The following is a 144,179-nucleotide window of genomic DNA, read 5'->3' as shown; positions in this document are numbered from 1 at the left end:
CTGTGAAACCAGCTCTTAACCTCCTGCTTTAAAGCACCCACATTTTGATCCAGCACCTCACTTTTCTGTGACACATCTATTGTCTCGTGAAAACTTGGTCAAAAATTTTAACATCCTATTACATATACGCACATCAATTTTTAAAAAAAAACACTGGATATAGGAAAATCCACCATATTAGTATTAGGGTAATATTGCACCAAAGTATGGGAAGTTATTCAGCTACACCTGAAGTATTGAGGTTTCCACTGAGGAAATGGAATTTCCTCAATTCCACTGAGGTATTCGTTCATTCATTTATTCCATATCAATTGAACATATATCATGTGCAGGCACTGTGCTAGGCTCTGAAACCACAGCAATGACCAAAAAGGATTGTGGCTCCTGACAGTGGACTGTACAGTCTATAAGGAAGGTGTCTGTCATTTGCCCTCCTTATTTTTCAAGTAAAGGCTTTATTAAGCTCTTGTACTCTTGTTTCCACATTGAAACCACACCATTTTCTTGTGTCGGCCTGTATGAGGCAATTAAGTCAACGTATATATGAGACAACCAGTTCTTGCCAAAAAGTAACTGGAGTATATGATATGAGCTTGTTACCTAAAGTCCTTGCCAAGGTTTTGTGTTATTGAAACCTGAAAGTTCACTTAATCAGAAGTACTTCTTGGTAGAGCACCATGGGTCAGTAGGTGAAGCAATGGCACGGAAAGGACTCTGGGAACATGAATTTTAATTTTGTTCTGCCACTGACTGTGACCTTGATCAAGTCCCCAGACGTGTATCTCAGTTTCCCTGCTGTAAGAGCAGGAGGGGGCTGATCATAAAGTTGGCTGAGTGTTGTGCCCTGCTTGCTTTACATCTAGAGAAGACAAGTTAGCACTGAGTATCGGTTTTATGTGTATTAAAACAGAGCTACAAAAAAAAAAAGTCAGAAGATGATTCTAGATTCATATAGTGAATGAGAAGCCAACCAAAAGTTGGAACTGAAGGTCTGTAACTCCCTGATCTCTTAGCTTGGTGATGCTCTTGGCAATGTTAAAAATGAGTTCAGGTTTTAGTGCTTCAGTTTTCATTTCCTTTCCACTGTCTTCCAAAGAAAGTTTCCATCCTCAGTCCTTCCCATCCTTTAGTGAAAGAAATATATAAGCTGCTTCTTGAAGTCATATTTTTTTACTATGTGGTCTAAGGATGACATGAGCTGAGGGAAACAAACATGTACTACAGCCCTGCTGTGAGCCAGACACTGCTGAGCAGTGTCTAAGTATATAAAATAATATAATCCATCAGGGGTCATGGTACTTGAGGGCTTACTATATGCCAAGTATTTTATGCGGAATTTTTTAAATTATGAAAGCAACTTCCATATTGTAACAAACAGCCATTTTACAGATATTGAAACTATGACTCAGAGTTGCTAAACATCTTCTCCAAAGTCAAGCAATAAGTGGAGGAGAGGAAGTTTCCCCCAAAGCTTCTAACTCCAGAGTCCATATTCTTAACCACCAACTCACTATGCCTTCCAAAGATAAATAAGATTAGATAGAACCTCTTGTGAAGAGGCTCAAGGCTTCACCTTGAACTGCCCTCCCCTAATGGCCCACCTGGGCCACAGTTCTCAGACGGTCCATTCTATAGAGATTTTTCTCTGCTGGAGTCCCATTGCCTCTTCTAGGCCAGTTTCTAGGCCAATAAATAACTGCTACGAAAGTACAGAGAAATGTGCAATTAAATTTGTTCAGAGCTGAAGCAAATGGGTGCATGAGAAAGTGTTGCAAGGGAGACAATATCTGAACTTGAAGGAAGCAAATGAAGGATTAGAAGTAGGCATTCCAGAGATGACGGCATGGGGCTAAGATACTGTAAGATGTGTTGAGGAGGGAAATCTGCACTGTCGAGTGTGGCTTGAACATAGTACAACTGGCTCCTTCCTTCCTAAGTGTCCATCCACTCTTAGACCTTGCAATGCCTGCACCAATCCTGAAAGGAGACATAAGACTTCTCACTACTCTGCCCTTCAACCCAAAGCCCATGGGGTGGGGAAAATCTACAACTGTAAAGATATTGCCAACTCCACATCAAGCACTGAGAAAATGCCCATGGAACCAGTTTACTACAGCTCCATTGTCCCCCAAGTAAAAGCATAAAATTCTGAGATAACCTTCGTTAATCAATAGATGAATGAATTTTGTAATTTTGTCTGATTGTGGAGCCAGTCACAGACTAATGGTAGCTTTTAGGACAATGGCCTTTTGTCATCAGGATCCAAGTTAATCTCACACTCCATGTGACACTAACATATAGGCAATATAAATACGCTAGGGTTCAGAATTGGGTTTGAGTAATGCTATTGCAGATCTGGCAGTGGGAAGGAATAAGCAGCAAGAATGAGAGTGCAAGCAAACGTGATGGAAAAAGAGAAAGTCACATTCAAAAGTATTTCTCAAGAGCTTATGAAAATGCAGGCTCAGATCTAGGCTAGAAAGCAAGGCTCTTGCCCTTTATTTGATGTTATTTTAATATTTTAAAGAAAGTGTTATGGAAGCCCAGTATGAACAGGGAAGAAAATTGATTTTTTTCCTTTGTAATGGTATCCATCAGTTTCTGCCTCAGGAGTCTTCCACATATGGTTGTTTTTTTTCCATAACAACTCATGGGGAGTAGTTAAAATAATATTTAAATTAAAATATTTTCTAAACTATTCCACAGTTGAAAATCCATTATTTTAAGTCCTAACCACACACACAAAAGAAAACCTTATTAACTTTATTTCCATATAGGAAATACACAGAATCCTTTAAGAACTCATTTTTGTGTGGTGTTGGGGTAGGTGACAATGTAAAATGTTTGCCCCATGATGAGTCATACTTAGAACAAGATAGAGAAGGATTTAGATCTGCTCTCCCTAGACTTACAGTCTAACTCCTGGACCTTCAATCAATGTTACTAGATGGGCAACTCTGAGTGTGAGCTTAGAAAGATTTTATATAGGGTTTTTAAACATATTATAAATATGTATTTTATATAGGATATTTCAATATATTTCCTCATAAGTATTATTGCTGCTTATCAGGCCTAATAAACAAAACAAGCAAAGACTTCCTGAAAGGAGATTGAGTCACTGGGAAGAAAAAAATCAATGGGAATAGTCAAGCTATTAACTTTGTAGAATATAATATTGCATCCTGAAAGGGAAAAGGATAAAATTCCTGAATAAAAAATCCAGGTCGGTATTAATGAGGATTGTGATAATAAAAATAATGTCAACAAATAATAATTTTGCCTCTATTATTTTTCAATGTTGAATATTTTGCACCCTGAAATAGGTGTCATTCTTATTTTACACTTAAAGAAACCATGGCTTTGCGAGGTTTAGTATAGGAATATATAAACTCAGAAATCCAGATTCGCCAACAGCTTTCCAACACTGTATTTTAATACTCTCGCAAAATACTTAATTCTCTGCCCTATCCTTCATCTAATCCAGAAACTGTCTTCTTGCAAACTCAGACATGCCTGTCCCTCTAACCAGCTGTAGTCTTAGTTCAGAGCCATGTGAAGGGCTGAGAGCCACAGGACCATTCAACATCAAACTCATGCTTTCTGTTTATATGCTATGCCTATTATTCAGACCTTTTGAATGGCTCCTAATCTCTTGTTGTTGAGGGGTTTTGACCTGGACTCATGACCCCATGTTGCCAAAAACTTCTTTTTCACCCCCTGACCTTGTGCGTTCCGGAATCCTAACCTCAGTATCTGATCCTTAACGCCTGTCTCCCTGGTTTCTGGTCCTCTTACTTGCAAATCTCTCCCTCAGCTGACCTTTCTGGAATTAATCAACAATCCACCTGCCAGTACCTTTTGTGCCTACCCAAACTCCCAATCCTGGCCCCTCTGGCTTTACCTCTGGTCCATTGTCTCCCAAACACTATTAGAACGTGCTTTGAAGAAATGGTCTGATTTTCAAAGAAGCAAAATCAGTATAAAGCTTTACAAAACATAAGCCTTGAAAATGAACGTATCTACAAAATCCCAATACTGAAGATATTGACGTGTGTCAACAGACCATTGCACCAGTTATGAGTCAAAATAGGAAGGTGAACAGAGTAAAACAGAGACTCGAACTTCGTTCCATTTTAGATCCCACACAACGTGCAGTATAATGCCTGACACTAGTTAGCCCTCATACGTATACATTGAATTAACTAATTGATTGACTAATGCTTAATGAATTGACTGCAAACAGCCTTTTGATCTCTTGGCCCCCTAAGAGGATCTTTGGCACTTTGATTAGCAATGCATGTCTATAACCATCTATATCAGTTTCCCTTCCCTGTGCTGTCAGGATTTTAGAAGCCAAGAAAGGACTGAAATCGGTCTTGTGGTCTGGCATTCATCTGCAGTTCCTGAAAAGAAGTGAAAATTAAATAATAAAGTCAGGCAAAGAGAGTAACACACTAGTCCATGTTGTTCAGACCTATTCACACACACACACACACACACACACACACACACACACACACACACACAGTCTTTCAAGGTATATCTATATCTGGACAGGTTAAAGTGAATGACAACTCAGGGCAGCATTAAAAGAGAACATACACTTGGAAACAAATGGAAAATAACATTGGGACTTTGAAAATGATGGGGGTGTCCCTGAAGGTTTCAAAATGGACTGCCTTCCCTTCTGCTTGAACAAAAATACCACATAACCGAACAAAGGGCTGAGGGGCCATGTTCCATCCTGAGAGCTCCCCACGTGTTTGCATTGGTGAGGTAAGCAACTACAGAGGAGGGGACTTAAAAGAAGACTTTGTATTGCTTGTGGAGCCTTTCAAGCAGAGCAAGGGTGGAATTCCATCTGTTCAGCTCGGTTCAGTGAGCCGGTTCACTTTTAATGGTTCACTGGGTTGTGACACCTAGTAGAAATTACAACCAATGTTTGAAAAAAACCTTTAGTGATCATTTATGAAACTGTGTAGTAGAATTTGTGAAAGTTTAAAGTTTTCAGCCCCTTGTGTGTCTAGTCTGTTTCCAGGGCATTTCTCTCCTGGTGGGAAAAAAAAACAGAGTTAGAAAATGGCCACCGAAAAAGAGGAATGTATTTGTTGAGCTCTGCTTTGCACACTGGCTTCATTTGTGCATGATTTCAGACAAACACAGGAAGTTACCAAGCTCTCACTCAAGGTTTGCATTCACCTAACCATGAGCGTTTAACACGTAGAAAGAGCTATGAATGCCTTACAGTCTTTGCAGCAGCCTAGCAGATACTTTACCTTGAGGAACAGGTAGAATTCCACTCTGCTCGCTTGAGTGACTCGCTGAACAATACCAAGTTATTAAGTTTTTCAGCAGCGAGAAGGTGATGGGGGAGGGAGCTCCATCTGATATCTGCTCAGAGGCATCTTACAAAAAACCCATGTGCTTGCATGGACCTCTGTAGGAGGCCAAGTACTGATCAGCAACGATTATGGTCTCAGTCAGATAATCATTTTCACTCACCTAGAGGAGAAAAAATAAGCTGCAATGATACAACGAGGTAAAGTGATGGATGGTTATTTGCGGTATGTTTTGCAAACAGCACGTTGGGCGTGATGAAGAGGAAACCTTGTAAGAAGTTCAACAAATAACAAGATATTCCCACTATGCTTTGGGAAAGCCACCTCAAAACAGCCAGACCTATTTCTCACAGGGTAAAGGAAGCATGCAATATATTGGGAGGGAAAAAAGAGAAAGAGAGAGGAATGCTTAAGGAGGATTTCCACTGCATGCACTGGGGATCTGAAAGGAATGGAAGTAAATCTCTAAAACAGAAATCTAAGGTAGGAGAAAATGCAAAAGAAATTGACCACATCAGGCACCGAGTCCAGCTGATTATGTCTTCATCATCGAATGCCACGTTGAATGTTTTTGTTTTATCGTGCATCATACATCGTGTCAGTTCACTCCAACATTTTCATCTGACCATCACTCAGGAAAGGAGGGGTATGTAAGGCAAAATGGACAAGACACCCCTGGGTCTCAACAGTAAAGAGCTTCTTGTTGTAAATATTTTATCAGATAAAAGGATCCAGATTTTTTGTCAACCAAGGAACAAATACCATTCAAAAATAGAGAATTCTTTTAAGTGGTGCTTTCGCCATTTTTTACTTCCTATACGTCTCTGGGATTACTGCATTTATTTTGCAGCTCAATTTACCATATTACTCATCCTAAGACCGCCCCTGGGAACTGTGCTGTTGTCTTTGTTCACCATCACTTCCGGTATCATCATCACCACATCAAAGCAGGTAGGGCAGAGAAATGTCACTGCAAAGAAACAATCTGATGGGAACTTTGCCTTTCTAAGGTCTCCTCGCATTTCTGATGAAAGCCCGTGCCCTAGACTTTTTGGCAGTTGGCTGTTGGATGTTTTCGTCTTGGCTGTGTCCACGTGCATTTGTCTGGCTCTAACTCTCTTAACTGCCCTCATCTTCCATCAGAGTGACTGGATGGCTAATTTTAAACGTTTAGGAAGGTGGTCAACAGCATGATCTCCAATAGTATTTACAGCAATATTTCAGCTTATTTTCTCTTTACTAATCTTCCTTTCCAAATCTTCTCATTTCAAACAGTGAACTTTTCCAGCAAATTAGTTTTAATCAGGTGAAAACTGGGTGACCTAGGAGGCAGCTAATAGGTCAACTCTGTGCACTTTACATATCTACTTTTTTAAAAAAATAATAATAAATTTATTTATTTTTGGCTGCGTTGGGTCTTCATTGCTGCCTATGGGCTTTCTCTAGTCGCCGCAAATGGGGGCTATTCTTTGTTGCGGTGCACGGGCTTCTCATTGCAGTGGCTTCTCTTGTTGCAGAGCACAGGCTCTAGGAGCATAGGCTTCAGTAGTTGTGGCACGTGGGCTCAGTAGCTGTGGCGCACGGGCTTAGCTGCTCCGCAACATGTGGGATCTTCCCAGACCAGGGCTCGAACCCGTGTCCCCTGAATCGGCAGGCAGATTCTTAACCACTGCACCACCAGGGAAGTCCCCCTACTCTTTTTCTTTTAGAAGAAAAAAATGTTCTAAAATGCTTTGTGTGTTAATCACCCCAACAAAAGTCAGTACCAAAAACTCCCTATAATTAGGACTGAATTTTTATGAAAATCTATAACAAAAGGAAATGCTTCTCTCTAGAAATAAATATGGAAATAAAAAGAGAAAACTAACAAATATTAATTTTTGCAAAACAAAATGCTTCTGAGTCTCCGGAAAGTACATCAGCTATTTGTGTGTCTGTGGGTTAAATCTTTGTTTGAAGCTGCTTCAGAAGCAAACCTGGGTGGCATTTAGAAATCGCAGCATGATTAAAGATTGCTGGCGTGCTTTACAAAAAGGGAAGAAGAAAAAGAGGAAGGTCAGGCCTCACTAACTTCTTGGAATTTCTGGAAGACACAACTGACCGTGAAGACGGGAGAAGAGAATGAACACTCTATTCTTTGCCTTTTTTTTTTAAAGAAAGCTTTTGATAGTGGTCTCTGTTAGATACTGTGAAACATCTTAAAACAGGTAAACTCATTAGGGGCGTGGGGAAGAGTTTAGAAAATGTCCTGTTGGTCCCTGAAAAATGGGTCCATTTGTCCGTTTAAAAGGTAACAAATCTCAAAACATACATGAAAACCAATAAAACAAGGAAAGAAAATTGGCATTTATTGGACACCTACTGTGTTCCAGGCATGTCACACGCTTGCTCTCACCGAATCTTCACTCAACCCTGCGAGGGAGGTACAATTGTCCTCATTTACTACATGAGGAGGTTGATGCTACATGAGGTTAAGTAGATCTCCTCAAGTCACCCAGCTGGTAAGTGAGTGGGAGAACAGGGATTCAAACCCAGGTCTAGCTGGCAGCACGCCTGCCACCACCCTACATGGACTCCTGGGGAAACTAATGTTGGTGTTTCTGGCCCTCTCATCCTTCAGCTCCCTTCCCCATGGGAGGGATCTCTGTCAGCCTCTCCTTCCGGATCCCTGCTGAACAGATCCTGGAGTTCTTCATTCACAGTAGGATACAAGCGCTCTTTTACCACATTGAAGGTATTTGCATTTTCCCCCATGTTTTCAACCTGAAACTGAAGGGATTTTGTTCTAAGCGGAAATGCGGGCACCTGCAGGGAGTGACAAAAAGAGAGGCTTTCTGACTCCTTGTGACCTACTCCTGGATCAGCACGAGGCTTCCCTTGCTCATGGATACCTTTAAATATGAGTGTGTGCGATGCGCCGTGCAGAGTTCAGTAACATCTTTTGGCTACCTAGCTGACATTTTGGTGCTTAATAAAAAGGGACAGAGTGTGGGGGAGTCAATTACAATAAGGGTACCGAGCTAGAACCTCACTGGGAAGGAAGAAGAAAAACAAAAGAATAAAGTGGCTAGAATTGAAGGAAAAGTGTAACACGTGCACTATAGTTCTGATTATATTGGTTCTTATCATAAGCATTGTCCCTACAGCTATGGAATGCCTTTTTTTTTTTTTTTTTTTTGCGGTACACAGGCCTCTCACTGCTGTGGCCTCTCCCATTGCGGAGCACAGGCTCCGGACGCGCAGGCTCAGCGGCCACGGCTCACGGGCCCAGCCGCTCCGCGGCATGTGGGACCTTCCCAGACCAGGTCACGAACGCGTGTACCCTGCATTGGCAGGCGGACTCTCAACCACTGTGCCACCAGGAATGCCTTTTAATGTTTTAAAGGTCCATATCCCTCAGCTAGTAAATTTTAGACACCATATTTACACACACACACACACACACACACACGTATACACACATACACACACATCTATAAAAAAAATCATAAGCTCACTCTTTATAAACTTTTGGAAAACTAAAGCAAAGTAAAATTATTTGATGCTAAGTTTTTTTAAAAAATAATCATCCACTGAGATCAATTTTTTTACATCCTGGGGTATCACAAAATCAAAGTACCTTATGCTCCAGTGCTAGAAGTATTTTGGCCTTCAGAGAATAAATGCCCTGAGAATTCTACCAGAGGGACTTGCTCATAGGGAGAGTCACTTCTTGTGGATCTTCAGGAAGTCCATTAATGATCCCCACCGTCATCCACGGGGATCCCCAACGACATTCAACACAGCAATGTTAACCTTTTTCTTTCGTGCTCGAATGTGACCTTTGGCCATGATTGTGAGATCTTCCTCAGAGAGTGTGAGTGAGAAATCAAAACGTTTAACAAGAGTCATTTTCTTATACTCCACATTAGTGATTCTCACACAGTTTGCTTCAGGAAACTTGTACACTCTTTAAAAAATATTGAGTACTCAAAGAGATTTTTAGTTACATGGTTTACACCTATTGATAACTAGAAATGAAAAAACAGACACTTCAAAAATATATTTGTTAATTCATTTAAAACGATAAGCCTGTTACATGTTAGAATAAATCACAATTTAGGAAAAGTAACTGTATTATCCAAAACAAATGAAAATTAGTGAGAATTGGGGCATTTTTGTATACGTTTGCAAATCATGTTAATGTCTGGCTTAATAGATGACAACCAGATTCTTATGCCTGCTTCTGCATTCAGTTTGTTGTAATATGTTGCTCTGATAGGAACATATGAAAATCCAGACCCAGACAGACATGTAGTTCGGAAAGAGAGGGCATTTTTGTAGCCGTTTCAGCTAATTTTATATATTCTTTTTTGATATTACATCAAAACTTAGCAAGTGATATTTCCCTATGATCAGTTGCAGTGTATGAAGTCATACTAATTAACTTTTGTATTCTGGTACATTAAAATCCATTGGTCTGCCTCGAATTTTTCATGAATCCTTTACCCATGTATGCTTTTGTATCATCAAACATTAGTATTGGGAAAATATTGCCTCACTGAATTATACAAAGTTTCTAAATGTTGACATATATCATTATACAATATTTTTAAAAATATTATCCATTAATAGTACAACCAATTGCATTAGATAAGTGTTTAAATCAAGTTCACGGTGGTGAATACAGGTTTTCCAAGATTTTATTTTTCACTGAAAAGCTCAAATTTCATCCTTGGCAATAAATACTGTCGGTTGCTTTTCTCGAAGTTCATTGTCTAGAGAATTTCTGCTATATATCCAAGTCTGAAAATACTTGTCAATCATTCTTTCAAGTCTAGACACATTCCATGAAAAAAATGGCTAGTTTAGCTTGAAACTCAAACAGTTGCACAAGAACTTTTCCTTAAGGCAACCATTATACTTTGCTATACAGGAGAACTTCCCATTTTGTCACACATATTATTTAAACAATATGTATTAAAGGTGAAGATGCAATAAAATTAATATTTTTATTGCTTTATCAAATATGTTCTTAAGTGAAACTGACAATATTTTAAAACTGGAAGTACATAGCATTTAAGAATATAATTACTAGTTTAGTTTGATGTTACTGCCTTGATTCAAGACACCTGCAGTTTTACCCACGTTGCTTTTCCACCATCAGTACAAATGTTAACACAGAAAAACATGAAGATAACATCTTTGTATTATTATAAAAATAGTTTAGACCTCATGAACTCTCTGAAAGTATTTCCAGCACCCCCAAGGGTCTATGGATCACATTTTAAGAACTGCTGCTGTATACAAATAATCTCTTGTGTTTATAACTACAGAAAACTTGAGGCCCTCGGAGCTGTTAGAAGCTCTGCATCCTTGCCTTTAAGCCTTCTCTGACGGGTTTACTTGTGGTATTATTTACGAGGTGTGCATAACTGTATAAGTTTGTCATGAAAGTTCCTCTAGGTGAGTGTGTTTCAGCTGGTGCTTTGTCTGCTATTTTCACTTGCCTGATTCTTTTCAATAACTACACAGTTCAACGATTACCCGTCCTTCTCTTAAGTCCTGCAGAATTGGATTACTGAACAATTCCAGAGCAGATACCGTATTTTCTTCATCTTTAAAATCCCAGCACACTACACTTCGGAAGTGTTTAGGAAAGATTAGGGTTCATTGAGTTGAAGGATATCGGGGCAGTTGTCTTCCAGGGTGATATCAGTTTACCCTTATTTCATTATTGTTCCTTTAGGGGAAGTAGAGAATGGTGATGTGGAAGTTACGTAAGAACCTAAGGCAAGATCATATTTGGACACTGTCACTCACTTTCTTTGTTATCTTTATTTTTCTCTTAAAAAACTCAATGCCACAGTCATGTTGCTGAAAGACTTGTAGGCTATCTGGATGTGCCTGTTTAGTTACTTGCCTTTTAGCATACCAGAATTCAAGAACAGCTTTCTTTTGAATTACTAGGGAATTGTGTAATGAATGCTTTCTCTCCTATCAGTTAGTGGAGGACCTTGGTATTTCCTCAGATTTGGTGCGAATCTTTGGTGCACCAGCTGAAGAAAGTCATGTAGTCAAACTGGTTTGAATTTCCCAAATGTGTGCTTGGAGTGATCCTCTAACTATAATTGTTTTACTTCGTTTCTGGCAAAAACTAATATATCAACCAACGTTTAGGCATTCTTTTATGTTTTACAAATTATTTCATGTACATTTGTATTTTCTCTCATAATAATGAGAGAGAGTCTATATCAAGGATTTTCTATTTGCCAGTCTCTAGGCTGGAAAATCAACACACATAGTTCTGTTTGATATTAACAAAAACTCTATGAGGCAGGTATTAATATCACTCCCAACTTACAGATGAGGAAACTGAGGCTCAGTGCGATACGTAACTTGGCCTTATAGCTAGTAAGTTACAGAGGTGGATCTCAAGCCCAGTTTTCTAACTCCAAAGCTTGAATCTTTTCCTCTAAAGCACACTCCTGGAAATTTAATTTTAAGTTATTCTTATTGAAAATGCTCCAAATTCTTTATCAGAAGTTTGCTTCAAAACACTGTGGTTTGGGATTTGCTCTTTTTGGAAAGCTTATGAAAAGATTAAGAGTCTTAGGATTGATGCTACTTTTTAAAAGTCTCAGAGCTAAGAGAGACTATTATCAAACCCTGAAATATCTGGTTAGAATGACAATCCTGGAATATTAGTAAAGGTGTTTGGCTAATGCCAATAAGTGCTAAGTTTAATAAACTTAGCACTTATCTAGGTGCTAGGTTGTTTTAAAGAGGTTCTTTGTTTTATTTTCTCCCATTTTCTAAAGATAATTTTTAATTTTAATATGATTTTTTTAAAAAATACTATTTAAGCCATATCCAGTAAACTAATGGAGCATAATATCCTAACTTAGATTATAGTTTAGAAATGGATTTAAGGATCACTTAAACAAATTTCTAAATATTATATTTATGTTCTTGAAAAATTATACTCTCCCATCTAATTGTAGTTAATAATAACACAGAAAGAAGATTGGCCTCATGAGTATGACCCATGGCTATCTTGAGTTTGTGTTTCTATTAAAATGAAGACAATAAGTCAGTCTCGAGTGCGTCTGTAAGTCAGTGAGTATTAACCTTTGTCAAATGTCTTAGCGTCTAATGTATAATTAGAAAATGGGAACATTTTTTCATTAAGTTTCCTCTCCATTCAAATGAGTTTGGCCTAATACTCCATAGATTTTTCCCCCTAATTCATTGGCAAATCACACTTAAATATTATTCATTTAGATGTTCATTCATTAAATATTATTTTACCAGCCAACATGTAGGCATCCCTCTAAGATTTCACTTGTGAGGAAACATTAAGGAATATTAACTTTTAAGCATTCTTGGTGTGTGGATTTGAAGATATGACTAGACTTACTTACTCTGAAACACTCGTTCTCAAACTTGAATGAGCCTCAGAATTACCTAGAAGGCTTGTAAAAACACCAATTGCTGAGCCCCACCTCCAGGGTTTCTGATTCAGTGGGTCTGGGATGGAGTCCAAGAATTTGCATTTCTAACAAGTTCTCAGGTGATGTTGATGCTGCTGGCCCAGGGACCACACTTTGAGAATCCCTGTTCTAACATAGCCAGGGTCACACTGGATGTTGGATGCGAAATTTAATAACAAATTATCCTGAAAGTGGATCTATAGCCATCCCATTAATCAATGTATCTGTAAAGGTAAGCATGTTAAAAGTTGTAACTGCATTTATAGCAGAATGAGAGAGAAACGGGAAATGGGAAAAACCCTCTAATAAATGATTTCAATAACTGAGCCAGCATCGGTGAAGGAAAGACAGTCTTATGTTGCCTGCTGTATTTGCATGTTATCTTAAAGAGTCTCGACAGTAAGTGTTGGAAATGCTATAACTACTCAAAGATAATGACTTGATAGCATCAGATTTGGAAACAAAAAATAAAAACATTAACGGGAGGAAAGAAATACAATCTCTACTTCTCAAGGTAAAAGGGACACTTTAAGTAAGCTTCGAATGTTTTTAAGACACTGCATTTCATCCATATGTAATAGTCCTAGCCTTAAGTCTGATAAAGGTTAGCTTCATGGAGCATGGAGGGCACCACTAAGTAATCAATTGCTTTAACAGGCAATCTAGATTCTTGCACACATGTCTGTCCTTGGGGCTGCCACCCTCCTTAGAACCCCTTTGGCCACCTAGCCACTGCAAACCTATCACCTTTCTGTGGACAAGAGGCAGGAACACACATACCTTTCTGAAATTCGAAGCAGGACCAGGAGCACCCCTCTGACTCCAGAGCTCAAAAACATAACACTGTTCTGTTCAGACACAGCTTTCACCCTCACAGCCAAAAATAACGCTTCGGGGGGAAAGTTGGGGTCATCTGCAGTGGGAGAATTCTGCCTGAAGTTAACCCATAGTCTTAAATGGTGTCTGTACCAGTGAGTAATCTCGTTCAGCTATGAATTGCAGTGGCTCCCCTTTCCCAGTAAGGGATTAAACACGCAGGTTTTATTCTGTCATGTAAAAAAGATCCAGTCACATGCAGTCGAGGACCAGTGTGGTGGTTTCATGAAACCATCAGGGACCCAGACCCTGGCAAGCTCTCTGACCCACCAATCCCATCAGCCTTGTCATCAGGGTCCAGGATGTGCTGCTGAGGCTCCAGTTAATATAAGCACATTTTAGGTGACAGATTGGAGAAAAGGAAGAAAAAGGGCATGCTCCCATTTTTAAAGGAGACATTTTATAAGCGCTACGCAAAAGCCCCTCTTGCGCCTAGCTGTGAGGAAGGCTGGGAAATGATAATTGGGAAACGCTGGGAAATGATAAAAAAAGGAGCTTAGGTGAAAATTAAGGCTTCATTATTAAATAGAAAGAAAAGTATGGCTATTGGGTTACCTAATAGTAATGTCTGGCATCGGGTCCAAGAAAATCAAAATTTTTACTTTCCACCACAGAAAGTGATAAAGGGGTAAAACACACCCACATTACAACTGTGGGTCTCACACTTGGGGAACATGTTGTTGGAGTGCTTGTTGAAGTCTGGGATGCTGGCGCCCAGGAGATTCTAAGTTCACACTCTAATTCGGTTATTGTGATTCGAGAGGTACCAAGGACCATGCTTTGAGAAACCCAGCTTTACAGCTTCCTTACCATTTGTCAGCCATCTGTCCGCCACTGCCTGGAATGTTATTGATCACCCCTTGATAACAAATTCTCTTCTGTTCCCTTTTAACTCTTTTATCCTCTATAATTAGATCTTGCAAATGGGTTGGACACACTTCCCAAAATGTCTGCTCAATCAGTACAGCAAAGTTGGAAGAATAATAACAGACGGGTTTTAGCAACGCAATAAGCCCCTCCTCGAAGGCAGGCGGTAAAAGCCTTCCCCGGGAGGAGTTTACCTGGTTCCAAAGTGGAGTGGAGGGGCCGTGCGTTTTGGTGACTCTGATGGCCGGAAGCAGCTGGATCAGGTACAGCAGTCAATCTAACAGTGAGTGATTAATAGCCAAGCAGAATCTCTAGAGCTTTATTCCCCGGTCCTTGCTCTGCTTCCTCTTTAACACTCAGGTAAATGTCAAAAATGGACCCACGGATTATAGCTGACAAGGGGTAAGTGCCTTTATGTTTTCCTCCAAAGGTTAAGGTTTCCCAGACTCAGTTGGAAGCCCCAATCTCCAATAACCATTAATCCACTCTACATGGGTAGGAGTGAGCATATTTATGACCGCAGTCACTAAAAGGTGAAATAAAGATTAGTTTTTAGTTAGGAACGCAAAGCTTTTGAGATCAATACAAACTCACTGCTGAAATCAATCTAAAGTTTGGAATTTTTAAGTAAAGATTTACTGGGCTTCCTTGTACAGTTAATTTTCCCTTTGGAAAAATAAGCTCAGACATGTAACATAGTAATCAAATTGAGTAAACACTAGTCAGTTGGTAAACTGACCTCAGTTATGTACACGTCAAGTAAGTGTGTAAAGCAATAAAAATGCCCATAATGTAGATTGCAAATTTGCCAATAAACAGGTAAAACCAAAATGCACAGAGATTTAAATGATCAAAATACTAGCAGCTACATTTGCCTATTTGAAAACATAAATAATCGATAGACATTAATAATGAAGTTATTCATGTGTTTCCCTATTACTGTGCATATTAAGTGTTTCAATTATTTCTACTTAGTTTGATAGATAAATGTATAGCCATATTTTATGAAAGCCTTCAAAAGGGATATAGAATTGTTCTTGAAAACAAAAGCTGCTGTTTGGATGAAAGAGCAAGTGGACTGGAAAGATATAGCTTGTTATACTCTGCTGTTCATGTTTGATGCATGTATACAATTTATTATGCAATTTCTTGAGATTTGACAAAGTAATTGTCTGGCAAACCATAGCTTTAGTGATTTTTTTCTGTTTCATATGAAAACACTGTAGGTATTTCGGGGAAATGGTTTAATAGATCAGCGTCCATCAGTACTTTTTGGCTTGTTATATATCTGTAGGTTGTGGAGAGCCAGGGATATTTTAAGAGGAGTGCGATTCTATGTAGTAAATTCATTTTCTTCAGAAGAGTAAGTGCATGAAAGCTTACAGTAAGCTACAACTTCAGAAATTATTTGTTACCCTTGGGCCCTCATGGTAGAGCTTCTCAGTAGGGTATATGGGAGAGTGAACAGGAGAGCACCTCCGACGTGAAGGGGATTCTGGGAGACAGGCACAACCTCCTGTTCATTTTCGACTAGGCTATTGTGATAACAGGTTGATGTCACCTGCTGTGATTAGAGGGTAGAATGATCAATTACCCTCCAGCTGATCCACAGCTCAGACTCATTTGCCACTATTTGCTGCCTGGATGCCAGAGATGGGCTCTGATAGTCCCTCACCTAAAGCATATGCCTTCCATTCACTCCCTGCTTAGGGGCAGAGCTGGACAAGAATTTGGATACTGGGGACTGATGTTGTCCCCTTTGAAATATTTATAGGTGACAGCAAATTTTTTGCTTAGTGTTGGCACCTACCACCCGGCACCCTACTCTTGGGAGATATACAAAGCCACTGAGCAAACAAGTGTATGTATTCCTAAATAGTAAAATCCACGTAGGTCATAGGACACAGGTAATATTTCTTTCTCTACTAAAGCTATTAAGTTGATCCTAAACCATATTTTAATAGATTATTCCCTCTAAGGATGGGTACAGTAATTCTTAAGTTTTACAAAGTGCACGTATACAGTAATTAGATATACTAAATATGTATATCTATGTATTTAGATGTGTATGTATATAAATATGAAATTCACATGTACACATGAATGCATATATGTGTGCACATATATGTGTGCATGCATGCATGCATACATACAAAATCACCAGGTCTACCCTGGAATAGAGAACTTGACCACTTAAATTGTGATTCAGATGTTTCGATCAACAATACATTATTTTCCAAAATAATTTGGCAGTTTTTAAATCACTTTAATAAATTGCATTTTTATTAGGAGATGCATTTAGCTCAAATAAACCCTCAGATTCTGCCATTGGAGTAAAGATATTTGGGGTAGAGATTGCTAAATTGCTATCAGGAATCTGTATGATTTCAAGAAAAGCCAGGTTAGGAGGTAAGATACCAGAAGAGTTTCTAAATTTCTGCAGATTTCAGACCCATATCGATAAGTGACAATGTGCTTAAATAATCAAATAGTCAAATTTTCATACAGTGCCAGTTCTTCCGTTGCACAAACCTCAAAGCATTTGTTCTAAGGAAAAAACATATGAGTGCAGAGGTCACCTTACACATAACAGTAAATATTTTGCTGATGAATGAATGAACGATGAATGCATCGTGGAATCCGTCAGCACAACTGGAACATACAAGTCCAAGTCAATTGCCTGAGTGGCTCCAGGGAGCAAGTTGAGCTCTTGGGAGCCACCAGCTTCTTCTAAGCCAGTAGGGAAGGAGCCGTACAAACAGAAGGAAGCTCTGAGAGGCTCAACTCTTCGTTTCATGGAGAAGATTCCTGAAATACAAAGGATCTAAAAGGAAATCTTAATTCAGTCTTGCATCTTTATACATCAGAGAAATCCATCTACTCCCACCGCCTCTTCTAAGAGACTTGGCAGGATCCTCAAAGAAGCAAATGTGGGGTACACACAGGAGCAGATACACATTCTCTGGTGCATAAAATTACAAATATTAAAAAGCTAGCAATACCACAAACATAAATAACCCATGAAAATCACATAATTTTAACTAAATAACTGACAAATACACACCTCCCTAATACTCTTTTCCCTGAAATTTTGGCTTCATAGTTTTCAATTAGCATGATGGCAAAGTTTTTGTAACACTATTTTCTAGAGAAAAAAAATATTAGTCTTTCTAGTCTTTCTTTTAACATGATTGATCAAAATTTGGGTTTTTTATTGTTGTAGCTTAGAACATTTCTTTCAGCTTCCCAACTTGCATGTGTGGGTGATATGCATATTTGAGAGAAGCTCCGTAAGTTCTTTCATATATGAGCTGTAAGATTTCAAATTTTCTTGTGCAGAGAACCATCTTAAATACCTCCACGTTCTTCAGGAACTGTTTCAATGGTACACACTCATATGATAATATAACTTCCATTCCTACACCTTCTTATCTCTATTTTGTGTGAGTCAGCACAGTGGGAAGTCAGAATATTTCTGTTGGTCCTTCTTTCACTGCGGGGGACTAGCAACCACTTGGAAGTGCATACAATCCCTGACTTATGTTGGTTCGACTTAACAATTTTTCGATGACTTACAATTTTTCTAACTCACAGTGATACAAGCAACATGCATTCAGTAGAAATGTTACTTCAAATTTTGAATTTTCATCTTTTCCCAGACTAGTGACATTTGGTAAGATACACTCTTGTGATGCTGGGCAGAGACAGTGAGCTGCAGCTCCCAGTCGGCTACGTGACCACGAGGGTGAACAACCAATACACACGCAACCATGCTGTACCCAGACACCCACTCTGTTTTTCACTTTCAGCACAGCAGTGAATACCTTACATGAGATATTCAACACTTTATTATAGCGTAGGCTTTGTGTTAGATGATTTTGCCCAACTGTTAACTGGTGTAAGTGTCCTGAGCATGAGGCCAGGCTAAGCTGTGATATTTGGTAGGTTAAGTGTATTAAATGCATTTTCAACTTATGGTATTTTCAATTTATGATGGATTTATTGGGACATAGCCCCACTCTAAGTGGAGGAACATCTGTAATGGTGAACACATAAATACATCCTACTATCTCAATCTGCACTAAATTCCTGGATCACCTTCCCTTTCACCATCTCTCAAAAATGTTCAATGTCCCTCCCATACCATCTGACAGGAGGGAAAGTCAAAGTGGAAATAGCAATCCACTGATTGCAATTAAAATGTCTTGTTTTTGCAGATTTTACACATTGCCAAGGCCCCTCCCAGAGATTTGGAAGGGGCCTGTGTAAGTGAGGGCCTTTCCTACTGTAGCCTTCTCTGATCACTGAAGTGGGGGGAATGCGTCATAGCTAAATTGAGGGGCCAATCCCTCTAGCTTACTTCAAGAAATTTACCCAGGTTCTGCATTATGAACTGGGGGTGCATTTCCCATGCCTCAATCAGCATTTCAAGGAAACAGAGATTCAGAATTTGAGGTTTAGAGCTGAAAAGGAAGTTAGCAACTGTACAAACCCCCTCCCCACTCCATAGATGATTAAACTAAAATCCACGGAAAGTTAACATGAGGATGGCTTTATTTCTCAGTTCTCTTGTGAATTAATTATTTGGGGTTCACCAAACTGATATTGAGTGTTTTCCGTGTACGAGACATTCTCCCACCAAATTCTCACAATGAGTTTATGGGACAAATGAACCTCATTTATCTAGGAGAAAACTGAATCTCAGTGAAATTGTTTCTAGACCAACTTTATACAATTAGTAAACTGTGTCATTGGGATTTTAACCTAAGCAGTCTCTTTCCAGAATTCACTTTCTTGACCACCATGCTATATCACCTGCAACTACCTACATATGTGTGATCTCCTACTGTGAGGAATATAAATAAGAATACTTTCCGCATTGTTTTTTCAGTTCACAAATTACTTTCACATATGTTAGCTTTCTTGATCATTACACTGCCCCTAAAACATAAATATTATAGAAATTATTATTATCTTATTTTACAAATGAGAAAACCAAGGTTTAGAGATATTAGGATATTTATATTACTAACAAATGGTGGAGGTGACCCTCAAATCCATTTCTTTCTATTCCAAGTCCCATGTTCTTTCCTACTATTCCTACAGGACATTGAACTATTAGGTGAACTGTAGCTACAACCACCCCTCACTACCCCTCTTATAGGAACTTCCAGTGGGCATCAGGATCAATGGCCTAGAGAAGCAAGATCGGACTAGGCTGGGATGCTTTGTCTTATAGCCTCCTCCCAATAGAGCTGTGTTTGAAGTCTCCCTCTCAGGCTACAGAATCCTGACATCTCTCCTATTGAAAAGATATTGGACTTTGAAAAGTCCAACTGAGAAGATATTGGACTTCTGTTGCAAAGTATTCCTTTGCTGCATGTTACCCTAAAAATGTTTGAAGTATAACCCTATTAATAGTAAACCTGAAAATTGTTACTAAAGGATGTATTAATAGTTTCTTCCTCCATTGGAGCCCTTGTTTACATCCTTTGGGAGTTCAGTGTCCTCTCTGGTCTCATCCACCCCAAAGCAGGGACACTGTTTTGCCTGTTCTTCCTTCTCCTCATGTTTTTCCCACATAAACCATTTTAGTTAAAATTAAGTTGGCTGTTAGTGGATTAGAGTTAGGGACATCAGTATGAACTCATGTTGAGCTTAATATAGATACAGATGGTTACATATAGAAACATGTATAGATGTGTACATACAGCTTGCTCTGTCAGCTGAGAATGTCTAAAAGAAACACCCCAGTATCAACTATCAATCTAATGTCCAGATCTTTGTTCCTAACACCAGTCTCCAAAAAGGCAAACAGGGTCCCTGGGAGAAACTGTTGATTCTAGGACTGGAGGATGAAATAAACAAGATGAGCATGCAGTATTTTGCCATGCCAGGAAGGAAGGAAGGAAGGAAGGGAGGGAGGGAGGAGTGAGGGAGGAAGGTAACGATGGGAGTATGTCAAGGAATATAGAAGCCAACAGAAAGGTTTGCCCATGGCCAAAGCTGAACAGTTCCGGCAGCAAAATAAATATAGTAGTATTGGATTATAACCCAAAGTACAAAATAAATATCCATGAGCCCATACTGATATAAATAAATGACTAAATAAAGAAAAATAGATACAGGAGAATGGACAAATCTTCCTTGCAGACAAATCTCAAATCTTTTGTGTAGGTGCTCTACCCTCAAGGAGATGGAGCTAAACCCTCCACCCCTTAAGTGTGGGCTGTGAATAAAACTTACATCCTCTTTATAGAAAGAGGAGTAAAAAATAAAAAGTACCTTTACTGCAAATACCACCTCAGCCAGGTGATCAGGTTTAACATCAACTAGATATTCTGTGATTAAAATGGGGTTTTACCTCTGTGGTCCTCCTTCCCCAAACCCACAACCCCAGTATTATCATGAGAAGAACATCAGACAACTCCCAATTGAGAAACATTCTACAAATTATCTGATCCGTATCCCTAAAAACTTTCAAGGTCATCAAAAACAAGTGTGAGAAACTATATAGCCAAAAGGAGACTAAGGAAATATGACAACTTAATGTAATGTGTTTATCCTAGATGGGATCCTGGAACAGAAAAAGGACATTAGGTAAAAACTAAGGAAATCTGAGTAAACTATGGACTTCATTCACATAAAACGAGATAAAACTGGACAAAATATTCTTGCAGATGGGATTTAAGTCCCCACAGAGAATTTAAATCAGTCCTATTGGTGAGCTCAATAAGATGTAAAGACAAAATGAAAAGATTCCAATTCAGATTTATCGGGTTGTATTAGCAGTGGCTGCCTGTTACTATCAGATTTTGAGAAAACGTATCCATTAGGTAGTCAGTTGTCTTTAAAAAGTAAAATAAAATGAAATACCCAGCAGAATTCTTTATTTGTCACCTAAGCCAGCCGACTCCCAAAATTTATCCAAACAGTCAGACAGTTCTTCAACAATAAAACTATTAATGCATAGAATTTGAACAATTTGAAACTTTACTGAAATACTATGAAATATTGTATTATAAAACGTAATGTAATTAAAAATAGGATTGGGTATACTGAGAAGGCATAGAGGAGTAAAGAGGATATGGAGAAAGGGATAAGACAGAGCAACAGAGAAATATTATTCGAAAAATTGGGAAAATTTGCACTAATCAAAGAAGCTGAGAGCAGAAATAAACAGATATTTCAAGGTATAAACAGGTCATCTCTAAGGAAAACTGGACCTCAGTCAAGATAGTATGTCCTTGTAATGATACAATGTTAATTAATGATTAGGCATAGAAGTATTTGACTAAAAAACTTAGGTCATTTTTCTCTATTAACTATAAAAAAAAAATTTCAACGGGCTGGTGAATATTGCAACACAGCAATACTTACCTTCATTTTTAAGAATCAGTAAGAGAAAGAAAAAATATTGCCACAAATAAAAGAAATATTTGGGGGTGGAGAAGGTGATTAGGATAATTTGCAAATCTGGATGATAACTCTTTATGATAAAGGTGCATTGTCTTGCTTATAAGGAAAGAGTTCCATGCCTTTCTTTAATGAACATTTGGAATAGGGCATTTCTACAGTAAAACAAATACTTTCCCATAAACTCCAACTGTTTGAAAATTTTGATGCATATAAAAGCATTTATTATAAAGGGGTTTCATCTTCAAGGAATTCATGGAAAAGACTGACAAGTACAGGTTTCTGGTAACTGACTATACTGCTGAACTGAATGAATAAGCATTTTCAGAACTCTAATGGAAAACTGATGAATTCATAAAAGTGCTAACAAAAGATCAAGATGAAAAAAATTAATTACATGGGACTGAGTGAACTGACGAGGATGATTATAATTTTTGTGACTTTCTGTTTGAATTTTTAAAAAGCATTTATTTGTGAATGTATCTAATATAATTTCTGTAGATACACTCAAAATACTTTCAATTTTGGATTTGTTGTTTGCATTTGACACTTCCAGAAAGATGACTGGGTAAATACCTCTGGCCCCAAGCCTCTGGGCGCTTTTCAGGGAGCGAAGAAGATTTTTCTTCTTCTATTATCTAAATCTTCATCTCATTCCACAAGTCACTAAGAACGTTCCCAATTGTTCCTGGGGACCATTCACTCTAGCCACTTCCCCTCAGCGCAAACCTATACAGTAGTTAAATGAAGGAAATGCTACCTCTCTCCAAATGCTCTCTCTCTCCATATATGGGGAAATTGAGACCCGGAGAAGAACAGTGATTTGTCCAGAGTCACAGGTAACATCAAAGACAGAAGCTATAATAAGGACCTCCTGTATAGCACAGGAAACTCTACTCAATACTCTGTAATGATCTATATGGGAAAAGAATCTAAAAAAGAGTGGAAATATGTATATGCATGACTTATTCACTTTGCTGTACAGCAGAAAGTAACACAACATTGTAAATCAACTATACTCCAATTAAAATAAAAAAAAAGACAGAAGCTGAAGTGCAACAACATCCTCCCTCATCTCAGTCATTGGCATGAAGAACTATCGCCAAAGAGCTGCTTTTCAGAATCAGGAATATATTCTGCCATCTATCATTAAACTATCATTAAACATAAATATCCTTACTTTTTTAGAATCTCAGTTACTCAAGACATGTATGTGAAATGCCAAATGTCCCCAAAGATAAAAGAAAGATGACTTTTAAAACTATAGGTAAACAAACTGTAACATAAAATATCTAAAATGAAAAGTCAAAAATAGAGGTTCTTTCGTTAAAGTGACCAGTTGCTTCTTGAACAGCATCATGAATCATTGCACCCCTGAGAAAAGTAGATGTCATTACTCCTTCCTCCATCCAGTATTTGTTGAGCACTAGACATAGTGTGCAGAAAAGAAAAAGGAAGCCGAAAAAGAAAAAAATCTTTAGCTTCATATGTTTATTTTTTATTTAACAAACATTCACATGACACTATGTGTCTGGAACTGTTCTAAGCACTTTTACAAATACGTACAAAAATTTAAGCATCATGAAACCCTAGGAGGGCGGTGCTGCAACTATCCTGATCCTCAAGATAGGGAAACTGGGCAGAGAGCGATTATTTGCCCAAGGTCACACAGATGGAAAGAGGCAGAGCTAGGATTCAAATGCAGGCGATCTGCTTACAGAGTCCAGGCTTAGAAATATGGTTCTGTGCTATGTACGCTTAGTAGTTTAATATGTCCATACAAGTAGCGGCTCTCTTCAAGGATTTAGAGCACTTTGCTGAGTGATGATTGCCATAGGTGAGATTTGAGGGCAGCACTCACTGAGGTCCCATCAAACTCTTATCTATGTGCTGTGAACAGTAAATTGTTTACTTTACAATATTATAAAGACTTTTATTAATTTTTAGATAATAGGTCAATATAATCAAAGAATTGAATAGTACCACTTTAGTCAAATGCCAAACACAGTCTCTGATTATAACATACCTCCTTGTTCTTTCTGCAGTTACCCTGATAAATTTGAAAATTTACCTTTCATAGTCCATCAACATATTTATTGAATAACTACTATGGGCGAGATACAGAGTCAGGCTCCATGGGAAGTTTTACCAGGCACTAGGCTCTTTCTACCCTAGAAACTTATAATCTAGCTGAGATCATAAAACATATTTTCCTAAATAAGCAACTAATAATACAAAGAAGTAAATAATAAATGTGAAAAGAATATTACAGATAATAAGTGCTATAAGAAAGTTAAGAACCTGCTCCTTTCTGCTCCAGTAGTTCATTACACATACCCTTATTAGAGCAATTATCACAATGTAATTACTCACTTGCTGTGTGTAATTTACCTGCCTGTCTCCTCCATTAGAATGTTAGCCCCTCGAGGGCAAGAATGCAGTTTTATTCATCATTGTATCTTCAGTGTTTACCACATTGTCTGGTATATAATAAATACTTGGCATATGCTTGATGAATGAATAAATGTAGGTCACAGGAGGCAGGCATTTCTTCTGTGGCCAGTGTAGCAGACTGACTCATCTCTAGAGTCAGATTGTGGGGTCTGAATCTCAGCTGTACCTTTGAAATGCTGTGTGACCCTGAAAAATTTACTTGATTTCTCTGCACCTCATTTTGTTCATTGGTAAAATGATAGTAATAGAACCTTTCTTTATCAGCTAATTTTACTATGGAACATATCACCCCCAAAACGAATAGCTTGAAACGGCAGCCATTTAATTAGCTCAGCGTTCTGTGGGGCAGTAATTCGGCGTGTGTTTGTTCTTCCGCCTCGGCTAAGTTCAGTCACACAGCTGAGTTCAGTTATCAGGTCAGCTGGGCAATGGCTTGGTCCATGTGGTATCTCATCCGCCACAGGCTAACCTGGGCTTTTGCACATCGCACCTGGCAGGGTTCAGAGAGGGAGGGTTGAATTAGACAAGGCCTCCTGAGGCTCAGACTTGGAGCCGGCACAAAGTCATTTCTGGCAGATTCTGTTGGTCAAAGCAAGTCACAAAACCAGCTCACACTCAAAGGGTGGGGAAATAGACTCCACTCTTGATGCGAAGGGCAACCAAGCCACATTATAATGGGGTGTTTCTATGGGGAAGGATGGAGAGAAGTAAGTCAGAAAGAGAAAGACAAATACCGTATGCTAACACATATATATGAGACTGGGGCCATTCTTACAATCTACCAAATTCTCATAGGATTAGCAAGAGGATCAAGAAAATAAAACACCTGAATGATTTAGACTAGTGTCTACCACACAGGTAATAAGCTCAATAAGTATTAGCTATTATTAGTCTGCTTGAAGTTGCCAGGAAGTTTCACCTTGGAAAGAAATCTGAGTTCAATCTTGAGAACTACGTGCGGTTTCTATACGTAGAGAACCAAGGCCTCTGATAAGAACACAACCTAAGCGTTGGCACTGTGCTGTGAAAGCGGGTTGTGTTCAGAAAACAGCTAACAACAGACTTCCCAGAAGCATCAGAACTAGATCCTGGGAACCCAGGATGCTGGCCAAGGAGTTGGATTTGACCCCAGGGCAATAGCAAAGCATTGGCTTTTGACTACGTGCTACTCAATAGCACTATTTCTTGACTTTTATTGTTATTTCAGATTTTTTGTTCTTCAGTAAGCTCCTTGATGCTGATGGTTTGTGCTATCTCAGGCCACATCTACCCAAGATTTAAAATAAAACACTAGAAACCTGCAAGTTTTGTCTGGGTTTTGCCACTCCCTGGCTTTGGGGAGCCAACAGGTCCCTCCTTCCTCCATTTCATTGTAAAATGGAACAATACCTCTCTCCGTCCACCCATTTTACAATGGTGGCAATCTGAAAGGTCAGGCCACGGGAAGTAGTATTTACTAACCGAAAGACACACGGGGAGGCCAGGCTTTGATATTGATATAATTGGAGGAGAACTCGTAAATCTTAAAAGAAAAGTCAAGAACCAGAGAAGTAAAGTTTCAACGTGGCCGTCCCTTCCTGTTAGGCAGCAAAATGCTTCTTGAACTGCTCTGAAGATAAAATTAAGTTCACCCAGTCCGGTGAGATGGTCCGGAGCAACCTGAACCACAGATTCTCCTGGGTCCCTGTCACCCTGAAGGCTGACCAGCCTGCTCAGAGCTGGGGGCAGCTCTCGTTAAACTGCTCAGTGCCAGCAGTTTCCGCATCTTTCCACTGTACGTAGTTTAAATGCAGATTCACTGATGAATAAATCTGATAATTCTGTCAAAGTGTGAAGACTGTTTGAATTAGATGACTACATGATCATAATTAATTTTTTTTATAAGACAATTCTGGCTCCTCTTATGTCATGTGAAATCCATCCCGCTGAGTACTCTCGACTAGTCACGTCCTTCCTGCCATTTTAAAAACAATAGTGGCAGAGATGCAAGCTGCTGGTAGTACTCAGCAGGACAGATCAAACACACAGATGCAATTTCTGTACGTTGAACAGTGAAGTAAGATAAAATTCAAATACTTACAAACGCTTAGTAGCTAGCATCCGATTTTTGCAAAATTGAATCTTTCATAACGGGATTTATTGTAAATAGTGTCATAGCATTTGTGAGTTCTGCGATAATTTCAGTCAAAGCCAGGGCAAGATATTGGAGGTATGTAATTTATATGATATAAACACTGGTTTACGCACAGATTAAGAACGGATTTTTTTTATTATCAGTATTCCTTTTTTAATTGCTTACAAAATAGCCATAAGTGTAATTTTTCTCTGAATGTTAAACATTCTCAAATAGTGTAACTTTAAAATCGAGAAGAAAACAGCCTAACCTCTTCATTTTAACAGCTGTTTTAGAATTGCAACCCCCAACCGGTCCCCCTTCCCTTCCGTCCAGGTTGTTAAATAAGCATTACAATTGTAGGTAGTTAAAATTTTTGAAATGTGCCTTTTATATTGTTTGAAAACAGCAAAGGTCCTAGTAATCATAATTATATATCAATATCAATATATCCTATCAGTAAATATATATACATATATATATAAATTCAAAACTAAGATACTGCGAGGTCTACAAAACAACCTTAATCCCTAATTCCTTTATGATAAAATGGAAATATGGCAATAATTTAAGCAATCAATACTCTTATTCGCCTTTGGGTTTAGTTCCAAATACTTCATTGGAAGCTCATAAAAGATCAACGGCAAAAGCGTACCATAAAATTATACTTTGCGTGGCAGAGAGTTTGGTGACACTTCACACACTTGCTAATGAAACGGAAACCCCAAAAGGTGTTATATTACAGTCACACAGTCTTCCTGTTCAAGACCTAAATAAGAGAAATTAAAAAAGAAAAAAGAAAAAACATAGAAGGGCCAGAAGATTTGGAAGATCTGTTCTCTTTCCTTCCCCTGCTCTAATCAAAAAGTCCTTTTCTGTTATTTTATCATGTATTGGAGCTTTTTATTATAAATATGAATATGAGAATGCAGCATCTCAGCAAGATCTGAATAAAGTAGTCTTACCCTCAGATAATCTAGGACCTTGATAGAGAAAGGCCTTTGTGAAGGATAAACGCTTCGCTATGATCCTTCCTCATCTATTCAAGAGTAAATATCCCATATGCATGTTAATGTTGATCATTCTAAATGGGGAATTCCCGATTTCTGAACCAAAGAATTTTCAGGTTTCCCCCTCCCTTAAGCAGGTGTCTTTCCATCTCTCACCAATCAAAGGGGAAGGTAAAAAGGCAGGCTTTCAATGAGCTGATGTGTATTTTAATAAGTTTACTAATCAGAGTACATATCTATTAGAATGAATCATGTTCATACATCTAATAGCAAACAAAACTCAATCTAACTCAAGTCCAGCTTTCTTCCATGTTCATTTTATTCAAGGGCATACCTTCTTTTTTCTGCTTTTTTTTCCCCTTCTTTCTCGGACACCTCCAGCCCCCATTGACAACCAAAATGCAGGGCTATAAATGTAAGGGTGCAATACATCATGAGGTAAGTCTAGAGAACATGTCCTCTACCAAAATGCACATGAATCTCTGGTACATCAAAAATTCCAGAGTCATGCTGGGGTTCTTTTTGCATGCTAAGCAGGGTCAAAAATGTGAGCTCTCTGTGGCCAACCTTATATATCAGATAAGCTCCAAAGTTTAAAGGTTATATTTGTGAAATTGCAGCTGGCTTTCCTGGCACTTGATTCTAGCTCCTGCAAATCAAAGACTCCTAATTGAAAGGCACATCTGACAATAAGCTTAATCTTCCAGTAAAAATAAAAAAATTGTAAGTTCTGAATCCTTACTGTTGAAGAGCTGACAGAGAAGTTCAGAGATGGCTGTATAACCAGGGAAAATATGTTTTCCAACAAGATCATAAAGCTTGAATGGTGCAGGGAAACAAATGTAAAGCAAAGGGCTGTCCTCTATTCTGTCTACTTCCCCCACCCCCACCCCCGTTGTACACTTAGCCACTCACCTCTTAGGCAAGGGCTCCTGACTTCCAAGTCAGACTCAAACCCCAAATACCAAGACACTATAAAGTGACATCTTGGCATACTTTGAGATCAGATTGTTTCTGCATTTCACAGTGTGAGGGGTGAGGGGGAGGTGAAAGGGAAAAGCAGCATACCAATGTAGTGAAATCTGGAAACAACAGCACATACACAGACACAAAAAGTTTGCATACTGCACAGAGCGCTTGAAGATCATAAATCTATGCATGAGAAAGACGTAGTGGAAATTTTGGGGGGGATTAGAGTTTATTTTTGTCATCTCTGTGAGACAGCTACTCATTCATCCAGATCACAGCTAAGAAAAAAGCTGGTCACAGAAATTAGCAGTTTCAGCTCAGCAGCGAAGTCGCCAGCCTGTGAAGGCAGAGAGAAATTGACTAATTAGCAATGCGCACTAAAACTTGACGGTTCTTTATAGAGAGAGAGAAGAGAGAGGGAGAGAGAGGGAGAGGGAGGGAGGGGGGGCTCGCTTTTTCCCCTTCTTTCTTCCAAAGATGTTTGAAATCGCAGTCATTTACGCTCGACAATTTTTACAATAGCCTTGAGCCATAATTTTGCGAGTCTCTCCAGCATCCATCCCCCTGTATGGTCTCTCTCTACTGGCCAAGCACGACCGTTTCTCTCCCCAACCGTGGATTTCCTATTACTCTCGTTACGACTCACTGAGCCCCAGGCCCAAGGATAATGATGTGTTGTTTCTTGGTAGCATAATTTGTCACACGTACATTTTTTCTTCTTCTTCTCTTGCAGAAAGCTCTGCTCCCTCTCTCTCTCTCTCTCCCCTCTCTCCCTCTCTCTCTCCCTCTCTCTTTCTCTCTTTTCTCCCTCTCCTACATTTTCTTGCTGTTGCTAATTCATGGTGATCAAATGATGTACGACAAAATAAATTGTAAAGAGTGACTGCCCGGAGTTGGGAACCTGAAGGTGTTTTCCCCCTCCCAAGGAGAGAGCAAACCTTTAAAAAGGAAGGACAATTGATTTTGGGGGGGAGCTTAAGTGAGCCTTGACTTTGCAGCTGGTTGAAAGCAGGTAAGTTTCTGGCCTTGTGTCTGCCTTGTGTGTGTATTTTGTTGTGTCTTTTGGGTTGTTGGACGCGTGGGGAGGGACGGGAAGGGAGTCTTTCAGAGGGGTGGGGGGTGATTGTGTGGCAAACGCTCATAAAGAATAAAACTCCTATTGCAAGAAATAAGCAGATGAGGGGGGAAGGCAAAGGAGGAGAGCAAGAAGGAAGGGGAATAGGAAAAGATGGGGGGGAAGACAACGAAGCGGGGAGAGCGAGAGGGAGGTATGACCGAGTCCACTTAAAGGGAGAGACTCTGGGAGATGTTTCAGGAGAGCCAGAGCTTTGGGGGCGGGGGCGGGGGGGGTGCGGATGCTGCCGGGGGAGGGAGCTCGCGGGAGATTAGGGTCCACCTGGAACGGGATGATAAAGTGAGTCGAGAGGAGCCCAGTCCGGTGGAAATAGGAAGCCGGCGATCCAGGACTGGCGCCAGGCAGGGCAGAGTGAGCCGCAGTGGAAGGCGCAGGTCCGGCGGGATCCCTCTGAGCCGGGCGGCGGCGGCGGCGGCGGCGGTTCTCCCGGGCTGGCGGGCGCGCGGGCCGGGTGTGGGCAAAGGGTCCCTTTCTGCTCAGCCCTAGAAGGTGCAATTACACGTTAAGGACCTGGCGCATCGATCTCGCCCCCCCCCCCCCCATCCTGCCCTCCTCCGCCTGGATGCGGGCGGCTCAGACTTTTTGCACAAGTAGTTCCAGGGCCGAGGGAGTCGGGGTGCCCGAGTTGGGGGGCTCGGGGTGGGGGGGCTGTGCTGAGGGGCTCTGAAGGAAGCTGCGGCTTCGGCGGCAACGCTGGATCCAGAGATCCCGCGCCGAACTGCGCGCCCCCCCACCATCGGATAGCCCCCAGCCCCTCCCCCAATACCTGCCGGTTAACTTGAACTTCTCATAGTTACAGGAGTTAAAGCCACTGCGCCCAGTGCCTGGGAGGGAGAACCGTCCACACGAATCCCACCGGGCCTCCCGGCTCTTGCTCTAAATCCACCCCAGTAGCTCCACTGCCTTCCTCCTCATCTTCCTCGGTGCCGCCCCGCGGGGGAAGGGGAGATACACGCCCGAACTTCCGCGCTTTGAAATGCAGGAGGTGGGGGGAGGCGGGGGAGAGGGGGTCTGGGGCTGGAGGGATTCTCCTGCCAGGTTTAAAGGCGTCTCTGGAAAATTAGCAAAACTGAGTGGTGACTGGGAAGCCAACAGTTTGCGAAGCAGGGAAGCAGGCAGGGCCGGGGTGAGGGAAATGAGCTAGAATTGATAAGGACAGCTCCCGCCTCTGCCTAGTCCACTGAGCTGGTCCTCACCGCGCTCCGCTGCACTTTCCCGGGAGAAGAAAGGGCTTTATCTGCTCCCTCAGACTATTAGTCTAGGAGTTTCTCGGGGCAGCACGGCTAATCGAAGGGGTCCCCAGCTTTTGGAGGGCTAAGTATTGCCCGCCCGCACGCCTGTCGTGTCCCCGTTCCCACCCCCCAAAACTGGACCAACTGCGAAAAGCAAAGCTGCGGGCGCGAGTTGACCTGGAAGCTCCGCCGACGGTCGCCTCTGCGCTCTCGGGCCACCCCCCGGCTCCCCACTCCCCGGCCTCTCCCCGCCCCGGCCGGGCATGGACACGAGCCCACGGGGTGTCTCGGCCTCAGCCGCCACTTTGCCGTCGCTGATGCCACCGCTGTCGCTGCCAAGAGCCGAGCCCGGGTGGTTTTAGGAAAGTGGGGGACGAAGTGTGTGGGCGGTGGCGGGAGGCGTAGTAGGGAGCAGAACGGGCGCCCGGACCCCAGACAGGGCCCTTCTGGTGGCGCTCACGGATCCAGCGCCTTCAGACCTCCTCCGAGGGTCGGTGTCCGGAGGCCAAGCTGAGCACTGATTGTGGTTCTTCGCCCTCCCCTCCCCTCCCCTCCACACCCGTCCCCACGCCGACCCCACCCCACCCCCTCCACTACCCTTCTCCCCTCCCTCCCATCCCCCACCCCTGTCTGCCAGGTCGGAGGAGGGTTTAAAGCCAGGTGCGCCGAGTCAGCTCGCCATGTCCAGATCCGGGGACCGGACCTCCACCTTCGACCCCAGCCACAGCGACAACCTGCTGCACGGCCTCAATCTGCTGTGGAGGAAGCAGCTGTTTTGCGACGTGACCCTGACGGCCCAGGGCCAGCAGTTCCACTGCCACAAGGCCGTGCTGGCCTCCTGCTCGCAGTACTTCCGATCGCTTTTCTCCAGTCATCCCCCTCTCGGGGGAGGGGTCGGCGGCCAGGACGGTCTGGGGCCCCCCAAGGACCAGCAGCCGCCGCAGCAACAGCCGCCGCCGCCGCAGGAGGAGCCGGGGACTCCTTCCTCCTCCCCCGACGACAAGCTGCTGACCAGTCCTCGGGCCATCAACAACCTGGTGCTGCAGGGCTGCTCGTCCATCGGGCTGCGCCTGGTGCTCGAGTACCTCTACACGGCCAACGTGACCCTCTCCCTGGACACGGTGGAGGAGGTGCTGTCGGTCAGCAAGATCTTGCACATCCCCCAGGTCACCAAGCTCTGCGTGCAGTTCCTCAACGACCAGATCTCGGTGCAGAACTACAAGCAAGTGTGCAAGATCGCCGCACTGCACGGCCTGGAGGAGACCAAGAAGCTGGCCAACAAGTACCTGGTGGAGGATGTGCTGCTGCTCAACTTCGAGGAGATGCGCGCCCTGCTGGACTCGCTGCCGCCCCCCGTGGAGTCGGAGCTGGCGCTCTTCCAGATGTCCGTGCTGTGGCTGGAGCACGACCGCGAGACCCGCATGCAGTACGCGCCCGACCTCATGAAGCGCCTCCGCTTCGCGCTCATCCCGGCCCCCGAGCTGGTGGAGCGGGTCCAGTCAGTGGATTTCATGCGCACCGACCCGGTCTGCCAGAAGCTGCTGCTGGACGCCATGAACTACCACCTGATGCCCTTCAGGCAGCACTGCAGGCAGAGCCTGGCCAGCAGGTATGAGACAACAAAGCGGGGGCGGGGGGGGGGGGGAAGAGGCGAGAGGCCGGAGGGAGGGGTGGGGGCAGGCAGGAGGAGGATAGGGGTGGGCTGGGCGGGAGGCTCAGGCAGGCTGAAAACAAACGAAAACAAACAATTCAGACTGTGTGGGGAAAGTTGATTTCAGAGTCCCTGAAAGGTCAACAGGAAACTGGCCTCACAGCATCCCCGAGCTCTAGAAAGCCCACGTTCTCAATATCCCCAGAGCCGGAGATGTGGGACTTGCGGGCTGAAACTGACAGGCAGGTGGGGTCAAAGGCCAGGCAGTTAGAAGTACAGCCTTGGAGCCCTTTTTATCCAGGCTTCCCTCTACATCTCAAAATATGCTTACTTAAGAAAAAGGGTTCTGTGATGAGAAGTCCCCACCCCAGTCCCCCTCTTTTCTGCCTTGGGCAAGCAGAAGTGCCAGGCGATGCTCGAGGAGGAAAGCTTTCATTCATTCTGACACTCAAGTTATTTTCTGTTTTTCAGCGACTGGGGTTTGCTTAGAGCGCTGAAAGGCTTTGTCTTTTAGGGTCGCTGTCAGAAATTCTGGCATCCCATACCCAGGCAAACTTTTCTATCTTATGAAAAAGCAAAACCTTTCCTTACAGCAAAGCAAGAGGATTCGGGATGTCAGAGTGAATCCTGCCTAGTAGTTCCCATGTCAGAGGGAAGCACAGTTGAAAACTGAGAGAACTGAGAGGAGGGGAAGGTCATCTAGCTGCAGTTAGGTCTGTACGCCTGCTCTGAAGTCACAAAGAAGTTGGAGAGTTGTTATTGTTGTTGTTGTTGCTATTTGGAATGTGTCCCCTGTGTGTATTGAACGTGGGATTTCCTGTCAAAGTTGAGAGAGAAACAATGCCTTTGAAAAATGCTGCTGAGATTAAAAAAACAAAGACTGTTGGAATTGGCAATCATGTTTTATTGGCTCCAATTTTAAACGCCTTTTTTAATGAGCCCTAGCAGAGGGTTGCTTTCTCTTTTTAGAAAAGAGAAGCAGTATCTTCTCAGTTTCTCATGATAAAACATCATGATTCCAGATGCCAGGCTATCCCAATCTAATCCACCTAAGTGCTATGTTAGAAAGTACACGGTTTAAGAATCCACCATGGCCTTTTCCCACTCAGAACGATGTCTTAAACATGGGGTCCACTTTCTGCAGCCTTATGGAATTAAATGTTTATTTTTTCCATCATGATGTTTCTACCAGACCTAGGTAACTAAACTTTTAGGAAACTGGAAGATATTCTCTACAGTTGTTTAGGGCGCACTTGTATTCAGGTGAGGCCCACGGGAGGCATGGGAAATCTTGAACTTAGAAATCTTGTAAGTTGATTTTTCTACTATTTTCAAGAAACGAATTGTAGTGTCAGAACATGACAGTTAAGACAATAACACAAACGAGGATCCAAACTCATGTGATTGAATAGTGAACACAGGAGTCCAAGCGACAATAACATGGAATGTATTTTTGTTTTGTAAGAGTTCCAATTTGCCTAAAAATCAAGATGGTAAGCTTAATGTGACAGGCAAATGCTACCACACCAAGGAACACTGGTGATCAATATTCTGTTATTTTAACTTTTGTGACTTATACATATACTTAACTTAGCATGTATCATACTATTAAGTTATAGTCCTGAACATACATTTATTCATATTTTTAAATGTACAATCTAATATAAATTCAGAAACCCAGAAGGATAATAAAATTAAGATTTAACTTGTTCTAAGAGTAATTTGGGGAAATAAGCATTATAAATTTGATCCAATAAATAAGCTTGAAGTCCTCATTGCACTTTTACCTGATAAATATGTCCTAGGTTTCAGTGTTGGAAGAGTTGACTTTCAAAATGCAAAATCCGTTTCCCACCTTAGTCTGGATTTAGCATGCCAGCTGGGGCCTGCTGGCTCTGTCCTGGTGGATGGCTGAGATACTAGGCTGCCTGGCTCCGTGACGACACCGTCCAGCTTCACTGGGCCATATCATTTGAAGGATATGTAGTGGCGTCTGACCACTGAATGCTTACAAGTGTCATGGATGCTGCAAGAATCTGATACTTCTGCCATAGGAAGAAAACTGTATTTTCCTTTAAAAGCGGAAGATACGGAAAATAGTTCATGTGAACCTATTGTTGATCTCAAAGTAATATAATTTAGACTTTGTTCCATTATTAGTAACTGAAGCATTTTAATTTCAGGGACTAATTACATTATTCTAATTTTAATTCACAGAAAGAATGCAAGACTAACCACCAAGATCTTAACTTAAATGTAGACAAAAATGTTGTAAGTTGCAACCAATAGTATGATATCAGCCCATTTGTTATAGCATCAGAGCAATATAAAAATGTTCTCTCAGTCTTACACGTAGTCTAACAGAGGGATAAATGTGTTAAACAATTGTTTTTGAAATTGCATCACTTTTATTGAAGACAATTGAATGGAAGGGCATTGTATTTATTACTTTTTATCCACCTGTAGTCTAAATATGAAAGAGTTCCTCAAATTCAGAGAAGGAGTGGGAAAATTTAAATTGGCCAGTCTGTTGGAATAAGTTCAAAATACAAGCATATAGAATAACTTCAGAAGGAATTTACTTGTTTAAGAATACATGCTATCTATAGAATGTAGGGCTATTAATATAATAACAATATTTTAAATATTTTTTAAATTATTGAGTAATTTTGAATTTTTATTAAGTCTAGAAAAATAAAGCAAACCAAGCATAAAGGCTTTATAAATATGCAAATTAATTTTTATCCTAGTTGCTTAGTTTTTCTGATTATGACATTTATACTCGGATTCATATTTTATTTTAGCAAACTAAGCATTAAGGATATTAAAAATAATAGACTTATTATCTTATATTAAAGTATATACATAACTAATTTAAGACCACAGGACCTGGATGGACAAAAATTAAAATATTTTGAAGTCTTATTTCTTATTTTCATATTGCTTTATTGCAAGAAATGGGACACTTAAGAAATAAGTTTTGAAAAAGTTTCTGGGAAAGTCATTATTAAAGGCTTCTAAAGCAAAAAAATTTAATAGAGTGACATGACATGCAACATTTAGTGCATTAAAAAGTAAGTATCAAAAGACTTGTAGTGTAAGTTTAGCTTAAGTAACCCAAAAAGTTTTTTTATTTGTATTTAAAAAATTTTTATGCATAATTTAGTAATTGTCCCAAATAAATCAAATTGGACTGGCTTAACTAACTTCTCTTTTACATTTTCATTGCACCTCCCACAATGTAACAGTTAAATAAATGTTTAGTGAAAGTTGAAGGAACTAAAATTATAAAATAAGAAAGCCTCAGTGTTACATTTTACCAAAAGTTCTTCAACCTATGTTACTATTGCACATAACAAAAGTCCATTGAACCTCCTCCAGGAGAACACCTGTAATAGAAAAGCATTCATAAAAATAATTATATTTTTAAAATTTCCCACCTTAGTCTGGATTTAGTCTGGATTTAGTCTGGATTTAGCATGCCAGCTGGGGCCTGCTGGCTCTGTCAGCTATCCAGCTGTTACAGTCCTGTATACAGGCCTGTATTGAAGTGTAATTTTGAAGAGATTATATTTTATAGATGATAAAAGGCTACCTTATAAAGATTTCACTTTCTGCAAAACAGTCTATTTAAAGATTTCATATCAATTAATGTAAAAATCTATTTAAACATCAGAAATACTAATTATCTATTTGCTAAAATGACTTGTAATGATTAAAAAGCCATTAGAATTCCTTAAGGCACAGTTTTGATTCCTGGTTTTGGTGCTTAGAAAATGTTTCTTTAAATGTAAGACAATATTTTCTATTGATTCCCTTCCTAAGACCTGAATAACAACCTTAACAAAGCAAACTAATCTTGTGTCCTCGCATCCTCTAAATTGTGATTTCCCTTTATGTCAATTAGATACCCTCAGATAAGAACTTGTTAGGTAGTTAGATTTTGTATCAGAAGTCACTCAACCATTCAGAATACAATTTGTTTATTATCTAAAACAGGACCATTGATTACAAAATTATATCACAGATATGGGAGCCAAATAGTTATATCCTACAATCAAAAAGCAATTAGAGTAGATATTAGTGCATTGCATTGGTTCAGAGGACTTACTGACAATAGTGGACATGTTCAAATTTTAACTCATCTTTGTTTTTTTTCCCCATACTTATGAACACATTGAGGCTCACTCATTACCTTAGCTAATTTCTAAGTATCTCAAATTTCTTATCTTAAAAATACAGTGAAAAATGTTACTTTACTTACAACAGTTACTCCATACCAGGTGATATTCTAAGCCTGTTACAAATATTAAGTTATTTAATGCTCATAATAACCCTAAGGGATGGGTACCATCATTTGTTTCATTTTATGCATAGAAAAACTGATGCACAGAGAAGTTAAGCATTTTGCCCATGGCTGCACAGCTGGTAAGTGGTAGAGCCCAAGTCTGAGCCCAAGCAGTTGTGGCTCTTGAGTCCGTGTTCTCATCCATGGTGTTCTGCTTCTTACTATGAGCCTCTCTATTCTATCATATAATCTGGTGATTGACCCTGGAGTTATATGTAGGTTTAAGACTTCCTTTTTGGAAAGACATTTGTGAGGGTTAAATTTTAATGTATCTGACTTTAAAAGAAGTTAAGGACATGTATTATTCTGGACCAAAGGTCAGCTTTTTTGTTTCTGTAAAAGGTCAAATAGTAATTATACTTGGCTTCAGGGTCACACTAACTCTGTTGCAGCTACTTCACTCTTCCTTGGTAGCACAAACACAGCCACGGACAGTATGTAAATGAATGAGCATGGCTACGTTACAATACAACTTCATTTGTGAGCATTGAAATTTCATGTAATTTTCACATGTTATGAAATATGGTTCTTCTTTTGATTCTTTTCCACCATTTGAAAATCTAAAAACCATTTTGTGTTGGGGGGGTGCTGTATAAAAACAGGAGGCAAGCTGGATTTGTTCTGTGAGTCATAGTTTGCCAAAACCCATTTTAGGCACTTGGGATACATCAGTGGACAAAATGGACACAAAATTTTGCCCTTATTCTAGTGGAAAGAATCCCTCTGGTGTTCTTGCTTCTGTTTGGAAGGAATTCAAATCTAAATAATTCTATTATGCTAAGTTAAAATTTCAACTTTCTGTAGTAAGACTTAAGAATTTGAATAGCAACCCCAGGAAGGTAAATGGTGATTAATTAAAAGAGTGAACGCGTTGCTCATTTTTTTCCAACATACTGGATATAGAACCAACTAACATAGATTGGTCATTATTCAGAATAGGCTTTAATATCATTGATATGGTATTTTAATGATTTCCAGGAGGAAAGGTACATTTAACACACTGCTTTCTGAGACTGACATGTACATATCGAATAAACGAATCTAGGCATATGAATGAACATGTGACCAATTATTCTTCTAAATGCCAACCTGTATCTCCAGCTGCTGTGATCAAAGGGCATTCTTGGCAGGATTCCTGACTTCTGAGCGCGTCAGCTGGATTGAGTATGTCTATAGAACCTCCCTGCCTTCTCCAAAGTGGGTAACCTCTGGAGGAGCGTGCGTGCTGCTGTAGGTTTGGCTTATGCGTCTATCTCCCCGACTGGATCAAGTGCCTGGACTTGACCCCAAAGTGTGAGTTCAGTATGAATGCGTATGGGTCTTAAATATAATTGTGGTGGACACTTAGGATTTGTTTCAGTTTCATGTGAATTGACAAAGCCAATGAAAGATAAAAATGGAGGTAATTTTAAAGATGATTACATACACACACACATACACGCACACAGCTGCTGTTTGCCAGTAATAATGGTACCTGTCACTAATGGAACACCTACCATGAGTGAGCTTGACAGATTACTTACATTCTTTCTAGTCCTTTCAATCTTTTAACATATTAGACAGTTGAGGCTCAGAGAAAATAAGTAAGTTGTCCGATTATCTGAATGATGTTGAGTTGGGAGTCAATTGTCATCACCTGAAGAATAGTCTCTTATTATGAGTGCATATTGTACATATGGCCTCTATGAAAAGCAAACTCCAATCTACACCTCCCATGTCTTTGTTTTACCACAGCACAGTAGTGATTAAAAGTTCCAACCCTCTAACGCATCTTCAAACCACCCAACCAATGAAGAAGAGTGAGAGGAAGACAGTAGAAAGCCCAGATTTTTTCCTACTGGTCTACCATACTCAATTATTCGTTCTGAGATTAAGGGGCTAAATAATGAGATTGCTGAGATTATCACTATGATACTGACTTACTAAAAATAAGATGAGCCAATATATTTTAAATAAATCAATAAAAATAAAAACTTTTCAGCTTAACTCTGAAAAATAATTGTGAAAATAAAACAAACCAAAACAAAGCCTTGGAGCTCGTATTGGAACCAAGAGATTGCCCCCAGCCCCCTAGATTTCTGTGCACTGGAGTCCTAGAGAAGCTATCAGCTTTGTTTCTGTGAAGACAAGAGAAAGCTCTTCACATTGGTGATACTTACAGGTGATAAATACAACAGGTAGAAGCCAGAATTATAAAAATACTCGTATGTTTTAATAACAGAAAATAAGATTAGTCTAATTGAAAATTTATTCTGCTTATCTTTTGTTTCAAGAAAATCATTTTAACATTCGCTACACTGTAGTGTTTATGCCTTCTGTCATTCATTTGGAATTTCAGAAAATATATTCAGTGCTATGTCATTTCCATCAACATCCAAGTTAATTCTTGATGCATGAATTACTAATGATTTCTCTTAAAAAAACCAAACAAATAAGCACTGTTATGATATGGGCAGGACAGTGAGTTAACCAGGGGAGGGACTCTCGGTTGTAACATATAGTGAGTATGTCTATTTTACTGTAAATATCAAAAGGGCTTATTTACTCGCAAGTATTAATGACAATCAGGTTAGAACTATTTGCAGCATTAGAAGTAAAGCAGAAATGCACTAGAGAAAGCTTATTGTAGTTGGGAAATGAAAATAGCGAATATTTGTGATAGAGAGAAAATAAATCAAAGGGAAGTAAAAAGAAAAAACAGCAGTAACAAAAATGCAAGGAAATATGGGAAATCAAAGAAATTATTAAGATATAAACCATCTGAAAAAGAAAGAAAAAGAGAACTAGTAGTAAAGGAGGACGGGCAAGAAAATTCTAGAGTTTGGAGAGTAGACGCTCAATATTTGCTGGACTAATAAGCACAAATTAAGAAGCATTTAAGTCACTACATAGTGAACATATAATTTGCAGAGTTATAGACAAAGTTCCACTAAAAGGAAAAAAAACCTCTTTTCCTCAAAAGAAAAAAATCTTTCAACAAGAAAAAAATGGTCAGTCATGGACCCTTCACTCCTATAATTTGATTCAGTTCAATAATTATATATTTGTAATCTGAGTTAAGATGTTTTATAAATAACTCTTTGTTCTTGCGCTAGATAATGCAGTAGCTTCAGAAGCATCAGGGTTTAAAGGGGCAGTCTGTTATGCCAACAGGAGGAGATGAAAATGTAACTGTATTCTTTGTAAATCTTGATTCTCAGTATAATTAGAGCTGGCAGCAGACCTGAGAAACAAGGGGACCTTCATGACCTTGGGCACATTTTCTAAACCCATGCCCATGGCCGTGCCACGCCCACGGTGGGAATTTGGGATGATGCGTCGAATTTACCACTAACAAGAAGTTCTGCCACGGAATATCCCCCAAACTTATGCTGAACGTGTATAACACACCAAACTCTGTGCTGTGCTCTGAGATACAGAGTGAAGAAGACAGACACATTCGTGACTTCACGTGGTTTACCGTATAAGGAAGAAGAAATAAGTACACAGATTAATCACACGGGTAATACATGCTATAGATTGGAAAAGTGCCATTTGCTGGGAAACGGTATAACACAGTGCTGTAACCTTGTCGGAGTGGCCGAAGAGTTCTTTCTCTACAGAAGAGGTTTAAGATGAACTTTGAGAGATGAGATATCCAGAGTAGTGGGTCTGGGGGAAGGCAGGGTCTGCAGGTGGGGAAGGCATAAGCTGAGAGAGGAGTACGTACACGAACACCAGGCGGCAAAGAGTTCGGTACCTTCCAGGGGCTGAAAGGAGGTGTGTGTGGCTAGAGATTGTGCAGGGAGGGTTGTCCAAATCGTAGAAGAAGTTGTGGGCTCTGCCAACGATTATCCACTGCATGGATGAATTCCATATGGAAAAATCAGCATGCTTTTATACTTGAACTGAGTAAATGATCAATACTATATTGGAAACACTGCCGCCTTTGAATTCGTAAACCTAAGTGTGTATCTTAGCTCGACTTTAGCTGAGTCCCAAATCAGTAAAATGGGTTAAGAATTATAGTTCACCTTCCTGGGGTTTTGGTAAGGATCAGCTCAGAACGTGAAAGAACTCCAAACAGAAAGTGCTCGTTGTAATTGATTTCTTTTTAATTTTAAAAGATACACTAAGCAAAGTTACCTGAATACGTTTTTGCCCATCTAGAAAACTCTTGAACATATTTGTGATTTCACTGATAGCACAGAAATAGTCAGACTTCTAAGGACCTAAGAGTGAAGTTGGAGGGACTCGAAGGTGAACACAAGGTCATAGAAGGAAGTGGGAAAATCAGAATTTTTGATTGCTCTCAGCAATTTATATTTCATTCCTGGAAATGATGGCCTTTTTAGGTATAAGAGTCTCCATTTCTTCCTTTCACAGAGGAGAGTCCCTCCTCTTTTTAATCTCATACATTCGATGTAGGGCTTCATTGCTGCCGCTCGCAGAGCCTCTGGCGTCCAGCGTCTGGCTCTCTGCTCCCACAGCGCCTGCGAGCGGGTTGGTAAGTTACACCTGCGCAGGGACCGGAGCTTCCTCCGAGCTCAGCTGGGCCACCGTATGGAGACTGGCTCACTGGAGGCTGCAGAGAAGTGAACTGAAGAATTACAGTCGGTTTCACTTCCCTGCCTTATGTGCCTTCAGGTGCCTCTGAAGACAGACGAGGCCAGTGAAATGGAGAGGAGGACGAAGAGAGAAAGACCTAGGTTAGAAAAGAAGAGTCCTTGAAAATGTAGAGGCATCGTTGAAAGATGCGGAGGGACGGATGTGTTTGCGTGTCTGCGTGCGTAGCCCCAGACACTGCGTGCTGCGGGCTGCCAGCTTGAAATTTTCTGTACGTCTTCTGAGAGGTGTTTTTATGAGCTAAAGGTCTATTTTGCGTGTGGGTGGGGCCGGGACAGTCAAAGATTCACAGTCTGGCACTGAGTGAGGAGTTACTGGGTTGGGAGGGTCAGTTTTTTGCCAAAAAGAAAATAGTCGTATTTTGTAAATCCTGCTTAGAACAAAGCAGCAGACTCTGTCTGGCCCTGATTTTTAGCACCCCTCAGAACCAAGCACACCGGAACATCCTGGGCAAATGGAAAGGATTAGAAGAGGGAATGGAAAATCTGTGTCAGAGAGGGAAACTTCGAAGGAAGAACTTTAATGCTTTAGGATGAACACCAGGACCTCGGCACTTCCTACCCCATATGCATTAACAGGGGGCCATGGATACTGTGAGGGATCCCAGCCAATACTGGTGTGTTGTAGAGGCAGAAGTGTGAGCCTCCTAGCAGGGACCAATTTGGTGGATTGGTTACTATGACAACTGTACCACTACTGTCAGTGGCAATTCCTGTAAACTCCCTGTCTTAAGGTTTTCACAAGGGTTCACTCCAGAATAACATCTGTAGGTACAGACTACAGAATAAAGCTAGGAGATATAGGTATGGAGAGAAAGAGACTATGACATAATGGGAGGTACAGATAAAAATGTTATGTTATAGTGCAAATATCTTAAACAGTTCTATTGCATAGTAATTAAGACCTAAAATTCAGATAGATGCAGGTCAAATCCCACCTTGACCACTTAAAAGCTGGCTGTCTTTGGGGGATTTACTTAATCTTCTTTCAGATCGCTTACCTCTGAAATGTAGATAATGATACCCACCTCATCAGGGCAATTCTGAATGTTGGAAGAATGTATGTATACACTTAACACAGTACCAGACAGTAAATACTTAATCATTGATAGCTTTTATTCTTATAGGAATAGTTCTGTTTATATCCAATTTGCCTTTCTGTTCACTTGTTAGGACTCCTAATTCCATACAGGATGTTCATTCTAGAGCCAGATTCTCACAGTCTGGGTCCCAAGTGCTGCTCTGATAATAATAAGGTTTAGCTGACAGTGTCCGTTTTATCCACCTTTGAGTAAACTACAGAGCTGAGGCCAGTCCTGAGTCTGGTCCATTCCCTTGTTCTATCCATGTCAGCAATTGGAAAAGTTAGAAAAGCCTTTGTGGATTCAGGTTGAACAGCTTTTTTGAGGTGTAATTTACATCCAACACAATTTACCCATTTCAGGTGTACACTCCAAGGAGCTGTAGTATATTCAGTGTTTGCCACCATCACCACAATTAATTTTAGAACATTTTTACCACCCCCTCCAAAAAGACCCCATACCTATTAGCAATCAGCCCCCATCTGCCCCTGCCCCTTGCAGGTGTAGGCAACCACTAATCTACTTTCCGTCTCCATAAATCCATAGATTTCCTTATTCTGGACTTTTCGTGTGGAATATGGCATCATGCAATATATGGTCTCTGGAGGTGGCTCCTTCCATGCAGCATAAGTTTTCAAAGTTCATCTATGTTGTAGCATGTAACAGTACTGCATTCCTTTTTATGGCTAAATAATATTCCATTGTATAGATAAACCACACTTTATCCATTCGTGGATGGACATTTGATTTGTTTCCACTTTTTACTATTATGAATAATGCTGCTATGAGCATTTATGTACAAGTTTTTGTGTGAACATATGTTTTCAGTTCTCTTAGATACATACCTAGGAGTGGAATTTGCTGGGTCTTATGGTATCAGTTAACACTGAACAGATGTTTAACTTTTTGAGGAACCGTCAGAATGTTTTCCAAAGCATCTGCACTGCATTCTCACTAGCAGTGTATAAAGCCTCCCATTTCTCCACATCCGCGCCCACACTTAATACCTGCCTTTTTGACTGTAGCCATCCTAATGGATGCAAAGTGCTATCTCACTGTGATTTGCATTTCCCTAATGGCTAATCATGCCGAGCATCTTTTCGTGTGTTTATTAACCACTTGTATATTTTTTGGAGAAAAGTTTTTTTCAACTCCTTTGGCCATTTTTTAGTTTGGTTATTTTCTTTTTCTTATTGAGTCGTAAGAGTCTTTTTGGCATTTTTAGGAGGGCTTCTTATGGTTCCTAGATCACAGCTGGGGGCACCTTCTGCAGGAATTGGGTATTCCATTTGACAAAAATGAAAATCAAATGCATGCACATGTACAGTGGAAAATTCTCTAGATACTTTCATAAGGCACATATGTCTTATTAAAATTCTTGGTTTTTAGTGTGGCAGAGGAAACTATCTGTGGTTGGTGTTTGTTTTCTTCTTCATTTGATTATTTTGGCTTTATGTTGATTTAGGCATTATATTCCTCAAGTGGTAGTTGCACTTGGTGTAGCAAATCTTTTATTCAAAGAAAAAATATTTATTACTCAAGTTATTTATTTACATTGTCTTAAAGGCACATCAGAAAGTTTTATTCAAACTATGTTTATACGATAATTATTTTAGGGAAATGAGGTAAAATTCTTTGACTGCCAAGACAGTGATGACTCATAAGAACCACTGAAGAAGAAGAAATTTTTTAATAAAACCTGAAAAACAGATGCTCTTATTCGAAAGGGGATGCAAAAGTGTTCCTTGTGGGGGTGAGCAGGAAACAGCACAGCCCAGGATTTTCAGTCATGGCTGACATTCAACTGAGGGCTTCCCTATACGTATCACCAAGGCGGTTTTTGACATGGAAAAGCTAAATTCATCATGAGAATAACTTGTCCGGTTTCATCTTCCTTTGCTACAGTGTCCTTGCAATTTTCCTTAGGGACAAAAAATATCGACTGCTCTTGACAAGAAATTACTTTTACTACTCTTAGTAGGTTAGGTTACTTCACTGACTCTTTTTAAGTTTTTAATTTATTCATTTATTTTATTTTTCGCTGCACCATGCAGCATGTGGGATCTTAGTTCCCTGACCAGGGATTGAACCCAGGCCCACGGCGGTGGAAGCGTGGAGCCCTAACCACTGGACCGCCAAGGAATTCCCATAGGTTACTTCACTAACTCTTGCTTTGAGTGTATGGATGTGGCAGAATGTTCAGCAAATCATTTCCTGAGCTTAATGTTTATGCTTCCAGATGGAACAATTTCTATTTTGATTATGAATCTCTTTGAACAATCAAATTCTTGCTTTCTGTTAAAAGAGTTACATGTCTATTACACGACAAAGAAGACTTGAGGCCACCATCATAGATCTGAGTGCAAAGCAGTAGAAATTTTAACGTGGATTTCTTATCTAGCTATTCAAAGGGACCAAGTGTTATTAAAAGCATGTGATAACTTCATAGGTTTTAGTAGCACTACCAACAGATCCCAGGTAAGCAGATAATTGCCTAAATTAGTCACTTTGTGTGTTTAGAAGGCAGGCACCTTCTTCCCTCGGCAGAATTATAGAGAAGATACCTAATTCAAGGTAGTCAGTTCAGAACCCTGAGAAGCCCAATAAACTTCATCTGTCACTCAGACATTTTTATTTATTTATTTTTTTTTTTTGCGGTACGCGGGCCTCTCACTGTTGTGGCCTCTCCCGTTGCAGAGCACAGGCTCCGGACGCGCAGGCTCAGCGGCCATGGCTCACGGGCCCAGCCGCTCCGCGGCATGTGGGATCTTCCCGGACCGGGGCACGAACCCATGTCCCCTGCATCGGCAGGCGGACTCTCAACCACTGCGCCACCAGGGAAGCCCTCAGACATTCTTATATTCAAAATTTGGAAAGAGAAAGCAGACAAAGCAAAACTGAACTAGTTAAACACCACTTTGTTGCACTCAAACTGAAGATCTGTGATTGCTCCAGAGTTAGGCAGCAGCAAGCAAAAATCCATTCCAAAGAAGGGGCACCCCCTGTACAGGAAGAAGCCCCTCAAGTCTTGCATCAGCCTTCTCAAACTGAGAGCCCAGGTTCCAGAACATGATAGTCTTTTTGACCTAGAAAGAATAATCTCACCTCAGAAAGATTTTTGTGGAGAGTGCTTCCCATTTTTTATGGCAAGGAAACTTTAGAATCTCAGAGCATGAGAAACGTTTAAAATGTCTGAAAGCACAAAGAAATGTATGTCTATAGCTTTACAGACACTAATTAGAGTCTGCCACAAAAGCTTATGGGAATCACTTCTCTCCTTTATCCATATCTGTTCTTATCCCTCCTAGTCGCCCTCCCTTCATTGGAACATTGTTAACCATTAACATTTACTGCATATGTAAGTAGGCGAGCACCAAGCAGAGGAAGAGATAAGGAGTCTGCCTCCCATATTCCAAATTCTCCATACGGTGAGGTTGGCTGCTATAAAATACAGCTGTTGTGTGGTGAAATTAAGACCATCCTTTCTTAAAGCAGCGTGCAGGTTTTGACCATTGAAGCCTCCTTCTCAAGTGTCAATTCCCAAAAACGAGTGTGAGAGCCATTGGCATCATTCTGCCCTGTGTTTCTGTTGGCTGGTTAGTTCTGTTAAGGACTGTATTAGTCTGCTCGAGCTGCCATAACAGAATAAATATGGACTAGGTAACTTAAACAACTGAAATTTGTTTTCTCACAGTTCTAGAGGCTGAAAGTCCAAGATCAAGATCCAGCAGGGCTGGTTTCTGGTGAGGGCTCTCTTCCTGGTTTTTAGACAGCTGCCTTCTCACTGTGTGCTTGCATGGCCTGTCCTCTGTATGCAGAGATGGGGGGTGGGGTGGGGAGAAGAAGAAGGGAAACTTTGGTGTCTCTTCCTCTTCTTATAAGGACACCAGTTCTATCAGATGTAGGCCCCACCCTTATGACCTCATTTCACCTTAACTACCTCCTAAAAGCCTTATCTCCAAACACAGTCACATTGGGAGTTAGGACTTCAACATAAGAATTTGGAGACAACACCATTCAGTCCAAAACAAGGGCCAAGAATAGAACACAAGGAATTATAAAACAGGTTCGAGGCGCTAACTGAAATGTTACTTTTCAACTAGATCTATACAGGCAAAATTATCTAGGCAGATGAGCAATTATCCAAGTCAGCAATGTGTTGATAGATCCTCCAATAATACAAACCTAGAAGAGAAAAAAAAGTACAGATCTGTTTTCCTCAGCCCCATAAAATCTTGCCTAGATCAGTAGTTCTTTTTTTTTTTTTTTGTGGTACGCGGGCCTCTCACTGTTGTGGCCTCTCCCGTTGCAGAGCACAGGCTCCGGACACGCAGGCTCAGTGGCCATGGCTCACGGGCCCAGCTGCTCTGCGGCATGTGGGATCTTCCCGGACCGGGGCACGAACCCGTGTCCCCTGAATTGGCAGGCGGATTCTCAACCACTGCGCCACCAGGGAAGCCCATAGATCAGTAGTTCTTTGAAAAATCAACCATAGAGCTTTTTTATTGAAACATATCTTCCCTAGTCCTACCCAGAGATTCTAAATAGATTGATCTGGAGCGTGGACCCAGGAACCTGCATATTTAACAACTTCCTGGGTGATTTTGGGACCACACTGTGAAAATCACAAGACTAAACAGATGCTTCTGTTTTCCAATTTGCTACGTATCTATGGACGATGGAAGAAAATACTGATTGCGATTTACTGGAAGATAAGTTTAAGGAAAATTTGTTGCAAAATTAAAAGAAATCAGATTCACTGACATGAGAAAAAGGGAAATGAGTCTTAGGGAAAGTTATTGGAATTACCGGACTCTAGGGGATTTGTTTCCGGATGATGAAATTTGGGTACCTACTGTGCTAGAGAATTTTCAGGATAATTCAAGCCGCACAGTATAGAGTCCACAGTTCAGCTTCAGAGAATGTGGTGAATTTTCCCAGAATAATTTGTTTCTGCCTGTCAGAGATCTGATGATTGTAAAGGACAGTGTCAGGGATTGGCTGATCGGTGACTGCAAATTCCCCTTCCTGGGGGTACGTTGGAGAGCCTCCCAGATCCTGCAGATCCCTCGAGCCAGGGTTTCCTTTATCACTTAGCCCCTCCAGGGTTGGTGAAGCAGCAAAGAACAGGCTCCCCACAGGGAGGGAGAGGAAAAGAAGAGGAAGATAAGAAATTCCTATTTCACCCACCACAGTGGGGTGTCCCTAAGCTGGATCCCACAAGCCACACCTCATCGTCTCCACATCTCACACCCCAGGCCTGCCTCAGTCCCTCACGGCTTCTCTACCCCAAAATAAGGATAACTTTCATTTATCTTAATCCCAGGATGATTTCATAACATTATTCTTCCCCTAAAAATAAATTCTGGGCCCCTGTAGAGGGTATCAGCTACAACTCCCTTTTCTTGAAAATGGATACCTATTTATTGCCATGAATATTCCAAGAGAAGCATGGGGTAATACATTCAGTTACCAACTAACTTTGCTCCCTGTCTCTCTGCACGACCACTCCTGCAGTGATGCTCCAACTGGCAACAGCCTGCCTGGCGGGAGGCTGGCTCCTGTTACTCAGTACGAGCTTCCTACTTTCCCCATGAGAAATCTTTCCCTGGAGTTAGAGGAATGGACAAAATCAGTCTCTAGACCCATTGAGGTGTCAGTCAGGCCATTGTTCCCTCATCCTGAATGGCTGAACTTCTATTTGGGGAACGTGATTTTGTTAAAGATTCATTTTTACTGTTAGGTCTGGAACTGTCAGATACAAGTAATTTCAGTGGGAGGTATGTAACATCCTGAACTTGGATTTTCAGCGTCATCATGTGATCTTGCGTCTTTCTGCACTTTGTCTTGTGCAGCAGGTACCAACATTTCCTCAGGTCAGGAAGTCACTCTTTTCTCTTCAGAAAGGCGGCCAGATGGGAGGGAGAGAGAGAGAAGTCTCAGTAATGAGATTGGTTCTCAAGAGGCAGCGTAGTCTAATAATTGGCCTTTATTAGGGGTTTAAACGCAGGCATTACTTAGGAGTCCATCACTGGCATGAGAGTGATGCTTTATCGCTTTTCATCACTAGGCTACACAGAGCTTGAATAGCTCCTTGGTGACAGGCTGCACAGAAGCACTTCTCTCTTGAGTTTTTTCCTATGACACAAACATTGGTGTCCCTGCCAGCGTGTTGGGTGGCATCTGTTTTAGTGAGTAGGGAGACCCCGAGTCCCACTTGGAGGCAGGAGGATTAGTCGAAGAGGTCATACTTGCCACACAACTTCCTCCCAGGAATAGGGAGGATTAATGAGATGCTATTCCCATTGCAATTCATGCTCCTCAGAAAGTCACTATGTACTAGGTATTAGAATTAGAGATTATATAGGTAATCAAGCAAAGAAGATATGCAACTACTTCTAGTTACCAAAGGAAGCTTTCAGCTAGGAGGTTGGGGGCGGGTGGAAATGCAGTGAGTATAAAGTTGGCTGGAAGCCATTTTTCCTCATGAAGCAAAGGACAAGGAGTGAAGTGTGAAATGACTATGTACAGTATAAAGATAGACCCATTCTGGCTTATGAACTAAGCCTTGGGGAGGCTTACATTTCATGGATTCAGATGAGGACCTTAAGACACTTCTGTCATATCTGCCTCTGCCATCATGAACCAGTCTACAGCTTTGGTGTCCAGAGAAATGTGGCAAAAACATCAGTAAACTACCCCACCTGCATGCTGGAGGAACCGGTGACATTCTGAGTTCAGTATGTGTCAGTGAAGAATTGTGGAAGAATGTCCTAGTGTGCTACGGGGGCTGGGGTGAGAAGTGAAGGAGTGGGAAGATGGTTCATTACAATTGTAACATGCAAAGCTCCAGTCATTCAACATGTTGAGCTTCTCATGGTCAAACCTATAAGAAGGGGCCAAGTTGGAATGTGACTAGGTTTTCAGAGTCACAGGATTTTAACATGTGTTAGAAGTAAAACACAGTTAACCCATGAAGTCCATGATTCATAAATATAATTGCTAGAACAATGATTGTATATTAGAACCACACAGAAAGCTTAAAAAGATTTTTAAAAGACACCGATGCTGGGTCCCACAGTAGATCATGAAATCAGAATCTCTGAGAGGCACCCCGACCCTAAATAGTTTATAAAAGCTCTCCCAGGTGGTCCTAAAGAGCAGCCGCCATTGGGAAAGACTAGAACAGACTAGGGATTAAGCATTTTAAAGTGATCAGTTTTAAATAAGATATTAAGTAAATAATATACGGATATGGCAAAGATCATTAAAGCCCTGTATTGTGCTAATAACTGAAATTGGGTAAACTTCCCCGTATCGTGGGTAGCCCCCATTCTGGGGGACAACACTGATCCTAGGTAGCAGGTTAGATTTGGGGGTTAATCAACAAGACTGTCTGTTCTCCAATGTCACCCTCTGACTCTTCCACATTTTGGTTCAGAAACATGGCTTTTCCTCTTTCCCTTTTGCCTTTTGACACCCCCATCACCACACCCACTGACTAGACCTTAAAACAGATGAGGAAAAAAAAAAGGATGATAAGAATCTGTAATGACATATATCTGGATTAGTGGGATTGCAAATGACTTTGACTCTTTTCACCAGTTCGTTCTTTTATTCATCATTTCTTCATTCCTACAACAAGCATTTACTGGTACCTATGTAGTACTAAGTCCTTTTTGTGTTTAACTATACTTAGAATTTTTCTCAGTGAGCCTGTGTTGTCTTTATGATCAAACGAATCGTAAAGTTACTTCCATTTTAGGAAAACTAAATACTGTATATGACTGACCATTCTCCAGTTACCACGCAGCCAGACTCCTGGCGGGAGATAAAGTGTCAGAAGATGGAAGCAAAGACATTTTCAGCCGTTCCTGAGAATCACAGAAGGGTTGTGTACGAAAGCCCTAGAGACATTTCCTCTGTGAAATGGAAGAAATAAAACCCATCCTGAGGCACTGGAAAAGGTGCCCAAACCCTTTTTCCTCTATTCTTTCATCTGTTAAATGGGGATAATGATACTTTATGTTTACCTACCTCAGAGAGGCATTACCAGGTCTATTTAAAGGCTCTTCTGATGAAAGCTGCTGTGTAATTACCAAGAACAGCTATGATAAAAAAAAAAAAAAAAAAAACAACCTAAATACAACAGCAAATCAGCTGGAACAAGTTCTCCAGGGAGTTTACTTCTCTGGAAAAACTTAAGAAAGGGGTAGCAGCTCTCCTCTGGCGACTTTTGGGTACCCTTCTAGCTGGAAGTTTAGGGAAGGCTAGCTGATCTGGAAAGTCTCCTCCTGGCTACTGATTTGGGATCTTTCTCTGTTTACTTTTCCCCCATGGTCTAAGCAGTTTCCATCTGAAATTCCTCTTTCAAGTTTTTCAGATCTTAACTCAGAAACTGTTTTATCCGTGAAAAGAATCTCAAGCAAGGCAATTACCTATGACAGAGAAAGAGAGAGAGAGTGTTTGAGAGAGACAGAGACAGAGACAAAGAGAGAAAAGGGAGGCTATAATGTAGAGGATATGTGCATTTTATCGAGGATAAGTAATGGGGAATTCTTTGATAGTTTATAAAAAGAGGACCGAAGTAATCGATCATCAATGTCAGGCTTTGCTGAAATTCATTTGACAAAGCACGTAGGGTAAATTAGATGGGAGCAGAAGCTCACAAAGCGAGGACATCACTATTACAACAGCTCAAGAGAAAGTCAACCTAGCTGAGTCAGGCTACGGGCAGTTCGGTTGAAATGAAGAGATATATATTTTTTATATTGGAGTATAGTTGATTAACAATGTTGTGTTAGGTTCAGGTGTACAACAGAGTGATTCAGTTATACATATACATGTATCTATTCTTTTTCAAATTCTTTTCCCAATTAGGTTGTTACAGAATACTGAGCAGAGTTCCCTGTGCTATACAGTAGGTCCTTGTTGATTATCTATTTTAAATATAGCCGTGTGTACATGTTACAGCTCTAGAATCCATAGCATTTGGTACAACGTTGACTATAGCAGGAAACTGAGAGAAGAGTCAAGATTACCATACAATTTGGAGAGTTGGATATCATAAGGTTTGGGGACTTCCTTAACAGAAAGAGATGGCAGCCAAGAATGAGTGGGTTGAATTTATGAATGAGACCTAGACCAATGCCATTGTAGGAAGCCCAGTGGTTTTATATTTTTGTTAAACTTGCTTGTGCAGTAAATATTCTGACTGTTTATAAACGGTGCACCTATGGTACCTGAAAAGGCTTCTAAACAATAAAAGAAACTGCCAAAATTCCAAAGATGGATGTTCAAGTGAGTGCTTTGTAAGCTTAATAATTATGCATAATAATATTGTCATTTATCGATTGATTACTATGGGAACTACATACATATTTTCCATATGCAACTCAGATGTCAGCTGGTGGCTTTTCAGTTCTGGTAAAGATCTGGTAAAATTGTTGCAAACCCCTTCAATCCAAAGGCCTGTGGAAATCCAAAACCTTTGTCTCCGTGAATCCCCAGGGCTTTACATCTTCCCGAATTTCCCTGCCTCTGGATCACTACCAAACACCACTGCTGTACCACCAGATGTGAAATTGCCCATTCACTCGCCGCTTTTATAAAATGCTAAGCCATCATAGGGTTAGCAAAGTTCACTGAAGTTGGAAAGTCGTGGGAAAGAGGCATAACTTCTTCCAGTCTTCTCCAGCCTCTCCCTACTGGATCATGTTGGGAGCATCAGTTTTTTTTGTTGTTGTTTGTTTTTATACATTTATTTATTTTTTATTTATCTATTTTTGGCTGCGTTTGGTCTTCTTTGCTGGGCTTGGGCTTTCTCTAGTTGCGGCGAGTGGGGGCTACTCTTCGCTGTGGTGAGCGGGCCTCTCATTGTGGTGGCTTCTCTTGTCGCGGAGCACAGGCTCTAGGCATGCAGGCTTCAGTAGTTGTGGCTTGAGGGTTCTAGAGCGAAGGCTCAGTAGTTGTGGTGCACGGGCTTAGTTGCTCCGCGACATGTGGGATCTTCCCGGGCCAGGGCTTGAACCCGTGTCCCCTGCATTGGTAGATGGATTCTTAACCACTGCACCACCAGGGAAGTCCTGGGAGCATCAGTTTTTGTCTCCCCTCACGGTGCAGAGACATTCATCTTTAAAGGCAACAGCAGCACAAAGTGCCCTTCGTTGGTTGAAGAGACTAGCTCTAGGAGGTGATTTTGTTTACGAGTTGCAGCCATTTCTTTTCCAAATTATGCTTAAATGACTTCATTTAACCCTCACAACATTCCCACTTTACAGATGAGGCAACTGAGGCTTCAAGAGGTTGAATACCAGCCCAAGTATATAAACGTATGAAGTGGTAAAAAGAGAACTTCAGTCCAGGTCTGGCTGATTCTTAAATTAAAATTAACTTGGCCTTTAAAAGATGGAATAATTATTATCTACCCCCATTTACATTGCCCCTTCGAAACTGCTTAGTTTTTCCATTACATTTTTGTTTAAAAAAAAAAATGGCGATACACCTCTGAAGACCATATATGGGGAATTACAGAGTAAAAATCCCAGTATTTATGTATCATTTCAGAGAGAATGAGTTGGGATGACTAAAATATCTAAACCATGGAAATGTGATGCTATTGCTTCTAAGTGATACAATTTGGATGGGGACATGGGCTACTCGCTTATCAAACCTGCAGCTTACACAAAGGAATAGCTATACGGACGATGATGGCGATGAGAGGAGGATGGTGATAGCATTTAATTAGCACCACTGTAAATGCTTTGCATATATTTTTTTTAAGCCTGAAGATTAAACAAACCTATGCCTTAGGTCTATTCTTATCCCAGTTTTACACACGAGATTCAAGAGGACAAAGAAGCTAGCCCAAGGTCACTCATCTCAGAACAGCTGAAGCCAAAAGTCTCACCCCAATTGTGAGACCTACACTCTTAACAACCAGGCTGTCCTGCTTGGAGAATTGTGATATTTCCAATAGATGTCCCCACTAGAATGGAAGTAACTGCCACGAAGAACAGGGAATTTATTCCTCTTATTCGCACCATGACCTTTAGTGTTTAGAACATAGTAGAAACTGGAACATAGTAGAAACTCAATTAATAATTGCTAAATGATAAACTAATTGAAACAAAGTGTCTCAATCAGTAGAGGGTATAAAAGCATTTAAAAAGGGTAATGCATTGATATTTAAAATACTTAACTAGAAGAAAGATAGGATAGGGAAAAGCCTGACTTGACAACCTGGGTTGGTTTTTTTAAAAACAATCTGTGTTTGTAGTCAGCTGGAACCAGCACTGCATTGTGACAGCTGAAAGACCATTGTGATTTTTAAAAAGCCTTAAAAAGATACATCACATCACATATCAATATCGTATTTGTTATATTGTGTACAGTTCTAATAAGGTACATTGAGTACATTTTTAATAAGGAAAATGGAAATTTTTTCAGAAAGAAATGGACATTTTCAACATGCTAAAGAGAAGACATATAGCAACCCTCTGCCGTTATCGGAGGTGCTGCCATGACAGCACTTGCTCTTTTTCTCTGAAAGACTTTGGCAGATTCTCAGCTCAGCATAAGGAGAAAAAAATCAATCTAACACAACTGTCCAACAACTTTCCACAACAGAGTGCATTTGAAAAACTAAGGTCCATTTCATTATAAATTTCCAAATTAATAAGAATACTTACATAAAAAAAAAACGATTGAAAGGATTTCTACATTATGTAGAGAACTGGACCAAATCAGTGGCCTCAAGTCTGGCTGTGTGTCAGAATCAACCAGAAAACTGTGAAACATTATCGATTTTTAAGGCTTCATCCCACTGAATCATAATCTCCAGGAATTAGGACCTAAGAATCTATCTCAAGAATCTTAATTTTTTAATCCCCTCAGATGACCTTGATGACTTGCCAGACTTGGAAATCCCTGAACGAGATGACCTCAAAGTTCTCTTCTAACTCTCTGACTTAATGATTCTTAAGAATATTGCAGAACATTTTCTTTCATAAATAAATAATGATTTGTTATCTGCAAAATGAACTTAGCCTAAATGTACACGGGTGGCTCTAAGGTGCCAGCAGACCAGCTGATTTCTTAAATTGGTTAAAACGCTTCTTGTAATCTAGTTAATAAAAAATTTTTATATGTATCCTGGGAAGGAAAACTTTATCTGGCCTGTTTCCCAATTATTGAAGTTCCAAATCACTGAAATATAAATAAATGAGACTTTACCATACTTATAACACCAGTACGATGAAAAATTTGTTTACACCAGGAGGTTTTAGGTTATCCTTCAATCATTCATCCCTGGAACCAAAGTACCTATGCGCGCGAGCGCACACGCATACACACACACACACACATGCACAAATGTGACACATGGTAAATGTTGGGCAATTACTGAGCTGGAACAAAGGAGACCTTCAAATTCCATCGCCTTTTTAACCTTATATTTTTCTTTGCAAGAATCTAGGGACCCAAAGGCATCTAAATAATATTATTAATCACGACATACTCAGCTCTTTAACTTTCTCTAATTACTTAACTCTTAAATATATTACTTTGGTCTAAGTGGTGCTAAGATGAGGAGTAAAAAGGAGTATTTGTAAAACATGAACAGACTTAAAGAGAACAGATTAATTCTGGCTAAATTGGCTTCCTGTGTAAAGAGCTTCTAAAAAGTATACTATGTTGCCATATGAAGGAACTCTAATTATTGCAATATTGTAGATTTTGCCTAATCTAAAATTAAACCTGTAAGGCTCCACTGGAATTGTTTAGAAGAGAATAATTGAAACCCCCTTCAGCAAGTTAATTCAGATTCTTCTAATTTTACTTTTCTAGTTCACAAGGTATCTTTTTTCATGGCGTTTTCAAATTGAAGTTCACACACATCAAATAAATGGCATGATAATCAGAGGTTTCAATATCCAATATGCATTCATTATTATCTGTCATTATTGTCATTGTCACGATTATAATTGCTCACTGTAAAAAGAATGGAAGCTTTTCCACAGGAATTATTCACGTGTATTAGTTTCTAGGAGTAATTGAGTAGTTGACATTGCATTTATATCAAAGTAAAATATGTGCTGGTTTTTCTCATTTGTTTTATTCTTAAGAAATAAGAAATGTAGAGTAATCTCCATTAGGTCTCCTTATTTGGATCCAGAAATGTTCACAGTTTTATGTGATGTCTGATGTATACTTTCTTATAACAAGGCTCAAGATAGCCAATATAATTAAAATGATAATTTTCTAAGAACATACAATTATAAGATAACAGCTAGGTAGTGAAACCCTCTTAATTAACTTGTATTTATATATATGAACTCAGCAAGTATCTCTATGAAAAATACTACTTTTCTTTTTTAACTAATCAGGTTTGGCATAAGGAAATAAAGCCCACATTGTATTGTCAATACTAAAGATAAATTAATAATAATTTACCTTAGAGTTTACATAGAACTTTTCACCTCATTGTTTTACATCATTCTCACGACAATCCTTTGAAGATGCAGATCAGATATTACTCCTCTATTTAAAGATGAGAAAACATAGGCTCCAAGAAGCCAAGTAAATTATACAAAGTCACTCTGCTGAATAGCAAAATCAGCCCTAGAATCCAGGTCACCTGGGTCTTAACCAGAATTTACGGTAAAATTAAAATTTTTTAAATAAATTTGAATTTTAAAAAGATCATGGACCTGGTAGAGTTAGAAGGGCTAGGTCTGAATACTGTTTCTGCCACTTTATTTGACTCTAAGAACTTTCTCACTTTCCTATAAAATGGAACTATACCTATGACGTAGGGCTGTTTTGGGAGTCAATGGAGAAAATGGTGAGAAAACCACTTAACTGTGTTTTGTTATTTTATGTGTTCTTTCTTCTGTACTATGCTACTTCTCACATGCTTTATCCTGTTTTTGCTTTCTGTGTGCTTCACCTTCACAAGGTAGAGTTTTAAGCTTTCTTTAGAATTAAATAATATTAATAGCGGGTTGGAACATTGAGTAACACTAAACTCTAGAAACAAAATACTGCAAGGAAGAAAGCCATAAATTGAATGAATGATGATATAAATATAATAGTGCAAAAGCTTTAGAATGTGTCTTCACTCACTAAGAAGGCCAAGTGTAATGAACTACTAGGAGAACTGTGCCTTTACAGAAAACACACAGCCAATGAGGGGAGCTGGGGTTTCCTTTACTTCCATGTAATTCTTCAGGAGGGCTGGGGGGTTTAGAGACTTGTCCTAGTTGATGTGAAGTCTCTCAGAGCTGCTATGCCAGCTAGCCTTTAAACAGTGTCTTTGCTGGCAGGGTGGAAGTTGTTATCATTTGCCATTTGATCAGTGGTTTATTTATCGGTAATCTCAGTCCAGTTCTTAGGGGACAGATGGCAATGACTGGCTCTTGGGGCACAAAGAGTGCTCCCCATTTGCAGAGATGGTCCATCTAAGGAGGTGGTGAAAATCACCAATGGGATTGGTCCAGGGAAACTAGCCTTATCAATGAATGAAACACCCTTACAAACATATTTGAGCCATGAGTTTATCTCCCTTTGTCACTCATGAAACACATTTTAAAAGCAGTACATTTATTTAAATATTAAAACAAAGATTTAATTACATTGCTTTGGTCATACCACCATTCCAATGAGTCCTTGCCTCTATGTCTAACCGGTAGATACGGTCCATCTTTACCCACCTTCAGTCTAGAGCACATACATGTGTCAAATCACGACAGCCAATCGTGACTTCCCGTTGAACAGGTCTGTCTACACGTGGAAACTGACAGCCATCTAAAAATATAGAGGCTTTCATCTTAACTTATACTCACAGAGTGGTTGATTATTTGAGCTAAACCTACAGGAAAAAATTGTCTTATATTAGTCCTGTAACCAGGCATTTAGGAGATTATATGGCGCATGAATTATGTATTGTTTGCGAATAAAAGAGAGGTACTTACTGCACTGAATTTTCTTAACCCCTGTGAACAAACCACCCCAATCGTTGACATCCTCAAAATATGGAGCTCTTTGCCATTGTATTGTTTTTGTTTCCCAACTACTGATCTATAAGGCATATGGGTACAGTTCCAAAGTACTTCAGCTTCAAAGAAGTCGAGTTTTTTTGTTCGTGGCAAAATTAATATTGCAAGCTGATATCACATTGAACATTCTTCTACAAGTACAGCTCCCCCTATGCATGAGTCCCTGATAGGAGGTTTTCCAGAAGGTATTTTTTTCTGCTGAGGCATATACGAGGCATTCTATAGCACCAGAGTTTCATTAAAGGAATTCTCTTGTTCCCTTCCTTCCCATGAAAATGTCATTAACTGTATTCAGTTAACTCTCCGAGTGTTAGGTTCTTAACCAACGAACAGTGCTTCTCCACTAGGGCGTACTTCGCCAAGCGTCCTTGAATCAGAACGACCAGGCTGAATATGTAATAATAGATTCTGAGCCACGCTGTGGGTGGTGAGCATATTTAAGAGGAATCCTTTTACATTTACTGACTTCTTCCTTCAATCATGGTTGTTTCGTTTCTTCCACCACCACCTTCAGCCGTTCAGGTGAACGAAAGTTTCAATTATATGTAAAGCAACCGTTAAATCAGCAGGACCCTTGTGGGGGGCTGGGTCTCCCCTCCTCCGTCCAATCGCAAGTGAGCTCAATCCATTACTGTTCCCGAGGGTCATACATCCATCAGGTCGAGTGTGCCGGCCAGGGTGCGTCTTACAGCTTTTACTGCATATGAGACATTGCAGGCCTGTTCTCAGGAACTGCCGGGCAGACTGGGAATCACAGTCACGCTTAATAGCAGCGAATTGCTAGCTCTTGATGGGTGGGTAGTCACTCCTTTCAGTGGTTGCCCCCTGGGAGGAGAAGGTAGAAAAACAGAGGGAAGGAATTAGAGTGACTTTGCACAGCTGAGCAAGTTCATGCCGCTGGATCAGTGGCAAGCGTTGGCAGGACTCCACTCTGGGGAGGCTCAAAACAACCTCACAGTCTCATTTTTACCGATTGGTGCTGCTGTGTCGCCCCTGGTGCCCTGGGATGGGGGGAGGGAGGGGAGGGGCTGGGAAGAGGATGAAGGTGGAAGTCTCAGCTAAATTCAACAAAAAGTCCTGTTCGTGCTGGTGAACCCACCCCAGTTAGCCCTGTGCTAATTGTACCAAACTGGTACTTGAAGTTCGCTGGGTGATTAAAGAGTTGGCTCACAAAGTCTCTGCATAACCTTAATTTTTTCAAGGTTCTTTGAGTGGAGAATGGTTTATAATAATGATTTTGACTAATACGATTTTTGACATGCAACTTTAATGCTTAACCTTAGTACAACTCCAGAGCATTTCATGTGTACTCAGCTGTAAAGAGTGATGATTTAAAGGGATAATATAAGAAAAAGGTCGTTCTAGAATGAACCTCTAACAAATTGCATAAAAGGAGCTTATTATTCCTTGAGTATGGGGATATGCCGTGCTTCTGATCATTTTTCTGCTTGGTTCAAAAAAATTGTTGAGACATGAATGGGAGAAGAAACAGGAAAAAAATGAAATAGAAATCTGCAAGCAGGGTACATTCTTTTGATGGTTATGATTTTGTTGCCACTAAAGAGGCTCTACAATAATGTGGTTATTCATCTCCTCTTTTGTTTTGGGTGAAGAATTCGCTCTAACAAGAAAATGCTGTTGTTGGTTGGTGGATTGCCTCCTGGGCCGGACCGGCTCCCCAGCAATTTGGTTCAGTACTATGATGATGAAAAGAAGACGTGGAAAATCCTCACAAGTGAGTGCCTTTCTTTATTTACTTACCCACCTACTTATTTCAGGTTAGAGCTATCTTGATGAATTTGAAAACATGGTTAATCAAATTAGACATTTTATTGATCTGTTACCCGTTGGAGGTGTGTTTATGTATCACAGGGGATTTAAAGTCAAAGACTAAATTAACATTGCAGAGTGGCCGATTTGGTAGTGGAAGAGGCCTAAATTAAAAGTGGCCTAAAATCAGTGCACTTGAGTTGGTGTTTCTGTGTGTGTTGCCACAGAGGGGGAGGGAAGACCGAGATCTTCCAAAAGAAATTCTTCCATTATGGTTTTGCTCTTGGAAAAGGGAAAGCTTGGTTAATAGCCCTAGTAAATTTTCTCATGTCAAAATGATTGTTTAGTTCATTGTCTCTGTAACCAATGTTCATTGTCCCTGTAACTAATGTTCATTTTGCTTTTTAGGCATCTTTCCTCATTAACCTTTAATCTGTGGCCCCGGGTCTTTAGAGAACCATCCCCTTCCATTGCTCCACTGTTCAGATGGACAGATATACCCAGGACCTCTCCCTGCTGCATTAAATTGTACTTGAAACTTCCACCCAAGATTCTTCTCCTCCCCTCCTTAAAGGGTGATTGTGTTTTAGAGCAAACTCTTGCCTTGGGCACTGAGATTTGGAACTTATTGTTACATCGGTTATGATTCCCAATCTGACTCAGTCACGGAATCAAAAATCATCGTTTCTTGAGTGCAGGGGACTGTGTGCACCGGTCCCCTTGTGGACACCGTGGCTGCACTGGTCAATAAAACTAAATTTTAACTGTCAAAATTGCCCAGAGCTATATAGATAAAATAATAAGTGAGCAATTTTGATCCATAAATCAAAGCCATACATTTAAAATTGACAAAAGTGAAAGTTAGATTTTCTTATTGCATGTGTCTTTTAAGCAGTTATATATTTTAGCAGATTTTTTAAAAAGTCATTTCCTCTCCTCTTACTGAAAGCCCTTTAAAATAACACAAACAGGACAACAGTTTGCCCATAAATTCAGGAAAGGAGCAAAGACATGTGAGGTGGTGCTTGAAATAATACATTTTGGAGCTGGCTTACCCCAGCAAAACCTGCAGTAGCGTCGTCCAGGAACTGCAATGAGAAAACTCCCCGGACACCTATACACTCTGGTTGTAGTAACAAAGTGACGGAGAGTAGAAGCCAGATTAGGAAGGAAGAAAAATAAGTTAGAGATGCCTTCAAATGATTTTCATTCTCTTTTTGACAAAAATACCGTTCATAGTGGTTTAAACATCTGAATGAGTTGAGCAAGCTGTATTTTCAAGATTCGTCAGAAACTCAAGCTAAAGTAAAACCAAAGAATCAATTTTCTGACACTTGATCAATAGAGAAAGCCTACACAGAAGTAGACATGGATACGGGGAGGAGGAGAGAGGAAAGAGGAAGAACAAGAGATTCTTGATGGGAGATGACAGAGGAACAGAGGCCAAGGGGCAGGGAGATATTACACCCAAGCGATAAATGATATTCACTCACAAATCCATCTCTTCTCCCAAATACATCAGGCAAGGTCCAATTTTCTAGTGGTTTGAAGCCCTACGTTAAAGGCAAAAAGATTAATTAAAGCATTATGAACAATACCTAAGAAAAGTCTTAGGCTCAATTCAAGCCTTGTTCAGAGACAGGGTGATCATCTAATTTATTGTTCAACCTAGGAGACTTTAGAGCATGAAATGGGGATCTGTTAATTATGCTGGGGCAACGGGTATAGACTGGAACATAGGGTCACCCTACTTCAATTTTTCATATTGCCTGATGTAACTCTTTCCTTAGCAAGATGTAGTAAGAAAGCATGAAGTTGAGTCGGTCAGACCTGGGTTCGACCCCACATCTGTGACCTTGAGCAAGTCATATACATGTCCTGAGTCATGGTTTCTTCATTCTACAGCATCCTTTGAGTATTTTTAAAATAAAATTGTGTTTGTAAATCATCTAGCACATAGCAGGAACTCAGTGAATTGCAGATACTATTGCTATTGTTGTAACACTGTTACCAATATTAGCGTAAGAACTGTATGTACCTTTATACCTTGGAGGCCTCAGTCAACTCAAGCTCTCCAGGAAGAGGGGAGACAAATTACATTTTAACAGACACAACACAAAGACCCACTGCTTCAGTAGGGAGACCACTTTCTCTAGGTTTTATATGTTGAATGTAGTCATCTGCAGACTAAGAAGTAAAGATAGATGGGTTTCTGTTGACTCCATTCATCAGATTTGAAATGGAAGGAAATAAAGACATTAATGTATAGAAAAGTTCAAATAATGGGAACATTTGCAAAGATCTTGAATCGTTTTTCTGTACTCAGGCAGCTCACAGCTTTGAAATAAATGTCTACTCTACTTGTACTCTTCATTTCACTTGGCTTGTACTTTAAAAAATAGAGTTTATTACTTGCTGGGCTGTGACTACATGGTCCCGAGTGAAAGCATATTTTTTAGGTTTATTGGAGAAATATAGACAGTTTATTTGGATGATTTCTGCTGCTGGTTTGTATTTTTTAATTAAGGCATCTTATTTGGCTAAACTGAATAAATAAGTCCGGTAACTGATCAATTTCCACACTCTTTAGCCCATCTAATAATAAATGAAGAAATGTTTCTTATTGGAATAAGAAAGTATCCAGGGCTTCCCTGGTGGCGCAGTGATTGAGAGTCCGCCTGCCGATGCAGGGGACACGGGTTCGTGCCCCGGTCCGGGAAGATCCCACATGCCGCAGAGCGGCTGGGCCCGTGAGCCATGGCTGCTGAGCCTGGGCGTCCGGAGCCTGTGCTCCGCAATGGGAGAGGCCACAACAGTGAGAGGCCCGCGTACAGAAAAAAAAAAAAAAAAAAAAAAAAAAAAAAGAAAGTATCCAAATTCTCTCCAAATCCAATGAAACATTAGGGATTGCAGAGCTTTCCACGGTCATTTTTTTTTTTTTTTTGACCCCAAAGAACTGCCAAGCTAATTGGCAGGGAGTTGAGGATGACAATTAATGCTAGCAGACAGTTTCTGGTGTGGCGTCTGCTCATTTACTGAATGACTCTCTCCATAAAAACTAACAAATAAGCTAACCAGCAAAAACCGAGAACCTGAGATGAGCTAGAGCCTCTGAATCTTAGAATCCTTTACCCACTTGGCTTGAGCAAATATTTTCCAGCCTGTCTCACAGACGTGCTGCTTTTAGAAGGGTGCCATCCACGGGCAGAAGCACAGCTGCCCACTTATGGGTGTCACACCACTTACACATGTAATAAAACCAAGAAGAATTAAAAGGAAAGTCAGTCATAATTTTCTTTAGCTCTTATTCTGTTATGTTATTTATGTTTTAGAAACACTATATAAGGGGTCCACAAATAACAAGAAATTGAATGGAGTGGAGGTGAGTGGAAGTGAAAAAATGATTCTACCTAACATAAAGAAAACAGAATTCAACAGTCAGCTAACCAGTGGCTTGGTCTACCCAGACAGCAAAGGGGATGATTATTTTCACTGAAAAGACTTAGTAACATACTAACACAACCTTCATTTTTATCCTCCTCTTTGGAAAAAAAATCACTTATTTAACATTATAGAATTAATATTAAGAATAGTAACAGATTCCCCAGCCTCTATCAGCAAAGTACTGAGAAATACCCTGTAAAAATGATGGTAGGTCCTTTTGTAAATGTGAAATGTTAAGTGTTGGCATTGTTCTCTTGACTGTTAATAATGAAAGGGAAGTTGAAATGCACTTTTGTTCATTTTTATTTTACAGTACTGCTTTTCTTGCATTTCTCACTCCTGCACGCAGTCTTCCATTTCATTCTTAACCTATTAGGAAGCAGTACAGGAGACATGAATACTAAAATGGCCAATGCAAAAAGCATGCCTCTTGCACTTTGCAGGTCCTAAATCCTTCGTTTAAAGATCAAACAAAACAGTTCCCATGGCTACTATGTACTTTCATAGCATCTGACTGACACATCAAAGTTTTTATGAAGTCCTCATGTGGAAGCAGCTTACCTTCCTTCCCAGGAGACAGTACAGAGGGGCTGTCTATTCTATTTGGGTTCCCCACTGACCACGTGTTTCCCGGAAATTGACTTCCTTTTACCTACATTTCAGATAAGAGAGTCTACTTATTAGATGCTTCTTATTGTTTTCTGTGAGCAATACCAGGAAAAGGGATTTCAAAATATAGATTTATCTCTCCATGTGCTGCTGAGGAGTTCCCTTTAATAAGGTTAGAATAAAAACTAGAAGAGCTAGGTTAGAAAGGTGTGTTCCTTCTTTTGGCCACTTGCAGTTCCATTCATTAGAGGGAGGGGGAAATGCCTTTTTTCCTCTTCCTTTCAATTTACAATTCTGTTCTTTGCTTGGTAGTGCAAGGATTTGGGGACTTGGATTTCTTCATTCGTAGAAAATAAAAGAAACCATTGTGCAGAGGTTTCCTGGGTTGTCTTCTCTGGTTCATGGAGGACCGTGAACTTGATCCCATCCACCACACAGGAACGGTCCCGGGGCTGGGCATCATCGATTTCTTTTAGGAGAGTCACAAAGATCAGAGGCTGGTGGACTCTTCATTTTTTTAAAAAAAATATACTTTCCATAAATGTTGAAGAAAGACTACTGAGAAAACACATCTTATCTAAGACATTGAACTTCAGTTCCAAAAGATAAATATAGATTTGATGTTTATCTGATAATTGAGCAATGGAGAATGGTTTAATTGCTGGTTATTCAGGGAATAATAAACCTGCACATTGACAGTTTTTTTTGTTTGTTTGGTTTTTTTTTTTTTGCGGTACGCGGGCCTCTCACTGTTGTGGCCTCTCCCGTTGCGGAGCACAGGCTCCGGACGCGCAAGCTCAGTGGCCATGGCTCACGGGCCCAGCCACTGCACGGCATGTGGGATCTCCCCGGACCGGGGCGCTAACCCGTGTCCCCTGCATCGGCAGGCGGACTCTCAACCACTGCGAAGCCCGACATTGACAGTTTTGATCAGACTTTTTTCTTGGTCCTCTGTTTCTTGATTTCAGTTCATTTCCGTTCTTTGAGGTTATATTGAGAGGAAAGGCAAGTTAGTCGAAAACAATCATTTCTTATAATTTGTTTTGAAAGAAATAAAAAGTAAGCTTAATTGAGGGTTTTATACCTGTAGGTTTCCTCTATTCATATGATCTTTATTACCAAGAACCAAAACCCACAAATTGTTTAACTTAATTTAATTTCTAGACAGATAGGTAGGGTCTGTAGACAGTGCACTTCTCGTTGCAGGAGAACCTCAGAAAACAACTATGTGCTTCCAGAATGACTCAAAATGCCTGGGAAGAATTTAGACTTAACTACAGACCTTATTCCTTTATGTAGCAAGCAGTTATTGCATACCCACTCTGTGTTGGGTGGTAAAGTAGAATGTGATCATCTCTCCTTCCAAGAACCAGAGGAAGCAATGACAGTAAGAGTGTGCTGAGGGATAGACAGGGGAAGCTGGGCTGCTATGGGAGCACAAAAAGGGCCCTTCATCTAAACGTGGGAGGTTCGGGAGGCTTTCCTAAAAGTGACCTTCTGTAAAGCTGGAAAAAACGGGTAGGAATTATTGATGCAAAGAGGTGGGTGATAAAGTATTTTAATAAAAGGGTCCAGTACTGGGAGTGGCAAAAGGCAAGAGAGACTTGGTGCCTTCTAGAAACTGAAATGAATTTATGTATCTATAGGAGAGCCTGAGGTTGGGGAGGTATGTGGTGGGGCTGGAGAGTTAACCAAGAGCCCTATTGTAGGGGACCGTTTCAAGGAATTCCTAAGATAGATTCAAGAATTAAGAATTGAGGGTAGACATACCCCTCTCATTTTTATTTTTAGTGAAAACACAGTGATCTAAAGATTTTAAAAAATAGCATGACAGTTCTTCTCTCTTAGCTTGGAACTTTGAATTTCAATTCATGGAGTAATTGTTTCCAGGACATTGGACAAAGAAGAAAGAGAGAGAATTGTGTTTGGACTTTTAAAATATGTTAGCATCTAATTTTACCTTCAATGAGCTCAATTCTAATTTGGTATCCATGGCTGCACATTGCTATATATTTTGAATTATTTGCTTCTGTGTATTCATGCACCGGTGCATTAGTGTATTTTTCATAGATTTTTTTCTAAAAAATGTGTGGTGGTCACTCCATATACTGTATTTCAAGTAAGTTGGGTGACTAGAAAGACCAGTTGACTGTATTTCTTGTTTATATGTACCTCCCTTGAATACGGCAAATGCTTTTTCTCCAGAGAACAGCATGGGTACCAATAATTCTGAGGCCTTCTTTACACCCCAGCTGTGGTATTTGCTACTGAATCTGGCGTGAAGGAGGTGTGAGTGATACGGGTTGCTTGGATTTGCTCTGTGTCAATCCTAGGCAAATTGCAGGCGAAGTCCAGCAAACCGTTGAATGTGAGCACTGAAAGATTAAATGATCTTCTTACCCAACCCTCTCATTTTACACATTAATTTCATTCATTTAACAAATATAAGTGATACCTTCTATGTAGCAGGCATTATCCGAGATACAGAAGAAACAATGATGAGTCAAAGCAAATAGCATCATGTGTTCACCAAGCTTAGAGTTTAGTGGGGGAGTCAGCATTAGTAAATAATTCCGGATAGCAGTATAGAATAGCAAAATGTGATGGTGCTCTGAAGGAAGGGTATAAAATATATAAAGTCGTGTAACGGAGAGACCAGATCTAGTGTAGGAGTCATGGACGATATCACCAAAGAAGTGACACTTGAGCTGAGATCTGAAGGATGAGACAGAGGTAGCTCAGGTAAAGATACGAGAGACGATTGCTTCAGGTTAGTTAAAAGTAAGTCCTAAGACCCCGTAGGAAGAAGGTGCATGACTGAACTCAAAGAGTGAGGGGGAGAAAGATATGACATATGGCTAAAGACATCAGCAGGAACCAGACCACGGAAGCACTTCTATGGCACATTCACAATTTTGGTTTTTACTTTAAATGACTGAAAGAGCAGAGGTGTCGTACCCAGAGTCCCATGATGATTTAGTGGCAGGACGAGGAATAGAACACTGGTCTCTGTGTTTCTCTCAAACAGTGCTGCCTCACGTACCACACCAGTCTGTCTCACCAACAAGTGCTGTTAGTCAAGACTCCAAGCAGATGAATGGGATTTAATCTGTGCCGACCCATTGCACCCATGAAAATCTAAATGGATCCAATGCACTTGGATTAGTTCCACGTTCAGAGAGTAGAACTAGTACAGGTTAATTGAATAAATATCCTATTCCTAGAGGTCAAGAATATAATATTGGTTTATGAACTAAACTGCAAATTAAGACGTGTAAGTGATGAAATTTGCATGGAAGATTACTGACAAGCCATAATTCAATGAAGATTTCTTGACATTTTAAATCTGCCTTGGAAGCAGTGGCAAAAATGAAACTACACACACACACACACACACACACACACACACACACACACACACACACACAGAGCAACATCTCTCAGGACAGACAGGTCTAAATGGAAATGTACCCCCAGACATTGTTGACCGTGAGCCTTTGGTCATGCTGCTTCGTCTCTGATCCTTGTCATCTGCACTGTGAATATAATTATACTCACCTCTTAGATTTATTGTGAAAATTAAATAAAATAATACAATAAAATTCTGGGCTCAGCATCTGTAATATAGTTGTTTCCTTATACATTTTTTAAATTTTGTTTATTTAATTTATTTTATTTTTGGTTATGTTGGGTCTTCATTGCTGCATGTGGGCTTTTCTCTAGTTGCGGCGAGCGGGGGCTACTCTTCGTTGCGGTGCGCAGCCTTCTCTCTGCAGCAGCTTCTCTTGTTGCAGAGCACAGGCTCTAGGCATGCGGGCTTCAGTAGTTGTGGCCCGGGCTCTAGAGCGCAGGCTCAGTAGTTGTGGCGCACGGGCTTAATTGGTACACGGCATGTGGGATCTTCCTGGACCAGGGCTCAAACCCGTGTCCCCTGCATTGGCTGGCGGATTCTTAACCACTGTGCCACCAGGGAAGCCCCTTGATACATTTTTATTCTATTTGACTCCATTTTGTATTGTTTTATAACCAAAAAGAAGTGAATCTTGTCTTCTGCTCCTATCATCAAAGGTTTGAGGAAGGAGGCACACTTTTTTTTTCTTTTTGTAACAGTTATACATTTTATTTTTTAATCTAATTACATATATATTTTTAAATTTTATTGAAGTATAGTTGATTTACACTGTTGTGTTAATTTCTGCTGTACAGCAAAGTGACTCAGTTATACATATATTCTTTTTCATATTCTTTTCCATTATGGTTTATTACAGGATATTGAATATAGTTCCCTGTGCTATACAGTAGGACCTTGTTGTTTATCCATCCAATATATAATAGTTCACACCTGCTAATCCCACACTCCCAATCCATCCCTACTCACCCACCTCCTTTTCGGCAACCACAAGTCTGTTCTCTATGTCTGTGAGTCTGTTTCTGTTTCATAAATATGTTCATTTGTATTGTATTTTAGATTTCACATGTAAGTGATATCATATGGTATTTGTCTTTCTCTTTCTGACTTACTTCACTTAGTATGATAATCTCTAGGTCCATCTATGTTGCTGCAAATAGCATTATTTCATTCTTTTTATGGCTGAGCAGTATTCCATTGTATATATATACCACATCTTCTTTATTCATTCATTTGTTGATGGACATTTAGGTTGTTTCCCTGTCTTGGCTATTGTAAATAGTGCTGCTATGAACATAGGGGTGCATGTATATTTTTTAATTATAGTTTTGTCTGCGTATATGCCCAGGAGTGGGATTGCTGGATCATATGGCAACTCCATTTTTACTTTTTTAGGAACCTCCATACTGTTTTCCATAGTGGCTGCAACAACCTACATTCCTACCAACAGTGTAGGAGGGTTCCCTTTTCTCCACACCCTCTTCAGTATTTATTATTTGTAGACATTTAATGATGGCCATCCTGACCAGTGTGAGGTGGTACCTCATTGTAGTGCATTTCTCTAATAATTAGCAATATTGAGCATCTTTTCATGTGCCTCTTGGCCATCTGAAGAAGACACACTTTTGACTCAGGATGAAATTTCTATTTCTAGCATGAAGCTATGTGTATCAGTTGGGATGGGCTAGATTATGCTGTGGTAACAAACAACTCCAAAATCTTAAACCAACAAAAAACTTAGTTCTAACTCATGCTACATGCCAGCACAGGTTGGCAGAGGATGTCTGAGTCATTCAGGAATCCAGGCATATGAGGCTCTACCTTAACAGGTATTTCTACCATCGGCACAGCAGGGGGAGAAATGAGCTGCAAGCGTCTTGCACTGGCAATTAAAAATGACATTTGTCATTTCTGCTCAGTCACAGGGTTCATTGGAGACTCCTCTTGATCTGGAAACCAAATAAAGAGACAAATTATCTGGCTCCCTAACACAAAATGCACAGTGATAGATTAGGGACAGTATGAACTCGGCAAACTCTTTAATTTAGAAACAGCATAGCAATTTAGCAACCCCACCAAATAGGCATTTGGAAGGGTGCCTATCCAAAGTTGTGTTCCCTGATAAGAGTCCTCCCTAATTCTGCTCATCAGCCTTTGTTCTCCATGGCCATGGTTCCACTGTTCGGAAGATTCTTCTTTTTTCATTATCTTCCTTATCTAAAGTGAACCTGAGGATTGTACACTTCCTAGGAGTGGAAGAGTTTTCTAAGTACACTTCATGTCTAAGACATTTAGGGGACAAGGGTTATTTTAAGTCTCTAATTGTCACAGGCTCTTGTAGTCCAGACTGGTGAATCTTTTGGTGATTCATCCTCTAAAACACTTAGCTGTCTTCTTATATTTATATTTCCATCTACTCCATGGCCAGTGACCATATGCACTTTTCTGATATACTTCTTATATTGCTTTTTCCTTTGTTTTCTTATAGCCATTTTTCTCTTCTCTCTCTCTCTCTTTTCTCTCCCTCCCTAATACTCTATATATTTGTCTATCTACCTGGCTCTGCTGGGAAAGCTCCCTTTTTACTCTTTTCCCTGGGTTACAAGAGTTTACTCGGTGTCTCTCCTTTCATTGAAACTTTCTTCTAAGATACTCTAAGGTGGTAAAATTACTATGAAAGCAATACTTTTTCTGTTTGTTTTTGGAGTTCGGAGCAGAGAAAGGTTTATTGGAGGACCAAGCAAGGAGAACTGGTGACTCGTGCTCAAAAACTCTGAACTCCAAAAGCCGTACTTTTAATTTTCTTTGTCAGTAAGCTGAGTTTTTTTTTTAATTTTTATTGGAGTATAGTTGATTTACAATGTTGTGTTAGTTTCAGGTGTACAGCAAAGTGAATCAGTTATACATATATCTACTGTTTTTTAGATTCTTTTCCCATGTAGGCCATTACAGAGTATTGAGTAGAGTTCCCTGTGCTATACAGTAGGTGCTTATTAGTTATCTATTTTATATATAGTAGTGTGTATATGTCAATCCCAATCTCCCAATTTGTCCCTCCCCACCCTTACCCTCTGGTAACCATAAGTTTGTTTTCTACATCTATAACTCTGTTTCTGTTTTGTAGGTAAGTTCATTTGTACCCCTTATTTAGATTCCACTATAAGCAATATCATAGGTTATTTGTCTTTCTCTGTCTGACTTACTTCACTCAGTATGACAGTCTCTAGGTCCATCCATGTTGCTGCAAATGGCATTATTTTGTTCTTTTTGATGGCTGAGTAATATTCCATTGTATATATGTACCATATCTTCTTTATCCATTCCTCTGTTGACGGACAGAAGCTGAGTTGTGTTTTTAAATTTTTATTGGAGCATAGTTGCTTTACAATGTTGTGTTAGTTTCTACTGTACAGCAAAGTGAATCAGCTATACGTATACATATATCCCCTCTTTTTCAGATTTCCTTCCCATTTAGGTCACCACAGAGCACTGACTAGAGTTCCCTGTGCAATACAGTAAGTTCTCATGAGTCATCTATTTTATACATAACATTAATAGTGTGGATATGTCAAGCCCAATCTCCCAATTCATCCCAGCCCTCAGAAGCTGAGTTTTAATTTACCTTTTTTGCTCAAAATTCTTTTCAATTTCATCTTTTCCCAGATGAGACTGAAAAACATTGCTTCTTCCAATGCTGCACGCTCCTAGATGTTGAGACTATTTCTTTCACTCCTACGTATAAATAGGCCGATGTTTTTTGTGAGATCACCTCTTCTTTGCAGATCTTGCCAAGCACAGCCAACAGCAACCAATACACACTATCAACATTCTGTTTTCAGACCTCTTCCCTTGGAGGTGGAAGTTTATTAAATAACTGATGAACCATCCAAGTAAAAGCAAACAACAGTTTTTACCTAGTGGTTTTCCATACCATAACGCGCACTTCCATCTTTCCACCTTCCAGCATCAGTTTCCTTGTCATCAGCCCCTGGGCCCTCTTAGAACCAACGCCTATATCTTTTAGAGGCTAGGCTAGGTTAGGCAGTCATAACAACAATCCCCAAATCTTAGTGGCTTATATAAGTAAAGATTTATTTCTTTTCATGTCACTTGTCTATGGTAAGTTACCTAGGTCTGTATTCCATTTCTCCTCCTCTGGTACTCAGATTGATGGAAATTCCACGATTTGCCTTATTCCGGTTGCCAAGGCAGAGCATAGAAAAATTTCATACTGACTCCTTAAGCTTCTGGCCTGAATTAACATATTCTATTGGCAAAAACAAATCACATGGCCACACCTAACTTCAAAGTAGGTGGAGAAATGCAACCCTCCCAAGCTCTCAGAAGGATAATCAAAATATTTGTTCAATAGCCCTAATGATTACAACAGTGCACCCTTACGTTCAACAAATATTTGGTTCACTCTTCTTCATGCAAAGTATTCTCACTCCTCCTATGAGCAGTTATCAGTCAGAGGTCATAGCTGCTCCATGCGTCTTTCTATCTTTTCCTCTATCAATGTGACATTATTGTCGGGACTGATCTTTATTCACAGAAGATTAGATGCCTCTACGTTAAAGGAAAAGTTTTAAAGTACACTCCAAATATTATTATAATGCATTTGAGAGGAAATTTTTCTAATTTGGACTCCTCTCAAATAGTTTAAATATGTCCTAGTTGATGTAATTTTTACTAGTTCTACTGTTCATTATATGTCAACTAGTATGCATCTCTAATATAGTTATACAAAAACAAATATAGATATAAATCATATACATACACATAATTCCCATAGAACAGAATGGTTTTTATCATTGAGAGAGATGATAAAAAAGGAATTGAAATGACTTTCAAAATTACAACAACAAAAAAATGAAAACCTAGGGCAGTGATTATTATATGCAAATAACTCCATCAAAATAAAGGAGTAATTAAGGCAGAGTGCAAATAAGCAAACTTCCTCTTCAGACTCACAACATGACTCTATGATGGCGTCAAGGAACTAAATCTATATTTTGTGACTATCTGGTCAGTTAGAATTTTTGGTTTTGTGTATCATATAAAAAATGACTCCATTACTGGGGAATGATCATACTATGACCATACCTTAGTATTTATTAATGATATTGCTTTCGATGAAGCAAACAGTTATGCTTCATAGAAGATACCTGAAGGGCCTGTCTGTATTTAGCTAGCATTAAAGATGGTTTTGTAAAAGGGGAGCGTTGAGCAGATACTTTCTTATCTCTGTGTCTGGATGTCAAGGCAAACTACTGCTTGCAGTGTGTGCTAATTATTAATCCCACTGACATGCCTTATTTGGTCGTTAAGTCTTAATTTCTTTAAAGAAAAAATTTTAAGATTGAATTCCAGTTATTCAGCTAGAACAATAATCATTGTGAGTTTCAAAGACGAAAATCTTGCCACATTTTTATGTTGAGAACCACAAAGCACTTTCAGAAAATCCTACTGCTAAGGCAATGATGTATCACTTTCACTTTCATTATATGTTTTTAATCAGAGCGTGACTTCACACTAGACAAAGCGATGCTTTACGCATGGTCTCACTTGTTTTTGCTAAAATCTTTTGACATGATTAATTTTACTTTAATGCTTTTGTCTTGTTGTAATGGTAAGGATGATGGGTATAAACCAGGCAAAAATACATGCTTTTCTATTATAACACCTCTGAGCATTAAAAATATCTTAGATGAAAGGGGAAAAAAAAAATCACAGGAGACTGGTTGGACTGGAATTAAATTTCTTGCTACTTGAGCACAGAGTACATGAGATTAAAAAAGTGGTTCAGTCACTGTTTTTAGTTTTATTTTTGGTATTTTTTATAGCAATTTATTCATCTATATGATTAGATCTGAAGAGGAGGAGAGAGATTGTAGCTCACAGATTTCTTGATCTCATTTGTCACTTTGTAGCATTTACCTCCTTCACAGTATTAAGGGACCAAAAAATTAACCGATTCTATACGAGATGTATCTCAACCAGATGCAGGTAAAGTAAGCCATATTTTCCATAGTGATGCCTGGCATCGGACATAGGCTAGTTTTCTGTGGTACTAATTTTCAGTCTACAAAAACTGAATACAATATCCTTTGTCCAAATTACAGAAAAGCAGTGGTGTAGGTGACCTTAAGAAGAAAACAATAGGCCATTCAACAAGTGAGACCTCCTGTGAGCAGCTGTCCAAGTATCAATTATTCCATATTCACTTTTTCTTTTTTGCTTAAAAAATGGAGTTGCTTACCCGTATTATAAGAATACAGCACTTGCTTTTTTCTACACGAACTGTCTGCTTGTTTTACTTGCCTGCTGAATAAATCCTATTACAGTACAAATATCATCTAATGCTGTCTAATGGAACTTTATGCAATGATGGAAATGTTCTATATCTTCACAATACAATATGGTAGCCCCCTGTGGCTATAGGGCACTTTAAATATGGCTCATACGACTGAGAAACTGAATTTCTAATTTTAGTTCATGTTGATGAATTTAAATTTAGATAACTCTTTGTGACAAGTGGCTTCTGTATCAACAGCACAGCTCTAGATGAAGTTGTGTGATGTGGTCACAGTCACTTAGGAGAGCTGTCTGCTGGCCCAAACCTATCCCCTTTTAAGCAAGGTGAAAAAAATCGGTGACTCCATGAAATAACTAAATTCAAAGAACACCCAATGAACCATCTGTGAGCTCTCTTCTAGGTGCTGGGATTTCACCTCATTCTTTCCTAGAAATCCCCACTTTTTGTTTTTTGTTTTTTAATTGTTCAGGGTTCTCCTTAAGAAGTTATGGGGTTTTTTTTAAATTTATTTATTTTATTTATTTGGCTGTGTCAGGTCTTAGTTGTGGCATGCGGGATCTTTCACTGCGGCACACAGGCTCTCTGGTTGTGGTGCACAGGCTCTCTATGTTGTGGCGTGTGGGCTCCAGAACGCGGAGGCTCAGTAGTTGCGGTGTGCGGGCATAGTTGCCCCGAGGCATGTGGGATCTTAGTTCCCCAACCAGAGATCGAACCTGCATCCTCTGAATTCCACCAGGGAAGTCCCACTTTTTCATCGAGGTTACCTGCTATATTCATTTCCTGGGGCTGCCATAACAAAGTACCAAAAACTGGATGGCTTAAAACAATAAAAATTTATTCTCTCACAGGTCTGGAGGCTAGAATTCCAAAATCTAAGTGTCAGCAGGGCCATGATCCCTCCAGAGACTCTAGGGGAATAATGCTTCCTCGCTTCTTCTTAGCTTCTGGTGGCTCCTGGCAATCTTTGGTCTTCTTTGGTTTGTAGTTTCATCACTGCAATCTCTGCCCTGTCTTCACCTGGGCTTTTTCCCTGTGTCACTCCTCTGTGTCTCTGTGTCTAAATCTTCCTCTCCTTTCTCTTATAAAGACATCTGTCACTGGCTTTAGGGTCCACCCTAATCCAGTATGACCTCATCTTAACTTGCTTATATCTGCAAAGACCCTATTTCCAAATAAGTTACATTCACAGGTTGCTTCTGGTGGTTAGAACTTAAGCATATCTTTTTGGGGGACACAGTTCAACTCACTATAGTTGGCAAATGACACACATCAGGAAAAAAATATAACAAAGCAAAGAGCTATTAAACACTTGCTGTGTGCAAGGCACACATTCTAGGCACGTCACTCGCATTTACACTCTATGGTATTAGGCGCTATGATTGTTTCTACTTCAGATGCAGAAATGGAGGCACAGAAACATTAAGTCATTTGCTCAAGGTCACACAGATGGTAAATGGCAGAGCCAAAATGAGTACCCAAACAGAGCTCCAGAGCCTGCACCGTTTTCTGTTTCTCATTACTATAGTAATGACAGAGAGCAAATCGTAGAGATAGTTAAAGGTGAAGCAAGACTAGACTTCAGCATTTTATGCAGGATAAAGTGGAATATTCTCTGCACAAATGGAATATATTAATATCCTAAATATGCATGTTTCTTTGTTGAAACTTCCACTACCCCTTTGTTGTTAATTGAAGATTGAAGAAAGAATACAGTACATGCTGGGTTATTTCTAGGTGAAAATTATTTTAAAAAGAGGTGATTTTCACTTCCTGGGACCTTGCAGTTCCTTCCATTGCTTTCTGTGCATACCTTCTCACTTGCAAAAACTACAATTGTAAGGGCTGTGTGGCAAAATTCAGTTTCCTAAAGAGGGGAAAGCCGTGCATCTTGCTGTCTTGGGTTGGTCGTCTGATTTATCTCGAACTAATGATGCCGAGGTATTCCTCAGTCTGGATATGTTGGTAAATCTCAGATCTTCGTTTCCTGTTCATTCATAAATTTGTTTGAAGTTTTTCATTACCGAAATCATTAACTTTACCAAATATTGGTAGCTGCTTTTGTGTGTGCATAAAATTTCCTAGCATTAAATTACTTATTCCACGTTAGAGCTTTCATTTTTTAAAAAAATGATAAGGCATCTTTTTTGTCTTTATTCTTGTCAAAAACCCAAATCATTTTCCCCACCTGAGTGATAATCAAAAGATGTATGTGCAGATGAATTAAGGAGAAGTGTAATGGTTACTTGTTTTCAGTCTTATTATTAAATTTGCAAGGTTGGATATCCTGTATTGTGTTTGTCACATATTCATGTAAATAGGTTTCCTGATCTAATTCGGAAAATAATCCACAATGTTCCTCATAATTTATATGTATCTCTAACGTCCATTTCATTTGCTAATCTCAGCATTGGGGATTCATCTTCCATGTCTTACTCCAGCTAGTTTCAGCCCCGAACTGAAAAGCTTGAGTGGACGTGGGTAGAAGATGAAGCCAGAAGTGTGGCACTACCCAACAGTTTCATTGGAGGGAATAACCTTTCTTGGCCTTTGGAAAATTTTTAAATTTTCCATATTCTGTTTTATTTATTTTATTTTATAACTAAAATAAATATATTTTTTTTGAATTTTTATTTTTATTTTGAATTTTTTATTTTTAAGTTTTTATTTTGAATTTTTTCACAGAATTAACCACATTACCTCTTCTGAGATCAACATCCTTTTGAACATGAAACATTTGTTAATAATTTCTGTTCCCCAACAGAAATTTTGTTTGTTTAATTTTTGTTGAAATCTAGTTGATTTGCAATGTTGTGTTAGTTTCAGGTATACAGCAAAGTGATTCAGTTATATATATACATTTATATATATTCTTTTTTAGATTCTTTTCCATTATAGGTTATTACAAGTTATTGAGTATAGTTCCCTGTGCTATACAGTAGGTCCTTGTTGGCTATCAATTTTATATATAGTAGTCTGTATATTTTAATTCCAAACTCCTAATTTACCCCTCCGTCTCCCATTGCCCCCTTTGGTAACCATAAGTTTGTTTTTTATGTCTGTGAGTCTATTTATGATTTGTAAATAAGTACATTTGTATCATTTTCTTAGATTCCACGTATAAGCGATATCATATGATATTTGTCTTTCTCTGTCTGACTTACTTCACTTAGAATGATACTCTCTAGGTCCATCCATGTTGCTGCAAATGAAATTATTTCATTCTTTTTTGTGGCTGAGTAATATTCCATTGTATATATGTACCACATCTTTATCCATTCATCTATCGATGGACATTTAGGTTGCTTCCATGTCTTGGCTATTGTAAATAGTGCTGCTATGAACATTGGGGTGCATGTGTCTTTTTGAATTAGAGTTTTCTCCGGATATATGCCCAGGAGTGGGATTGCTGGATCATATGGTAGTTCTATTTTTAGTTTTTTAAGGAACCTCCATACTGTTCTCCATAGTGGCTGCACCGATTTACATTCCCACCAACAGTGTAGGGGGTTTCTTTTTCTCCACGTCCTCTCTAGCATTTATTATTTGTAGACATATTCTGTTTGTTTTTTTTAAAAAAAAGAAACAGAAAATACTTGTCTTTTTAAGAAGCAGCTTTTGTTCCTTTTACCAAACAAAGTTCAGTCATTTACAAATATGATAGCCAATGCCTGATTCTATCAGGTCTGAGAAAAGCCAGGGGTGAGACTTGAATTCCCTTTACAGTTCACCTGGGTTCGTATGGAGGGAATTTTTTTCCCCAAACCACAGGCTGCACCCCAGCCAGCTCTGTATAAGCATATATGACTATTGATAATGGAAGCCCATTGAAAAGAGAGGCTGGAAGGGCGCATATCCATTAACATTACTGGAAAGTAACAGGACATTTATTCTGCTGAAAGTAGGTTAGTAGCATCATCCTCATGCACGTTGTTTCCTTAAGCAGAACTGATGGGGGCAGGGAGAGCACAAAGCAGTACCTTCCAAGGTCTTCTGAGTTACACTTGTTTGCGGTGTATAATATGTCACTTGACAGGGTGCAAACGCTATAAACATATTTCCCCAGAATAAATGTTTTCTATGCCAACTTTTCCTTCTGAGAAAAATATGTTAATAGTAGTTTTCTATCCAGGAATCAGCAAACTTTTTTCATAAAGAGCCAGATAGAAAATATTCGGGGCTTTGTAGCCATAAGATCTCCATCGCAACTACTCAACTACCAATGTAGCATGAAAGCAGCCATAGACAATAAGTAAATGAATAAGCGAAGCTGTGTTCCAATAAAGCTTTATTTATAAAAATAGGTGGAGAGCTGGATATGACCTGCATTCGTAGTTTGCCAACACTTGCCCTCTAATCTAAGGACATGTCTATTTTATTCACGAATCACACCACTTTGTAATAAAACAATACTTATCATGGTAAGCATGACTAACATTTATTGTCCTGACTAAGCCATTTATATATATTAGCTCATTTAATCCTCACAACAATCAGTCCAATGATGCAAGTTCTACTATGACTCCCATTTTATAGAGGAGGAACCATGGCATAAACAGGTAAGATAACTTGTCTAACACCAGGAGTAAAAAGCAAAGCCAAGATTCGAACTCAGGTCGTTTCCCTCCAGAGATCACGCCCTTAAATCACAAGCCATACTGACCCTCAGGGAATATTTTGTGACCTTTATATTTAACTTTGAGACAGACTCTGTTCTGAACATAAATGAAGCACTCTCTCAGCCAGCAACATGGGGGCAGACATTATATTTACTTTGTTAATTACCTCCATTCCCCTGCCTATTTCACAGGACATGCCCCACAAACACGGGACAAATGCTAAATCAGGAGATTAACTCACACTTGCCAAGGCCACAGGCAACTACCAAAAGTAGCTAAACTTTGGCTCATTAGCTATGGGGTCCTCCAGGAGGTCGTACACTGCTTGCGCTGAGACGTCAGCCTTTCAAAGGTATGTCCAGCCCTTAAATATGTAGTTAGGTTTTTCTGCTTACCTGTCTTTGAACTTGCAAATACTTGTTATGTAAACCAGCCTCTTTGTGGACTCTTCATGCAAAAGAAGTAAGGGATAAAAAGACAAGGAAGGGGAGTTTTGATTTTAGCAACACCAAAATGATAATGACCGTTTTAATTGAGAACTTGTGTTAAGCACATTACATACCTCTTACTTGGTGCTCACAAGATTCCATTTTGTGTTAAGCACATTATACACCTCTCTGTGGTAAGAGGTATGTATCCAGCATTGTGTTAAGCACATTACATACCTCTTATTTGGTGCTCACAAGATTCCATTTTAAGGCAGATATAATTATCCTGATGAATATTTTAAAAAACTAAAGCTTAGAAAGACTAAATAACTTGTTCAGACTTACAGTTAGTAAATATCTGAGTTAATATTCCAAGGCGTGAAATTTTGACTCCAAAAGCTGGACGCTGCGCCCTCTCTGACCCTGGCTCTCTCTCCATCTCGTGGCTGAGGTTAATGTAGATGGAGAACTTCTATGTGTGAGACACTGTGCTTCATGCTTTACAACTGGGGTCCCCAGCCCCCCGGGCCACAGACCAGCACTTGTCTGTGGCCTGTTAGGAACCGGGCCGCACAGCAGGAGGTGAGCGGCAGGTGAGCGAGCAAAGCTCTATCTGTATTTACAGCCGCTCCCCGCCGCTCCCATTACTGCCTGAGCACCGCCTCCAGTCAGCATTATGGTGAGTTGTATAATTCTTTCATTATATAGTACAGTGTAATAATAATAGAAATAAAGTGCACAGTAAATGTAATGCGCTTGAATCATCCTGAAACCACACCCCACCCCAGTCTGTGGAAAAATTGTCTTCCATGAAACTGGTCCCTGGTGCCAAAAAGGTTGGGGACCGCTGCTCTACACGGATTATCTCATTTAATACTCACAGTACCAGTGTAAGGTTGAGATCATTATTATCCCCATTTTATCATTGAGGCAACCAAGTCAAGGAGCGTGTCCAAGCTTGTTTGTGGTGGAGCCCAATTAATGAACCCAAACAGCTGGCTTCAGGGCCTGCCTCTTAAACTCGGCATTGCACTGCTTTTATCTTGTCGCTGTGATTTTAAGGGTAAGAATGGACATGGGTTGAGGGCTTTCTAGGATAATGGAACTTTATGTGCTTGTTTATTGGATAAATTATATCCTCATAACCACTCTGGGTTATATCCCTATCTAGTCCTCACAACTGGAAGGCACTTTCAAGTCTATCATTCGCTGGGTCCCCCACAATAACAATGTGAAATAAACAGGACATGCATTATTATCGCTGTCTGACATATGAGAAAACTAAAGTTCAGAGCAGTTAAGTGACCTGTCAAGGTCATGTCATAATTGATGAATCTGTGACTCAAACCCGTGGGTTCTGACCTAATTTAGTTTAGTGTTCTTTCTATTAAGCCATATTCCATGAAACCTTATTAGGAGTTCTTTGACCTGTAACTGACATTATTTGAACTCTTTTTAACATGGTATTTTTTTTCCAACTGGATTATTTAGAAAAGTATATATCAGAAGCTTTTAATTCACTCAAACCGTTTTGAATGGAAAAATAATTAATTCCTCGATTGCAAATAACACGGCAGTGAGAACTCACAGGTGCCATATTAAAGCGGAAGCACATTTGGTGAATCACACAGGAAACAGAAGATGTTTGATTATGAGTGAGTTACTTAGAGAGATGCGGGCAATGGTTAAGAACACCTCAAGGAGTAGTTTACCTCCTTCCCCGTCCCTCATTGCTAACACAGTGGGGGCACTGTCACCGCTCTTAGGGCTGAAAGGCTAGGGGAGGGAAAAGTTTCCAGAACAAGAGACAGAGGGCTGTGTTGAGATGACCATCTAATAGACACTTTATTCACACAAGGAAGGCAGCCCACACTGACCCAGAAGCAAGCTAGGGAAAGAAATACCCTAACCTTTCTCTTCTCCTTCCCTCTGTCTTCTGAAACCAAATCCAGCCAGAAGCCAGAGAAAAGGGAGCCCTGAGATGTGAGCCCTGAGATGTGGTCAGTAGCATCAGCACCTGGAAGAACCAAGCAGGCTCATTGGGGTGGAGAGTGGATCTGCAGGGCAATCAGAAGATTCTCAGCATTCATTATTTTATTTTATTTTTTTTTGCGGTACACGGGCCTCTCACTGTTGTGGCCTCTCCCATTGCGGAGCACAGGCTCCGGACGCACAGGCTCAGCGGCCATGGCTCACGGGCCCAGCCGCTCCACAGCATGTGGGATCTTCCCAGACTGGGGCACAAACCCATGTCCCCTGCATCGGCAGGCGGACTCTCAACCACTGCACCACCAGGGAAGCCCCAGCATTCGCTATTCATAAGCTACCTTTTATTAGACATCAAACCCTTCGATTGACAATGTCAAAATACAGACATTTTCAGTTCTTTGGAACTGTAATACTTAGTGTGGCTTACCAGAGTTCCTTAAAACCTGAGCTGTATTATATTTTCTTCTGGGTCAAACTGGCCCACTACCAAGTAAACTGGAGTGGAGGCAGGTAGCAAGGAGACAGTGACATGGTACCACCAGGCCTGCACACCAGTTACAGGTCAAGCCTGTAATCTGTGTTATCCTAAGTCCATCCGCCATAGTAAGAATGACCGTGAATATTGGTTTGACTTTTCAAAGATGGATGACTTTTCTTCTTTCTTGCGATTCTCTTTGCCATGTTGAAGACAGTCTCCATGGTACAGTGTTATGCTTTACAGACATTAATGTGATGAAGTGAAAATCTGGGTTTGACTCACCTTTAGCAGAAAGCACAAGTGTGTTTGAGGTGAGAACTCAGACCACTGTCTTCAATGGCGTAGATCCCTGTTGAGCTCTGTGAGTTCCTTGTGTACAGAGCGCTGCCCTGCTGCCTTACTGCTTCTCTCCATGGTCCCAGGTTCCTTTTGGTTGCATTTCTCTCTCTTTTTTGTCATTGTTGGTCATATTGCGTTAGACTTGAGCCTTGTTTCTGATCAAAAAAAGGCCCTACATATCTGAGGGATGGCATAGGTTTGAGCTGGGGCCTACGATTGGCACTAAATGCTGAAGGAAAAGCCATTGTCGGGAGGGTCCTGTGGGAGAGTCACACTGTTTTTCAAGGTCAGATGGGTATTTGTGGATTTAAAATGGGTGAATCAGGCAAGTGGGTTCACTGTACTTGAGATCTGAAAGCAGAAGGAGACTTCTGGAGAAGGTGTCCCCAAACTTGTGTCCACTGGAGCACTAAGCGTTCTAACACTTTCATCACACAGAGATTTTCAGGTCGGCGACTGCGGAAGATCAGCCATGCGAAAAAGAAGAGTTTGATTAAAAATCCATTTAAAACAAATGTGTCAGGGTTGGGGGAGAGGAACCCTTCCCTTCCCTGAAGTGAATAGAAAACAGGTGAAAATGTAAATTTCAAAGGCGTCAAGCCTGAACAAATGCTCAGGGAATGTAGATGTCAAATACGCATCATTTTTAATGAGTATTATTAACTTCAATATAAATCTAGTTTGAAAGCCATTTTTTTCCTCTCTTTTATCCCTTAAATATATGGTTTACCTCTTACCTATACAGTTTCTTATGATTTATGGTACCAGGGCTTCAGGGCTGGCAGACAACTGGCGCATCCCTGTGCCTCTCTAAAAGCCCAAGGGGTGCGTCACTCTGCAGACTACAGTTGACCTTTGAACAACGTGGATTTGAACAGCGTGGATCCACTTACATGCGGATAATTTTCAGTAGTAAATATTACAGTACTACACCGTAGTGTTTGGTTGAATTCCCAGATGCAGAGGAATCGCGGATACAAAGGGCCGACTATAAATTACACTTGGATGAATGCTCTGCGTTGTTCAAGGGTCAGCTGTACTAAGAAATGCCCAGCTTTCCTCTCGGCAGGGTTTTAAGTGTGACTTTGCCACTTTGGTTGTCCCCTGCCTCCTCATGTCATCTAAGTGTCCAGAGTCATGGAACAGAGGGTATAGTTTTTAGAGTGGTTTGGAAATCACCAGCCTCAGAGCAGCAGCGCACTCCTGGCCCGCACGGGAGTAAAGAGCCTTCTCTCTAGAGAGCGTGCTTTGTTCTCTACAACTGTACTCTTCCTCCTGCCACTGTGCCATCTCACCATTCTCCCATGTTTCCAGTTAATAAGACTAATGCGAAGGGGATATCTTTAAACACATGCACTTCCAAAGGAGGGGAAGAGGAAGAACTTGAGGAAGAGGAGAGTCATGACAATTATTAACGCTGTTCGTACATGAGGAAGCTTGGTGGCCCTGGTGTTGAAATCGGGGAGTGTTTATTTGGCAATGACTTCTGGTCCAGAGAGCATCCGTTCTGTACTTCTAGTACTTCTAATATGCCTTTCACCTAGATGAAAATTGTGTCTGTCTGGTTAAGTCATCTTCTTACTCCGAAAATGTAACTTTGTGAAAAATGTGTTTTCTCAGTAATCCTGGATACTTCTTTTTTTAGTTACTCTGTAAGTACTAGTGTTTGGCAGAACATCACCCTGAGTCCTCTTCTCATCCTGAACTCCCTTCCTGCAGCATGGCATCTGTAACAGTTCATGATGGGCCATTAATCCTAACACTAACCTTAACCCTAATCTGTATTTACGTCCCAGAGCTCTCTCTTGAAACCAACTGCTATATTTCCAACTGCCTCCTGAACATCTCCACTTGGCCTTAAAATCGTTATCTTGCCTTCGAACTCATTGTCTTTGTTGGTCTCTATTGTGGTGAATGGCATCTTCATCTCCCCAACCTGAAAACCCAGGTGTCATCCCTGACTTGTCCCTCTCCTCCAGTCCTTTCTTCATCTTGTCAACAAGTGTTGTGATTTTTATCGTCTGTATCCACTTTAATCTATTTCTTCATCTCAATTCACCTTGTCGATCCCTAACATAAAATCTTTCACAAATTCCTGAAAGTAGCTTCCCAAAAGATGAGCTCCAACCCATCAGCAGGGTTTCTAAAGCCCGCCTCCCTGGATTCACTTTATGCCCATTGTCCCGTCCCACACCTTTCCTCCAGCTTTTCCAAATTACATGCAGATCCCTGAGATGTAGCATTTCTGACACCTAGGCGATTGCTCATGCCCTTTCTTCTGCACGGAATGCTCTTCAGTTCTAATTGCACATACAGTTGGGCAGCTCTTGCTCTGTTTCAAGCTTTGTGCTTGGAACTTGGGATACAAATAGGACATGGCCCATATTATTAAGGTTGCCACAGTTTTCCCAGGAAACATACATGACTCAGTTCTATATAATGTGCTAGGTCAGAATAAAAGTAGGTAAAGGCTGCTAAGGGAGCACATAGCAGTACACCAACGTGTCCATAAATGTCCTTCTGAGCAGGTGCTTTCTGACCCACCTCTAATAAAGAATTGATTTCTCCTCCGTGTTGTCACAGTTCCCTGCCCAGACCTACCTTAGAGAGCTTATTGTTTATTTGTGTTGTAGTTGTTTAAATGTCTAGCTTCTTGGGGAGGGGGAGATAAATTAGGAGTTTGGGATTAACATATACACACTGCCATATATAGAATAGATAATCAACAAGGACCTACTGTATAGCACAGGGAACTCTACTCAATATTCTGTAATAACCTAAATGGGAAAGGAATTTGAAAAAGAATATATATATGTATAAGTGAATCACTTTGCTGTGCACTTGAAACTAACACAACATTGTAAATCAACTATACTCCAATATAAAATTAAATTAAATTTAAAAAAAAGAGAAAACCCAGTCATGAGACACAGCTCATGGTATATATATATATACAAAGGGTATATATATATACTTCGTGTTTTCTAATCTTCCACATATATTTATGAAGTTTCTTCTAAAAGCAAAAAAGTTAAATCAACAATATCTATAAAAGTGGGGGATGTAAAATACATTAGACTTTTTTGCAATATTTGTATTAATACATTTGAGACAAAATTAAAAGGTCTAAATATGAAACAAAAATAAATAAATAAAATAAATGTCTACCTTCCTAGGCTGAAAGCAAGAATTACTGTGCCTTATGTTTCTTTATAGCCATTGTGTCAACTACATATAATAATCATTGAAGAAATGACTGAGTGGTACCTAAACTGCAATAGCAGCTTAAGCATCCCTGGAAATCAATAAACTGACAGACATCAAAGCCAGTTTACCTTCACATCTTATTCCTCCAGTGATCAATTTGGATGGGAGTTACATCAAATTATTTGAGATATACATAACATGTTATACAGTGAGGCCCCAAGGTGCTTATAGTTGTTGATGATGAGAGAAATTCCAATTCATTCTGGTCTTCGAAGAGTGGACTTATGGGTTATACACATGTCTTATTTATAGTTCAAGCTCAAACATTGTGGGCAAGCTTTGAAAATGTATTCTTTCTTATGAAGTGTTTATTAAAACAGGTACTGCTAAATATCTGTTGAAATAGTGTGTTTCCACCAAATTGTAGCACATTTTGATGAAACTTGCAGGCGGTATTTTTACAAAATGTTCATGAAAGGTAGGCTGTACCAATATTTTGAGTATATATATATATATATATATATTTTTTTTTTTTTTTTTTTTTTTTGCGGTACGCGGGCCTCTCACTGTTGTGGCCTCTCCCATTGCGGAGCACAGGCTGCGGACGCGCAGGCCCAGCAGCCATGACTCACGGGCCCAGCCGCTCCGCAGCATGTGGGATCTGCCCGCACCGGGGCACGAACCCGTGTCCCCTGCATCGGCAGGCGGACTCTCAACCACTGCGCCACCAGGGAAGCCCCTGTGAGTATATTTTATATCACCCTAAAAATACACAAAGATTGAAAATAAGATGGCGCTTACCATAGTGACTATAAAATGTTGAAATTATTTTTTAAACTCTGATAAGTATAATAAGTCCAAAGATATATGGAATTTAAGAATTGACTCTCTGTGTAAAAGTTGCTCTTAGATAAAATATATGACACCATATACAGAGGGAAACCTATGCCTCAAATTCATTTTATTCAGTAAAAATGCTACACCTCAGTCTAGTCTGCTTTTTGGTGCTAGGGCCCATTGATGTTTAGTATCTGGGCTCTCCTACTAACCAGAAGACCCTCAGTAAATTATTTATATCTTCAGAGCCCTGGCTCTTTCGGTTTTAAATTCTGGGAAATGATCCCTGCCTACCTCATGGAAGGTGCATGGGAAAAATCCTTATAAACTGGAAAGTGACATACAAATATGATGAGTTCTTATTATTCCAGGCAGAGAGAGAACAACATAAACAAAAGCAGAGTGTGACATTGCATTTTAAACTTAGGAAGTTGCAAAGAGTTGGGAACTGCTGAAAAGTGGGTTGAGAGCAGGTATAAAGGGTCAGGTGAAAACCATTTAGATCTTATTCTATAGTCAGTGGGGAGTCACCAAAACTCTTTGAGCAGGGTAATAACATAATTAAATCTGTGTTTTAAAAGTTAATTTAGGGTAAATTAGAAAAGGAGAGGTTGGAGACAGGGTAATCATTTATTACATAACCCAGGCAAGGGATAATTAGGGCCTGATTTACAGCAATGGCTATGAAAACAATGAAAGAATGGCAAAATTAAAACTCATTTCATAAGTAGAGTTAAACTTCGTTTGGTAATGCTGGACACTAGGAGGTAAGAGACAGTCTGGCTTGATGGGCTAAATTGAGTTGATGCCTTTGCTCAAAGGAGGAAACCAAGAAGATTCAAGTTTAGAGAAGGATGGAATAAGTTTAGTCTTAAACATTGAGTTGTGGTGTCCCTATCCATCATATTCAGCTTTGTGCCTGGTACGTTGTAATTGTTCAATAAGTATTTGGTGAATGTATCAATGAAGGAAGGAAGAATTAAAGAGTGAGAGAGATTTAAGGGAAGTTATCCAGGAAGGACTGGAAAATATTGGTCTATATGACAGAGGAGAAAAGACTGGAAATACAAATTCTGAAGTCAGCATATAAGCAAATTGAGATCTGAAAGGAAGAAGAGATGGAGTAAAAAAAAAGAACTAATGAGGCTTCCGTGGTGGCGCAGTGGTTGAGAGTCCGCCTGCCGATGCAGGGGACACGGGTTCGTGCCCCGGTCCGGGAAGATCCCACATGCCGCGGAGCGGCTGGGCCCGTGAACCATGGCCGCTGGGCCTGCGCGTCCGGAGCCTGTGCTCCGCAACGGGAGAGGCCACAACAGTGAGAGGCCCGCGTACCAGAAAAAAAAAAAAAAAAAGAACTAATGACTCTAAGAAAATAGGATTATGTATGTCCAACGCCTGGCATAGCATAGAGATCAATAAATAAATATTTGTTGAGTACATGAATGAAGGAAAGAATGAATACCAACTTTTCAGGCGCAGATAAAGGAAGAACAGCTGGGAGTCTTGTTGTAGCCCTTTGTTTTGCCTGAAGTGTTTGTCTGAATTGTAGACTAATTCTGCAGTTCATCATCTGGCTCCCATGAGGAAATGTGAATTCTATAGCCTAAATTTCAGGCAACCATGAGGAATTTCTTCTTGTCCTTCTCACCTCCACACGTTTTCTTTCCAGTTCGATGTATTTACTTAAATCTATCATCAAACTGCAGTTGTAACAATTATTCTTTCCTTAAGACTGCCCATAATACAACAATGACAGGAACTGATAACACTTTTTCATGTATTAAAAATGGGCCAAATAGAACCAAAATGCTCAGTGCATTCGTGACCCGTATATACAACACGTTGCATGAGACGTTTTGGAGCTATTGGTCTAATACCTTGACCATCGTTAATTAGGAAAGCCAGTTTGGTGAGAGAGGGTACTTCAGTCTCAATCAGAGTTGGCCTTTCTCTTACAGGCCCAGCCTAGACTAGCAGATGAGGACAGCAGGGTGAATAAGAATATGTAAATAATAAGAAATTAAACCTAAAGCTTTTAGGAGTCCTAATGAAAAAGGTTTATATCTACAAAAGCAGTATCTGAAAAATACTAGAAATATAAACTAGACACAAAACATAATGTAAAAAAACCAATTTCTAAATATTAATTGTATCAGTAAAGGGATAAAATTGATTGTTAGAATTCAAGCAAACTACAAATCTCACAATTTGTAAAATTTTAACCTTATCATCCCCTTTCCTCACCACGCACACGCACACACACACAAAATCAAAGTTTTTTCATAGCTGATACATGATTGATCTATTTGTATTTACCACTGTCCTTTGGCTTTACCTACTCTCTGAAGAATTAAATAACCAAAGAGCAGGCAGCAAGCAGGTAACAGAAGAAATAATAATATTAGAATAATATAGGAACCAGACCACTGGTCATTGAATAATCATGAGGTGACTCTATTTTTAAAATAGAGTCATCATTTATCATTAGAGTCCAAGAATTCTTGTTTCTCAGTTAATAAAAAATTTTCCATTAAAATTACTTCTAAATGTCAAGTGAAATGTAATTCAAAAATGAGAACATAAAATTATGTCTGTTTTCAGAAGCACCATTAAAGCCTTTTTGTAATTTCACTGACTTTTTCGATTTTCCAACTGACGGTGCGCATACAGACATTTTTGCATCTCATTATTGTGTAGTGGAAATGAACTTGGAACACTTTGTCAGCTCAAAGACCCCAGTTGGTTTGAATGATATTTCCCCACAAAGGATGATCATATTGATTTGCTACAGTCATCTTTGACTATTAAGGATTCAGAAAGTTAACTACCACTTGAGATGAGGGGCTGTGATTCACATAAGACCTAGCTTAATATGACAAGAAAGGGTAGAAAATGTGGTGAAACTACTTAATCCAAAAAGGATCATCCGTAGTTTAAATGCATGTGTTATTTGTAAAATCTGGGGGATTACTTTAAGGTAAGGAAGATGACTTTTTTATTCTTTCAACTTCTTCACTAAAATGTTTGCTTCTTAACTGAAAGCAACTTACTGTATTAAAGGACTTACCTGCAGATCTTTTAAGTTATTGGAAAATCTGGTCTACTTAAAAAATCTGTCTTTAACAATATCAGCATAGGATGTCTCTGCTAAGTATTTGTCCATATGAGTCTCTAAAAGAGAAAATAAACTATTTAGATTGCTTTCAGCACTGAAGTATGAAGTTCAAAAGTAGGTTACCATGAATAGCTAGAGAATGAGAGAGAGATTTTGTCCAGCTCAGATATTTGGAATTACTTAGGAGAAATGGAGTAAAGGAAATAACGTTTATATTATTCTCTAAATCAGCGTGGTCTGCATCAGAAAAAAAAAAAAAACAACAGACACCAGAGTTTTAAAGAGATCCCCCAAATCTTGTCTTACCATTGTAGTTTTCCTCTTTGTTTCGTTGGTCTTACTTAGAGCCATATCTGAGCAGTTCTTGATGTTTTTTCTGGGGGGCAAGCAAAGAACAGTGTACACCATCTAGTGGCTTAGTTCAAAATTGCAGCAGTGCAAGAAAGGCTTTTGAGCAGAGTGCAGCCAATGACAATCAGCTGACTGACTTCCACATTTCTCCAAGCGCCTGAGGAACGCTGAAGGGGTTGCCGTGAATTCCAGAGGGAAGCCCTCACAGCACACAAAAAGATTCGATCAAGGAAGTTAATTTAAATAGCCCACAGTTACAATCCTACTCTATTCTGACTACATATCTGTAATCACTCTGCTTTAATGAGAACTTTTTACTTGCCTGTTTAGTACCAGAATTCATATTCCTACTGTAAAACTGTTATGTCAAGAAGTGAGCAACTTGGATGGGAGAGGAAATAGGTTCCATTTATGATCATATGCTAAGTGAATTGCTTCTCTAAATCATCAACCAAAGCTGTGGTTGCCAGTCTATGAACTCCTGGGGAGCCATGCAACTACCACAAGAACCTTGAATCCACAGTCACAAGGCACATTTTCTAAAAATCAAATGTACAATGTCTTTTACATACACTGGACTCACAACTGCAATTCAAATGTAATTGGTAAAAGAACATTACTAAATTATCAGTAGTTTGTTATGTGATTTTCATCTATATAGATTAGCATATCGTGCTCATCTAGGAATCCAGAAAATGCATTTATTTATTTTTATACAGTTATATGTAAATTACATAAAAGATAGACTTTTAAGAAACAGAACGGTCCTGACTTCAGCAGTGCTACTTCTAAGATTTGTTCTAAGGAAATAATCATTCACATGTTCAAAGATATTCACATCAGTATTGTTTATAAGAACAATTAATAAGAACCAAACTCAGGTGTTCGACAGTTAGGGGTTGCTGAGTAAGTTTTAGTTTATCCATACCAAAACATACAGCATACCACTATTAAAAACGACCAATGAAAATCTATACTGTTTTGAAAATGAAAATACCATACATTTACAGGTGAAAAGAGATTAGGAAAGCATATATATCATATGCATACCATTTTTATGTATTTGTGAGTAGGCAAAGAAAAAGTCTAAAAGGGTATCTTTTATCCCATGAGAAATGAATAATTTATTTTGATCAAGCATAATATAAGAGAAAGAAAAGAGTCAAGGATTCTTCTACTAAAGTTTTTGTCCTGAGCAAGTGGAAGGTTAGAGTTGACACTGACTTAGGTGGAAGTGTTCGGATGGGAAAGCCAGGGGTTTGTTTGGAGGCATGTTGAGTTGGAGAGTCCATCTGGTACCCAAGTGGAGCTGTATTGAGGTTTTTAAAGTCATGTGGCTGGAAGGTCTCCGAGACAGTGAGTGATGGAGGTGAGAAGAGATTTCAAGGCCAAGCTCTGGGGGCATGCCAACGTTTACAGATTGAGTTGATGAGAAGCAGCCAGCCACGAATCAAACTAGAGAACAGCAGTCAGGTAGAGGAGGATCCAGAGAGAATGGTCTCCCAGAAGGACACAGGTAGAGAGTGATCTGTGCTAAATACTGGGAAGAGATCTCATGAGATGAGGGCTGGGAAATGACATTGGTTTGAGCAACATGGACGTTAACAACAGCTGTTTCCATGCAATGATGAAGCTAAAAGCCTAATTGAAAAAGCTTCAGTGAAAATGGGAGGGGAAAAATTGGAAACCTTGAGTAAAGACAACTCTTCTGAGAATTATTTATGTAAGGGAAAACAGAGAAATGGGATAGGGAGGAAAACAAGGATATTGATTCAAGAACTTTTTTTTTAAGGTGGCAACATATCAGCATGTTTCTCTGCTGATAGGAGAGACCTGATAAAGAGGGAAAAAATTAAAGACACAAGACATGATAAAATTGCTCAGAAAAATATCCTTGAATAGTCAAGAGGGAATGGGACACAAACGGAGGGCTTGACTTTAGAAATAAGCGTGGATGGTCCATCCATACTTAATAGCAAAAGGAAGCAAAAGGAAAGGCAAGTATAGATAATACTGATGCCGGTAATTTGGTTGGTACAATGCTGGGAGCCTGCGGGAGTTCTCTTCTAAATGTTCTATATTCTCAGTGAAATAGACAACAAGGTTATCAGCTAAAAGTAAATCAGGGAGCAGATGTTAAGGGAGCTGAGGAGAGAGAACAAGGTATGGGGTAGTCATTTAGGACAAAGGTCAGAAACCTTTTTCTTTAAAGGGCAAGGTGGTAAATATTTCATCCTTTGCAGGCCCTTAGGTCTCTGTCGCAACTATTTAAACCTGCCATTGCAGCAAGGAAACAGCAGTAGATAAAACGTAAACTGACGGCCATGGCTGTGTTTCAATAAAACTTTATTTACAGGAACATGTAGCAGGCCCAATTTGGCCCTTAGACAGTAGTTTGTTAACCCTTGGTGGGATAATAAATGGTGTAGGGGAACACAGTAGGAACTTCAGGCAACAATAACATGAATTTTAAATGATGGTATAAATCTCACCAGCCACATGCAGTTGTGTGGGGCTGGATATAACCAAGATTTGGTTTTTCTACACAAGTGTGAAGAACGGAGAACGGAGCAAGAGAGTTGAGAGTGTGTGCCAGGAAACTATTACAAGGTGAACATTGAAATCTAAGCTGAGTCAGGAGGGAAGTAAGGAAATGAGGGCTATGGGGTATGAGGGACAGTGGGAAAGAGGAAGGTAATGGATTTAGACCTCACTACTAGCCTTTGATGCTCAGATGCTTTTCCTGAGGGAAGACAACAGCTCATTGGCTATTTTACTGCAGAGTAAGAGCTAAACAGTGGTTCATACATTATCGAGTAACAATGCTTAGAGTAGTTATCACTCTGTGGGGTAGACGTAACGCTACTCCCCATTTTATCAACTGGAAGGGAAGGAGAATCCACATCGATGACGCTGTGTTTGAAGGACAGTCTTGTTTACAATAATATCTAATTTTTGAGTTATTAGGACTACTCCCTCTCTTCTTCCCCTGTGTTATTATAAAAATGTTCTTGCTTAGTCCTTCTCCACAAATAATCCATATATCCATTGGCATGTTTTAGTTAACGGTCTTTTTTTCCCCTCTTGATGTCTCCCTCTTCCCTTGTCTTCACCTCTTAGCCTTTACGTGTGGTTATGTTTTACCTTTTCTGAGTCGACACTTAAAGGTGCTTATTCTCTGCTTTTTTCTCCCTCTAGACCTTTCTCTTTTTTGTTGCGCTTATGATCTCTAAGATGACGGCTTTTCTTTATTTTAGTAGAAACATACGCAGGTGATGAAAGAATGTTAGCACCATCTAAGCACAGGCTCTAGCCCCTGTTCACTTCGTTAAGGCTTTACTGCCCTCCTGAAACCTTCACAGCCTCTCTACTGAGAGTCATTTACTGTTTGGTATTCAAGGACCTCCCTGACCTTGTCTCGCACTACCTTCCCAACTTTACATCCCATTGCTTTTCAAATCTTACTTTACACTCCAGCCCCACAAAGCTCCCTAACAGTTCCCCAGCCACCATGCCTCTGTGCACACAGATGGCATTGACTGGAATTCCCCGAGCCCCTCTCCATCAGTCCATCTCCCATCCTTCCTTCAAGGACCCATCACAAATCTCCTTTTGGATCTTATTTTCCAAGACAACTAAAAAAATTACCCTTCATTTGCCTCATCTTTCTCTGTACTTTGGACTTATGTCATTAACTACAGTCTACTTTGCATTATATTTTCATGTGCACATAAATTTTTCCTCCATTGGACATGAGCCCCTGGATTCTTCCCTGTTTTATACACAGCACACAGTAGATGTCTGATATATATTAAGTAAAAACTAAATGAAATCTCTTATCTTCACAAAACATGTGTTGTTAGGAAGTTAGTTTAAACCGCATAAGGATCATCAACATACCTCTTGATAATATGAGGACCTGTGTCACTTCATCCCAGCCACAATCCAAATGTGAATCTTTTGGGGACCATACATTTCTACCCCAATAAGCCAAAACTATGTTTTAAAGTCCATTCCATAACAAATCCATGCTTTACCAATTTCATGCTTTTGTCAACTTGTTAATATTGCAAGTGAAGGAATTTTGCTTGTTTGCAGATTGTTTTTGTTCTTTGTAAAGTAAAACGACGTAAGAATATTTGAAGGAGGAATGAAGGAAAAGGAACAATGAAAGAACTAACTTTTATAGTTTGTCTGTAACGAGCCTGGTGCACTCCGTAAGTTATCCAATTTAATTGAATTCTTCCAATAGCCCTGTGAGGTAGATATTATTATCCACATCTTACTGATGAAGAAAACCATGACTTCTAAATTCACACAGTTAAATGATATCAAACCTAGATCTGTATGACACTCTACTGTCTTGAACCTAGGAGCTAAAGCCACATGCTTATGACATTGTTAGTCTACCTTAACTAAATTACTTTACTTTCTCCATCTGACATTTAAAAGTATTAGTTGCAAGTTACAGAAATCCAATTCAATCTAACTTAACTATTTTGTCATCAACTTAACAAATATTTATCGGGAGCCTTCTGTGTGCAAGACATTCTTCTAGGCACTAGGGGTTCAGTGGTGAACAAGACAGTCATGCAGCCACATGGCTAATATATTAGTATATTGCCTACCTACGCAGCTAATATATTAGTATATTGCCTACATACCTATGCAGCTAATATATTAGTATATTGTCTACCTACACAGCTAATATATTAGTATATTGCCTACTTATGCAGCTAATATATTAGTATGAAAATATTTTATAAACAAAAGATCTGTCGGACAGTTAAGAACTGTTAAGAATAACACAGCAGGGTGAAGGAGTGGTGAATGAAAGGGCAGGCTTTTTATTTTTTTTGTGGCAAAGTCAGAATTTATTTGCAGGACACCAAGTAAGAGAGTGGGAGACAAATCTCAGATCCACTCCAACTTGGTCTTTGAGTTAGAGGGTTATTTATTTATTTATTTTTCCTTTTTATTAATTTTTATTGGAGTATACTTGCTTAACTATTTCGCTTACATGTGAAATCTAGAAAAAATGGTACAGATGAACTTACTGGTAAAGCAGAAATAGAGTCACAGATGTAAAGAACAAACTTACGGTTACCAAGGAGGGAAGGGACGGTTGGACGAATTGGGAGATTGGGATTGACATATGTACATTACTATGTATAAAATAGATAACTAATGAGAACCTACTGTATAGCACAGTGAACTCTACTCCATGATCTATGGTGACCTAAATGGGAAGGAAATCTAAAAAAGAGTGGATATATGTATACGTATAACTGATTTACTTTGCTGTACAGGGATGCTTTTTAAGTGGGATTGTCAGAGAAGATCTCCCTTTCTAGTAGACACTGAGTAAAGTGAAGGAGTTAGCCATGGGTGTAACACAAAGGAAGAACATATGAGGCAGAGGACAGCAAGTGCAAAGTCCCTCAACCAGGAATGTGTTTGGGATGTTGGGGAGATTCCCAAGGAAGGAATATGACCGGAGCACCACTGGGGAGGGGACAGTGGTAGGAAAGGCAGCTGGAAAGGTGGCCAGCAGCCAGGCCATATGGTCCTCATAGGCCATTCTGAAAACTTTAACATTTATTTAAGGTAGATGGCAAGTAAGGAAAGGACTGACAAGAAGTGAATGTCCTCATCTGATTTGGTTTTTGAAGGATCATTCTGAGAGTTCTGTGAAGATTAAGCCAAAAGGGGACAAGAATGAAAGCAAGGAGACTGTTGGGGGCTTTCATAAAAGTCCAGTGGGGAAACAGATACATGGGCCACATAACCAGGAGGGCAGGGACGGGCCTTATGGACGATGCAGAAACAAAATTTCAAAACTGTGGTCTCATTTCTCCTCACTCCTCCTCTCCTCTCATTTCTCCTCACTTCTCCTTGCTCAGACCTGCTTCTCCATTGCCCCACCAGGATCTGTGGTCAGAAAGGAAAGGTTTCTTCTTGTTGGCGCCAGGGCGCAACCCCCGCTGAAGGGCCTGGCTGGGTCATGGGACCATCTCAAGACCAAGCGCTCACTGTGCCCAGGACTGTGATTATGAGCCCAGATTTATGGTCCAGGGGATGGGGTGCTCTAAGGATACCTGGAAGGAGCAGTGGGATAAAGAAGTTTGCATTTTCTTTGTTTTGGGTTTTTTTTTTTTTTTTTAAAAAAAAAGAGATAAGGCAAAGCACCCTGTGAAGAAAGCAGAAAGATGTAATGGCTGGGGAGAGATTGAAGATTGTACATCGCTACCCGACGGAGCCCAGGCCCAGTGACTGCTCCTTTCTCCGGATTTCTCTGCCACAAAGCTCCTGGACCACTGTATACTCCTGACAGATGGTCTCCTATGTGTCTGTATAGTGTTTCAAGTAATATAGTGACTGCACATTTCCCAAGAAAATAAAAAGGGCCATAGTGTCAAATAATCCAATAAAGCCTCTAGTACCTATGATGAGACAGTGTTGAGCATTAGCAGGTTCTCAGGCGATTTGCACATTGATTCCAACCAGAGGAAATGTGGAGCCCATGCTTACCCAGAGTCCAGAAGCAGTCATGTCATGCATATGTATATCCACGATCAGTTTATTGAAAGAACTTCACGTATGGGGCCAACCGAAGACAACTTCTTTTTTTTCCAACCACAGATTTTCCGAAACCTCTCTATTGGATGTCTCGTCTCTCCCTGTGGCTACACCTCAGGAAGTTCTTAAAGCAGCCCCAGGTGTCTTGGGATGTTCAATAGAAACCTTGTTCTCTAAATACACTTGAAGTTTCTCTGTCTCCTGTTGACCCCCAAGTTCAGTGATTTACTAGGAGAACCAACAGGACCAGCATGTCGTCCTACTCACAGCTATGAGTTATTACAGGGGGGAAGTATAAGGCAAATCAGCAAAGGGAAAGGGTGCATGGAGCAAAGTCCAGAGGAAACCAGGCTCAAACTTCCAACTGTCCTCTCCCAGTGGCGTCACGCAGGATGCATTTATTTCCTCCAGTGTCCGATTGTGACGACACCTGTGAAATGTTGTCTACCAGAGAAGTTCATCAGAGGCTAAGTACCCGAAGATTTTATTGAGGGCTGGTTAGGTAGACATCTGCCTAGCACATACCAAAACTCCATACTCCCAGAAGCAGGCGCTCAGCATAAATCCCATTTTTTGTACAACTTGGGCACAGACAGCCACTCTTAGTTAAGGTTGTGGGAACACTCTTGAAATCTAAGTTCCCTAACATCGACCAAAGTCCAACCTTTCTAGGAAAGGCCAGGCCTTTCTAAGGATAGCGGTTTCAGGCCTGCTGTGTTAAATCTTTCCTGCACACTGACGTTGACATGAGGGTAAGAAAGGCTGACCCACCCGTGGATGGAAATCAGCCATGCAAGTAGTCTGGTTTAACCAGAGATAGAGCTGGAGGAGGGGAAGGGAAAGGGAGAAAAGCTCTTATTTGCCTGGTGTTTTTAGAACCTGGCTTTCAGGAGGTAAATGCGGTAACGCTGACTTTGTTTTCTCATGAGCTGTCTTTATGGGCTCTGCTGTGAACCTTTTTCTGAAGACTTCCCACTGTCTACCGCATAGCTTCTGTTAAGGTCACCTTGAACTAGCAATTAATCTTCTTGGGTGGGGGTGTGTGTCCTTTCATGGCAGTTGTAACCAAACAGACCCACAGCTCAGCCCACAGGGAGGTACTGGGTGATAGTGTTCCACCAAACCCAGAAATGCAGGCCACGTCTGCCCCCGCTCTCTCCCTTCACACTCCCATCACAGACGGCTCCCACCAGCCTCTTGTCTTCAGACTTCACCTTTTGCTGGCCAAGCGCCAGGAAGCACGGAGACATCTGGCCCAAGATTCTTCCACCAGCCTTTGCTTTTGTTTTTGGGGTGGAGGATACGAGGAGAATTCTGTTCCACCGTGGATGGAAAATGCCCAGTGGTTCCACAGTCTCCCACAACCACTCTCTTAAAAAAAAAAAAAATCCCTACCCACTAATAGTCTTCCACATCATTGTATATGTAGACAAAATATGTGTGTGCGTGTGCGTGCATGCGTGTGCACAGTCACATGACCAGTGAGACACAGATTAGGAACCACTTTTAGAAAGTCTGGCATCAGTGGCCTGGCACAGACCTTTTTCTTTTTTTAAACAAAGCTACATTTATTGAGCACCAACTATCTGCCAGACATTGACTTACGAAAGTGCTGCTTTCCATAGAAACGGAAGGAAGTAATTTACCAAAACAGTTTAAGGAGTTCAGTTTTTCTGACCCAATTTAAACATGACTGTTTGGACCAAGTCTTTTTGGGATTAGTGTGACTGTCGATGTGCCTAAGAATAATCTCAGAAGCATACTGAAATTCCAGGTTCCTGGACCTAACCTTAGAAATTCAGATTCAGAAGGTCAGGCCTAGGACCCAGGAGTCTGGGATGGGACCCAGGTGATTCCAGTGCAGGTGGTCTGGACCAGCCTGTCCTAGCTCAGGGATGCTCAGACTTTAGAGTACCCATGGGGTCTGTAACATACAGTCTGACTCAGGATGTCCAGGGGGGTCCTTGAGATTCTGCACTGCTAATTTTCCCCCGGGTGAGGTTGATGCTTCAGGTCCATGCAACATACTTTGAGTAACAAGAACTTAGATGGTCGGTCTCCCAGAGGCTGGTTCATGCAGCACTTACCCGCCAAAAGGCCCGACACAACTCTTTAGATTAGCTTCAGCCTTAGGGTCTCAACCTAAATTCTAAGACAAGAAAAGTGCCATATACTCATGCACGTTCATAAATATATTCATAAGTAAATATCACTTAACGTTCAATGACTATCTAGCTTTACCAGTAAAAAATGGTGCCCAAAAAAGAGAAAATGGAACTTCACTATTCATCATATTGCCTACGTGTTTCCCTGTTTGGATCTGCAGAGCTCCAAAAAGTTGTCTACTTTTTCCAGCAATACAGATTTCAGAAGTTTCTTAAGAGATGGTTCTAGGGGCCTTGTGATGGCCAAGACCAGGAGCTCATCTCCTGAGATCACTTCCCCTGTGTGTTATAAGCTACTGACTCAGTACAGTCTTCATTGCCCAGCCCGCCTGCCCTCGTGCTTCCCAGATCCCACACATACACATGGGTTCATGGGAAGGCACACATGCACACACCAGGAAATGACCATGGAGGAGTATATAAGAAATCTTTCTGGATCTTTGCAATGAAATGTCCTTTGAAATCAAATAAGTGCAATAGCACGACGTACTGAAACTGCGAGCGCAAATGCCGTGAGGGGTGGTCTGAAAGGAACGACGGTATTGCTCACTGTTCTGATAATCCTACCGACTGCTTCCAGAGCCATCAGGTGGCTCCACATACCAGGAGAAATTCAATTAGGGTAGAGGCCATGACTGCTTGTTGTCTAAGGAGAGAGTGCTCCAGAGGGAATTTGAGCCGAGGAATAGGCTGCCCAAAAGGACAGCGGAGGTAACAGTCCACCCTCTTTATTTGCTCTCATGTTCCCCAAACACATTTTCTCTGGCCTCAACATAATAGCTGATATAGTATAGTGATCATAGTATTAAGGACATTTTGGAAATTGATCTAATTTTAATAATCATTTTTATAAAAATAATCCAATTAAAATATATCCCTAGAACTTAGCCTAAGATCTGACACATAGTAGGAGCTCAATAAGTATTTGTTGAATCCATGTTCCTTTTACTGATAATGACTTTTGCTGCTGTGACAACCTGGAAAATCCCGTCTTGGTTTTATGATTTATCTTAAGTGTCACTTTCTCCCTGAAGTTACAGTCACTTCCTCCCTGAAGTTACAGTTGCTTCTTCCCTGAAGTTACAGTCGCTTCCTCCCTGAAGTTACAGTCACTTCCTCCCTGAAGTTACAGTTGCTTCTTCCCTGAAGTTACAGTCGCTTCCTCCCTGAAGTTACAGTCACTTCCTCCCTGAAGTTACAGTTGCTTCTTCCCTGAAGTTACAGTCGCTTCCTCCCTGAAGTTACAGTCACTTCCTCCCTGAAGTTACAGTCGCTTCTTCCCTGAAGTTACAGTCACTTCCTCCCTGAAGTTACAGTCGCTTCCTCCCTGGTGCTTCCATCGTTGTTCTTCTAGAACACTGTGTATTCGATTTCTCTGTTTATTCTCTCTGCACTGTGAGCTCTGAAATATAGGAATGGTGTCCCAGAGTTTAGCACAATAACTAATTCCTCAATACAAATTTTTGAATGAAAAAATGAATGAAGAGGTCGGTAGATTCTTTTGCTGTCTCCCGGATTTTAAAGTGAACCACTAGAGTTCACTTTCCAATCCTGAGTATGTGTGATCTACATCAGAAAATGCTTCTTTACACATCCTCATTCTACGCACCATATCCATTTCCTTCTTCCCGCCATCAGTAACTATGGGGCCATCATCTAAGAGAATTTAAGCTGTTTTACGATCATTTTTGCTATCCTGTTGTCATATCATTCACAGTATAAATAGTCCTGGCTCCTTCAACCTTTGTCAAGGATCTTATTTTCACACGTTTAAATAATGAGTTGATCTTCTACTTTAATTCATTTACAGAGTTGACTATTCTTTTTTACTGAGCCTTTTTAGGTGTAGAACAATGAAAAGTGCAATTTCTCACTCCCCCAGGACATGATCAGGAAGACACTGTACTGGCACTTAGGAAAGGACAAACATCAAAGCACTAGCATGTTTCATTAATGTGTCTCTGAAAACACACTTTAAAAAACAGGAAAAAAAAAAAAAAAACACCTAGCATTTGGAAGAAATTGCAGTGTTCATTCCTAAAGATGTTTTACTTTCCAAAAGTGAAAATAAAACTATTTTAAAATTCTAACTATCATATCAAGAACTAAACAAAATAAAATAGTTGGTACACCACATTGTAATAATAGGGTCATAATTTGAAAAGGGAGTTTTGCTCGAACAGCTAATAGAAGTCTTATTTTAAGTCCCCTCAGCTTCCGCTGGTTGTTAGCCTTTCCCTCCATTTAAGTGCTCAGAGCTAAAACTGTAAATCAACAAGGATTTATTGAAAACCTTTGACCTTGGCACAATTAGGCCTATGATAGATCCTAAAGAAATATGTCACAGTCTTTGAAGAACTTACAAACCTCCTTTGTTTAACACATGTATTGCATATAGGGTGACATCCATCCTAGATGCCACAGAATCCTGATCTAAGGCATATATCTTTCTCCCTTTCTTCCCTTTCTTTCACTTCTTCCCTCCTTCACATCTTCTGGTATCCATACATTTTTTACACCTTCCAAAGAAGTAAATGCCACAGTCTCTCTTAGTTATAGCATTCACTCGTTCATGCTACTAACATTTATTGATTCATTAATATTTCTAATTACTGTATTAGGCATAAAATCTGTAGCCATGCCTAAGGCTCTACTATCCTATGTACTGGGCATTGTGGTGGTCGTAAAGCTATAGAAATGACACAGTCTGGCCTCAAGGAGCTTACAGATTCTTTAGGGTGGGACACACAAAAGGCAGATGATTTTAATGCACTGTATCTTGACTTGGCAGGTATAGGGTAAAGGCATGCATTTACTACAACAGTGGCACAGAGGAGAGAGTCACAAAGCAAGTTTTCATTGTCAGGAAAACTCCCCCTTAGATACAATTTTGTATTATGAAAGAGAAGCCAACTCTCTTTTTCTTGCATAGCCTCCAAAACCTAACACATAGGCACTTTTATTCAGATTTATACATTTCGAACTCACTTCAACAACTTTGTCTCCAGTGGGACTGTGGGAACCCAGTTCTGTGTGTGCAGAATAAGTTGGGAGTGAGGAGAAAGTGTTGGCCACCTTTGGGTTAATTCAGAACCTTCACCAACTCTTCACAGGATTCAGACCATGTGAATTTCTTACGGGATTTGGTTTTCCAGACTCACTGTCCGTAATGATCAAGTCATTCCCAAATGCACAAAACATTTCCATTTATTTGCAGCTTACAGGGCTAGTAACCATCCATATACAACAGAAAAAAAAGTAACAGAGCCTTTTCTATGCATTATTTATTCAATAATATGTATCAAGCACGTGCTTCATGTAAGATGTTTGACTATGTGTCTGTTTCTACCTCCAGAGAAGCAATGGCCAAATTTCTAGATCTTTGCAGAAAGACAGGACGGTAGGATTAAACTAGTGATTTTTTTTTTTTTTTCCCGGTACGCGGGCCTTCCACCGCTGTGGCCCCTCCCGTTGCGGAGCACAGGCTCCGGACGCGCAGACTCAGCAGCCATGGCTCACGGGCCCAGCCGCTCCGCGGCATGTGGGATCTTCCCGGACCGGGGCACGAACCCGTGTCCCCTGCATCGGCAGGCGGACTCCCAACCACTGCGCCACCAGGGAAGCCCTAAACTAGTAAATTTTTAAACATTTATGTTTCTCAATTATACTTACTATAAAATTGAAGAAGATGTAAGAAAAAAATTTCTCTACAATCCTATAGCAAGAAATACTCTTTCAATGTCATTAGACTGAGGCACCTTTCCTTCAGGTTATATTTGTTTTCAACAGCATGTAATTACTATTTGAATTTGCTTTAATGAGTAAATATTGCACAAATATATATTCTAGCAATACCATGCTTCCAAAATATCATTTATTTTGCCAGTTTAGATAATTCTATAGAAAAGAACCCTTTAAGAACAGAAATCACGTAACTATAGGCAACTTATGATATCAAGAAGTCAAAAACCAACAGAAAAATGTATACCATACAAATGGATTTGAAACATATGGAAAGATGCTCAACCTCTATCACAAATGAGTGGAGATTTAAATTTTAACTAGACACCAATTGTTCACCTACCGTGTTGGCAAAGGTACAGATATAAAAAGGGATACGATGTGATGCCATCCATTAAAATGTAAAACGCACCCATCCTTTGGCCCAGAAATTTCACTTGGAGGAATTAATCCTTCAGATAAATGCACGTGTATGTGTGTTGTCGACCCATGAGGACACTCGGCAGAGCACTGTTTGTAATAGCAGCAACCTTCAACACATCCCCTTCCCTCCAGCCCTAGCGCCCCTACCTCATCCAGCCTCCATCGTCCCTCATCTGGACCACAGGAGGGGCGCCCTGCTTGATCTTCCTCTTTTCCCTCTTTCACTCCTACAACATCCCTAGGAGCCAGAGTGATATTTTTAAAACATAAATCAGATCATGTCCTGCTGCTGCTAAAACCCCTCCAATGCCTTTCCATCATGCTAAGAATAAAATCGACACCCCTTATCCTGGCTTCTAAAAACCCATCTACCCAGCCTCTGCCTGCCTCCTGACTTCTCTCATGCCTCTCTAGCCCTCACCCTCGGTGCTCTAGACACAGAGGCTTTCTCTGGGCTGCTCAGGCACATCCAGCTCATTCGTGCTTCAGGGTCTCTGCATGGATCCCTTCCCCTTATTTTCTTGCAATGGCCCTTTCTCAACCTTCAAAATTTACCTTCAACGCCAGTCCCCAGAGAGACCTTCCCTGACCACCTCAGCTAGAGCGCTAGCCAGGCACTCACTCTCTAACACACTGTCCTATTTTTTTTCCTTTTTACATTGTCTGTCATCGCCTGGCTGTGTTCCTGTGCATTCCACTGTGTATTAGTTTACATTCTTCTTTTCCCTGTCATTTAGGTCTCGGAGAGCAGGGATGCTGTCAGCTTCATTCGTTGCTTTATTACCAACCAGAAAAGTATCTGCACATAATGAGTGTTTAGTAAATGTTTGCTGAGTGAATTAATCAATGGCCATCAGAAGGGGCTGGGACACATTATAGGACACCCATCGGGTGAAGCAGTGTATGGCTGTTGAAAAGAATGGGCCGGTAGACGATCCAAGTGTCTTCCTCCGACCAAGACTGCACCATCGCACAGATCTGGCCTCGGTCTCCCTCCGAGACCTCCTCTCAGATGCTTCTGTTCTTGGTCTTCTTGCTGTTCTTGCTACACTCCACACCTGTGCCCCAGGGCCTTGGCACTTGCTTTTCCCACATCTATGCCTACCACTACCCCTGCATGGCTCCCTTGCTCACTTCTGTCAGTCCTCTGCTCAAAAGTCATCTGTTCAGAAAGCCCTCCCTGACTACTCTCAAAATTCCTCACCCTCCTTGGACCCAGCTTTACTTTTCTTCATTGCACTTATCATTTGAAACAAAAGTGCCTATTTATTTGTGTCCATGTTTATTACATGCTTCCCCTGACTAGAACGTTCCTTGATGCTGTCATGACCTCCCCAGCAGGTAGAACCTTGCCTGACATACAGTAGCAGCTGAACAGGTCTTTGATTGGTGAGGAATGAATAAATGAATGTATTCTTGAGTGCAAAAAAGCAAGGTACTAAACAGTGTGCTCATAGAATGCTGTGTCAATTGTATTTTTAAAAAATGACCCGTATATATAATCTCTCTGGAAGAAAAATCCAAGAACACAATAACAGGGGTAGCTTCTACAGTAGGGAACTGCAAGGCTGAGAGGCATAAGAGGAAAACTTATTGTTCCTGTATATCATTATGTTTTATAAGACTGTATTTTTACAAAACATGGGCATTAATTACTTTTTCCAAAAAATTATGTCATATTTGACAGTTTTGTAAGTTTATGTATTTGAAGCCAAAAGGAAATCAAGGACCTCATAAATGTTACTTGAAATGACAAACATTGAACAGCCATGTATTTAACAATCCTATAAACTTGTCATAGCCCTATGCAGCTCGTTTGGATGTTCATGCACATCTGTGGTTGCAAAAGATACCTATACTTTCTGTTGGAAGGGGTATATATATTCCTCAGATATAAAATATGGGAGGAAACAGGAGCGGGAATCTTAAGCAGAGCAAGGCCTTCGTAAGTGCAGCAAGACCCCTGCACATTTCATATGCCAGGAAAAGGGCCTCTGTGCCCAAGATACTTTGAATCTGCTTGCAAGGTTGAAATATGCCCTCGCTGTTCAACAAATAAATAAAAACCCTCTGCCAATAGACTCTACCCATCCTTAACTAGCTGATTTGGTCAGTGTTTTTCTGGCTCCATCAAATACATGTAAACGTGTCTTCCTTTAAGAAAATCCACTATTTGAATATGTGGATTTATAGAAAAAAATGTGAAGGAAGGTCCACTTGCTTTATTACGGATTCTTTCAAATATGAAAATAAGAAACATTTAAAAGTGATTCAATAACAAAAAATTATACAGAAATTTCAGGAACACCATCATTGAACACACAGGTACTCGGTAATTACTTGCTGGTTGGATGAACATACCTATTGAAAATCAGTAGAGTGAAATGGATGAGAGCATGGGTTGGGATCCAGATATCCCTGTGTTTGGATTCTATCTCTGCCATTCATTAGCTGAGTCTGACCTTCAACAAGTGACTTAACCTCTCAAGGCCTCAGTATTTCTTACAGAAATAAAATGAATGACCAATGCCTCCCTAATAGTTAGTTATATTAAATGAAAGATATGGGCAAATAAAATATAGATATATTTTATCATGTATTATAATATCATATATTATTTCCTTCATGTAATTTCTGCCTGATTAGGAGCAAGTAAGAATGAATCATAAGTGCTGTTCTATTTTCAGAGATATAATATAGGTAACTATATATAAATATAATTACATATACGCATAAGTATATAGCACCTGCACAATGCCTGGCACATAGTAAATGTTTGGTAAATGGTGGTTCCTATTGTGAAAAGTAACACAAAATACTCTGAGAGTTTGACTCTTCATTTTCATATCCACAAAGACCAATTTTGTGTACCACATGCCAGTACATTTCATGTCACTGTACAGGGAGGGGTAAAAGAATTTGTGTCACTGAGATTTTTGTGGCCTTAACATTATGGAAAAACATTTAACAGGTATGTAAGTGAATTGTGGCAGAGATTCAACTTGTAAAATGGCTAACATCTATTGAGTGTGTGATGACCAGTCATTCTGCAGAGTAAATACTGTGACTTAGTATCCTCTCCAAGGATGGCCCGCTTCCTACTTTCTTCATTAAAAATATTAAATGTAAATGTTTTATTGAATTTCCCAGACTAGAATAGAATAGCAGGTATTTGGAGTGGGAAAGGCAAAAATGGTACAAATTGCTTCAAACTTAGAGACTAAATGAACGTGCTCCCTCGGATGACCAAAGGTTTCTTCCTTTTCAGTTTTCTGGCTTTTTTTCCCCTTTCCTTCTAGCACTTCGAGTTTGTTTAATAAAGTTGAGAATTTTCACAAAGGGCCTTATGAACACATGTTATTAGATTTTAAATCTGATTTGAAAGTGCCTCTCTCCTCCTCCCTGTGAGTAAAGTGACCTTTTTAAATGGAGGGAAGTGGGTTTAGATGACAGTCATGATAAATGCGGTCATGTTCACTCAATAAAATAAGGCCCAGTGCATTTGAGGATAAATCAGTGAAATGTACAGCCCCACCTGTCTGTCTCCATCATTCATTTCCACTGTCACTTTCACAGTGGCTGATGGATCACAGTTGCTGTAAAATTAGACAGCCTTTAATCTCATTTCATCCTGATTAGCTTCTCTTTACCCTTTCCCTCTAACTCACTGACTGACACGCTAAAAACTCACACCGGGCTGTATATGAACAGGGAGTACAAACTTCTCCTCCGGTACCTGCTTGTGAGGGCGAGGCCGGCGAGCATCCCTAGAGAAATCTGGAAGGGAGAGGGCATGTCTTCCTTGTTATTTAAAAGATAATCAATAATTGCGGTACCCAGTGCCATTTTAAGCAGATGTTTTCTCTTGATCACTGCCCTCTTTATTTTGCTTTCGTTCAGGTTTAATCAGAAGCCAAAGAAATGAGGTCTTTTGCAAAACTCAAACATTGATTTCACATTGATTTTTTTCTAATAGATTTGGAGCGTTTTACATTCAGGATAATCCCCAAAAGTTATCTGTGTGTATTTGTAGCCTCTCAATTCAGAAGAGTTGAGTAAATAATAAATCAGAAGAGACAACAATTCAGGAATGAAAATGCTGAAAGAGCCAAGAAATATAGCATACAAGGTTTTAAAACAAGAGTAAAAAGCGTAGATAAATGAGAATATCTTCAAGCAGCCTTTATGTTAGCATTTCAAAGACCTTCTCATATTTTGAAGGTTTCAATAGTTAGTTTAGTGCAATAGTTTCGTTTGTTTGCATAAAGCATAACAATAGAGGTAATCAAACGAGAAAGAGGCTTAAGAATAAATTATGTATTCTTTCCTTCACTTAATTTCTGCCTGAATGGGAGCAAGTAAATGGACAAACACAACTGTTGTTCTATTTTCAGAGTCTGTGCTTTATTATAAAGCTGGACTTCCGGTTAAAAAGAAGATAATACGATTTTTTATTACTTATAAAATGTGGGCATTGAACTGACCAAAAATTTTAAATAAATATTGGAAGACTGGTAGTCATAAAGTAAGTTGGTTGTATCAGTGGCCGCTGTTCTTACACGCGTGTCTCATATGAGTATATGCTTACAGGTGACAATGCTGTAAGTTTACTGCCCAGATGGCATTGTGATAAACCAGAGTAGCACCAGGCTGTTCACAAAATGCACAATATACATAATATATGGGTAGCATAGCTTTGTGTTTGGTATAATCCAAACAATGATGAGTTAATTTAAGAAAAGAAAAAAAGATGTTCCAAACACATCCAGTCGCCCAATTTTAGTTGCTGCGTGAACTCAACATATACTCTGCCCCAATGGACTCTGAGAAGTGATGCCTGCAGGAGCTATATGGTTAAAAGCATTTTCCAAAGAGATAACTAAGGGTTGAGGGGCAGAAGGACGTTGCTGAGGTGACTCCCTAAATCAGTTGACCTCATTCATGGGCCACACAAATCCATGGCACACCCAATTTCTACATGATCCCGGAAATCCAGGGTTTCCATACCAGTGTCTTCTCCCTTGTGGCTATAAGTTGGAAAATAGTGAATATTCACAGTAAAAGTGAATACATAATAAAATAATGAAAATTCCTAAAATCTTTTAATATGAAGCTTAAACGACCTGATTTGCTCTTTCAGAAGCTGTGTTACAGGTTTCAAAGCTATGCCTGTTTCTCCTTATTTTTGTTTACATATCTTAGCCAGCATAAGCACATTCTGAGAAAAAAGATAATAAAAACAAAGTGAAATGAGATATATATCATCCAAAGTAAATTGGGTATAAGGTAGGCTCTCTCTCTCTCTCTCTCTCTCTCCATTGGCAAAAGAGTACAGAGTACAAGCTGGCCCTGACTCATATTGATTTCCCACTGCACTGGTTTCTTAAGTGCTCTGTTGATCCGTGTCAAGCAATAAGTTCCCTGCCTGAACATGCATATCACCTCCCCATTTGTCCTCACCTAGATTTAAGGTGCCCATATGATGAGCTGAACAAGGACATCATTTTTCCTACTGGTGTCACTGGGCCCAAACCACTGCCTGTGATATGATAACGAACGCTGTGTAAGTTTACATTCACCATATGATATAATAATAGCAGAGACTGACACTGCACTGCACACGGGGTGACGGGGGTGTCCTATTCTTGTTGTGTGTGTCCCCAAAGAAAATGTAAATGAGAACAGATGCAGCGAAACCTTTGGTGGGTTTCTGAATCACTCCGCCCTCCTCACAGCCACCACATTTGGGGCAGAGCAGGGCAGGACGAGGGGAATGGGTATTTATGACGTTCCTGACAGTTTTTATCTTTGTTCCAGAAGAGCTCTTAAGCAGATAGATAGAAAATGTGTGATTATGCTGCTAATGGCATTGTACAGGAAATTAAGCGTATACATTTGGAGAAGGCATTAAATCAGCAGGACCTTAATTTAAAAACTTAACACTGTATGGAAATTCAGCTTGCTCGTTGCTGTGGAATAGAAAGCAACCAAGCACCCTGAGTCTGTTTGTGGAAAGATTGCCAGCGAGCCAAGTTTGGGCAGAGCAGCTTAATGGCTCCAAGTGGATGCTGGGTTATTTCTTCCAAGCAATAACCCCAGCCCCAGCCCTGACCGTTTGGGAGTGTCAGTCATGGTTGTAGACTGCACGATCCCCATCATCAGGCAGGTGAGGAGGACTTAAGAATTGAAAGCAGCCCGACAGGTTGTTCTTGACTAATTTGCAGAATAACATTATGTAAAATTAATCAAAAGGGGTGGGGTTGGCAATTGCTGGGAACACACCGCTGAGCCACTGTGGATTGGTGGGTGCCCCACTCTGCTTGTCTATGTGCTTTTCTTCCTTCTGACTTAGTCTCACGTTTTATACATTTTGGTGAAAGCACATAACTAGTGAGCCAAGGTATCAAGTCCTAAGATGGAAAATTTTATACGTTTTTTTTTTTCTCAATTCCAGTTATGCCATACAACAGTGCCCATCACTGCGTTGTGGAGGTGGAAAACTTCCTGTTTGTGTTGGGCGGAGAGGACCAATGGAACCCTAATGGTAACTATTGAACCACTTAACAGTAGGTGCTCGACACGTCTGTGTGTGATGAGGGGTGCCAGCGGCAGTCCATTTTGTAATTACCGTGGAAAACATATTTCTGTGCAGCAGGGACAAACGAAGTAGTCGGTGAAGTGGGCTGGCAGAGGACACACGCAGCAGTGCATTCACTCATGGACTATCTGGGGATTTGGCTCCACCGTGATGCCCAGCCCCTCTCCTGATCCATCCCCTGAGGAGTGCCACCAGTGTAAGCCCAGACTCCCTCAAGGGAGGTAGCAAGCGGCAACTATTAAGAATTCTCACCACCTTCTCCACCACTTTTCTCCCATTGTATCAGGATAATAATATGCAGTTTCAATACATAAGCGTTATCTGCTGTCACGCTGTACATGACCTGAGCTGAAGTGCCTTTGCAGCGTTTATTACTTGACACCTGTTCTGGCTGCTGCATCTTCTGCAAGGGCTTCGTCCACAGATTATCCACCATCTTCCCTGTTGATGCGATTACTTCATAATTGTATCACAAAGAGAAAGTCAACATTTGAATACACTTCCCAAGTCTAATGTAGGGAGTACACTGCGCCTTGCAGAACACGCAAAATTATCAAGATATTTTTGGAAATCTTGCACGTGAAGGAGGGGTTGCAGTTGTAGCCTTCTGTGTAACAGAGATCATTATGAGTGAGAAACCATAAAACAGCTTGCAGGTACACATTTTTGCTTTAAAACCCCAGAACAGCCAGCTGAAATTGCATATACTGCATATATTTTATGGTGAATGTTCTCTTTCAGCATCTGCACAAAGGTAAATTATAGAAAATTGTTACATCTGTTCACTCTAGAAAATCTTAAAGGAAAACAACCCAGGCCACCCTCTAAGAACATTGCTTTGAAGGGAAAGGGACATTCTTTCTCCAGATCAGCTTTGTTGGTTCATATCTTTCAGTTTTGGAAAGATGGTTCTGGGGCTTTGGGAGAAACAGATTTGGAGCTAAAATATTTAGTATCTCTCCTCTAACTTATCTTTGCAATGACTGATTTGATATGTTAAAACAAAACAAAACAAAAACCCTGGCCCATATACAACCCACTGTAAACTCTCCATTTCCTGTTTAACCTCTTCTTCCGAGGAAGTGATTTGAACAGAATAGAGCGTTTGTAAGGAAACAGTACACAGCCAGCAGGTTTATCTAAAAAAGAATCTGCAGAACTTCGTTTTGGGGGTTTTGTTTGTTTGTTTTCTTGAAGGCCAAATGAAGACTAACACATGACAAGACGAGGCTGGAAAGTCCTGTTTCTTTCCTTTTTTTTTTTTTTTTTGGTCGTACTGTGCGGCACATGGGATCTTAGTTCCCCATCCAGGGATAGAACCCCTTGCAGTGGAAGCGCAGAGTCTTAACCACCGGACCACCAGGAAAGTCCCATGGAAAGTCCTGTTTCTAACGATGGTCCTTTCTCAGCCCACCTCCGTTCCCACGTGGGATAAGCCTCTGCTAAAAGACCAGTCTTGGGGCGACAACTCAGTTTTCACAAATCACTATGAACCTCCCATTCCTGTGAGACAGACCTTAATCAGCAACACAGAAAACCCACTCCCTGGGTTTACCCCTGCCCCCCACCCCTGCCCAAAATAACCTGCCACTGCTTACTGTTCAACTTCTATCAGACACACAACCGAGAGAATGGGTGGGGGGATTAGGGGCGAGTATAAGGGACATATTCCTTCCTCTAGTCTAGAGGATCGAGATTTTATCATTGAGCTAATTCAGATTCCCATAAAACTACACCATTGGACCTCACTGATTTGCCTCCCCCCGACTCCTGAGAGGAGCAGTGATTCAGTTTAAATCCCTCAACAAATATGCTGTGAGAAAAGACTACAGAAAGCACAGCATTGCATTTCCTGTGGGGGCACCTTTCACTGCCACCACTCAGCGTGCTCTATGTGAAGACCTGCGTGACAAGTCCTTGTCAAACCAAAGTACTGAGGCATGGTGTGCTTTGAACAATTACTTCTAACGCCAATCATATGATTTAATGTGTCTCTTTTGCTTTAGCCGCCAGGAGGCTCAAAATTGAACTTCAGTAAAACTTTAATTACTATATTTTGTTTACTTTTAGTCTCCATACGGGCCTAGCAGCTCACAACTCTCTCTCTCTGTAAGACCCTTATTTAGAACTTTGGGAGTTCCACCTGCAAATCTGAGTCATTCCGTCCCTGACTTGTTTCGCCTTTGAGGTCATTTAGTATAGATCGGGGTAAGTGCTGATGAGCCACTGATTAGCATCTCCTAAGCACAGGATAATTGGTCACACTGTGAGGCAAGCAGGCCAGTCTTTTGTACCTCATGTCAACCAATCAGTCATTGGCTGAGGCCTTCCCCCAGGTGGGGGTGAGGGTGGGCAGTGAAGTGGCCTGTTCAGCTGAGGGCAGTTCTCTAGAGAGGGAGCAGCTGTGACCATGAACAACCAACAACCATCAGCTAGGGAACAGGTGTACCAATCTGGTAAAAGTATCTCAGCTAGGTACCAAAACACACATCCACCACCATCCCTTAAATGGTTTCCATGGACTTTCATATTCCATCCATCTGGTCAACCGCAGCTGACCGTTTTGGTATTAGTTGTAGTATTTATTGAGTAGTCATTATTTCCCAGGAACTTTGCTAAGCACTCATCTGCATCATTTCACTTAATCCTCACAACCATCCTATGAGGCCTGTTGCATGATTGCTCTAGTTTTACTATGAGGAGTCTAAGCCCTAAGAGTTTAAACGACTTTCCAGGACACACAGCTTGCAAGAAGATGAGTGATTCCAACGTAGGTCTGTGTGACTCCACAGCCTCAGCCTTTAACCAGTGTATCACACTCGCCACCTCACATAAACATATGTATTTAGTTAGATATTAAACAACAATTGTGCATTTGCCTTTGATCTTGTGAAATTAAATCAGTATTGTATCACCATGGACAGTGGCTCTTACTGGCTCCCAAAGAGCTCTTCATTATTTCCCATTTAGAAAACCATGAAGGGACACCATCATCTCAAAAATATAGGATTTTCATTTTATAATACCTCATACAACTAAAAAGGAAGCAGTTGATACCAAAACTTATAAAGCACAGCAATCCTGGGCTTCCCTGGTGGCGCAGTGGTTGAGAGTCCACCTGCCAATGCAGGGGACACGGGTTCGTGCCCCGGTCCGGGAAGATCCCACATGCCGCGGAGTGGCTGGGCCCGTGAGCCATGGCCGCTGAGCCTGTGCGTCCGGAGCCTGTACTCCGCAACGGGAGAGGCCACAACGGTGAGAGGCCCACGTACCGCAAAAAAAAAAAAGCAAGAACAGCAATCCTATAATAATATACAACATGCTTTAATTTCACTACTGACAGGGAGGAAGAATTTAAAATCCATGAGTTTAAATGTTATGTATACATCAGTTCCAAAGATGAAATCTTAAGTTAAACTTTAGTTCTTATGAAAATGGTGCCTGAGATGCATGTCTTTGAATGAAATACAAAAATATACATTTCAAGACATGCTCATAAAACACAAATATGTACTCATAAAATACAAATATAATTTTATTTACTGATTATCTTGATTAGAGGACCAAAATTTGAAATCATGAAACATATGAGTTACTGGAAATATAAGCAGGATACATACATTTTGTTTCTACTCAGCTATAGATATTAACTCCTATTAACTCCCTTCATGTCATTAGTGATAGACTGCATTGTAATATGCTAATATACATGCATATATTCCTTCAGTGCTCCAACTTACAGAGAACCAATTTACATTTGTCACTTACTGATGATTGACTCCCAAGAAAACTGCCTGCAAGTGATTTCCTTTTCATCCTGCTTCCTTCCCCTCCACCACTGGCTGAAAACTGCCGCCCCTGCCCCATTTTACCTATCTCCCAAATGATAGTCAACAACAGGGTCTGGTGACAGGACATCATCAAAAAAGGGAAGAAGTGGAGGAAGGGTTAGAAGAAAATGGAAAAGATGAGAAGAAACCAAAGGAGTGAAGAGTAATCCAAAATTCTATTGCATGTGGCTACCCCTCTCAAGCTTCCAAGTAGTGTCGATGAAAGCCACGAGGAAGAAATGAATATCCCCATTTCATCTCAGTTTCCTCACTCGACCACACTCATTCCTTCTGACATTTATTATCCCCTCTGCACATCCTTTGCCAACTTTAGAACATTTTTCTTCTTTTTATCTTCCCATCCTCCATCCTTGCCCTTTTTTCACACCATTGACTCTGCCTCTGGAAACCCTTTCTTCATCTTCCATCGAAATCACACCAGTCCCTGCTTAGCCTTTTCTCTGAGTGAAGGCCACTGGCATTCCCACCAATAAGCAAAGCAAATAGCTGATTTCCACCACCAGTGCTCAGCATGTGAAGGCATCTGTCCCATTGCTGAAAGGAGGCAGATGTCTTCCTCCAAATGGAAATTCTAAACCAAACTTCACAGAGAAACACTCTTATACATGGCGTGTATATTCTACATTCCTCTTAACAACACTGATCTTCAGGTACATTTGGGAATTAACCTTGAAACCTGACTATCAAGAATGGCTTTTTTCTACAGGGAGATGATTGCAAATTCTACAAAAGCTTACTTATAAACCAACTCTAGACATAATCCTTCCTTGGGTTGGAGCCTCCCTTTGTGGGATCCAAGTCTTTTGGGTCATACTCACTCCTGGCACTCTTAACTCCTTCTGCAATACCCAACTCTTACTGTAATCCCCAAATAAAACTTGACTTACCACCCAACCAGGCCATCCAAACCCTCCCATGCAATCCTTGGAACTGATGATCTCACATCAACAAGATCCCTATAATCCTTAAACTCTTCCCTAAATGGTCCCTTCAGCTTCTTTTCTAATCAAAGCCTGGCTATTCTCTGAGAGGACTGTTTTCCCAGCCACCTCTTCAATGGGGACTAGGTTCTGTTCCCCACCCCCGCCCTTATATTTCACATTATTGGAGGCCGATAGCTTCTCTACTTCTTCTTCATTGCCACTCCCACATCCTTAAAACTCACCACTTTACAGGATGTCTTCAGATTTTACCACCTGCTGCCCCTTTATGTGGCAGCTACCCACTGTTATCCTGCAAATGCCACCTCCTTCACGCTACCCTACCACCTTTTCATTGTCCATCATCCCCTCAAGCCCTTACTTCCCTCCTTACTGAGCTTATATTCTGTTGCCCATCCTTATAATCACATTAGTGCATACACCTGCAGCCCTCGTGTCCTTCTCTCCTATGATACTTGCCTGGTAAAGCCCTGGTCCTGGTTAAACCCAACTTTCTTCCACCTCTCCCCTCCCCCTGAGCAACTAAATGTGGACATAGAAAACCGTACGGCCATGCTGGCTACTAATGAACCATGCTGGCTACTAGCCAACTCCACTAAGTTTCCCTGGTCAATGCACTCTTCCACCCTCTGAGTTAATTATTTCACACCTTCTCTCTCCTCAGATACCTTTCTCCAAAACCTCCCTCCTCACTCTCAGCTGATAGCCTTGCTTTTTAGTCCAATGAGGACAGAAGCAATCAAAAGATAAAATCTGCATCTTGCTACTACCAAATCCATTGCTACCCGTATATTTTAGATAAAACATATCTCTCTTATTACTGTTTCTGCTCCAACTTAAAGCCTATTCCTCATTCCCTTTTGCCTACTCAAGGACTTTGGGGTACTTCTGAATTGAAAAACACAACCAAGAACTAAATAAAATTTTCTCTCGATGCTGCATCTTCCTGCTATAATCTTCTTTTCATGTCAAAAGTCCTAAGAAGCATTGCTTATCCTCTTGCCTCTGCTTTCTTACATCTTAGTCTCTCCTGAGGAGTCCCCACTCAGGCTTTCATGCCCTCCTGTCCACTGAAACAGTGCTTGTCATGGTCACCACCAACCCCCATGTTTCCAAATCCTATGGTCAGTTCTCCGTCGCTCACTCCTCTTTTCCTCCTGCTTCTGACAATTCCTTTTCTTTGCTCGTTTTTCTTCTTCTCCCCCAGGGCTCATTTCCAGCACTCATTATCTTCCATTTCCATACCCTTTCCCTAAAGAGTTTCATCTTGTTCTTTGATTTTAAACAGTATCTCTTGACTAATGACTCCAAAATTTGCACCTGCGGCCTCATTTAGCCAGTGGCCTACCAGCCACTTATGCTTTGAGATCTGATAGTCCTCTCAAGGTTAAATCCAAAACAGAACTCATGGCTTCTCTCCCTAACCCCCCAACTACCCCTGCCTGGTCTTCCCCACCTCGGCAAATTGCATGACATTCCATCCAGTTCCGCTGGCTAAAAACCTAGCAGTCGTCTTTAATTACTCACTTTTTCTTACACCAATGCTCAATCTATCAGAAAATTGTATTGGCTGTGCCCACAGAATAGATCCCAAACTCGACCATATCTTGCTTCCACCTCCACTCAAGCCAGCTCTTGCCTTGACTGTTGTGATGGCCTCGTGACAGGTCCCCCACTTCCAGAGCAGCCCTTGTACGGTCTAGTTTTTTACACAACAGCCAGAGTGATCATGGTAAGAGGTAAATTAGGCCATGTTTCTCATTTGCTCAAAACTTTCCAGTGACTTCCTAATGTTCTTATGACAAAAGACGAAATTTGACACCAGTCCACAAGACACACCATGTCTGGACCTTGATATACTTCGACTTCTGTCCAAGTCACCCCAGCATTCTTGCTGGTTTTGAATGCATGGCCAGCCCAGGGACTTTATACTCACCTTCCCCACTGCCTGAGACGCTAATTCTGCAGATATTTGCGTGGCTTGCAGAAGATATCTGTGAGCAGGTGACCACCTTACTGAAACTGGCTTCCCCTCTATCAATCCCTGCTTTATTTTTCTTTCTGGCATTTGGTAAAGAAAATATAGCATTATTATATATGTATTTATTTACAAGTCTGTGTTTATTTATTTACAAGAACGAGGACTTTGTCTTTCTCGTTTACCAGCATATTCCCAGAACCTAGAACACATAAGACACATAGTGAGTGCTCAATATATATTCTTGCAATTAATAATTGTTTTGTATATATGCCCGTGTGAGTGCGTGTACACACACACACACACACACACACACACACAATCCTATCTGTTTATTCCCGTGGTGAAGTTTGGTACCTATATTTCAATGGTTAGTTATACATACATTAATGAAAAACATACTTTTAGAGTTAAGACTTCAGGCGCTTTAGATGACTATCATCTCAGTTGCTACACAGAAAATGGAATACACACTTTTGCTCCTATTTCTTGCTTTGGTGTCAATCTGTATGTAAAACAAGATTCATTTTCATACCTTGGAGGCATTACTGTGTTTCTTAGGCTCAACAGAGGAGATAAGCTGGTTAACCAGCTCTGAGGACGCATGTTTCCCATTTCAGTAAATGTACTTGTGATACATCACAGCAACTGTGCTTTCCCCAAATGCACAAACAGAACTTGCATGACGGTCATAGCCTACGACTGATTTCCTAATGCAAACTCTTATGGTAGTGATTGCTATTGTTTCCCTGGAGACAGGGTGGACTCTTCCACTGCTAGAATTCTTGGATCATTTAGAAAAAGGTTCTATCCAGAGATATCACACAAGTTAGTCTCTGGAACTGATTATGTATAGACAATAACTTCATGTTTTTAAAACCTATAAACACCAAAATACAGAAATTTCACCCTAACTTTGGTAGTCTGATAAACATACTTGCTTTTATTATTATGGTTGAATTATTTTTATTCCAACTCATCCCCACCCCACAGAAAAAGTGGAGGAGAAAAGAAGGAAAAACGTTTGAAGAGGCATATAAATTTTTCTTCTGACTTATCGCTTCTCATACTGTGTTAGATAGTCCCTCTACTTAATTCATCTGTTTCTTAAACCTGAGAACAGAGGCATCTTATAAAATACTTTTAAATGTGCAAAACAACAAAGGAATTTAAGTTTTAAGTGTCTCAAATATATTTTTACAGGAAAACACAGTACAAATTTTGTCAGCAGATATGATCCCCGATTTAATAGCTGGATACAACTTCCGCCCATGCAAGAAAGGTAAGTGTCTATTTCTTAGGTCTGAAACATTTGTGGCTGCTTTACTGGAAGCAAGGATGCTGAATGGTTTTCCATGATAAGGTACGCTAAACAGAGCCAGTGAAAGTCACAGGCGTCAAATACAAAACCTGGCCTGGCCAACTTAGACTAACTGCCTTATTAACTCAATGGAAAAAATAATTAAATAAGTCAATTATTTGTCCCAGTGGAGGAAGAAAAAATTTGTATGACTTGTCTTCCTTTTTTTGTTACTAGTTAAAGTTCACTTTTTTATTGAAGTATAGTTTCTATACAATATAAGTGTACAATATAATGATTCAAATTTTTAAAGGTTATACTCCATGTATAGTTATAAAATATTGGCTGTATTCCCTGTGTTGTACAATATATTCTTGTAACTTATTTTATACCTAATAGTTTGTACCTCTTAATCCCGTACCCCTATCTTGCCCCTCCCCCCTCCCTCTCCCAATTAGTAACCACTAGTTGGTTCTCTATATTTGTGAGTCTGCTGCTTTTTTGTTATATTCAATAGTTTGTTGTATTTTTTGGATTCCACATATACATGATATCATACAGTATTTGTCTTTCTCTGTCTGACTTATTTCACTTAGCATAATGCTCTCCATGACTTGTCTTCCTTTTCCACGTTGAATTGGTTTTTGCTTTTTTTTTTTTTTTAACAAACAGAGCTACAATTTCACTGGCTATACCACTCTTCTTAGTTATAATATATTTAAATCTTATCATTGAAATATAAAACACCATTCTCACAATGATATGTATATACTTTGATGCAGAAATTTCAATATTGATGTTTTTAGGTCTCACAATCTCAAATTCATTGCATTTACCTCCTCAAATATCTCCCCATCATACATTCAAAAACAGTTGATTTGTTAGCTTAGAAATAAGAGTTTTGCCAAGTGTCCTCTCATTTTTAATGTATGCAGTGTTTATCTCAGCCAGTTCTCCTAGTATCAAAGGACAATAAGGCAACTATGTTTATACATATTCAGTTCTGCTGACTGTTACTTAGGCAGGACACCGTGTCTTAATAGGCGCATGTAAATTCACATACTAAAGTTTGAACACTTGGTTCTTTTCAAATAATATCTCAACATCCTCTTGAGCAAATTTTCCAATATAATAGTAAGGATAAGCTGCAACCTGTTTCCTCTTCTCGATTGGACTAAGAAATAATTTTCTTTCTTATTTCCTTCCTAACCTTAACATCTCCTCCTTTAAACATTTAATCAGATTACCCTGAGATCAAGTTAAATCCTTAATCATAAATTCAAAGTTAAAAAGAAATTTTCAAATCATACCATTCCTCAAAAAGGTACATTACTACAGAAAGAGAGTATGAATCTCTGCTATAAAGAAACAATATCTAACTTCCCATTCCATGTAAGCATATTAAAACTCTCTTTCAGGAGACTAAAAGCTATACATTGAAAATGATGAGGCACAATATAGTCTAAGGACCCTAGACACTGTTAGGAATGTCTAGCTGCAAGGTACCTCAAGAAATTATTCTGAGTCAATTAATACCCTGACAAACTTCTCAATCCTCCTGTTGTGTATACATGTATATATAAAAGCCTCTCCTGATGTCTTTCTCCAAAGTACCTTGTTTCTCTCCTTTTGGGGTTATTTTCTAGTTGCTGTTATTGTAGCTGCATCACTTTACCCTTTCATCAAAACCATTCCAAAAAATTTTGTTAAAAAAACATTTTAAAAATACACATCAATAACACGTTTGAAATGTCAGCATCTCATCACTATGGTCGCCTTTGCTGGGGGCTGTTCACCACGATAATTAACCTTCACGCCTTGGGTTTGGGAGGCATAACTCACGTCACGGTCAATTATCTCACTGTAGAGCCCCTAAGGATGAGAAGTATTGCTGCAAAACCTAATTAGTAATTTTTTAAAATGTGTATTGTTTACTTGATATTCTATAATGACTTCCTCTGAGGCATTATGGCCTATCATGGCAGGGTCCTACTTAGACAATTTTTAGCAGCTCATTGACCTGATAAAAAGACCTGCCATGGTCTGTCGGCGCCTGGCAGCCACCGTTGACAGGATGGACTGTTTAACGTTTCTTTCGAAGTCATTATGGTACATCATGTCAGGTCCCTAGTAAAAGAAGTTTTTTTTTAGATTTAGAACAATCAACTCGATAGACCAAATAAAGAGCTCCTTCCAGAGCTGAATGGGAAAAGGCAGATCTCACAAATGCCCAGTCAATCTTCTTGCTCCATATCTCCTAGGGGTTGGTTGACCTAGGCGGCAATCCATAACTGAAAATGAAATTTTTCTGTCATCGCCGAGCTTCCATTCAACATAGCAAGTACAGTTAGCTACCAGCATGGTTTAATTGGTGATTCAACAAAGAAGGAAAAAATACTAAAATATATGAAATACTCTTCAGATCAGAAAAGAGGTTTCTTGAGACATTTAATTGAGTTAATTTTGCATTGTCTGGACCATTAGTCAAACTCACCAGAAGTTTCCCACCTCCCTCCTTCCATTAGCTGCTGCCTAAGTGCTGAGAAGTTACCAAACTGATTGAGAATAATAGAAACACATTGAAAGCCACCTCTGGGATCACCCGCTCTCACAGAGCTGGCTGGGCAAATTCCTAGGATTATCTTACCTAATCAGAGCTTCCAGAAGAATATAATAAAAGTGCAGAACACCCTCCCAGTTCAGCAGAGAAATGGGCACGTGACCTCCAGGCTCACTCAACCATAGGTCAACTCAAGAGTTGTATGCCTGCTGCCTATGGGGTTACTGACAGAAGTGATTAGACAAAAGTACAAAGATAAATGTAAAGCTATGAGTTGTTTTGCTCTCAGATCTAGGATTTGATTCTTCAGTAAGAAGAGGGCAAAAATGAACACTTGGATCAATAAAAATGCTTTGGTGACTTTAATGTTGTTTTAAAAAAAAGTAGACATTTTAGGTATTATTCTTGTGGAGATATTACCCCCTAGCTAGTCTTGGAAACAGAAAAGAAAAAGAAGGGAGGGAGGGAGAGAAAAAGCCATTTGGAGAGCACCAGTAACAAAGCTTAAGTTTCACAGACTAGGTGAAAAGCTGGAAGCAAATACAACAAAGATGTTTCCAAATTTAAATACTATGTTTCTAGCAGCCTTACAAGAAACAATGGGAGACAATATTGTGTTTTTAAAAATCTGTTGTTTTTAACCTGATGGTAGAAGTCAAAAGTTGAAACTGAGATACAATCTCAGTTTTCTGACCTAAGGGTCAGAAAGAACTTTTAAAGTTCTTTAAACACAGGTTTAAAGTATATTTGTAGAGGTCATTGGTAGTCTTTTTAAACTTATCTCAATTCATTGAATATCCTCTCTGGCATTGGGACGGGGGTGGAGGGGTGGAGGAGGGAGAGAAGAACAATTTGTAATACAAATAGTGTAATTCCATTAAAAAATCTTCAATAATCTTGAGCTTCCTTTTTCCCCCGAAATAAAACAACCTAATCAGGTGTGCTCTTCATGTGGGTAGGTGGGGCAGGAAGCATTCCCAGGAGAGACCTGGTATGGTAAAATTTTAGCCTCGAGCAAATGTTCACAGTTGCTGATAGACCATTAACTATCCAGTGTTTCTATAATGCATTTTGTGAATTCTCACTTTGGGCATGCAAGGGAATAAGTCAGAGACTCAGAACCTTCGCTATTAAAATTTCTGCATAAAAATGCACTTTTAGTCAGGAAGTGAAACCTACTGATTTTTTTTCCCCCGTTCAGAACCTAACAGTGACACTGTGTGGATAAAGCTAGGAGTACACGGAGCATCAGATTAAGAACGCCTGGGCTAAAAATTGAGAGTTCCGACAGGCTCCCTCGGGTCAAGAGAGGAAGGAAGGAACCAGAACAGAAAGAGTGAGAAAACTGAACTTTAGACAAGATAAAAGGAGTTCACACTGCCAAAAGAAGATCTTTCTCTTATTCTCCACTATCTAAACTTCATTAAATAGAGGATTTTCATACTTGTCATGACTAACATTTTTCTCTTCTAAACCGGAATATAGTACATAATACATAGAAGAACTCAGAATATAGTATGTTACCCACATGGTCCAAACTATGGGATTGGCCCACTAAAGATAGCCTATTAGTAAAATTAGTAAATTAATTATTTCAGACGCTCCAAAACCTGTCATAGAATCATATGGAAGAGGGATACTGACCTACCCTGGTGTCAATGATGCAAAGAAATATCTGTGTTACTTTAGTACAGATTTTTGTAGACATGAGTCGGTCTTTTCAATCAAATATTTTAACTTGAGAAGGTAAAAGCGCTAGTAAAATAACCTTGACCTATCATATTCAATAAGAGAGCAATTGAAATCTGGTTAGAGAAATGGAAGGAACCAGTGGTCCATCTGTGTGCACTTAATTTTGCTATTGTTATTAAACCTAACTTTATATTTAGATGAGTTTTTACTTCTTTACACCAGGAAATCCCAAATTTTTTAGGTTGTTAATCCCCTTGATAATATGATTAAAAACTTCCCCCCAAAATCTTTTTCCAAACATATTCCAAAAATGCACATATATATATATATATATATATATATATATATATATATATATAATGTATGACATTTTATTAAAAAATTCTTTTTACAATTTCAGAGCTTCATATATCCCTCAGAAGACATGGGCCCGGGATAACAACCACCCTTATTTAATGAAATCTATCTCACTTGCTCTTTATTCTCCTTCCTACTTTTATCCTTCTCTCATTTTCCTTTCATCATCTTTCTGTGTTTTGCACAGCACATATTTCTTTCAAAACCATCAAGAAAATATAGGAAAAAAAACATAGCCAAAATATTACTCTCAAGCTATCAATGTTGCTAACAATTCTAGGACTATCCAGAAAAACTGAACCTTACGATCTAGCGATCCCACTTTCACATATACTGTATCCAAAGGAACCAAAATCAGTAACTTGAAGAGATATCTGCACTCCCATGTTCATTGCAGCATTATTCACAAGAGCCAAGATATGGAAACAACCCAAGTGTCTGCTGACAGATAAACAGATAAAGAAAATGTGGTGAATATATAGAATGGAATATTATTCTGCCATAGAAAAGAAGGAAATCCTGCCATTTGCATGACAAACATGGATGAAACTGAAGGTGATCGTGCTAAGTGAAATGCCAGACTGAGAAAGACAAACACTGTATGATATCACTTATACGTGGAATCTTATTTTAAAAGTCAGACTTAAAGAAACAGACTAGAATGGTGGTTGCCAGGGGATAAGGGTGGGGAAAATGGGGAGAGATTGGTCAAAGGGTACAAAATTTCAATTATAAGTAAATTCTGAGGATCTAATGTACAGCATGGTAACTACAGTTAATAATACTGTATTGTTACTTGAAATTTGCTGAGAGAGTAGATCTTAAGTGTTCTCACAAGAAAAAAAGTTACTACATGAGCTGGTGGATGTGTTCATTAATTTGATTGTGAAAATCATTTTACAGTGAATGCGTAAATCAAATCATTACCTTGTACCCTTTACGTGTATTACAGTTTTGTCAATTATGCCTCAGGAAAGCTGGAAAAAATAAAATAAAACTGCATAGATCACTGTCCATAACTTATGCCATACATTTATGGTATATATTATATAAAAACACTGAAGAATTTAGTCATCACTTAAAATACTATTCGGAAAAGTTTATATGCAAGCATCCTGATAGCTGATTTTTAAAACCTTTTTATCCAAATAATATCAACCGATAGCTCCTGAGTATGAACAAAACGTTGGACACTATGACAAACACTTTACGCATGTGTTCACAAATAACCCCATGAGGAAGGTACCATCATAATCTCTATGTTACAGATGAGTAATCTGAGGCTGAGGGGGCTAAGTAACATGTCAAAGCCCACACACCCAATAAGTCGTACAACCAGGCAGTCTGATTCCAGAGAACAAACTGTTCATCAAGATGCTATATACTGCTTCCCAGAGGTTTTGACACTTAGGAAACACAACTTGGAAAATCTCCAAACAATATAGGTTTACCTGATTTAAAACCTCTAGGGCTCCTCATTTTGCTGTTGACATGGCCCAAGAGTCTTGGCATCAATTTTTATAAAGACCATTAATTCAATAAGCATAAATTATGTTCTCTGAGGGGCTTGGCACTTTACGATTGTACTTTTTCAGTATTGAACCATATGTTATCCTTATGAAGTATATTATTCCAGTAGCGTGAATGAGAAAAAAAGAAGCAAAAGGTCAAGGACTTGCTTAAGATTTCAACCTAGTCATTCTAACTCCAAATCTTTGAGTCCTCTTCCAACCTCTTTTCTCCCTCAGCTCTCATATATTATTAGTAACTAAGCCTTACATCCTCCTTTAAAATATCTTGCATCACCTCTTTTCATGTCTTCTACTAAAATTCTAATTCAGGTCCTCAATCTCTTACTCCTAGATTATATTCTCCCTCAGAACTGGCCTCCCTGTCTCCAGTCCTTTCAACACAGCATGCATGTCTTTTGCCTTTGATGGCAGGTGGGATAACTTAATAAATAGTCTCTCTTGCAAAGAGACTTTAAAATATCCTTAGAGGTTCGTGAGAATCAACACCAAGAGCTACATAGATGAAGTTCCTAATATGGGTTATATAAGAGCAAGATTTCAACACTATATTCAGTTGAAAAAGTTTCTCTATTTGCAGTCATACTGGGAGGAAAAAAGAAAAAATGATAATTGAAGAAAAATTTTGATGATGTAGTTCTCTTATAAATTGGGAACAATGACCCTTGAAGGACCATAAAGAAAGTGAATGTCAAGATAATTTATTATTGTTGCATTATCTACCTCATTTTTCACTTTGTCTTACTGAGCTGTGATATCCTTACAAGGTACCAAATATCCCAAACATTAGTGAACACTTAACAGTGTATAAAAAGCAAGATAAAAGAGCTGAAACAAAGAGTTGGTGAATTTCTCCTCTACTGTGACTTTAGTATCCATAATCTTAACCAGCATGGGCACTGCAGATGGTTGCTGTACAAGGTCTCAGATTTAGAAGGGAGCTATACGTGTAATTTCCAAAGGTCTGCACCCCTTTCTGAAGCAGGCTGTCCTCACTTCCCATGACTGACTGGGCTCCTTTTGTGATTTACATTGGGTTGTTTTGTTTTTTGTTTTTTTTCATTGTAGAAGAGCCAGTTTCTATGCATGTCGGTTGGACAAACATTTATACGTTATTGGTGGACGGAATGAAACTGGCTACTTGTCCAGCGTGGAGTGCTATAACCTAGAAACAAATGAATGGCGTTATGTGTCCCCTTTGCCACAGCCTCTGGCAGCTCATGCAGGAGCAGTGCACAATGGGAAAATATACATTTCAGGCAAGTCATTCATCCACTTTGTGTTACAAAGTTCAGTTCCAAGGCATTTTCTTGACTTGTGTGTCTATGCTTAATTCACAGGGGGTGTACACAATGGAGAATATGTCCCATGGCTATATTGCTATGACCCCGTCATGGACGTCTGGGCTCGAAAACAAGATATGAACACAAAACGCGCCATCCACACTTTGGCTGTAATGAATGATCGCTTGTATGCAATTGGAGGAAATCATTTGAAAGGTCTTTTTTTTTTAATCACAATAACATTTGCATCTCATGTTTCTTGCTAAGGGGGTTTCTCGTTAGATAATCATAGTTTACCAAGTAAAAAGGTTGACCAAATAAAATCTACTCTTTGCAAATTAGCAGTACCCTTGGGCAAGCACTTATTTTGGCTCTCCTGCAGATAGGATTATTTTGAAGTTACCACATACATTAAAGAAATGAATAATGATGTCTACAGAAAATTTTAAAAACTAGAGCATTAATAACTGAAAAGCATAATTTTTTGTAACAATGAATTCAGTAAAATAAATTATTCCTTATCACCAAAATTATAGTAATGGATTTTTTCCAGAAAATTGTTTTTGTAATAATCATAAAGAACTTTAGTCAGAGAAGCACAAAGAAGCGTGTATGTGATTTTTCTTAAAGAAAACAGTAGAATTTCATGTCTAAATTTAGAATTATTTCTTTGAAGGGTTGAATATCAAGCCATCTATGATTCTCAATTCTTTCCATTTGCTTTTTTAATCAGTAACATTTAAAGCAGAGTCTTTTTAGGGCCATATTTTGGCTTGTTTCCCTCCTCGTGTATGTATGTGACTGCAACTTTTTTGTAGTTTGTGTGCATGTGTGTAACGCTGAATTTGACAGGAAAGCGGAGAGACCTGTGATACTGAGAACATCATTGAACTGCTTTGAGCTTCCGTTTTCCCATCTGAAAATGAAGAAGGTGGTCAAGTTGTTCTCTAAAATCTCTTCCAGCTCTGACTGTCCATGATCTTTGAAATTGAACAAAGTGAGAAACAGGCCATCTGGGTATGGCACATAAGGCGATTCCGTGCATTTATTTTCCAGTCATATACCCATCTTAAACCATGAGTTAGATATAGACATTTTTTCTCTTTTTCATAATCCATATTTACCCCTAAATGTAATAAATACTGGACAAGTATAATTTTTAAATAAGTATTTCCAAATTCCTATTCAATCAGAAATGACAATATTCTGGTCTAGATCTGCTTCTCACCTTAGAGGTCTCCTCAGTGGAAGGGAGTTTATCTTTACTGTTTCAGACACTTCCCATTTCATTCTTTTTTGCTTTCACTGGTGCTCTTTCATTTCAATCCATACTCCATTCATTCCTTTACATCAACATATTTTATATTAACTTTGTAGCTTTCTGCATTAAAATATGACTTCTACTAACTTCTTTTGCACAAGAATGCCTCATATTTTAGGAACTTTTAGTATTTAAGGTTATACTTGGACAGAAAAGACTTAGGTAATGACAACCTAAATGAAAAATAGCACATACACATCAGAATTAGGTTAGCTCAGGAAGACATTGTGAAAGGGGGAAAGAGTATGGATTTTGCATCTAAGCCTGGGTCTGAATCCCGGTTATGTACTTAGAGTTGTGTGATCTTACTCTAGACATTTACCTCATGTCTGTAAAAAAGGGGTAATTATCCTTTCCTTGGTAATTGTGAGGGTTATAGTCAACGTATGTACTCGGTACAGAGAAGGCACACATATCCTCATAGATGCCACTAGGGAAACTTGCCCAAATCCCCATTTCATATAAATGCTTCAACAATTATCATCAAACTCTTAATGTTAAAGGAAAGGATTACATCACAGGGTCGCAGTAAGCACATTGCTCTGTTGCTCCCTTATGTGATTTATTTTACGTAAAAAGTTAGTGGCCTGCGCATAGCACAGGGAGATCAGCTCGGTGCTTTGTGACCGCCTGGAGGGGTGGGATAGGGAGGATGGGAGGGAGGGAGACGCAAAAGGGAAGTGATATGGGAACATATGTATATGTGTAACTGATTCATTTTGTTGTAAAGCACAAGCTAGCACACCATTGTAAAGCAATTATACTCCAACAAAGATGTTAAAAAAAAAAAAAAGTTAGTGGCCTGAAATAGTCTGTCCACCACTTCAAGAGTGAACATTTTTCTGATTTTTGGCCTATCTCTTTAATTACTTTGAAGAGACCGGTATGTTGACTAATTTACCATATGTGTTGTGATTGTCAGCTAGCCAACATCCATAGCATGTGTTTAACCATTAAAAAAAAAAAGTCCTTAAGGGTTTGGTCTGCTCGGTGACCCTGAAGCTCCCATTAAGGATTTTTCACTCCCTAAATGAAAGGCAGGGCTTCAGTGGAGTCTGGGGAAATGAGTTGTTCTCTGCAACCTAGTTACTGCTCCAGCCACTGAGAAATTTTATCAAAAGTGGGAAGAGTCTTTCAGAGGACGATAGCCCCCTACTCTAAACCTGGATCCTTAGTAGATACTGGAAACCATTCACATCATCACAGCTGTTTATACATATAGTCAGACTGTAAAAAAAGAAAACAAGTAAAAGATTTTGAGAGAACTGAATATTCACTTAAGAAAAGCAATAAAGTCTGTTCACCCGGATTCAAATCTCAGCCTACCTAATGGCTGTATGACTAACTCAGGTCATTAACTCCCTCTGTTCCTCAGTTTCTCCTCTATAAAATGAATATAATGGTATCTATAGGATGCTTGAGGGGGTTAAATGAGCTCCTTTATACAAAGCACTTAGAAAACAACCAGCTTATTGTAAGCAGTCTATAAAATGCTTGCTTTAGCTATTACTATTTTAAATCTTTTTAAATAAGGTTTAAATAAACCTTTATTGATACTCCAAGGTAAATCAGCTTCTACCAATGACATCTAGCCAGGCATTTTTGCTTTGAAGTAACCCAAAGCATCCAGGCTTGGAGTGTCGGTGGCGAGGTGGAGTGGGGGCGGGGGGGAGGGTTGCCTGTTTGTTTCTTAGGTCTTTCCGACATGTCTCCCAATTTCACCAGTCAGCTTATACATGTGTCTTCAAAGACACAATTATCTACTTCTTGGCCCTAGTCCTTTTGCAAAAAGAAACCCTAGCCTTAAATTGGGACCCTGAGAGTTTATTCTTTGGTGATTCCATTTTGCTATGTCACTTAGGTTTCTCCCACCTCGATGTAATGCTCGTGGAATGCTATGACCCAAAAGGTGATCAGTGGAATATTCTCCAGACTCCTATTTTGGAGGGTCGCAGTGGTCCTGGCTGTGCAGTGCTAGATGACAGCATTTACCTTGTGGGAGGCTACAGCTGGAGTATGGTAAGTGTCCACATTTACCTCCTCCTCCTTTTTATTTGTGCTTCCTTTTTGTTTCTCTCCAAATGTGTTACCACCCACACAAGTACCTTTTAAGAGTAACATGTTTATATGCACGCAGTAAATTGCTTTAAGCTGTAAAATAAACTCAGTGCGGTCGCTGTAGAGCTGTCTTGCTATCTGGTCAATTGTATCCGGTAGCTCTCTGCTTCCCTCCCACCCCCATGCTCTCCAACTAAAAGTCGGACTGAAGTGGTTTTTACAAACGTTCTATTAAAACTGTTTGACTGGGAGAGTGAAAAGTTTCTGACCAGCTAAGCATAAAAAATGGAAATTAATTGTTCAGTTACCCACAAATTCTATTTAGGATTATGTAATTTGCCATTGCTTTCCACTTTCCCCTCGCTTTATGATGAAAATTTCTAAACATACACAAAAACTGAGGGTTCAATGGGCCCTTGTTAACGCACCATCCAACTTTGACATCCATCAGTGCTTTACAGTACTTACTTCATCTACCCTCCCTTTGAAAAATTTTGGTTGAAGCAATTTGAAGCAAATTCTAGACATGTTATTTCACCCTAAATGCTTCAGTATTCCTCTAAAAAAAAAAAATCACTTGTTTATGTAAACACACTATCATTATCACACTCAGTAAAATTAACAATAATTCCTTTATATGCAATCCATTTTCAAATTTATCCCATTGACTTGAATAAAAATGTATTTTTCAAATTGATATGTTCAAATCAGGATCCAAGAAGTCTCACTTGGGGACTTCCCTGATGGTGCAGTGGTTGAGAGTCCGCCTGCCGATGCAGGCGACACGGGTTCGTGCCCCGGTCCGGGAAGATCCCACGTGCCGCGGAGCAGCTGGGCCCGTGAGCCGTGGCCGGTGGGCCTGTGCGTCCGGAGCCTGTGCTCCGCAACGGGAGAGGCCACAACAATGAGAGGCCCGCGTACCACAAAAAAAAAAAAAAAAAAAAAAAGTCTCACTTGTATTTGGTTATTATATCTCATACATCTCTTACAATCTGGAGGATTGCTCCTGCCCCTCTTCCTGTCCCATGCCATTGTCTTGTTGAAAAAGCAAGGTCAGTTATCTTATAGAATATCTGATACTCTCGAATTGCCTAATGATTTCCTATGTTGTCATTTAAAAATAGTCCTCTGTCTCCCTATTTCCTATAGACTGGAAGCTAGAGATAAGGGCTTAAGTTCAGCTTTTCTCTGTTTTTTAAATTTTTTTGTTATTTATGTACCATTTATTTATTTGTCTATTTATTTATTTTAGCGAGAACACGTAAGGAGGTGGCTGTGTAATTCAAATAACATCACATCAGAAGACACATAGGGTCTAATGGTCTACACAGTCACTTTTTAAATGATGACCGTTCCTATATTTTCCTATTTATGTGTGTTGGTTTTATAAGATTAATTTGGGATTTTAATAATATTAATTAGTTTTATTTCTTTTGCATCCAACAAGATTGTTATATAAAGTTTGGAGGAGCTTTAAAAAGCTATTAGTTATTTGGAAGTGAATGTGTATTGACATATATCACTAGATATTGGTACATGTGCTCTTTCGCTAGTGGAAATTGATAGCTGCAAGAGTATGTATGTTTAGAACCAGACACCAGGAATACACTTTCAGAAAACGACTATGCTGGTTGGGATTTTTGTTTGTTTCTTGCCTATGGTAAAAACAAAGCTACTTTGGTTTAGGAAGGGAAATATTATACAAGCACTAGCCTCAGAGATTGACAAAGGAAACAAGATTGAAGACATTTTTTATTTCTCATGTGGCCTTTTCAAAATAAGTAAGTCAATGTGTGAAGAAGTTGGCACGTCTTCATTTCCAGTTTATTTTAAACTGGTTTTGAACCCCATCTCTGATTCTCTATAGTAGTAAGATAAAAATGGAAAAGTGAGGTGACAATCTAAAATCCAATTTACTTCTTTTATTTGAATATTTAAGATAGGGCTTCCCTGGTGGAGCAGTGGTTGAGAGTCCGCCTGCCGATGCAGGGGACACGGGTTCGTACCCCGGTCCAGGAAGATCCCACATGCCGCAGAGCGGCTGGGCCTGTGAGCCATGGCCGCTGAGCCTGCGCGCCCAGAGCCTGTGCTCCGCAACGGGAGAGGCCACAACAATTAGAGGCCCGCGTACCGCAAAAAAAAAAAAAAAACAGAATATAAAAGATAAATTTTTTTTAAAACTTAAACCAGAGGGATAATTTCCAACTTGAGGTAAGTTATCATAAGGGATTTATAAATCATCTAGGGTGTTGTAGGTGTTTGACTTTTATTATTAGCCACACACCCATACAAAAACCCAGATTTTGAAATCTTGCCAATCCCAAATTTTTCCTTAGAGTACAATGGTTTAAGATCCATTGCTTTCATTTGGAATTTTTTTAGCAAGAGCAGAGAAAAAATATTGTCTTCTTAATGTAAATGTGATAAATAAGCTTGCTGTGGTAATTCTCTAAAGGCTGTCTTCTCTGCTATTCCAGGGAGCCTACAAGTCATCTACAATATGCTATTGTCCAGAAAAAGGCAGCTGGACAGAACTTGAAGGAGACGTAGCAGAACCACTGGCAGGCCCAGCCTGTGCAACAGTTATCCTGCCTGCCTGTGTACCTTACAACAAATAACACCAGGAAACCCTGGAATGAACTGTATCGCATTCTAGGAAGCAATGACAGGTGACATCCCTATTCTAATAGGAACAATACATCCTAATGGTACAACTGCCGAAACTCCATTCTTGGTTTCTGATGATTTACAAGAAGCTACAAAAGAAAAAGACCTGTCCTTGAACAGGTACTCTGTCTGTAAGTCGGATTACACCGAACTTCCTGTGGTGATAGACTCTTCCATTTCAGACTGGTTTTAACTTGTCCCAGCTTTATAAAAACTCCTCACATGGATCTCAACTTTCAAAAGGAGAAAGATAAAATACAGGAGCGTGCCCCCCAGAGAGACCTAAGATCAGTATTGTGCATTGTAGTCTACCTGCATGTGATCTATGTTGAAGTTTTGGGGATATTGTGTTCATGAATGATGCAAAATTTGACCCACCAAAATACTCACACTGCATTACAGAAATTGCCACTCAATTCTGTATTCCTAACCTGTGGCGACTTCACAGATTCCGTAGGCAACACAGTTATAGAAAATCATAAAAGATTAAAGAGGAACATTTTTGTTTCCATATAACTTCATTTCATATACCTTTTGCCCCTTACAGCACCTCGTGGGAATGTAGAAGAGAAAGATATTGGCTCTTGTAGCAATTGCTTTCTGCCCTGTAGGTTCCAGGCTAGCCAGAGTCATAATTTCTGTGTCCTCAGTTTTATCCGAAAGATTAAGACAAAATACGGTGTGTCACCATTCAGTTTATAGAGGCTCACTCTTTCTCATTTGGAGCAGCATATTAAGTCATGAATACACCTGGTCTTTGCTTCGAAAATATAGGACTGACAAAGACAGTCATGCAATATTGAATATTCTGTAAATAGCACATCTGGCCCAAACTTAACCCCTAATGAAAACTGAGAGATTGCTTTCGGAAATTCAGGGACGAAAAGACAGATTTCTCTGAAGAACTGTCCCCTTTTCTCTCTGTCCCTAAAACACACAACTTGAAGAGCCTCAGGAGCAAACCATAGCTCCTAACAAAATACCTGTCCCTCTTCCTCACCTTCGGCTCTAAAAAAAGCTCTAGATATGGCTCTAGAAAAGCCCATGACGGACCCCTCTTCTTTCCCGCAACTCATCACATTTCTTTGTTATCACCAGAGACGCCTGGGCTCAGTTAAGCGAGCAATAGCTAGCTGTCTTGAGAGGCATGAGGAATTTAAGAGCAGAAGGTCAGGAGAGCATGAGACAGTGTCCATGCAGGCCATCAAAAGAGAAAAACTAGCAGGAACACGGATTTGCTTTTCAAGCTCTTCAGAGCTGGCACAACAATAGTTAGGAATAAATCAAAGCCTAAAATATTTTGTGAATCACCCAGAGATGTTGTTGAATCCCTCAACAAGTGTGTCTTTCAAAAACAACCTCACAGGGAAGCCACAGGTTAAAAATGTCTTGGTGATAAGTTTTCACCGTGGAGCATGTCCAGATGGATGAGTGTACTAGAATCCGATGCCGTTTCTACAGTAAAGTGCAATCTTTGTTGTTTTTGTATTTATTTGTATGTTCAGATCCAAAGGATCCGTTGTAAAAATATATATATAAATATATATATATATCCAGTGCAATCAACTTTCATTTCTTTTTTCCTTGATCGCATATGAGTATATAGCAAAAAAGAAAAGTTACAGTACTTTGTGAGAAAATCCCATCTGACGTCTTGAGGAATACAAGGTCTCCTTCAGAACCTTTTATCGTCAACGGTCCCCATTTCTTCTGAAAGTCACCATTTATACAAGGGTATTTGCTTTCCTTGGACTTGCTCATTTAATTTTTATTTCTAGCCAAAATAAATAAAAGCGTTTATGAGAACTATAAGTAAAGCTTTCTGTATTTCAGAAAGGCACAAACTATTAGAAAGTGAAAAGTGAATAAATAAGTCACAGAGAATGTAAATTTTGTACAGTATTAGAATGTGTACATGAAGCTTGCTTGGAAGGGGAAAACTTTAAATAAAAACTTTATGTACTAATTCAACTGTCTCTCCTATTCTGACTTATAAAGCATGTTTATAAATCTACACATTAACTTGTTTGAAGGTTTGTAATAGGTAAATGCATAAATATTTTTATTCTGCAGATATACTTTACAAGTTTATTTAGCTTCCTGGCAGTATGTAGTATGTACGTAGTACGAACAATGTTAAAAATTACGAAATGTTTCAGAGAAAAGTGTCGTGAGTTAAAAATCATGAATTGAATCTGGTTTTTCCACTGTAAGAGTGTTGCAATAAGGCATACTTAAGATCTGATAACCAAGTATTTATAGAAATTGTTAGAAGCACCATATGCGTTAAACAATACTTGCACCCTTAGGATAAATGAATCCCATATTTAATTAGGTCAATTATCTAAAAATATAGTGTTTCATTTTACTTTCTTTTTAGAAATCTGGAAAAGAGGCTGTGCAGGGCAAGGAAAGGACTGGGCTATGGAAGACAATAGGAGTAACTGAGGCACGTGGCTACAGGTTTGGGCAAGCTTCCAGGTAAAGAGCCTGAAAGCTAGAAAGAATTTAATGCTTCCCAGCCAAATATTCCATTATTAATGATTAAACTGATAATTAGAGGGTCATTTGACCCTCTGTAGTATTCTACAGAAGCAAGAGTAATGGAGTTTCTTTTGCCCACTGAATCTTCAGCTCTCCATGCTAGTGTAGCATAGCAGAAAAGGCCCTTCTCTGTAGTAGCTTCTTATCCTGAACCAATGGCTAGTTGTTGCAGAACTTCTTTCATATACTGTGAAGCCCCAGAAGCTATAGTGCTGACCAGTTATCATGATCAGTTAAGCAAATATACTTGGCCTTTTCCTAATCCCAAGGAATCACCTATTTTAAGTTCATAACTAAACTAAAACTGGCTAAACTTGGAGGAGTGAGTATAGGACCAGATTTTTTAATTACTTAGGCTGTGTCTGTGGTCTTAAAATTAGTACCTGTGTTTGTTCTCCCCTGTAAGGGCCAAATTTCTATTTTCCTAGCTGCTTGACACTTACATCACTTAACAAACTCATCATTATCAACATTGTAATACCAAGTATTTATTGAACATATCCCAAGAGGCATCACTGTAAATGCCAGGCTTCTGATTAAACCTGGTTCTCTAGGTTAAAATATTTTTAAATGAACAAGCAAACCAGCTAAAATAAGGTTGGTAAAGCATACCAAAGCCAATTAATACACACTGCTGGGTATCTTAACAGACTGAGTTCCCGTAGATGAGGTAGGAGGAAGACCATGACTGATCAAGCCTGACTTTCTAGAAGCGCCTGACCTAGAGGATGTTGGAACTTTGATGGAAAATAAAATGGCAATAAGAAGCAGCAGAAAGGTCCATATAAGAAGAAAATAGGACTTCCCTGGTGGCATAGTGGTTAAGAAGCCACCTGCCAATGCAGGGGACACGGGTTCAAGCCCTGGTCAGGGAAGATCCCACATGCCACGGAGCAACTAAGCCCGTGCGCCACAACTACTGATCCTGCGCTCTAGAGCCCTCAAGCCACAACTACTGAGCCCGTGTGCCACGACTACTGAAGCCCACGCACCTAGAGACTGTGCTCCACAACAAGAGAAGCCGCCGCAATGAGAAGCCCGCACACCACAACAGAGTAGGCCCCGCTCACCACAACTAGAGAAAAGCCCACACACAGCAACCAAGACCCAATGCAGCCAAAAATAAATAAATAAATTTATATTAAAAAAAAAGAAGAAAATATCCAAGTAGTTAGTCTGTTTGATTTGTATAGCTGTAAAGGGCTGCTCTGCATCAAGCATTAAATATGGGCCACATATTGGGTGGGGTTTCTTAATGGCGTTATTGGCTGGCTCTATTTGGTGCAAAAACACAGGGTTCAGTTCTAGAGATAGGTCCTGATAATGTGCTTCAAGAATGCAGCACAATGGGATAGGACTCAGGAAAAAGTCTTCTACAAATTGAAGCTTGAGTGGCTTATTCCATTCTATTCCAGGCTGTTGCCTAGCATATATTAAGGACTTGGTAAATGTCAGTTCTTAACACTAACACGAGTAGCAGCATTACCTTCGTGTTTTCAGCTCACTGAAGATGTTCAAAACAAGATGGCTGCAGTCAGTTGACATTTAAGACTGTCTATTCAGGCTCAGGGGAATTATATCACTTCAGGCAAAGTGATCCTTGATTGTGACCTCTCCTTCCATTTTTTCACTTATTAAGTGGACTCTTCCTCTGTGACCTTCCAAATCCCCTACGCACAAAAAAATGACATATGGCAATAGGCAGGAGGGAAGGTGAACATTTGGCTGCAGGACAGAGGCATCCTACATTTACAGAGAAGGCAGGCTCCTGGCTTCCCATCAAGTCCCTCAGATCTGGGCCATTTGGGAAGTGATTGAACTAAATTAGGGAAAAGGAATAAAGGAATAGGGTTTAGTTATGAATTCAAAGTTATATCAGCAATATTATAACAAACATAACACTTCCACTAACTTCACGTTTGTTATGGGCCAGGCATTCTACTAGGCATTTTATACATGTTTTCTTATTTACTCCTCTAAACAGCTCTATAAAGTAAATGTTAGTTGTATGTGAAAGGTAAGGACACATGCTCAGAAAGGGTAAACTATCTCATAAAGTTAAACAGCTCATAGGTAGCAGAACAAGGATTCAAACTAAGGCTTTAATCTTAGGCCACCTCAAACCACCATACTCTCCTGCTCACAGAATAAATTTCTTAATCATTTGAAGTCTCATAGGAATTCCTGGTAGATTGACTGATTTTTCCAAATGCAAATAGGACGTGTTGGAGGGGAAAGTGAACAATTAATGATGGTGCATTATGGCAAATGCTATATTGTTGTTCTGAATGAACCACTGGAAAGAGTGACCAGAGGAAGGAACTTGCTCTGTGACCCTGGGGAATCATTTAGTCTCTCCAACTTCAGTTTTGTCATCTGTATATGGAGTGATAATCTCATCTTCAAAACATTACTGGGAAAATCATATGTAAAGAATGTGGAGATGAGACCTTCAAGTTGGCAGAGGAGTAAGACGTGGAGATCACCTTCCTCCCCACAAATACATCAGAAATACATCTACATGTGGAACAACTCCTACAGAACACCTACTGAACACTGGCAGAAGACCTCCGACCTACCAAAAGGCAAGAAACTCCCCACTTACCTGGAGAGGGCAAAGGAAAAAACAAAAATCAGAGACAAAAGAATAGGGATGGGACGTGCACCTCTGGGAGGAGGGAGCTGTGAAGGAGGAAAAGTTCCCACACGCTAGGAAGCCCCTTCACTGGCAGAGATGGCAGGTGGGCAGGCGGGAAACTTCGGAGCCATGGAGGAGAGCACAGCAACAGGGGAGCAGAGGGCAAAGGGGAGAGATTCCCACACAGAGGATCAGTGCTGACCAGCACTCACCAGCCTGAGAGGCTTGTCTGCTCACCCACTGGGGCGGGTAGGGGCTGGGAGCTGAGGCTCAGACTTTGGAGGTCAGATGCCAGGGAGAAGACTGGGGTTGGCTGCATGAAGACAGCCTGAAGGGGGCTAGTGTGCCACAACTAGCCAGGAGGGGGTCTGGAAAAAAGTCTGGAACTGCCAAAGAGGCAAGAGATCATTGTTTCAGGGTGCATGAGGAGAGGGAATTCAGAGCACCACCTAAACAGGCTCCAGAGATGGGAGCGAGCCATGGCTATCAGCGTGGACACCAGAGACGATCGTGAGAAGCTAAGGCTGCTGCTGCAGCCACCAAGAAGCCTATGTGCAAGCACAGGTCACTAGCCACACCTCCCCTCCCAGGAGCCTGTGCAGCCTGCCACTTCCAGGGTCCCGGGATCCAGGGTCCCGGGACACCACTTCCAGGGTACCCTGGGAGAACACATGGTGCACCTCAGGCTGGTGCAACATCATGCTGGCCTCCGCTGCCCACAGGCTTGCCCCGCATTCCGTACTCCTCCCTCCCCCGCGCCTGAGTGAGCCAGAGCCCCCTAATCAGCTGCTCCTTTAACCCCCTCCTGTCTGGGTGGGAACAGATACCCTGAGGGGACTTACACACAGAGGCGGGGCCAAATCCAAAGCTGAATCCCAGGAGCTGTTCGAGCAAAGAAGAGAAAGGGAAATCTCTCCCAGCAGCCTCAGGACCAGTGGATTAAATCGCCACAATCAACTTGATGTACCCTGCATCTGTGGAATACCTGAATACACAACAAATCATCCCAAAATTGAGGCAGTGGACTTTGGGAGCAACTATAGACCTGGGGTTGGCTTTCTGCATCTAATTTGTTTCTGCTATTATGTTTATCTTAGTTTAGTATTTAGAGTTTATTATCATTGGTAGATTTGTTTATTCATTTGGTTGCTCTCGTCCCTCTTTTTTTATATAAAGACATATATGTTTTTTTCCTTTTTCTCTTTTTGTGAGTGTGTATGTGCATGCTTCTTTGTGTGATTTTGTCTGTATAGCTTTGCTTTTACCATTTGTCCTAGGGTTCTGTCTGTCTGTTTTTTGCTTGTTTTTTTTTTCTGTTTGTTTTGTTTTTAGTATAATTTTCAGTGCTTGCTGTCACTGGCGGATTTGTTTTTTGGTTTGGTTGCTCTCTTCTTTTTTTATTACTTTTTAATTTTTATTTAATTTTTAATAATTATTTTTTTATTTTAAAAACTTTATTTTATTTTTTTCTTTCTTCCTTTCTTTTTTTCTCCCTTTTCTTCTCAGCTGTGTGGCTGACAGGGTCTTGGTGCTCTGGCCGGGCATTAGGCCTGTGCCTCTGTGGTGGGAAATCTGAGTTCAGGACATTGGTCCACCACAGACCTCCCGGCTCCAAGTTATATCAAACAGTGAAGCTCTCCCAGAGATCTCCATCTCAACGCTAACACCCAGCTCCACTCAACGACCAGCAACCTACAGTGCTGGAAATCCTATGCCAAACAACTAGCAAGACAGGAACACAACCCCACCCATCAGCAGAGAGGCTGCCTAAAATCATACTAAGGTCACAGAGACCCCAAACACACCACCGGACACAGTCCTGCCCACCAGAATGACAAGATCCAGCCTCACCCCCCAGAACACAGGCACCAGTCCCCTCCACCAGGAAGCCTACACAACCCACCGAACCAAATTTTGGCGTCTGGGGATACACACCAAAAACAACGGGAATGACGAACCTGAAGCCTGTGAAAAGGAGACTCCCAAACACAGTAAGTTAAGCAAAATGAGAAACACAGAACACATGAAAGAGCAAGGTAAGAACCCACCAGACCAAAGAAATGAAGAGGAAATAGGCAGTCTACCTGAAAAAGAATTCAGAGTAACAATAGTAAAGGTGATCCCAAATCTTGGAAATGGAATGGAGAAAATACAAGAAACGTTTAACAAGGACCTAGAAAAACTAAAGAGCAAACAAACAATGATGAACAACACTATAAATGAAATAAAAAACTCTCGAGAAGGAAACAAGAGCAGAATAACTGAGGCAGAAGAACAGATAAGTGACCTGGAAGATAAAATAGTGGGAATAACAACAACAGAGCAGAATAAAGAAAAAAGAATGAAAAGAATTGAGGACAGTCTTAGGGACCTCTAGGACAACATTAAATGCACCAACATTCGAATTACAGGGGCCCCAGAGGAAGAAGAGAAAAAGAAAGGGACTGAGAACATATTTGAAGAGATTATAGTTGAAAATTTCCCTAATATGGGACAGGAAATAGTCAATCAAGTCCAGGAAGTGCAGAGAGTCCCATACAGGACAGGAGAAATCCAAGGAGAAACACGCCAAGACACATATTAATCAAACTATCAAAAATTAAATACAAAGAAAAAATATTAAAAGCAACAAGGGAAAACAACAAATAACATACAAGGGAATCCCCGTAAGGTTAACAGCTGATCTTTCAGCAGAAACTCTGCAAGCCAGAGGGAGTGGCAGGACATATTTAAAGTGATGAAAGGGAAACATCTACAACCAAAATTTCTCTACCCAGCAAGGATCTCATTCAAATTCAATGGAGAAATTAAAACCTTTACAGACAAGCAAAAGCTAAGAGAATTCAGCACCACCAAACCAGCTTTAAAACAAATGCTAAAGGAACTTCTCTAGGCAAGAAATACAAGAGAAGGAAAAGACCTATGGTAACAAACCCAAAACAATAAAGAAAATGGTAATAGGAACATATATATCAATAAGTACCTTAAATGTAAATGGATTAAAGCTCCAACCAAAAGACACAGACTGGCTGAATGGATACAAAAACAAGACCCATATATACGCAGTCTCCAAGAAACCCACTTCAGACCTAGGGACACATACAAACTGAAAGTGAGGGGATGGAAAAAGATATTCCATGCAAGTGGAAATCAAAAGAAAGCTGGAGTAGCAATTCTCATATCAGACAAAATAGACTTTAAAATAAAGACTATTACAGGACACAAAGAAGGACACTACATACTGATCAAGGGACCGATCCAAGAAGAAGGTATAACAATTGTAAATATTTATGCACCCAACATAGGAGCACCTCAATACATAAGGCAAATGCTAACAGCCATAAAAGGGGAAATCGACAGTAACAGAATCATAGTAGGGGACTTTAACACCCTACTTACACCAATGGACAGATCATCCAAAATGAAAATAAGTAAGGAAACACAAGCTTTAAATGAAACATTAAACAAGATGGACTTAATTGATATTTATAGTACATTCCATCCAAATACAACAGAATACACTTTCTTCTCAAGGGCTCATGAACATTTTCCAGGATAGATCATATGTTGGGTCACAAAGTCAAGGCCTGGTAAATTTAAGAAAATTGAAATCGTATCAAGTATCTTTTCCGACCACAATGTTATGAGACTACATATCAATGATAGGAAAAAAATCTGTAAAAAATACAAACACATGGAGGCTAAACAATACACTACTAAATAACCAAGAGATCACTGAAGAAATTAAAGAGGAAATTAAAAAATACCTAGAAACAAATGACAATGTAAACACAATGACCCAAAACCTATGGGATGCAGCAAATGCAGTTCTAAGAGGGAAGTTTATTGCAATACAATCCTACCTCAAGAAACAAGAAACATCACAAATAAACAACCTAACCTTACACCTAAAGCAATTAGAGAAAGAAGAACAAAAACCCCCAAAGTTAGCAGAAGGAAACAAGTCATAAAAATCAGCTCAGATATAAATGAAAAAGAAATGAAGGAAACAATAGCAAAGATCAATAAAACTAAAAGCTGGTTCTTTGAGAAGATAAGAAAATGGATGAACCATTAGCCAGACTCATCAGGAAAAAATGGGAGGAGACTCAAATCAATAGAATTAGAAATGAAAAAGGAGAAGTAACAACTGACACTGCAGAAATACAAAGGATCATGAGAGATTACTACAAGCAACTATATGCCAATAAAATGGACAACCTGGAAGAAATGGACAAATTCTTAGAAAAGCACAGCCTTCCAAGACTGAACCAGGAAGAAATAGAAAATATAAACAGACCAATGAGAAGCACTGGAATTGAGACTGTGATTAAAAATATTCCAAGAAACAAAAGCTCAAGACCAGATGGCTTCACAGGTAAATTCTATGAACATTTAGTGAAAAGCTAACACCTACCCTTCTCAAACTCTTCCAAAACATAGCAGAGGGAGGAACACTCCCAAACTCATTCTATGAGGTCACCATCACCCTGATACCAAAACCAGACAAAGATGTCACAAAGAAAGAAAATTACAGGCCAATATCACTGATGAACATAGATGCAAAAATCCTCAACAAAATACTAGCAAACAGAATCCAATAGCACATTAAAAGAAGCATACACCATGATCAAGTGGGGTTTATCCCAGCAATGCAAGGATTCTTCAATATACACAAATCAGTCAATGTGATACACCATATGAACAAATTGAAGGAGAAAAGCCATATGATCATCATAATGGATGCAGAAAAAGCTTTCGACAAAATTCAACACCATTTATGATAAAAAGCATCCAGAAAGTAGGCATAGAGGGAACTTACCTCAACATAATAAAGGCCATATATGACAAACCCACAACCAACATCATTCTAAATGGTGAAAAACTGAAACCATTTCCACTAAGATCAGGAACAAGACAAGGTTGTCCATTCTCACCACTATTATCCAACATAGTCTTGGAAGTTTCGGCCACAGCAATCAGAGAAGAAAAAGACATAAAAGGAATCCAAATCAGGAAAAATGAAGTAAAGCTGTCACTGTTTGCAGATGACATGATACTATACATCGAGAATCCTAAAGATGCTACCAGAGCTAATCAATGAGTTTGGTAAAGTAGCAGGATACAAAATTAATGCACAGAAATCTCTTGCATTCCTATACACTAATGATGAAAAATCTCAAAGAGAAAATATGGAAACACTCCCATTTACCACTGCAACAAAAAGAATAAAATACCTAGGAATAAACCTACCTAAGGAGACAAAAGTCCTCTATGCAGAAAACTATAAGACACTGATGAAACAAATTAAAGGTGATACAAATAGTTGGAGAGATATACCATGTTCGTGGATTGCAAGAATCAACATTGTGAAAATGACTATACTAGCCAAAGCAATCTACATATTCAATGCAATCCCCATCAATCCCCATTGATGCATTGCAATTGGCGTCAATGGCTTCCCTGGTGGCATAGTGGTAAAAATCCGCCTGCCAATGCATGGAACATGGGTTTGAATCCTAGTCTGGGAAGATGCCACATGCTGTGGATCAACTAAGCCTGTGCACCACAACTACTGAGCCTGCTCTCTAGAGCCTGCGATCTGCAACTACTGAGCCCACGGGCCACAACTACCGAAGCCTGCATGCCTAGATCCCATGCTCGGCAACAAGAGAAGCCACTGCAATGAGAAGCCCGTGCACTGCAACGAAGAGTAGCCCCTGCCCTCCACAACTAGAGAAAGCCCGCACACAAAAACGAAGACCCAGCACAGCCAAAAATAAATAAATTTATAAAAAAGATTTAAAAAACTACCAATGGCATTTTTCACAGAACTAGAACAAAAAATTTCACAATCTGTATGGAAACACAAAAGACCCCGAATAGCCAAAGCAATCTTGAGAAAGGAAAACGGAGCTGGAGGAATCAAGCTCCCAGACTTCAGACTCTACTACAAAGCTACAGTAATCAAGACAGTATGGTACTGGCACAAAAACAGAAATATAGATCAGTGGAACAGGATAAAAGCCCAGAGATAAACCCACACGCATATGGTCACCTTATTTTTGATAAAGGAGGCAAGAATATACAATGGAGAAAAGACAGCCTCTTCAATAAGTGGTGCTGGGAAAACTGGACAGCTACATGTGAAAGAATGAAATTAGAACACTCCCTAACACCATACACAAAAATAAACTCAAAATCGATCAAAGACCTAAATGTAAAGCCAGACACTATAAAACTTTTAGAGGAAAACATAGGCAGAACACTCTATGACATAAATCACAGCAAGATCCTTTTTGACCCACCTCCTAGAGAAATGGAAATAAAAACAAAAATAAACAAATGGGACCTAATGAAACTTAAAGGCTTTTGCACAGCAAAGGAAAACATAAAGAAGCCGAAACGACAACCCTCAGAATGGGAGAAAATATTTGCAAATGAAACAACTAGCAAAGGATTAATCTCCAAAATTTACAAGTAGCTCATGCAGCTCAATATCAAAAACACAAACAACCCAGTCCAAAAATGGGCACAAGACCTAAACAGACGTTTCTCCACAGAAGACATACAGATTGCCAACAAACACATGAAAGGATGCTCAACATCACTAATCGTTGCAGAAATGCAAATCAAAACTACAATGAGGTATCACCTCACACAAGTCAGAATGGCCATCATCAAAAAATCTACAAACAATAAATGCTGGAGAAGATGTGGAGAAAAGGGAACCCTCTTGCACTATGGGTGGGAATGTAAATTGATACAGCCACTATGGAGAACAGTATGGAGGTTCCTTAAGAAACTAAAAATAAAACTACCATACGACCCAGCAATCCCACTACTGGGCATATACCCTGAGAAAACCATAATTCAAAAAGAGTCATGTACCACAATGTTCATTGCAGGTTTATTTACAATAGCCAGAACATGGAAGCCACCTAAGTGTCCGTCGATAGATGAACGGATAAAGAAGATGTGGCACATATATACAATGAATATTATTCAGCCATAAAAAGAAATGAAATTGAGTTATTTGTAGTGAGGTGGATGGACCTAGAGTCTGTCCTACAGAGTGAAGTAAGTCAGAAAGAGAAAAACAAATACCGTATGCTAACACATATATATGGAATCTAGAAAAAAGAAAAAAAAAGGGTTCTGAAGAACCTAGGGGCAGGACAGGAATAAAGATGCAAACGTAGAGAATGGACTTGAGGACATGGGGAAGGGGAAGGGTAACCTGCGATGAAGTGAGTGAGTGGCATGCACTTATGTATACTACCAAGTGTAAAATAGGTAGCTAGTGGGAAGCAGCCACATAGCACAGGGAGATCAGCTTGGTGCTTTGTGACCACCTAGAGGGGTGGGATCGGGAGGGTGGAGGGAGACGTAAGAAGCAGGAGATATGGGGATATATGTATAGCTGATTCACTTTGTTATGAAGCAGAAACTAACACACCATTGTAAAGCAATTATACTCCAATAAAGATGTTTAAAAAAGTGGATACTTTTGTCTTTGTATAAAATAGATAACTAACAAGGATCTACTATGTAGCACAGGGAACTAGACGCAGTACTTTGTAATAACCTATAAGGGAAAAGAATCTGAAAAAAATAGATATACATGTATGTAAAACTGAATCACTTTGCTTACACCTAAAACTAATGCAACATTGTAAATTAACTATACTTCAAGGAAAAAGAAATTTGAAAAAGAAAATCATACAATGAAAAAAAAGGATTTTTTTTCCTTTGGTTTTCAGGAATTTTAGTATAATGTACGGTGTGATTTTCTTTTTATTTATCCTGCTTGGGGTTTGTTGAGCTTCTTGAAACTGTGGGTTGACATTGTTTAACAGTTTTGAAAATTCTTCGCCAATATACCTTATTATACGGCTTTTCTTTTTTCTTTTTTTGCGGTACGCGGGCCTCTCACTGTTGTGGTCTCTCCCATTGTGAAGCACAGGCTCCGGACGCACAGGCTCAGCAGCCATGGCTCACGGGCCCAGCCGCTCCGCGGCCTGTGGGATCCTCCCGGATCGGGGCACGAACCCGTGTCCCCTGCATCGGCAGGCAGACTCTCAACCATTGCGCCACCAGGGAAGCCCTATATGGTTTTTCTGTCATCTCTCTTTCTTTCTGGGACTGTAATGATACATATGTTAGACCTTGTAAGCATGTACCAGAAGTCTCTTTCACTTTATTATATGTATGTTCTTCCTATTCTTTTTTCTCTTTGTGCTTCCTTTTGAATATTTTCTATTAATCTCTCTTCAGGTTTTTCAGTCCTGTGTTCTGCTGTGTCTAATTTTCTGTCAACTCCATTCACTGAGTTCATATTTTAAGATATTAATATTTTTTTAGTTTTAGAATAAACTTTTGATTCTTTTTTTTAAATATTTACTTTATATTGGAATATAGTTGATTTACAATGTTGTGTTAGTTTCAGGTGTACAGCAAAGTGATTTAGTTATACATATACATATATCAATTCTTTTTCACTTTCTTTTCCCATGTAAGTTATTACAGAGTATTGAATAGAGTTCCCTGTGCTATACAGTAGGTTCTAGTTGATTATCTATTTTATGTATAGTAGTATGTATATGTTAATCCCAAGCTCCTAATTTATCCCTCCCCCCAACATTTTCCCTTTGATAACCATAGTTTATCTATTTTTTAAAACATTTAAATTTTTTATTTATTTATTTTTTTGGCTGTGCTGCACAGCATGCAGGATCTTAGTTCCCCAACCAGGGATCGAACCCATGCCCCCTGCAGTGGAAGCGCGGAGCCCTAACCACTGGACAGCCAGGAAATTCCTGGTAAGCATAAATTTAAAAAAATAGATTCTAGTACTTTGGTGAAATTCTCCATTATTTCATTTATTTTGTTCACTTTTCCTATATTTTATTTAACATATTGATCATAGTAATTTGTTTGCTAACTCAAAAATCTGGATCAATAGAAGGTCTATTTCTATTGTCTTTTATTCTATTGGTTATAAAGCATATGGTGCAGTATTTTTTTCAAGTCTAAGAATTTTTGACTGAATACACTGTTTTGTGTATTAAATAATGTACTGTAGTGACTGGATATAATTTTATGTTCCATTAGAGCAGGTTTCCTCTTTTTCTTTTATGCAGGAAGAATGCGGAGGTGACTATCTCAATTCAATATGGACCGAGCTTGGCTGTGGTCCATCTTCCTAGCGCAGGTCTTCCTAGGCTTTTGGCTGAGACTCTGCTCTTTGTCTCCTCGGCCCTGAAGTCCAAAGAAAATTCAACTCTTCCCTTTAGCACTTTTCAACTTAACTTTTTATCATTCCAACTCATACAACTTTAAAATTTTCAAATGTCTTAAGGGGGTGGGCAGTCATGTATTTGAAGCAATTCTCTTTACCTGGCAAGTCTTGAATTCCT

The 144,179-nt window shown here is 39.9% G+C and overlaps 1 protein-coding gene and 1 long non-coding RNA gene across 2 annotated transcripts; one reads left to right on the top strand and one right to left on the bottom strand.

Annotated features, from left to right (window-relative positions):
- Positions 1 to 26,656: 26,656 nt before the first annotated feature.
- On the bottom strand, positions 26,657 to 32,280 carry LOC117307693 (uncharacterized). Its single transcript, XR_004521559.2, has 3 exons — positions 32,170 to 32,280; positions 29,913 to 30,133; positions 26,657 to 28,853 (listed from the first exon to the last, which is right to left on the bottom strand). It is a non-coding gene; the product is annotated as an uncharacterized lncRNA (long non-coding RNA).
- Positions 31,523 to 131,588, top strand: KLHL14 (kelch like family member 14). The gene is made up of 8 exons (XM_033837657.2): positions 31,523 to 32,492; positions 59,238 to 59,359; positions 107,898 to 107,987; positions 116,015 to 116,093; positions 123,318 to 123,508; positions 123,590 to 123,748; positions 126,715 to 126,872; positions 129,389 to 131,588. Exons 1-8 carry the CDS (start codon positions 31,564 to 31,566, stop codon positions 129,527 to 129,529), a joined length of 1,869 nt encoding a protein of 622 aa, XP_033693548.1. The 5' UTR covers positions 31,523 to 31,563; the 3' UTR covers positions 129,530 to 131,588.
- The last annotated feature ends 12,591 nt before the right edge of the window (positions 131,589 to 144,179 follow it).

Source organism: Tursiops truncatus, chromosome 13 (assembly GCF_011762595.2).
Source record: "Tursiops truncatus isolate mTurTru1 chromosome 13, mTurTru1.mat.Y, whole genome shotgun sequence".
NCBI classification, from domain to species: Eukaryota; Metazoa; Chordata; class Mammalia; order Artiodactyla; family Delphinidae; genus Tursiops; species Tursiops truncatus.
The sequence above is the reverse complement of the archived record's forward strand: the minus strand, read 5'-3'. Positions and strand labels throughout refer to the sequence as shown.

What these genes read in the sequence shown, in the direction of transcription:
- KLHL14 (XM_033837657.2), top strand. Translation starts at nt 31,564, where the DNA reads ATGTCCAGATCCGGGGACCGGACCTCCACCTTCGACCCCAGCCACAGC. An exon ending in GACGTGGAAAATCCTCACAA is followed by an intron (nt 59,360 to 107,897) that starts GTGAGTGCCTTT and finishes TCTCAATTCCAG; the next exon opens with TTATGCCATACAACAGTGCC. An exon ending in GGACCAATGGAACCCTAATG is followed by an intron (nt 107,988 to 116,014) that starts GTAACTATTGAA and finishes ATATTTTTACAG; the next exon opens with GAAAACACAGTACAAATTTT.